The sequence below is a fragment of the Hemiscyllium ocellatum genome, chromosome 39, assembly GCF_020745735.1.
Source record: "Hemiscyllium ocellatum isolate sHemOce1 chromosome 39, sHemOce1.pat.X.cur, whole genome shotgun sequence".
NCBI lineage: Eukaryota > Metazoa > Chordata > Chondrichthyes > Orectolobiformes > Hemiscylliidae > Hemiscyllium > Hemiscyllium ocellatum.
The window spans coordinates 22,829,332-22,967,889 of record NC_083439.1 but is presented as its reverse complement, the minus strand read 5'-3'; the positions used below and the strand labels follow the sequence as shown (position 1 = coordinate 22,967,889).

General features: G+C 40.0%; 2 protein-coding genes across 3 annotated transcripts; one reads left to right on the top strand and one right to left on the bottom strand.

Moving 5' to 3' along the window:
* The first annotated feature begins 17,895 nt into the window (after window positions 1-17,895).
* Window positions 17,896-86,548, top strand: tex9 (testis expressed 9). Of its 2 annotated transcripts, none has more exons than XM_060852906.1 (12): window positions 17,896-17,963; window positions 21,563-21,663; window positions 22,511-22,574; window positions 24,300-24,373; window positions 30,510-30,558; window positions 33,692-33,768; window positions 44,875-45,050; window positions 64,522-64,604; window positions 71,596-71,769; window positions 82,821-82,955; window positions 86,042-86,176; window positions 86,325-86,548. In XM_060852906.1, the coding sequence occupies exons 1-12, from the start codon at window positions 17,937-17,939 to the stop codon at window positions 86,397-86,399; spliced, it is 1,170 nt and encodes a 389-aa protein (XP_060708889.1). In that variant the 5' UTR covers window positions 17,896-17,936; the 3' UTR covers window positions 86,400-86,548. The 2 variants fall into 2 exon arrangements, with proteins under 2 accessions (XP_060708889.1, XP_060708888.1); XM_060852905.1 differs by lacking the exon at window positions 17,896-17,963 and adding an exon at window positions 19,008-19,107.
* Window positions 86,549-88,949: 2,401 nt separating this feature from the next.
* Window positions 88,950-116,453, bottom strand: mns1 (meiosis-specific nuclear structural 1). Its single transcript, XM_060852867.1, has 10 exons — window positions 116,376-116,453; window positions 111,538-111,765; window positions 103,968-104,095; window positions 102,746-102,848; window positions 101,789-102,018; window positions 99,889-100,105; window positions 99,683-99,790; window positions 95,980-96,237; window positions 93,113-93,238; window positions 88,950-89,131 (listed from the first exon to the last, which is right to left on the bottom strand). Exons 1-10 carry the CDS (start codon window positions 116,451-116,453, stop codon window positions 89,024-89,026), a joined length of 1,584 nt encoding a protein of 527 aa, XP_060708850.1. The 3' UTR covers window positions 88,950-89,023.
* Window positions 116,454-138,558: the final 22,105 nt, after the last annotated feature.

The window sequence follows — 138,558 nt, the reverse complement described above, 5'->3', positions numbered from 1 at the left end:
CATACCCGAAACATCGATTCTCCTGCTCCTTGGATGCTGCCTGACCTGCTGCGCTTTTCCAGCATCACATTTTCAGATTAGAAGCTGGAATAATGCCTAGTATGTAGCTAGTGGGAGAATCTATAATAGGTTTTACACTTATTGCAAAAGAAAGTCATCAGTTGGTAAGTTTTAGAAAAGTAACAAGGTTTCCACAGTCAAAAGAGGGTGAATAAAAATTTTATTTCTGAGAATAGCTGAGCTGAGGATAATCTTCTAGAGACTGTGTCATACTTATGGGTGGTCTCTACAGAAATAAATAGCTTTATAATTGATGTGTCTCACAAGAGAATTCTTGGGGAGATAAGAAGCAAGCCTAAGTGTACAATATTGGCAGCTATAAGTTGGTGTTAGCTTAGTCATATTTGCTTTGTTAACTTCTTCTTTGTACAGTAAAGTTTGTTTTGTTTAAAAATGTTAAATCTTGTAGAATGGTTCTATTGATTAAAACAAAATCTTTGCATTTCTATTTAAACAATAGTCCCAAGTGAATTGTAACAGTACAGTAAGAGGATGCAAGCACTGCAGCCTCTCTGATAGAAAGTTAACGACTCAGTTACATTACACCAGAGAGGCTTGTACTTTTCAAAGTTAATTCTCATGATCTCATCTTGTATCTTCCAAATATACTGATGACGAGATGCTAAGTCCAACTTCTGTACTTCTAATCTGCCAGAGCAGAACAGAGCTTAAACCATGTACCATTGTATCTTAAAATTGCACCGTTTCAATATACACATTCACTTCAGTAGGTCCTTGTTTATGGTTAGACAGGGTAACATTGAATGAGGAGCACAACCCCTGTGTGCAGGCAGAACAAATTAACTGGGATATCTGTCCAAGGTCCCTTTTGAATGATAGAGAACAGCCACATCTTTGTTCACGTGAGTAAAGATGCAGGACTTCAGGAATGATAGGAAAGAAGGCACTTAGAGTTCCGGGAGCAGTGTGTCATTGTGGGTGAATAATGAGGGAACTCAATCCAGGTCACATGTGGCACATAGCTCACTGCTTTAAACACATGAGTTGTTGCATTGAGAGAATAGTCAGCCTCATGCAGTAGCGCATGGGGTGTACACAGGACTTACTCACTGATAGTGCATGATACACTGTGTAGTTTGTATGAGTTAATGGCACTGGTGGTGCTGTGATGTTTGAAGAGATGCTATTGTGGCCCAGTTGGCACTGCCTCTCAACCAGAAAGCCTATCTAAGGCTGACGCTGTCATCGGGGTGATTGACAGTGACATCAATGACAGGGTGCCCAAGTCATCAAAGGCCTTCTTGGCCCCTCTAATTCAGGGAGTATCAGTGCCATTGCAGGGCTTGGTGACAGAGATCAACCATACAATAAGATTGGTGCAGCAGCCTCCTGAGATGGCACTGACACCTCTGACACAAGGATGAGAGCCATATGCTGAGATGAAAGAAATTTACAGGCTGCCCCCACTTGAAATAGAGCATTGTGATCAAGCAGAGCACTGACTGAGTCATTGTCACATCTGTCATAAGTAACTGTGCACTTATTGCCTTTTTTGTGAATTATATAAATATTGATTAATAGAGCAGGATTTTTCAGATGTTAGGTTTCAGTCCAACTACCTGGAGAATCTTTGGAGAACCAACCCATGACAGCCATTTAACACAGTGAAGGGCATTAACTTACTGAAGATAGAGGTACTGTTCCTCACAACAAAGCGACAGCAGTGGCCACAACAGAGACCAAATACTCCCCAGACTCTAAGTTCCAGAAATTAGAACAAGGCAACTGTAGTGTAAGCATGGGGCCTCTCATGGCGGGGACAGAATTTGAGGTCCAAGGAACTGAAGAGAAGGGGTTCAAGAACTCAAGGAAAAGGAGGACCAAAGTTGGATAGAGTTCGAGGAGATCTGATGTGAAAAAGTGGCCCTTGTGGATGTTTCTCACACCTTCCTGCCTGAGGCCTGAACAAAGGGCCTGCCAAACATGATCCTGCCCGTAGACTTCCTAGCAGACTCAAAATTGAGGCCGAATGAGAAGTGGACACTAAATATTGAACAATTGAGCAGTTAGTCGACTGTTTAAGGTGAATGGTTTGTCCTAGGCCTCAATCACCTACTTTAAAATTACAGACAGGTTGCGGACAGGCATTGAGTTTTTATGTGGGAACTATTAGGCCCCACCTCCCTCCACCGACTGCAAACTTGCTGACAAAGACTCATAGAACCTCAGCCAGCTGAAGGGATCCAGCTGCATGCCCGTGTCAAGTGATGCCTGACATTGATGACATCCCAAAAGACCCTCAAGGCTAGCACCAGATACTGCCACTTCCCTGTGCAGTTGGGGCACTGCCAAGTTCTGCATCTTCTTCCTACTCTCCACGTACCATCTCTTCTTTCCCTTTCCTCTCTTTGTCCTGCATCTAGCATTTTACCTTCTTCAGTGTCCAGTCAGTGCTGGGGACAAGGAATTTGTAGGTCAGGAGATTCAGTGCCTTATCCCAGAAGATAGTGTCAGCTGAGGTTTACTGTCTCTCATGTGTATCTTCCTGACACCTGGTTGAAGTTTTTCCTTGAATTCCCAAAGGTGAAAAAAAGTCCAGAAAGTACAAAGCCACCCTTTCCCAGGGAACCCAGCAACTTCCCCTCATCACCATCTGCTAAACTTTTATTAACATTTCTTCCAATTCAGCAGGATGTGTTGCTTCCTCACGGTATCGCTACATCATTTTGTTCTGTTCGGTAAAATAACCCGAAAAAGGCTTTCACAAATGATTTGAGAAACACCTGTTCTTTATGTGAACTCATAGTATAGAAAACTGGAGGGATGAGTGATCTGGCGATGGGGAATAAAAACGTTCAGTTGTATATAAGAGCACTTCTGAATATAAAAGAAAACAAAAAGAAAAAAAAACAAAATAGAAAACTGAATGGTGAATTCATGATTATCACTGTACCTGCAGTGCATAGTCTGTAAAGCTGCATCACAATGATAGCCTGTTAATGAATACCTTTAAAATTATGGAAAGAAAATAAAAGATTTTGCATTAACATAGGTCAGTACCTTTTTACAAATAAGCTGCCAACAACTACAACCAGCTACTTAACTCATGTTGATTAACAAAATAATCAATTGAGTCATGAAATTTGCTTGTCTCTTAGATTTTTTCAATCTGTATTTATATGCCTGTTAAGAGTGTACAAGACCACACTGAAGAAAGCCTAACTAACCTAAAAAAACACTGAATGAAACTTTGCTGGGCAATTCTTTCTTTTAAAGATTACCTTATTAGGCAGAACAAAATTGCAGGACCCTTCTGCAAAAATTCATGGATCTTAAAGACATAATGACTGCAAGCAATTGCATTTATCCAAAACCCAAAATCTCTGCAAAATTGGCTAAAAATGTAAAAAGAAATAGCCAGGAATTAATAATTCAGAATTAATATACATTACTGTATCCTCAAAAGTGTCATGAGAACTTTAAAATCTTTATGTGAAGTGGATTTGAATATGGATATAATTTAGTCCTCATTTTAAAATCTCACATTCTGTCTTTATTTTTATATGCATATATATGCAAAAATTCTCAAGGCACCTTATACAGCATTATCCAAATCCACAATCACCACCATCATGAGGAACAAGGTCAACAGATACATAGGAACACCACCACCTTTAAATTCCCCCCAAAGCCACTTACCATCCTGACTTGGAAATATATCACAATTCCTTGAGTGTCACCAGATCAAAATCTTGGAACTCCTCACCTAACAAACTATGGATTTATAACCACACCACATGAACTGCAGCTGTTCAAGAAGGCATTTCACCACTACATTCTCATGGGCAACTCGGGATGGGTAATGAATGCTGCCTAGCCAGAAAGGCCCACATCCAATAATGAGAAAAAAGACTTAGCTATGTTATAAACATCCCATATTTTGAGAATCTGGGATTTGTCTCTCCAGAATATTTATCTTGCCACACAAGGATTATATAGAGTGTAGGGTTCACTTCAGTTGTAATAGAAATGCTTCTGTGAGATTACTTAGTAATTTTACTGTTATATTAACAATTAAAACACTTTAATTGTATAAATATGTAGCTCAGCCAAAATCTATCAAAAGATATACTCCTAAAACTAATGGAATTCAGTTTGGTGTTTTTTATAACTATTCAGGAATATATATATAAACATCTAAAAATGTCTAACAATCACTAATAATGGAATATCTAACAATATCTAAGGATAGAATATCTATCAATATTTAAAGTAAAGTTTTACATTAAAGTCCCAAGCAAGCACAATATCTTCTGCCAGTGGAAGAAATTTTATTTTCAGAAGTACTGTCTAAAATCTCCTAATAGTTTTGAAATTTTAGTGAAGGGATCTTATTTTCATATTATTCTAATTTATCCAGCTTAGCAAATGGGTATGTTGTATGATTTAAGATTATTCCTTAATTATCCAGTGAGGAGTCTTTTATGAGGTCATTCTTTGAAATGCTTTTTACTCTGATATGGATTTTAATGTCATTCTCCCTTAAACTTGTAATCATTAATTTGAGATTTATCAGCAAAGAAACTGTTTCATTTCCCTATCTTTATGAGTGTTCAAAGTTAAAATTCACACAACACCAGGTTACAGTCCAACATGTTTATTTGGAAGTACAAGCTTTCAAAGGGCTGCTCCTTCATCAGGTAGCTACTGGAGCAGGATCTTAGGACACAGAATTTATAGTAAAAGATCAAACCTAGATCACACAATTGATGCAATGTATTGAACAAACCAAGATTGCTATTAAGTCTTTAATCACCCAGAATGGGGATGTAGGTTTCAATTGATTAATGTGTAAATCCCAGATCTTCTTTCAAGTCACAGACCCAAGATAACTTAAGGTTTTATAAATAAAAAGCAACATCTCAGCTCAGACGATGGATTAAAGGTGCAAGATGAGTGTCTGTCGGTATCCCAACCTTGAGTCAGCCTTGATTTGGAGATGCCGGTGTTGGACTGGGGTGTACAAAGTTAAAAATCACACAACACCAGGTTATAGTCCAGGTTATTGTCAATCACCTGATGAAGGAGTGTCGCTCCGAAAGCTAGTGTGCTTCCAATTAAACCTGTTGGACTATAACCTCGTGTTGTGTGATTTTTAATTTTGAGTCAGCCTGGTCTTATTTCCAAAGTAGGAATTTATAAAATGTCACATGGTCTGACCGTCTTCCAGATCGTGTGCTTTTGAACAAAATGGAATGTATCTGCAAATGCAAATTAACCCATAGACAGAGAGACAGAAAGAGTGTGAGTATGAATGTGTGTGCATGTGAGTGTGACGGAATATATGCCTGTGAGAACGTGAGCATGTGAGGGTCAGAGTGTGTGTGTGTGTGTGTGTGTGTGTGTGTGTGTCAGTCTGTCTGAGAGAAGGTCTGTGTGAGTGTGTAAAAGTATGTGTGCGTATGTGAGAGTGCAGAGTGCAGTGGGGTGACTTGTATTGTGACATAAACTTAAGATCCTGGTTGAGGCTGTCCTCATGAGTACTGACCTTGGCTATCAGCCTCTGCTCAGCAACTCTGTGTTGTTGCATATCCCAAAGTCCACCTTGAAGGACGATCTCCCAAAGATCTGAAGCCAAATGTCCTTTATTACTGAAGTGTTCCCTGACTGGGAGGGAACACTCCTGTCTGGTGATTGTTGCGCATTGTCCATTCACCCATCGTTGTAAAATCTGCTTGGTCTCACCAATATACCATGCCTGCGGTGTATGAGATAGACAACGTTGGCCGAGTCACATGAGTACCTGTCGTGTTGTGCGTGGTGCCCCCAGGTATAATGGTAGTATCCATGTTGAACCCTGACACGTCTTGCAATGGTTACAATGACAGGATTATATGGTATTGTGGTCAATGTTGTCCTGAAGACTGGGTAGTTTGTTGCGAACAATGGTCTGTTTAAGGTTTGGCAGTTGTTTAAAGGTGAATAGTGGAGATAAAAGGAAAGATCGTGGTGAGGTGCTCATTCTCAATATGTTACAGGCTGCAAAGACTTTGAGTTTAGAAGACAGAGAGGGGATCTGATTGAGACGTATAAGATTATTGAAGGATTGGATACTCTGGAGGCAGGAAACATGTTTCCACTGATGAGTGAGTGCCAAACAAGAGGACACAGCTTAAAAATACAGGGTAGACCATTTAGGACAGAGATGAGGAGAAACTTCTTCACCCAGAGAGTGGTGGCTGTGTGGAATGCTCTGCCCCAGAGGGCAGTGGAGGGCCAGTCTCTGGAAAGAGTTGGATAGAGCTCTCAAGGATAGTAGAATCAAGGGTTATGGAGATAAGGCAGGTACAAGATACTGATTAAGGATGATCAGCCATGATCATATTGAATGGTGGTGCAGGCTCGAAGGGCAGAATGGCCTACTTCTGCACCTATTTTCTATTGTCTATTGTCGTTTCTCCGCTCCCAGGACGTACTGGATGATAAAGGGTAACCTATCAGTGGTAGCCTATGTCTGTCTCCTGAGGAGGTCATTATAGTTTGTGCCATGTCGGAACTGGGATCAATGAGTTGAGTATCGTGTCCTGTTCTTATGAGGGCATCCTTCAGCACCTTCAGGTGTCCATCGCGTTCCTTGAGTGTTGTTCTATCCTAGTATTAAATGGTAATCCTGGACTGAAACCAGACAATCCCCTTGATTGACTGTGGTGGTATACCCTGACTGACTGTAGTTCTCTCTCTCTCCATACTAAGCATTTGTTTCCTTTGACTTTCCCACATTGCCATTCATTTACAAATATATGAACAGACAAGTTCGGAGCCGAAGTAGGCCTCTCAGCCTGTCAACCCTGCTCCATGATTCAATAAGATCATGGTCGATCCACTTGTATTTTAGATTCCATATTCCACTTATCCCTGAAAATAGATCATAGATTGTAGAGATGTATAGCACGGAAACAGACCCTTCAGTTCAACTCATCCATGCCGACCAGATATCCCAACCTAATTTAGTCCTACTTGCCAGCACCCGGCCCATATCCCTCCAAACTCTTCCTATTCATATACCCATCCAGATGCCTTTTAAATGTTTGCAATTGTACCAGCCTCCACTACTTCCTCTGGCAGCTCATTCCATACTAGCACCACCCTCTGCGTGAAAAAGTTGTCCCTTAGGTCTCTTTTATATCTTTCCCCTCTCACCCTAAACCTATGCCGTCTTGTTCTGGACTCCCCAACTCCAGGGAAAACACCTTGTCTATTTACCCTATCCATGCCCTTCATGATTTTATAAACATCTATAAGCTCACCCCTTAGGAAAATAACCCCAGCCTATTCAACCTCTTCCTATAGCTCAAATCCTCCCACTCTGGCAACATCCTTGTAAATCTTTTATGAACCCTTTCAAGTTTTAGAACACTTTTCCAATAGGAAGGAGACCAGAATTGCACACAATATTCCAACAGTGGCCTAACCAGTATCCTATACAGCCGCAACATAACCTCCCAACTCATATACTCAATACTCTGACCAATAAAGGACAGAATATTAAACGTCTTCTTTTCTATCCTACCTACTTTTGACTCTACTTTCAAGGAGCTATGAATCTGCACTCCAAGGTCTTTTTGTTCAGCATAACTCCCTAAGATCTTACCATTCAGTGTATAAGATTTGCTTTCCCGAAACGCAACACGTTGCATTCTCTAAAGTAAACTCCATCTGCCACTCTTCAGTCCATTGGCCCATCTGATCAAGATCCCATTGTAATCTGGGGTGACCTTCTTTGCTGTCCACTACACCTCCAATTTTGGTGTCATCTGCAAACTTACTCGTTATCTAATTTCTGAAGGCTTCCTATTTTTCCAGCCGTTCCTATACCTCCTATGTTCACATCCAAATCATTTATATATATGACAAAAAGTAGTGGACCAAGCACCAAACCTTGTAGCACAGGCCTCCAGTTTGAAAAACAACCATCACACTCTGTCTTCTACCTTCGAGCCAGTTCTGTCTCCAAATGGCTAGTTCTCCCTGTATTCCATGTGATCTAACTTTGCTCATCAGTCTCCCATGGGGAACTTGTCAAACGCTTTATTGAAGTCCATATAGATCATGTCCACCGCTCTGTCCTCATCAATCCTCTTTGTTATTTCTTCAAAAAACTCATGCAAAGAGCCATGTTGACTATCCCTAATCAGTCCTTGCCTTTCCAAATATGTGTAAATCCCTCCAACAACTTGCCCAACACACCAATGTCAGGTTCACCGGTCTATAGTTCCCTGGCCTGTCCTTACCACTTTATTTTAATAGTGGTACCACGTTAGCCAACCTCCAGTCTTCCGACACCTCACGTGTGACTATCGATGATACAAATTTCTCAGCAAGGGGGTCCAGCTGTCACTTCCCTAGCTTCCCACAGATGCTCCTGATCAGGTCCTGGGGATTTATCCACCTTTATGTGTTTCAAGACCTCCAGCACTTCCTCATCTGTAATATGGACATTTTTCAAGATGTCACCAGCTATTTCCCGACATTCTATACCTTCCATGTCGTCCTTCACAGTAAACACTGATGCAAAATACTCGTTTGGTATCTCCCCCATCTCCTGTGGCTCCACACAAGGGCTGCCTTGCTGATCTTTGAGGGGCACTATTCTCTCCCCAGTTACCCTTTTGTCCGTAATGTATTTGTAAAATCCCTTTGGATTCTCCTTAACCCAATTTGCCAAAGCTATTTCAAGTCCCCTTTTTGCCCTCCTGATTTCTATCTGAAGTATACTCCAATTGCCTTTTTACTCTAAGGATTCACTTGATCTATCCTGTCTATACCTTACATATGCTTCCTTCTTTTTCTTAACCAAACCCTCAATTTCTCTAATCATCCAGCATTCTCTACCCCTACCAGCCTTTCCTTTCACCCGAACAGGAATATACTGTCTCTGGACTCCCATTATCTTATTTCTGAATGCTTCCCATTTTCCAGCCGTTCCTTTACCTGTGAACATCTGCCCCTAGTCAGCTTTTGAAAGTTCTTGCCTAATATCGTCAAAATTAGCCTTTCTCTAATTTCAAACTTCAATTTTTAGATTTTATATCTTTCCCCTCTTTTCCCTTCACTATTTTAAAACTAATAGAATTATGGTCACTGACTCCAAAGTGCTCCCCCACTGACACCTCAGTCACCTGCCCTGCTTTAGTTCCCAAGAGTAGGTCAAATTTTGTACCTTCTCCAGTAGGTACATCCATAGACTGAATCAGAAAGTTTTCTTGTACACTTAAATGCTTGGCTCCATTGCTGAACAAGTAACTACTTACCTCTCCTCTAAAAATAGTCAATAACTTGCCTTCACCACCTTTTGAAATAGAGAATCCCAAAATCACACAATACTGAGTGAAAAAAATACTTTCATCTCCATCCTAAAAGGGCAATCCCTAACTTTTAAAACCATGTCCCTACTTTTGGATTCAACCACAACAGTAAACATCTTTTCTCAGTCAGCCTTGTCAAAACCATTCAGGGACTTACATACTTCAATGAAGTCACCTTTAATTCTTTTAAACTCCAGTGGAAGCAAGCCAAATTTGTCCAACCTTTCTTCATAAGGCAACCCAATCATTCCAGCTGGCAATCTTGTAAACCTCCTATGAACCACTTCCAATGCACCTACATCCATGTTTAAATAAGGAGATCCAAACTGCAGGCAGTATTCAAGATGTGATCTCACTAATAAGTGAAGCACCAATGCACCACAGCAGGACAGCAATGACTCAGGTGTCTGAAACAGGAATCGCAGTCTAAGGATAAAAGGTAGGCTTTTTTAGGTCCAGGAGAAATGTCTTCATTCAGATTGATGAACCTGTGGAATGTTCTGTCACAGGAAGCTGTCAAGGCTAAAACATTGAAGACTTTCAAGGATGATACAGGTATCGTTCTTGGGGCTAAATGGATCAAAGGATATGAGGAGAAAGTAGGAACAGAGGTCTGAGTTGGATGATTAGCCATACTCAAATTGAATGGTGGAGTAGGCATAAAGGGCCAAATGTCCCATTCCTGCTCTGATAGTCTATGTTTCTACGTCTTAATAGTTTCTGCCTCTATTAATGAGGACAAAGATCTTGTGTGACTTTTTAACCACTTTTTCAACCTGCCCTGCCACTTTCAATGGTTTGTACAAACATGCCTCTACTCCTGCAGTCCATTGGGATTGTGCCCTTTACATTGCTGCTCCTAGTTCTTCCTAGGAAAGTGTATTTGTTTGCATTTCTCTCTTTTAATTTCACCTGCCACGTGTACGCAAACATTGTTCCAGTCCATCTATATCCACTTGAAATCTATCACTATATTCTCAGTTCACAATAGTTCTAAGGTTAGTATTATCCACAAATTTTGATATTGTGCCCTGCCCAGCAAAGTCTAAGTCATTGATATAGATCAAGAAAAGCAGTGGTCCTGATTCTGAATCTGGAGAACCTCTCAATGTACCTTTCTTGGGTCTCAAAATCCACAAGCCACTACTTTTTGTTTCCTGTCACTCAGCCAACATATGTAAGATATTAAAATCTTCTCAGGCTACAATAATATCAGCTGTGCTCGATGATGTTACAGCAATAGCATTATACTTGAATTAAAGGTGTGAAGAAATTGAACATTTTTCTTTGTAAAATTTTCAAATAATTTCTTTGACTTAGTTAATATGCATTAAGTCACTTAACTTATGCTTGCAAATGTACAAATTTCAAAGTGAAGGACAGCCCAGGAGTTGTCCATGCAACCGTAATTGATCAGGAATTTAATTTACAGGATTGTCTTTGAGCTGCAAATTAAATTGTACCCAATTAAGATATCAACAAATACTGAGAACCCTGGTAGGTGTCAGTGTTCTTTTCAATAATATTCTTAAATTTAATTAAGATTTACTTGCTCAAGAGGCTTTTGAAGTGCAAAAATACTGTCCCTATCAAAAAAACAATCCCCATATATCTCAGTCACCTATATCACACAGATATTTTATAATCAAACTGTTCAAATGAAGCAGGTAGGACTTGAACCTATACCTCCTATATCAGAGGTAGGGATATTACCATTATGCCACAAGAACCCCTTTGTATCATCTAGACCATTTATTATATTGCTAGAGGCATCACTTACAAAGGCACAGATTAAGCAATGATTTGTGAGCTGGCTAATTTAGACCATAAAAGTGTGATTATCTTTAAGTCCCAACCCCCAATCCCAAACTCCCATTCCCTAATCAAACTGTAAAACCCCTGCCTGTGCTGTGAATTAAGTCTATAGATTTGGAAACTTTCTGGCAGTATTTTACTTTTGGAAAGAGGTTACAGAGGTTTATGTTTCTTCAATGATAAACAAATGGAATTATGTACGATCTAACTGAAAAGTAATAAGGAATTCAAATTACGTATTCTGGCCTTTCAAGTGTCTGGAGAAATTCTTCCAGTCGTTAGGTTGGATGGGAGATCTAAAAGTTCAGGATGAACTGAGTTATGCATGTTTCAGACACAGGTATAAAATATGACAATGCTTTTCATAATATATTCAAGCATTTTGTTTCTCTAGTGATAAATATATACTAATTTTAACTTCCATCAATTGATTGATACATCTGAGACCTCTAATGCTATAAATGTTTTTTTAAAAAGGAAGAAACATGGACCTAAAATGGTTGCAATAGTCATCGCATCACAGTTTGAGGCAGGTTTTATGAAATCCGCATGGAATAAACAAAGCTGTTTGCACTGGCATTACCATTTTGGACTAAAGACATTGAAACTGGGGACTGAGTTAGATTCAAGAAATTTGCAATTCCTTTCAATTTTAATTTGTGTGTCTATGATAATTTCACATACTGGGAACCGAAAGGCTTGGCTCGCCAGTTAGACAATTTATAAAGACAATAGGACTAGACTCCAGAATACAAGCTAACTTATATTTCAACAGCTACTTTTGAACAGCCGAGTAGAATTCACAACAGCAGGACTTAAAAGGATAGCTCATTTTCTCTCTCTCCCTCTCCCTGTCTGTTTCTTTGATCATCTTGAAAAATAGCATCTTGAGAAAATGCACCTTCCGAATACAAAATGTCTACAGATGCTGTTACTGCTGTGGATATGAGTCAATGTTTAATCAACTGTGGACTCAAATTTAAAATTTAGCACCTTAAAGTTTCAAAGGATTTCTAAACCATGCAGCTTTATTTCACTCTGTCTATACCAGACAGTCTCCCTTTTAAATTCTGTGTATATGCTTGATGCCCAGTATTTTTAGTAATGTTTCTCAGATTTAGCAAGTAATAAAATTCCTCCTTAACTCAATAAATCATCTGACATCTTCTAGTGAACTATGTTTTAATTGAAATGTAACAGCTGCATCACAGAAAGACACTTAGCAGAAACCTACGATAATGAGTAGATGTCATCCTCGAGGACAGCCGATGACAATGTTCTGATTCTAATTTCATGGCTTTTATAGTTCAGTATTCTGATGTGTCATTTGGTCAATGTGTCATTTAATCTATCAATAAAACTAATAGTTTTGCTCTTATGTAATGGTCGAAGGGATGTTTTATTCAGCAGTTCAGAAGAGACAGAATAATGTTATGATCATCCTCCATGGTTTCCATGAAAAACATACTGTGATCAGGGATTAATTATTAAACCTGGAAACAATAACCCATTGATGACAAAAATAAAGCAAAGGTTTTAGATCATAGCAGATTCTGCTTGCTGATACTAATGCCCTCTTATTATGAACGTAGGACAAAATGTTGGGAAAGTTCTGAATCATACACTCTCATAATAAATCTGCTGAGCTAGCTCATTTCATCAAACGATGAGGACATACCATTGGTCTCAAGACCACATAGAGAGAAAAAAATAATTTGAGTACCTTCTCCACGTTATTATCCACTGGATGTGGATGTCAAATTAGAACACAAACAGGACTAATTGTGATTTCTCAAACAACTCCACAGAGGTCAGTACCAAGCTTCCCAAATAACGGCATGATGCCAGAAATGCTTACCCCTACACAAAGGTGACTGTTGCGAGCAAATTTCTTCAGGAGTATGCTTTTCTCTCTTCACCACTCAAATAACTCCACAGAGGATGGTATTATGTCACCAAATCACCCTTTATTAACATGTGGAAAGTAATTGACACTGCTCCAGCTCCCTCAGAGTCAGCTCAGGGTGTCTGACACTTCCATTCTTATGTATCAGCCAGAGCTCCCTGATTGGCTAGATTAACAGCCCCAATCAGGGAACTCATATTCTATGAGGTGCAAGTGAGGATTGCAGATGCTGGAGGTTAGAGTCAAGAGTGTGGTGCTGGAAAAGTACAACAGGTCAGGCAGCATCCAAGGAACAGGAGAATCAACATTTCGGTTAAAAGCCCTTCATCAGGAATGAGGAGCTGCACTTGGCTGACCTTGTTACAATCACTACAATTTCTTTAGTAACAAAGGTCATTGAAAGATAAAAATGAACTAGTACTTATATCACAACTTTCACAACTTCAAGATGCACCAAAATATTTCACAGCCAATTAATTACACTTTCTAATGTTGGCAAATACAGTAGCCAATTAATGCAGTGCAAAGACACATAAATGAACCAAATAACCAATTAATTTGTTGATTTGAAGTGTTAATTGGGGGATAAATATAGGCCAGAGGACACTGGGAAGAACACCTTTGCATTTCCTTGATAGAGCTCTGAAAACCTGCTTCACTTTCCACAGAGCATTTCAGTATCCATAAGGTTGAATAGTTCAGTCTCAAGTGGATCCTTAATCTTCAACTCAAACATAAGAACACTAGGCTGAACCATGACTGGCAATCACCAGTACCAGATGAAATTCCAAATGGTTATGGCTCCCAACTCAACCTCTTTACCAGTTCCCTTGAATTATATGAATAGTTCCTTTTTTGATGAAGCAACTAAAGTATCTCCATCTAGAAGATCTAAGCCATTATATTTGGGTCATAAGACCGTAAGATATAGGAGCAGAATTAGGCCATTTGGTCCAATGAGTCTATTCCACCATTTAATTGTAGTTGATATGTTTCTCAACCTTATTCTCCCGCTTTATCTCTATAATCCTTAATCTCCATATTAATCAAGAACCTATCTGTTGCTGTCTGAGAGACACTCAATGACTTGACCTCCACAGCCTTCTGCAGCAATGAGTTTCACAGATTCATCACCCTCTGGCTGAAGAAATTCCTCTTTGTCTTACTTCTAAAGGGTTGTGCCCCTAGATCTTAGTGTTTTCTACTCCATCTTCTCCACATTCACTCTATCCAGGCCTCTCAGTATTCTGTAAGTTTCAATCAGATCCTCCTAATCCTTTTGAACTCATCAAGTACAGACCAAAGTACTCAACCACTCCCAGGATCATTCTTGTGAACCTCCTTGAGACCTCCTCCAAGGCCAGCACATTCTTCCTTTGATAGGGGGACCAAGACTGCTCAATAATATTCCTAACGTGGTCTGACCATAGCCTTATACAGCTCTGTATAACATCCCTGCTCTTGTAGTCTAGCTCTTTCAAAATGAATGTCAACATCGCATTTGCCTTCTTAACTGTCAACTGAATCTGCATCAGAATCCTGTTCTAGGACTCCTAAGTCTCTTTGTGCTTCAGATTCCTGAAGCTTATCCCTGTTCAGAAAATAATCTATGCCTCTATTCTTCTGACCAAAGTGCATAGCTTAATTTCCCCACATTGTATTCCATCTGTCACATTTTTGCTCACTCTCCAAATCCTTCTGCATCCCCTCTGCTTTCTCAACATTACCTGTCCCCTATCTATCTTTGTGCCATGCACAAACTTGTTCTCAGTTCCTTCATCTAGATCTTTAATGTATAATGTGAATACTTGTGGTCCCAACACTGACCCCAGAATAACTCAACTAGTCACTGGCTGCCATTCTGAAAAACGCCCTTTTATCTCCACTCTCTGACTTCTACCAGTCATCTACCAATGCCAGTACCTTGTCTCTTTTATGATTTAACATCATCCTATGCAACTCCTTTTCAAAGGCCTTCTGGAAATCCAAATATATTACATCCACTGACTTGACTTTGACTAACTTCCTTGTTACCTCCTCAAAGAATTCTAATAAATTTGTCAGGCATGACCTCCCTTTAATGAAACCTTATTTATCATGTGCTTCCAAATACTTCACAATCTCATCCTTAATAATGGACTCTGAAATCTTACCAGTGACTGAGGTCAGACTAACCATCCTATAACTTCCTGTCTTCTGCCTTCCTCTCTTCTCAAACAGGAGTGTTACATCAGCCATTTTCTGATCCCTCAGGGGATTCTCCCTGATTCCAGTGATTCCTGAAAGATCACTACCAATGCCTCCAAAATCTCCTGAACTATCTCCTTCAGAACCCTGGGTGTAGGCCATCTAATCTGGGTGATTTATCTGCCTTCAGACCTTTCCACTTTTCCAGTACCTTCTCCTTAGTGATTCACCTCTGCCTTTGACTCTCTTGAAGTTCTAATTTACTACCTGACAAGAACACTACATCCTGGTCATTCACAAAATCAATCTTTCTTGTTGCTTCCTCACACTCATGCAGATTGCATGGAAACTAAGTATTTTGTTCAATGTAGAGTTGACTTCAATCCTTACATTTAATCCATCATTGTTTCCACCACTCTGTCCTTAACTGGTCTGGTCTACATGTGACTCCAGACTCACAGTGATGTGACTACCTTGTAGCTGCCCTTTGGTCAATTAGGATGGGCAATAAATTGCTTAGCCAGCAATGTCTACATCCCTGAATGAAACCTCTCATCCCAATAGCACCATAGTAGCATGTTGGTTATATTGGTTAGGTTGCTGTACCAGTAAACCAGAGATTTAGAGTACTAGTCCAGAATCATGAATTCAAATCTGAGGTAAAGCTTTTAAATTCAGTGTATTCAATAAATATGAAATAAAATGCTGATATGGTGAGCTTGAAACTTTTGGAGTATTGCAAAGAAAACTGGTTCATCAATGAACTTTAGGGGAGGAAGCAAATGTCCTAATTTGACTACTTATATGTGACTCCAGATTGTGGTTGACTCTTACCTACCAAGGCTGAAAATGTGTTGCTGGAAAAGCGCAGCAGGTCAGGCAGCATCCAAGGAGCAGGAGAATTGACTTTTCGGGCATAAGCCCTTGTTCAGGAATGAGGAAAGTGTGTCCAGCAGGCTAAGATAAAAGGTAGGGAGGAGGGACTTGGGGGAGGGGCGATGGAGATGCGATAGGTGGTGGTCGCTGTATATGGAGGTTGGATCACCATCCCATATTCCCAATTCCTTCGTCCCATCCCATATTCCAAATTCTGTGTGTCTGTGTTTGTGAGGTGAGCGTGAGGACTGTCTGTCAGCTTTTGTGGGCTGAGGGTGGTGACAGTCTGTCAATGTGTGTGAGCTGAGGGTGAGGACAGTCTGTCAGTGGGTGTGAGCTGACGGTGGGGGCAGTCTGTCAGTGTGTGTGAGCTGAGGGTGAGGACAGTCTGTCAGTGTGTGTGGGCTGAGAGTGGGGACAGACTGTCAGTGTGGGTGTGAGCTGAGAGTTGTGACAATCTGTCAGTGTGTATGGGCTGAGAGTGGGGACAGTCTGTTAGTGTGTGAGGTAAGGGTGGGTATAGTCTGTCAGTGTGTGTGGGGGCTGAGTGTGGGGACAGCTTATAAATGTGTGCGAGGTGAGGGTGGGGAGAGTCTGCCAATGTGTGTGTGGTGAGGGTGGAGAGAGTCTGTCAGTGTGTGTGGGCTGAGGGTGGTGACAGCTTGTCAATGTGTGTGGGGATAGACTGTCAATGTGTGTGGGTGCTAAGGGTGAGGACAGTCTGTCAGTGGGTGTAAGCTGAGGATGGGGACAGTCTGTCAGTGTGTATAGGCAGAGGGTGGGGACAATCTGTCAGTGTGTGTGAGCTGAGGATGGCGACAGTCTGTCAGTGTGTGTAGGCTGAGGGTGGGGACAATCTGTCAGTGCGTGTGAGCTGAGGGTGGGGTGGTCTATCAGTGTGTCTAGGCTGAGGTTGGGGACAGTCTGTCAGTGTGTTTGAGGTGAGGGTGAGGACAGTCTGCCAGTGGGTGTGAGCTGAGGGTGAGGATGGTGTGTCAGTGTGTGGGGGCTGTGGGTGGGGACAGTCTGTCAGTGTCTGTGTGTGAGGGTGGGGACAGTCTGTCAGTGCATGGGGGCTGATGATGGTGTATTCTGTCAGTGGACGTGGGGACAGTATGTTGGTGCATGGGGGCTGAGGGTGGGGATGGTGTGTCTGTGTGTGTGAGGTGCGTGTAAGATCAGTCTGTCAATGTGTGTGGGCTGAGGGTGGGGACAGTCTGTTAGTGTGTGTGACGGCGGGCACAGTCTGTCAATGTGAGTGAGCTGAGCTTGAGGACAGTCTTTCAGTGAGTGTGTGCTGAGGGTGCGGACAGTCTGTCAGTGAGTGAGGTGAGGGTGGGAACAGTCTGTCAGTGTGTGACCTGAGGGTGGGGACAGACTGTCAGTGTGTGTGAGGTGAGGGTGGGACAGAATGTCAGTGTGTGTGAGCTGAGTGTGGGGTCAGACTGTCAGTGAGTGAGGTGAGGGTGGAGACAGTCTGTCCATGAGTGTGAGCTGAGGGTGGAGACAGTCTGTCCATGAGTGTGAACTGAGGGTGGGGACAGTCTGTCAGTATGTGAGGTGAGGGTGGGGACAGTTTGTCAGTGTGTGGGGGCTGAGGGTGGGGACAGTCTGTCAGTGTGTGTGAGGTGAGGGTGGGGACAGTCTGTCAGTGTGTGTGTGTGTGGAGACTAGAGACTGAGCTCAGCCTCCAGCATCGGCCCCGCCTGCAGCTGCAGCTCTCGCGAGGTTTCGCGTCACCTTGGAAACCAGGGCCGGCGGTCTCCATGGAGGGGCGGCAATCCCAGCTCACGGTGAGGGAATAGGAGTATTGGGGGCCGGGATATGAAGAGTTCCCCGGGGTAGGCGAGCGGGCCTGAGGTGGTGTGAGGAGGCCGGCGAGCCTGGTGCTTCATTCCCGTCAGAGCTGCCCTGGCTGTATGACACCTTGTATTTCATAAAGGGGCGTCACCCGCGGCCTGTTTCTCCTCACAGCAAAACTTTAGCCCATTCTGGTAGAAATCTGATTGTTTTAAAATGATGGCTCCCTCCAAACAAATGCACCGCTACCATGGTGTGTACTTCATTAAAATAATTACATACAGACACACATAGAAAGTGTAGTGTGGCCTAAAATATCGGTGAATATATTTCTTAAATATGGAATATAGAGGAAGCATGTTGATTTAAGGGCCAGATTTCACAGATCTATTTCATAATTTGTTATTGTGAACCAGGTTAAGTCTCACACTCTGATTTCTGATAGAAGTAGAGTCATAGTCATAGAGATGTACAGCATGGAAACAGACCCTTTGGCCCAACCCGTTCATGCCAACCAGATATCCCAACCCAAACTAGTCCCACCTGCCAGCACCCAGCCCATATCACTCCAATCCCTTCCTATTCATATACCCATCCAAATGCCTCTTAAATGTTGCAATTGTACCAGCCTCCACCACTTCCTGTGACAGCTCATTCCATATATGTACCACCCTCTGTGTGAAAAGGTTGCTCCGTAGGTCTCTTTTAAATCTTTCCCCTCTCACTCCAAACCTATGCCCTCTAGTTCTGGACTCTCCCCACCCCAGGGAAAAGACTTTGTCTATTCATCTTATTTGTGTCCCTTATAATTTTGTAAACCTCTATCAGGTCACCGCTCAGCCTCTGACGCTCCAGGGAAAACAGCCCCAGCCTGTTCAGCCTCTAGTTCGGTTTTAGTTTCTGAAGTTATCCTGTATCTGTTGATTATTAAAGTGCAAAGATGGCATTTACTATAATGATGTATTCTTCCAGTCAGATGTGGGAGATTAGGGAGTGTTTCCATGTTATTGATGATTATGTCTATCAGATCGCATGGATTGGCTGAGCGGCACCTACAGGCAAGGAGGAATTTACAGGATCCAGGGTGTGTGATGGATGGCAGTTTCAGGAAGGGAGAAAAACTGCACATGTAGTCAGGTAAATGGGATACCTCCAGGGGAGGTGGGGTAGGTAGTCGTGCAGGAGTCTCCTGTGGCTATCCCCATCTCAAACAAGTATGTTGTTTTGGAAAATGTAAGGGGGTGATGCACTCGAGGGACTGTAGCACGGACAGCCAAGTTTCTTGTACTGAGACTGGCTCAGACACACTAGTTAGAGGCACAGACAGATGTTTCTGCAGCCAATGACAAAACATCAGATTGGAATGTTGCCTCCATGGTGCCAGGATCAAGGATATCCGAGAGGGTGCAGAATATTCTCAAAGGGGTCAGAGACAGCAGGAGCTGAGTGTATACATTGGAACTAATGACATAGGATGAAAAAAGGATGAGGTTCTGAGAAGAGAATATAGGAAATCAGGCAAAAATTTAAAAAGTCGGTTCTTCAGGGTAGTAATGTCTGGATTACTCTCAGTGTCGTTACCTAGTGAGAGGAGCATTAGAAGGATAGAGTAGATGAATGCCTGGCTGAGGAGCTGGTGGAAGGGAGAAGGATTCACATTTTGGATAATTGGAATCTCTTCTGGAGGAGAAGTGACTTGTCTAAGAAGGACAATTGCACCCAAATTGGAAGGGGATTAACATACTTGCAGGGAGATTAGCTAGAGCTGCTCAGAGGATTTAAATTAATAAGGGGGTGTGGGGAATACTCAGGCAGGTAGTGAGGAAAGAGATCATTCTGAGACTGGTGCAGTTGGGAAAAGAAACAAGTCATACAGTCAGAGGATGCAGGAACAAAACAGAAAATGAGGTAGGAATGATAAATTACATTGCATTTCTCCCAATGCAAGAGCCTAACAGGTAAGGCAGATGAACTCAGGGCATGATTGGGAACATGGGATCGAGATATCATAGCAATTGCAGAAACAAGACTCGGGATGGATAGGACTGGCAGCTTAATATTCCAGGGTGTAGATGCTGTAGGAAGGATTGAAAGGGGTTGGGCGAGGCGGGGGTGGAGGTGTGTGTGTGTGTGTGTGTGTGTGTGTGTGTGTGTGTGTGTGTGTGTGTGTGTGTGGAGAAGAGAGGAAGTGGCTTTTTTGTTTAGGGATAACATTACGGCTGTATTTCAGGAGGATATTCTTGGGGGTGCATCCAGGGAAGTTATTTGGGTGGAACTGAGAAAGGGATGATCATGTTATTGGGATTGTGTTATAGACACCCCAGTAGTCAGCAAGAAATTGAGAAGCAAATTTGTAAGGAGGTCTCAACTATCTGTTAGAATAATAAGGTGGTAATGTTAACTTTCCAAATGTAGACTGGGATTGCCATTCTGTTAAGGGAGAGAAATTTAATAAGTGTGTACGAAAACGTTTCCTGATTCAGTATGTAGATGTACTTGAGAAGGATCAAAACTTGACTTACTCTTGGGAAATAAGGCAGCGCAGGTGACTGAGGTGTCACTGGAGAAGCACTTTGAGGCTATTAGTTTCAAAATAGAAATGGAAAAGGATAGATTAAGTTCTAAATTGGAGGAAGGCCAATTTTGATGGTGTTAGGCAGGAACTTACAAAAGTTGATTTTGGGCAGATATTTGCAGGTAGAGGGACGGCTGGAAAATAGGAAGCCTTCAAAAATGAAGTAATGAGAGTCCAGACATAGTATTCCGTGTTAGGGTGAAGTCAAGGCTGGGAGATTTAGGGAATGCTGGATGACTTGAGAAATTGAAATTGTGGTCAAGAAGAAGAAGGATGTAAATGTCAGGTATTGACAGCAAGGTTAGAGTGTGTAAAGCCAGAGGGTGGTGCTGGTATGGATTGAGCTACCAGAGGAAATGGTGGAGGCTGGTACAATTGCAACATTTAAAAGACATTCAATCTGGTCTCTGTGCTATTGGGAGGAGGTTGTGAAACTTGAAAGGGTTCACAAAAGATTTAATGTTGCCAGGGTTGGAGGGTTTGAGCTATGTGGAGAAGCTGAATAGGTTGGGGCTCTTTTCTCTGGATAGTCGAAGGCTGAGGGGTGACATAGAAGTTTATAAAAACATTAGGGGCTTAAATATGCCGAATAGTCAAGGTCTTTTCCCCAGGGTTGTGGAGTCCCAAACTAGAGGGAAAGATTTAAAAGGGGCCTGAGGGTAACTTTTCCATGCAGAGGGTGGTGCGTGTCTGGAATGAGCTGCCAGAGGAAGTGGTGGAGGCTGGTAAAATTACAACATTTAAGAGGCATCTGTATGGGTATGTGAATAGGAAAGGTTTAGAGGGATATGGGCTAAGTTTTGCAAATGGGACTAGATTAATTTAGAATATCTGTCACCATGGATGAATTGGACCTTGCTGTCTAGCTCTATAACTCGACATCAAAGTGCAGAAGAACCTGCTACATATATTTTTGTGTTCATTCAAACTAGTCTTTTGGTGTTCAAATGAAGAATAGTTCGCTATATCTTTAAGATGTATTCCCTTACAATTAATGTGAATTGCTTTTAAATCTAGACAAAGAAAGCGATGTCTGGTAAAACAGCCTCGCACCCCTCCTCTGCTTCAATACGAAATTTGTCTGCAGGAGATTTACTGGCTAAAGAAGAAGAATACAAGTAAGAATAACTTGTATATTAATCTACATATCACACATAAGAAATAAGAGAAGACCATGTAATCAATTGAGCCTTGCCTATCTTTCAATATGATAATGGCTGACCTTCGACTACAGCTTCATTTTCAGCCCAATTTTCCTTGATTCCCTAAGGCCAAAAATCTGTCTGTCTCAGCTTTGAATGCATTCAGAAATAGTGTCCACAACTCCCCTCTAGAATCTTGCATGTTTCAACGAGATCACCTGTTACTCTTCTAAAGTGCAGAGAGCATAAGTCATTTTATTCAGCTAGGATTCCTCATTCTAGGAATTAATGCGTGAATGTTTGCTATAATGAAGTCTTCCAAGACAAAAACTCTGTGTAGTATTTGTAAAATAGGAGGTGATGATGGCCTAATAGCATTATCACTGGACTGTTAATCCAGAGGTCCAAGTAATGTTCTGGGGATACGGGTATGAATCCTTCCACGGCAGATGGTGGAATTTGAATCCAATAATAATCTAGAATTAGGAGTCTACTGATGACCATGTTGATTGTCAGAAAAATATATCTGGTTCTCTAATCCCCTTTAGGGAAGGAAACTGACATCCTTACCTGGTCTTGACTATATGTGACTCCAGACGCACAGAAACGTGGTTGACTCTTAACTGCCCTTTGGGCAATAAATGATGCCGACATCCTGTGAATGAATAAGAAAAAAGCTTATCCCCTGCAATAAAGACCAACATTATGGTCTGCAATCTGAAATGTTACTGTAAATATGCAATAAATAAATGAGTATACACCTAAATGTTATAGAGCTGTAGAGCTAAACTTAATTTCTATTTAAAAAAATGTCTTTAATTAGGAGATTAAATGCAGAACTGGAAGCAAAGACAGCTGATCTGGTCCGTCAAGCTGAAGAAGTCATGGTAAGTTTAATTTGCAGAATAGGAGACTATTTTGAATTGTGGTGCTATCACTATTGGAAATATTCTTCCCTAAATTTCACCTATTCTGAAGACACAACAGTTATATGGACATGACCTCAAATCAATAGCAAGCATGATGAACGATATGCAAACATTACCAGTTTTTGACCAATCAAATGGAAAAGTTATTTGATTTGAAATTCTTTCTCTGTAAGAAATTCGAGCACAAATTTAAATTGAGATTAAATATCACATCTCTGATTAAAGAAAGAAAATGACTTGCATTTTAAAGCACCTTTATGTGCCTTACAGCCAAAGAAATTATTTTCAAGTGTTGTCACTTCAAATGTAAAAGATGTAGCAGGTAATTTAAGTGCAGCAAATTCCCACAAAATGTATTGTGTTAATGACCAAATGATCTGACCTTTCCTTGAGAGATGTAGATTGGTTTGGATATTGGGCATAATCTTTTTAGTCTTTAGGAGTCTTTTAAGTGTCAACATTGCAAAGTGCTGCTCATTGTGGAGGAATTACAAAATAATGAATTATTATTTTCACCGTTGGGTCACAATGTATCATCTAAACATGTCCCACTGTAAAACAGGTGTCAAGAGACATGTTTCTGCAAACCACTGTTTTATGGATTAACAGAAAGTGAATTTTCACAGTTTTGTTGGGTGAATGTCCTGGTAAGACCTAAGGAGTTGGTGGGGAGGTGATTGAGTTTCTACCCTCTCTGAATAGTTGGAGGGATATCACATTTCCAATCTGCCACATGTGAACCTGTTGCCATTTTAAGAGGCAGGACTGTTCACCATAATTAAATTAGGTACCATATTAGGCTGGGATCCTGATTTTGATTTTGTACGTGCTGTATTTCCCAAGGCTGTTGATACAGATAGGTGTTTTCTGCAGTATAACGAGATGGGCCATGAATAGCAGCAGTGTTCATCTAGTTCCCTTAAACAGAACTTCTGCCATGACAGACTGACTCTCCTTCTGTTTTGCCTGTCCAATTCCCTTCCTTCCCCATGAATATTGGGCCATGGTCTTAGGAAGTGAGAGCAAGTAATCACATGAAGGGCTATATACCCCCTGTTGATTGTCTTAGCAATAGGATTGGCAAAATATTGCGAGTTTTCCCTGAATAAGCTAATCAAAATTTTAACAGCAGTGTTATTTCAGCTGTGATTCTGTATTTATTACTGTCCACCGCCCTTCCCTGTTTCTGGAAATTAGAAAACTGCAGCTGAAAACTGGAGGTCTTAAATGATGCTACTCGTGAACTTCATGTCAGTTGCAAGTACTTGAATATCTTAATAATGGATACTGATAGAAATGATCCTAGAAAACAAATTCTTTGATTCTTTTGTCTTTATTGGATTTTTTTTTGGTTAGCTGCATCTTAAAAGGGAAAGAAACTGTAGGAGGATACATAATGTTTAAAACCTCCCTACTCAACAGCCCCATGTTGATAGATACATAGAAGAAAAAATATTTTTTGTGATTAACATTGTATTTTGAACAAAAACTTCATTTCTATGTTTTCCTTCCACTTTTAAAAACATGTATTTATATTGACTCAAGTTTATTGAGTTTGCTTTCCATCTTTTTCTAACTTACATAATATCCAAATTTAACATCAAATTTTGTGATTATCTATTACTGTCTTCATATTTTGTTGCCGCTTAAATGATTAAGAAGATTGTTTGGTTATGTGTCTAGAAGGGGCAAGAAGAAATGCTGTCTCAATCATTATCATATCTTGGAACAGTTGCTATGAATGATGAGAAATTGAGGTAAGATAATTACTCATTGAACAACGTTAAAGAATTATCTGTGCAGGAATAATGTACTTTAAATGTTTTCTTCATGTAAAGTTTTGTCGCACCAAGTGAAAGTTTCAAGTTTGACATCCTGATCAAGGAATAGCTCAGCAAGCTAAAATGCAAACATGCATAAGTATGCATGAGCCTCAGCCTCAACCTGAACTTAATTCTCAACCAATTTATTATGAGATTCTACTCCCTTCTCTTATACCAACAATTCTGTTCTATCTGAGTAAGGTGGGAAAACCATTCACTTTCGGGCCATTGTACGTTGCACACATTACACATTACCTAGTCTCGACACATTCCTGGAGAAGACAACAGTTTTCCCATTTTGTGCTAGTGTTTGTTGAATGAAGGTCAAGTGCCCTTGCTACCATTGTTCACTGCAACTTTTCCCATACAATCTTCTGCACTTCACTTTATGAATCTGGGCTGTGAAAGCACGTGGCAGAGTGAACGTAAGGTATCTTGTGTTCACTCTGTGGCACTATATCTAAACTCCAGTTACACACCACTTCAAATGCTTCAAACCAGTAAGTGTCTGTCAGACTGGGTGCTGCGGCATTAACACAGAGGACAAGGCCCAACAAAGTAAGTTAGCTCTCTGCTTCACTAACAGGGATCTGAAGGTACTGGTGGGTGGGGTACTGGAGAGGAAGGCAGTGTTTTTTCCTGAAGGTTGCCAAACAAAGCTTGACCATTAGGCACAGTCAGTCTGGACCGAGATGGTGGCTTAGGTGACTGAGGTTAAAAAGAACACACAATAGTGCTGGAAGAAGGTCAATGATCTTATATGCTCTATAATCCCAGTATTTTCTCCCTATCTCACTCACAGGGTGTCCACTCACCCTAGCTCTGTCATTGCACATGCCTCTCACTAAGGCTCATAGACTACAGTTTTCACTATTCCGTACACCATATCCACCTAATTGCTCTGAGCCACCTTATTTCCATTGCACTTCTTATTCAATTACTGAGGGACCTTCATCAGTTTTGCTGATCCGGCATCAATACTCATTCATCTATTTCCATTTTACTCAATTCCTCATATGACTCATTAAGGGAAAAAAATGTGTTGTTGAGGCTTCTTCTGCAGTACTATATCCAGTTCTGGTCTCCCTGTTATAGGAAGGATAATATTCAGGTAGAGAGGGTTCAGAAAAGATTTACCAGGATGTTGCTGGGAATGGAGAGTTTGAGTTTCAAGGAGAGGCTGGATTGGTTGGGATGTGTTTCATTGGAGCATTGGAGGTTGAGGGGTGACCTTACAGAGGTTTATAAAATCATGAGGTGAATAGCAGGTGTCTTTTCCCTAGGGTGGGGGATTTCAAGATTGGGGGCATATTTTTAAGGTGAAAGGAGAAAGATTTTAAAAAGACATGAGGGGCAACCTTTTTACATAGAAAGTGGTTCGTGTGTAGAAAGAATGTCCCGAGGAGGTGGTGGATGCAGGTACCATTACAACATTTAAAAGACATTAGGATAAGTACATGAATAAGAAATGTTTGGAGGGATATGGGCCAAGTGCCAGCAGATGGGACTAGTTTAGGATTATGGTCGACTTGGGCCAAAGGGTCTGTTCCCATGCTGTATGTCTCTATAACACAACTTTACACCATTACCCACACCAGGAAGAATTTCCATCTTGTTCAAATCCAAAGGACTTAACTGTAACTTCAATCAACTGTCTTCTGTAAACTATTCCAAATTGAAATCAGAACACCTTTTTCCAAGCTATGGATGTTGCCCTTAAGAACTCAAAATATCTTGTATTGGAATGCATAATGCTACACTGTTTACTTTGTTCACTCATAAACTCTCCCAATATAACCAAACCACATACTCTTTAGGGAGTCTCTCTCTAATACTGTGTTTTAAAATGATGACCAATTTTACAGAAATGTATCTGAGTTCATGATTAAACTCCCTCAAATACATGGAAAACTTATATGCCAAAGTTCAGAAGTCCAAACTAAATGATTTTACTAAGTAAATCAATCACACACCTAACATTGCCAAGAACTGTGGATGCTATAAATCAGAAACCAAAACAGAAATTGCTGGAACATATTCTGAGGAAGTATCACTCGACCTGCAACATCCACTCTGATTTCTCTCCACAGGTACTACCAGATCTGCTGAGCTTTTCCAGCAATTTCATGTACTGGTGTGACATTGATGTAGCATTGTGTTGTACAGTAACATGCACACCCCTTGACTGTTCAGTGCTCTGAAATGTGACAAGTTGCCTGCCCATCCCTCTTCTCTCAAAGCAATGCAAGACATGGAAACTAGCAGTCTATAATTTAGAACTGAAGAGCCTGTGTGCTAAAATGCACTGCAAATCACAGAGGCTGGCAGCCTCCAAGTGAATGCAGAATGACCGGTAAGAAATGAAACCATCCTGTGTAGATGCATGAGATGCATGTGTATCCCTGTACTTAAAGTAACTTGGCAGATGCATGCAACTCATAATAGTTCTTGAGTTCTGAAATGAAGTTCTGAAGGTTTCAGAGTATTGGACCAAGAGAACGTATGATGCTGTGGTTTGCTGATTTTAATTTGAGTGGATGAAAAATGATGGAGGACAATGTTTATGGAGCACGTGTGATGAAGATAGCTTGATGAATGTCTGAGAAGGGGAGTTGAATTGGCAGTCTTGTAGAAATGAGGTGCATTGGGCTAATAATGAGATAGAAATGCGTTGAATTAAGGTAGTCAGTTTCTGATGGTACCATTTAAAGCTAAAGGGCAAAATTGGAAAGTTATTTTCTCATGTTAGAATTCCAGTTTTTCAATTCTTGCTGTATTTTCAGAACTTGCTCCCCTTTGCCCATTCCAAGGAGCCCCTTTGATCTCATCACTATTCATTGCATTAACCAGCCATTCAAGAATGTTTGATAGTTGTATTTAACCTTTTAAGTTTAATTGCATTTTTTAAAGTATACATTCTATGGGACAGTTATTTGATAGAGTCTTTAAACAGAGTTAGATGTAGTTCTTAGGCTAAAGGGTCCCAGGCTAAGGGCTATGAGGTGAAAGTGGGAACAGGGTACTGAGTAGGATGATCAGCCACGATTATATTGAATGGTAGAGCAGGCCTACTCCAGTTCCTATTTTCTATGTTTCTGCACTGCGTGTTATACTGAATGTCAAATTGCATTTTTTAAACTTTTTATGATAGAGCGAAAGCCAGAGCTTTGGTCTATCAACTAAAATTTACTAAGTGACACTAATTTTGTTATTTAGATTGACTTCTACTTGTCACTGTTGACCAGTCAGACTTTTCAGATCTAATTATGTGTTTAGGTGTTGAAATAAATATACTTAAGACACTATTTTTCCAGAAACTGACTCCACTGAAATTCAGTGGTTTTTAATATACATTTTCATTAATGGCATAGAACTGAGTTATCTATGTATTTCCTCATTAATATGGCAATATTGAAACCATTTTTGTGACCCCCATAGTTACCTGACTGATATCATTAACCTATGATTTTTCTGATCGAAATAGACAGTAACATTTACAGACAAATTTATTAATCACACCCCAGCCCCTTTTAGTTTTCTTCCCTTACTCTTATGGATGTGACAGGTATGAGGGTACTGTTCCAAATTGTTAGTGATGTTCGACAATCTGATTGTTTGCAAAATAGGCCTTATTGCTCTGTTAGCCTGAACATTGAAATGCCATCAAAGTTTATGACTATGAGTCCTGACAACTGAACCAAATCTTTTCCAACATCCATTTCTAGCTGGAAGTACCTGGGCAATATGGTAACTGTAGCAAAGTATTTTTCTTCTATGAATGGGGACATTGAAGCTAAAGAAACTAATTCCTCACTCAGTTCAGCTAAATCAATTATTTGCCAGAAACTAAGGATCAAATCTGTCTTATAGCAAGTTAACTGATCTTATTCTCATATCTTAAACCTTCATGAGTGTAGCTCTTCATCCTCCATACCACTCCAGGAATACAATTCTCACATCTCTTCTATTGTTTTTGAATCGTGCTTTAATGTTAGACTAAAAGTTACAACTAACATCCTTAAATTGTTATCACTTAAATTGGATTCTTTTACAAATGCAGCATTTTCCTCTTAGTAATGTCTACCTTAGATTTGAGTCATTTCTTTAATTCTGCCACCTCTGATTAATAAACTCCATGTTCCACACCCACTTCATATATATCAAGTCTTAATTTACACCCTCTGATAACTGAAGCAGAAATCGTGTGTAGTATTTCTGCCATTTCCTTACTCTCCCCAACTACTTTTCTTCCATCTCTCTGACTCACCCAATTTTAGAAAAACAATATGTCTCACTTGTGGTTTGTTGCACTGTCTGGGTCGCATTTTCTTATCTTACATCAGCTACTTTGTTACATGCAAATTTTTTTGCACCAAATTTCTCTATCAACATGTCACAAATTACACAGACACAAGTTAACTTAATTTTTAATTCTGAATAATGTAGGGATTTTGTCAAGTGTTGATATATGATAGGAGGCTGTTTTTGAGTTATTAAAGTCTTACTTTTATTATCTCCACGGGAATTGGTGAATGTTAAGTAGCGACAGGTTCTAGTGAAACGCCATCCACCTGAAACATTAGCTCTGTTTCTGTTTACACACAAGCTGAGTTTTTGTCAGCTAGTAGAGGTATTCCCCACTGGACTACCATCAGTTCAAGGTGGGAGGTCCAACAGAATCAAGTGCTGTTCAGTCACTTAAGTAGCAATCATCAGGCCTCCACTACACTTAAGGACCACTGTGGCAGAAGTCCTGCCCACTAAAGGCCAATCAAAGCTGTACCATCATACATGAACCTCATTGTCATCCCATTATCAGCAGCCAGAAGACGTTTGTCAGCTGCATCTGGCCCCTTACTTTATCAGAGAGACTATTGTAGGCCGTCTCTCATGATTAAGTCGGTTTGGTGACTGTTTTCCACTACAGTGGGCTGCATCAAATCCAGTCCGTATTGTCAGAATTGCCGAGTGTTTCCAGATTTTTCAATTTTATTATTAATTTATTTGAGCAGTGTGTGTTCTAATATTGCCTGACAGCAGTGGCATGTTACCTTTTGTGTAGGAAGAACTAATAGAACAACAGCATGACCCATTTATTGCATTTCAAATCATAACATTTCGTGTAATTTCTATGAACCTATAATCAATTAACAAATATAATTGTTGTGCCATTGAAAAAGCCCAAGGTAACACATGTGGTGCTCATAAATTACGATTTACAGTGTTGAAGTAAAGAATTTGTGCCTATTCTTGAGTAACATTGAGTTACTGATTGCCCTTCTTGTACCTGTCTGACGAAGGCTCAGTGTTTAATCATCATAAGACAGGGAAATTGCCAGAAGTCTTATCACATCTGCTGTTCCACATCAGAGAGTGACTGATTACAGAGCTGTTGAAGGCATTGGAATATCCCAAAAACATGCCTCCAGCACACTGTGTTATGGAAATGTAGCAAGACACAGAAAAGGAAAATGAGAAGGAAGAAAATACTTTAAAAAATCGGCGTCCCAACTCCCCTAAAAATTAAATTCAGCAGAATTTCTATCAATTCCTCTTCCATATTTGAAGACTGCTCATCACACAGATTTGGCTCTAGATTAGATCATGTGGCTTAAAAGTTCAACATGACCACTTTTGAAGTGCTTTTTCATGTTCAGTTAATAGGAGGTGACATCTGAATGCAGAAAACCATTCTCCTGAGACACAGGACCTAACTTCCAAATTATGTGCAACTTATGAGTAAGATTTTGACCTAACTAAATTCATCAAACTCAGGAAAAATGAATTAAGTGATGCAGAAGCATGAACTCACAAATAGATACTTATCTTAAAGTTGACAGTGAAGTGCTTGAGATATTTGATTGTTTACAATACTGAATGTAGTAATGTTTATACTGACTATCACTAATGTTCCTGTTGCATTTTATATAATTCCTTTTGTGCAAGATGAGATCTAAGAGAATGAGTCATGACTTATGATTGCTTGATATTTGAATGATCATTTACCTATTAGGTAGTGCATGAGCCAAAATAAAAATATGTATTTATACATGTTCTTTTATTTCCCCAGAGAATTTGTTCCTTCTGATGGAGCATCTTCTGAAAATAAAATAACAAAGGTATTAACATAAATATTTGTTGAGCTTTTTCTGATGCTTATTCTATTTATAAAGGACTAAGGTGGTCAGTGGTAAGGTCCCTACCTCTGAATCAGGAGCTCTGCCTCTAATGCTGTATATTTTTCCTTAGATAAAGGGATCAAAATTGTTCACAGTATTCCTGCTGTGGTCTGATTACTGCCTTGTATGGTTTTAACAAAGCTTCTCTATTTTTATAACCCATTCTCTTTGAAATAAAGGCCACGATTCCATTTGTGTCACCTCTTCCCTGCTGTACTCTAAGGATTCTTGGAAGATTATCAGTGCGACCATTATGTCTGTACCTACTTCTTTTAATATGTCAGGATGCATCCCTTTGAGTCCAGAGTACTTATTGGCTTTTAGCCCCATTAATTTCTCTAGCACTTTTTCTCTCGTGATAGTTATATTTATTTGTCTCCTTCTTTTGGCCCTTCATTATTCAGTAATTTTGGACTGCTGTTAATATCTTCCACTAAGAAGACCAATACAAAATATTAATTCAACTCTTTTGCGATTTCCTGGTTCCCTATTATTATTTCTTCAGCCTTGTTCTCTAAGGGACCTACATTAACTTTGGTCTGTCTCTTCCTTTTTATATATTTATAGATACTTTTGCTGTGTGTCTTCGTGTTACTTGCATGTTTAAAGTACATCTTCTGTCTCTATATAACGATTTTGCTTGTCATTTGTTGGTTTTTAAACTTTTCCAATCCTCTGGCTCATCACTAATCTTTGCCACATTGTATGTTTTTTAAAATTTGATGCTATCTTTAACTTCCTTGATCTGTGATTGGTTTTTTCCCTTCCTGGAGTTGTTCTTTCTGACATGACAGGGATATATTTTACAGTGAGCCATGAACTATTTTCTTAAATATCTGCCATGTTTCATTAAATCTCTTTGTTGCTAAACTACTTTCCAAATCCACTCTAGCTAATTCTGATCCTGTTCCTTTGTGATTTCCCTTATTTAAACTTAGCATTGTTTTTGACCCAAGTTCCTCCCTTTCAAACTGAATGTTAAATTTATCATACATATTCACATTTCCTCAGGAATCTTTAACTCTGGCATAATTTATTAAATGTACCTCATTACACATCACCAGATCCAAAAGAGAGCAGAAGGGGACAATAATTTGGGAAGATGAGGATTTTCTTTTACTCATTCATGAGATATAGGTGTCATTGGCTAAGCCAGCATTTCTTAACCATCCCTAATTGCCCAGAGGGAAGAACTATTGAGTGGAAGTAATACATGCAGTGCATCATTGACTGAATTGTAGTCCATGAGCTGTGAAATCTGTGTGCTGTGGCAGAGTTTGAGTGAGTGGTGGCTCCATGTGTATGAAATGGGACAGCATGATGGCTCAGTGGTTAGCACTGCTGCCGCACAGCACCAGTGACCCGGATTCGATTCCAGTCTTGGACGAACATGTGGAATTTGCACATTCTCCCCATGTCTGAATGGGTTTTCTCTGGGTGCTACAGTTTCCTCCCACAGTCCAAAGATGTGCAGGTCAGGTGAATTGGCCATGCTAAATTGCCCATAGTATTCGGTGCATTAGTTGGAGTGAAATTGATCTTGATGGGTTACTCTTCGGAGGGCCGGCGTGGACTTATTGGGCCAAATGGCCTGTTTCCTCACTGTAGGCAATCTAATCTAAATGACAGAGAAAATAGTGGGACCTGCGAAGCACAGAAGATCATTCAATTTCTTCCTGTGCTGCTCGGCATTCCTTTTAACCTTGGACACAGCATTGACCCAGGTTGCTATCTATTCCTGATAACTGGATCTGGCAGTCAACAGGATAAAGGACTGCCTGCCTAACCATGACAACCTCCAGGTCTTTGTCCACCGTGCGGGGAGCAAGCTTTGCTTTCTGGGCCCTGACTGATGAGAGCTGAACACCAAATTGTGAGAGGCAGTTCCTGGCTTACAGCATTTGAAATGGTCTGCAGCTCGGCTTTAACATGGCACCAGCAGCATGAATGGTGAAATGTCCCAGCAGTGGTGGGCACATTTGCCTCCACAACCACATCATTGCTCAAGAAAGATGCCAGAGAGCCTGGTTCCACAATTAATAGGGCAAAGAGCAGGAGTTTGCAGAGTCACTGTGAACCATGGTGGATTGGGTTTCATGAATCTCACTTGAAAAACACTTTAACTGAAAATAAGAAAATTCAGCTCTTTGATTTCTGAGACGACTGAATTGTTCAGTTTCTAAGCTGTTTTACCCAGGAAGATCCATTTTGAAGGTACCAAGAAACCTTCAGCTTTGCACCTTTTTGTCAAGAATTTATTTTAAAAGTTAGCATGGCTTGCCTTGCTGACAGACTTCTTGTGCTTTTCAGAATGGTGTGCATTGTTGATTGATTAATTTATATAATTGGTTTTAATTCAGTCAAAGTTATGTAAACGTGATATTTTAAGGCCCCTAAATTTGAGGCAAACTTCCATTGTCTTTGCTAAGATTGGAAATCCTGCAGCAGACAAGTGAAACAAATTTAATATATGTCCGAATCAAGCAGACATCAGTCATGTTGTTGGATGCTAATGAGGTCAAAATGGTAACAAGGCCAAGGTGTTATAAAAGAGCAAATTTTGTTGCATAATAATGAGAAAGGAGGACTGACCGAAAAAGGGGCCAGAGTAACTTTAGATTTCACAAACAAAATTAGCAAAATCTTGGCATGTTTGTAACTATCAAAATGTGCTTTTTTATGAAAGCATTGGAATAATTTATTCTTATTGGGTAAAATGAAAATAGCAAATAAAAGGAACAAGGACCCAACTATTCCAATCCCATTTTCCATAAGGCCATAGCCGTATGCCTTGGTATGAAGATGTCTTCTTCTACCATCCTTACAGGCAGTGAGTTCTGAATTCCCACCACCCACTGGGTTAAAATATTTTTCCTCACATCCCCTCTAAACCATTTGCTCCTTATCTTAAATCTAAGCCCCTGGTCATTGATCCTTCCATCAAGAGGAAAAATATCTTCCTGTTATCCTATCTATGCCCCGCTGCCCAATTTTATACATTTCAGTCTTGCACCTTGAATTATGAGTCATTTAGTGAAAATAATTGTAGTTATATTTTCTTTACATGATTCAGAACAAAAATAAAGTTGGACTGAAAAGCACACAACGAAGCAGACCAAATTCAGCTAATAAGGAAAAGAAATTGCCAAGGTAAAGTTTTCACTATTTCTGTACCAACTGTCCAATTTAATGTTCAAAAACCCTCGAAACAAAATGCAATTTGTACATTGCATTTAATATCAAAATATTAAGCACATTTTATAATACAGAGGTGCTACAAACGTTATTTTTATTTCACTTCCATATTGTTTAGCGCTGTCTGTGTTTGAGCTGGGGTTCACGATGGAAAGGGAAGAAGCAGCATCAAATTGTTGGGGTTAATGACCACTATTCAAAAGGAAATCTTCCTTTTATTTAAGAAATATTAACCTGAAATGTTAACACAACTTAATTTATCCTGTGTAGTTTTTTCTAAAGGATTGGTATTATAGTGTACTTTGTTACTGGTTTGAGAGAGAGAGAGACAAGTGCGACAAGTTAAATAATAAGTGATAGTGATACCTTGCATAGCCTATCAGGGTAATTCACTGTTTCCTATTTTTTGATTTTTTTTGGTGTACAATACAGGCTGTCATATTGATGTAGAATGCCTGGCAGTGACTAATCTTGATTAATGTGCACTGATGTGATTTTCTAATTGTGTTTTCTCAACAATTGCCCTTCTCAGTTCTTTTTTAAAGTAGCTATTCTTTCTTCGTTATGCCCATCTCCTTGACCATGTCTGGATCAGACTTTTTTTCCAAAAATTATAATCAGTAATATATAATCATTCTGTAAGGAATATGCAGCAATAGGAGGGACCATTTCTGTGTGACTCCCTTTTTCTCTGCTGATAACTGATTTTGAAACCAGACTTCATTCGGGATGAATTTATTAATTTAAATCTACAGCCTAACATTTTATGATAGTGTGCTAAGGGACACAGTTTTAAGGTGAGAGGAGAAAGATTTAAAAAAGACATGAGGGACAAATTTTTTTATACAGAGGGTGGTTCGCGTGTGGAATGAACTTTCTGAGGAAGTGGTGGATGTGGGTACAATTACAACATTTAAAAGACATTTAGCTAAGTACATGAATAGAAAGATTTGGAGGGATATGGGCCAGGAGCTGGCACATGAGACTTGTTTAGTTGGAGATTATGATTGGCATAGACTAGTTGGACTGAAGGATCTGTTTCTGTGTATAAGTGGGAGAATCAACATTTTGGGTATAAGCCTACATCAGGAATGCTGACTGACCTGCTGTGCTTTTCCAGCACCACACTATGGACTCTGAACTCCAGCATCTGCAGTCCTCACTTTCTCCTATTACATTTATTTCCATGCCTTCCAGTTGTACAACATTCCAGTTTTAAAGTAATTTGAGGTTTGTTCTTAAATCATGCCTGCTTTGAGTTTCAATGCAAAATTATGGATATAGCTACTTTTTGTGCTTAATAGCGCACCTTTATTTTATAGTGTGCATGATATTGATACCGTGATTGGATATTATATTCTGCATTCATCCTATATACTTCTTCATGTAAAGTTTAATTAAAATTAAGTTAAGTTAATTCTCTGCAACAAAATATAAAACCTTTTGTGGGGAGAGCTTTAAATTTGAAATTTTGCGACAATTCTATTCTAGATATAGAAGTAAAAAAATCACTATTTGCAGGGCACCTGCTCATTTGATCACTTTAACTCTGGAAATAATTGCACAACAGCACTCTTCTTAAAAATAGATCATTTTAAAGGTACTGTGACATACATGATCAACTACAGCAAAGGGGCACAGATTTGATTGCCAATTCCTGTGAACTCCCAGTCCCATTTATTAAGAACATAACAACTAGGAGCAGGGTTAGGCCATCTGGCCCTTTAAGCCTGCTTTGCCATTCAATAAGACCATGGATGATCTTTTTGTGGTCTGAGCTTCACTTACACGCTCTCTCACTATAACCCTTAATTCCTTTATTGTCCAAAAAAAAGCTAAGCTTTAAAAACATGTACTGAGGTAGTGTCAATGACTTCACTGGGTAGGGAGTTCCATAGATTCACAACCCTCTGGGTGAAGAAGTTCCTTCTCAATTCAGTCCTAAATCTGCTCCCCCTAATTTTGTGGCTATGCCCTCTTGTCCTAGTTCTATCTGCCAATGGAAACAACCTCTCGCAGTTTATCTTATCTATTCCCTTTGTAATATGTTTCAATAAGATCCCACCTCGTTCTTCTAAATTCCAATGAATATAATCGCAGTCTACTCAGTCTCTCCACATAAGCCGACCCCCTCCACTCCGGAATAAACCTAGTGAACCTCCTCTGCACCCCCTCCAGTGCCAGTGCATCCTTTCTTGAGTAAGGAGACCAAAATGGCATGCAGTACTTGAGATGTGGCCTCACCAGCACCCTATACAGCTGCAACATAACTTCCCTGCTTTTAAACTCAATTTATTTAGCAATGATGGACAAAATTTGCCTTCCTAATTATCTGTTGTACCTGCAGACCAACCTTCTATGATTCATGCACAAGAACACCTAGGTTCTCTGCAAAGCAGCATACTGCAACTTTTCACCATTCAAGTAATAGTCCTTTTTAATGTTACTCCTACCAAAATGTATGACTTCACATTTATTAACTTGGTATCCTATCAGCCAGACCTTTGCCGACTCACTAAAAGTATCTATGTTCCTCTGCAAAGTTTCACAGTCCTCTGCACACTTTACTCTGCCAATCATCTTAGTGTCATCTGCAAACTTTGACATACCACACGTGGTCCGCAACTCCAAGTCATCTGTATAAGTTGTGAATAATTGCAGTCTCAACACTAATCCCTGAGGCATGCTATTAGTTACTGATTGTTAACCAGAATAACACTCATTTACTCCCACTCTTTGCTTCCTGTTGGTCAACCAAGCATCTACCCATGGTAATACTTTATCCATAACGCCATGCATTTTTATCCTATGCAGCAGCCTCATGTAGGGCGCCTTGTCGAAGACCTTTTGGGAAATTTAGGTACACCACATCCATTGGGTCCCCATTGTCGACCATGCTTGTAATGCCTTCATAGAATTCCAAAAGATTAGTTAAGCAGGACCTGCCTTTCATGAACCCATGCTACATCTTACCCAGATGACAATTTCTATCCAGATGCCTTGCTATTTCTTCCTTGATAATAGACTCAATCATCTTACCCAGCACAGAAGTTAAGCCAGCCAGTCTATAATTCCCCATCTTTTGTCTACCACCCATTTTAAACAGTGGCCTCACATTTGCTGTTTTTCAATCTGCTGGAACTGTCCCAGATTCCAGCGAATTTTGGAAAATTACCTCAAGTGCACTTGCTATTTCTCCCACCATCTCTTTTAGTACCCTGGGATGCATTCCATCAGGGCCAGGAGACTTTTCTATTCTTAGCTCCATTATCTTGCCCAACACTACCTCTACTGTAATAATGGTTGTTTCCAGATCCTCACCTATCTTCATCTCTTTGTCAATTACTGGCATGTTATTAGTGTCCTCCACCGTGAAGACCTGTGAAATATCTATACAATGCCTTGGCCATTTCATCATATCCCACATCTAAATGTCTCTTCTAAAAGACCAATGTTTACTCATTTTCATTTTATATATTTATAGAAACTTTTGCTGTCTGATTTTATATTTTGTGCTAGTTTTTATGTCATGTTCTATCTTACTTTTCTTTATAGCTCTTTTTGTGGCTTTCTGTTGACCTTTAAAGTTTTCCCAATCTTCTAGTTTCCTGCTGATCCTGACCACTTTGTATGCCTTCTGTTTCAATTTGATAGCTTCCTTATTTCCTTAGACAGCCATGGCAGATTATCCCTTTTCTTACAGTCCTTCCTTTTCACTGGAATACCCTTTTGCTGAGCACTTTGAAAAATTGCTCTGAAATTCTTCCACTGCTCAACTGTCCCACCATAAAATCTTTGTTTCCAGTCGACTTTAGCCAAGTCCTCTTTCATTCTATTGTAGTCTCCTTTATTTAAGCACAGGACCCTGATATTGGATTTTATCTTCACACTCTCCATCTGTATTCGAAATTCAACTATACTGTGATTGCTCCTTCCAAGAGGATCCCTAACTATAAGGTCATTAATTATTCCTGTCTCACTGCACAGGACCAGATCTAGAATAGCTTGCTCCCTCATCGGTTCCATTACATACCGTTTAAGAAAACTATCATGGATACACTCTATGAACAATTCCTCAAGGCTATCGTGACCAAGCTTGTTCGACCAATCGACATGTAGATTAAAATCCCCCATGATAATTGCCATACCATTTTTACAGACATTAGTTATTTCTTTGTTTATTGCCCACCCCAATGTGATGTTGTTATTTGATGGCCTATAGACTACGCCTATCAGTGACTTTTTCGTCTTAGAATTTCTGGTTTCCACCCAAGTGGATTCAACCTTATTCTCCATGCAACCTATATCATCCCTCAGCACTGCCCTGATGTCGTCCTTGAATAGTGGGGCTACATCACCTCCGTTACCTTCCTGTCTGTCCATCCGAATAGGCTGATACCCCGGATATTTAACACCCAGTTGTGACAATCCTTTAACCATGTCTCTGTAATGGCTCCTGAATAATATTCATTCATGATGATTTCTGCTATTAGCTCACCGACTTTGCCACAAATGCTGTAAGTATTCAGGCAAAGTGCCATTATGCTAGTTTTCATACTCTCATGATATTCAACATCTCTAATAATATCTCCTGAGTTATTCTTCCTTTTTACTTGTTTCACAGTCTGCCTTGCAGTTAAGCCCTCCTGTACATGCCAACCTGCTGCTTACCTGTTTATTTGCTATCACACTTCCTGCCATGTTCCCCTTCCCTCCCCCCGCACCCCGCCCCCCAACTCACTAGTTTAAAGACTGGGTGACCACCCTAATTATCCTTTTCACTAGAACACTGGTTCAACATCAGTTCAGGTGGAGACCATCCCAGTGGTACAGAACCCTCCTGTTCCAAAACTGATGCCAATGCTCCATGAAATGGAACCCCTTTTTCCCAAATCACTCCCTTAGCCACGTGTTTACTTCACGAACTTTCTTGTCCCTAAGTCAATTTGCATGTGGCTCGGTTAGTAATTTGGAGATTATAACCCTTGAGGACATGTTCCTCAATTTCATTCCTTGTGCTTGACAATCCCCAAACAGGTCCTCCTTCCTAGCCTTGCCTGTGTTGTTTGCCCCAACATGGACCACAACATCTGGATCCTCCTCCTCCTCCTCCCACTCCAATGTCACAACTCCACCGACATTAGTGTCATCTGCAAATTTACTAACCCATCCTTCGGTACCGAGGGGATGGTCTCAACTGGGACCTTGAGTTCGTGCCACTCTATAGGTGACCCCACTGCACTATATACACACGCGCGCTCTCTCGCAGACACGCGCGCGCGCTCTCTCGCAGACACGCGCGCGCGCTCTCTCGCAGACACGCGCGCGCGCTCTCTCGCAGACACGCGCGCGCGCTCTCTCGCAGACACGCGCGCGCGCTCTCTCGCAGACACGCGCGCGCGCTCTCTCGCACGCACGCACACACACACTCTCGCACGCACACGCACACACACACTCTCGCACGCACACGCACACACACACTCTCGCACGCACACGCACACACACTCTCGCACGCACACGCACACACACACTCTCGCACGCACACGCACACACACACTCTCGCACGCACACGCACACACACACACTCTCGCACGCACACACACTCTCGCACGCACACGCGCACACACACTCTCGCACGCACACGCGCACACACACTCTCGCACGCACACGCGCACACACACTCTCGCACGCACACGCACACACACACTCTCGCACATGCAGTCTCTCACAGACCTATATCCCTTTACACTTTCACTCATACACACACATTCTCTCACAGGCATTGCCTCACCACCCCCTCACCCCTGCCCCGCCATGCGCACACAAGTTTGTGGTGAATTTGTACTTGCAGAATTGCATTTTATTTTGCTCAATGACTGCAGATTTTGTAAGATTCTGTAAATCTCTTTTTTAGAATAGAATCAGTCTGACCATTGTGGCATAGACAGTCTCACACAGGGCACCTCACACTTTCAATGCATTATCTGGGCCGACATGGCACCTTTTCTTAAAGTTCACTTGAGAATGTAACTTTTAAGAAAGTTCTGGAATTTGCGTACAAAAGAACTGAAACTAACATGCCCATTCTAAAAGATGAGAGACTTAACAAACAATCCAGGTCTTTTTCAATATATAATTTCAGTTACATCACACTGTAAACTTCTGCTATAAATTCTGTGTCCTACAATCTTACACTCCACAACCACCTGATGAAGGACCAGTGCTCCAAAAGCTATTGCTTCCAAACAAACCTGTTGGACTATAACCTGGTGTTGTGTGATTTTTAACTCCATCCTTCTACGCACTCATCCAGGTCATTTATAAAAATGACAAACAGGAGTGGCCCCAAAACAGAGACTTGCAGTACACCACTAGTAACTGAACTCCAGGATGAGCATTACCCGTTACCACCATCCTCTGTCTTCTTTCAGCTAGACAATTTCTGATCCAAAACGCTAAAGCACCCTCAATCCCATGCCTCTATATTTTTTGCAGCAGCCTTATGTGGAGAACCTTATCATTATAAATTTATGAGTTAATAATTTCTAATATTTCTCAATTGTGCTGTTGTTCAAACTGACTGCAGATTTCCTACCAGCCAATCAGTCACAGCTTCCCTGTGACATTACTCCAGAATTTTTTGCAGTGACAATGTACGACTAGGCCACACTCCCCGAGCTCAGTGAGATTGAAACTCTCTCCATGCTGCTGCTGTTGCTCCACCTTCCCACCACTTCCCGCAGACTAGGCCTTATTTATTGGGGAAGATATAAAACAATGGCTATGCAGGGCTGCGAAAATTAAATATATGGCCTTCATTGCGACACTGTTGCACAGTTCCAGTCAGGTGAAAGAGAGCATGGCCTGTGTGATCAGTATGGTAGTTTGAGAATTGTTGAGAATCAAAATTTTGCAGAAAAACAGGTAAAGATTAACTTCGTGCATCTTACCTTTAAAATAGTAATTTGGAAAGCCTTAAGGAATACTGTCTGTGCAGAGTACTGTTTTTATCTGACATTCCTTGTTTCGCTTCAGGGCAACTAGAGATTTGGAAAGCTCTGCTCCCACTGCTGCTTCTTTGTTGATGGATAATTTTAAATCCATCAATGGGGAAGCAGCAGTAAGTGCCAGTTTGGTCCTATGAAATTGATGCTAGTGGTGTAAAAATAATCCAATGCATATTTAACAGATTTTACCTTTATTTACTTAATACCAGTACAAATAATGTCTCCTGGCTACTGAGTATTTAATAGGAGGAAAACCTGCGATGAAACAGGAAAAGCAACGGACAGGGAGGACTGGAAAAAAAAATGGGGTTATGAGCGAATGAAAATATTTAAGAAGTACATATAATCCAGAGACCATAGTTTACAATGCCTGACCTATTCAAAGACAGGATTAATAGATTGATGAATATTGTAATAATACTCTTTCGACTGAATTCCAAATTGCTGCCTGCATCTCAAAAGATATTTTGTTGATGATTATCTCACTGCTGTTAATCAATATATGCACCTCTTGTAAAGTCAGTCTTTCATGGAAAAGAGTTTTGGAGACCTAAATGGAAATATCAAATTACATTTAGGTTAATTTGTCAAAAACACATCCACATGCTTGAGAACAAAGATGGTCAAGGAGAGTATCGAATTGAAACCTGTGGTATACAATGTGTTGAGAACTAGTGATAGGCAAGAGGATTGGGATTATTTTTAGGAAACAGGAGCATATAAAGAGAAAGAAAATTTAATATGAAAGTAAATCAGCAAAAACAAATACAAGTGTTTCTGAAGGTGTATGAAAAGAGAAGATTAGGTACGGTAAAGTGGAACACTTGGAGGGTGAAACTCAGAAATTGATAATTGGGAACATGGAAATAGCAGATAATTTAAACTGATATTTTTCATTGGTCTCTGTGATGGAGGACACTAAACATCCCAAAGATATGAGATAAATAAGGTGCAGTTGGGAGGAAAGATTTTGTAATATGAGGGGTTGAGGCATTTGGCAAACGGATATGACTAAAGGCAGACAAACACCAAGATCTGATTGCTTGAACCAATCTTCAATCCAGGCTAATGTATTAGCCTGGATTGAAGATTCTCTAACGCACAGAAGACAAAGTTGGGATTAATGACTTTTTTTCAGTTTGAGCTCCTATTTAGTGAAGTGTCATTTGCCATCTATATTAATGACTTGAGGGGAGGCAGAGTGTCATCCATACAAATTTGCTGACTGTACAATAATAGACACGGAAGTTTTGATAAGGAAATAACGGGATTGAGTTAATGGACGAAAACTTGGCAGATTGAGTTTGATGTGAGAAAGAGTAAGGTCATGCACTTTGGTAGAAAGAATCAAAAGGTAGTCTTCAAAAAGGTGTAGGACAAGGGATCTGGGTGTGCTTGTTCATAAAGCCCACAAAGTTAGGATGCAGGTCTAACAAGTAATTAGGAAGGCAAGTGGAATTTTGGCTAAGGGATTGGAGTTTAAAATAAGGACGTCTTGTTACAACTTTATGGGGTTTTGATGAGGCTGAACCTGAAGTAGTGTGTATAATTTTGGACCCTGTATTTAAGAAAGAGGGACTGGCATGACAGGGATTTCAAAAGTGATTCAGTAGGCTGATACTAAGAATAGCTAAATAGGTTTGGCCTTTATTCCTGAAGAAGGGCTCATGCCCGAAACGTCGACTCTCCTGCTCCTTGGATGCTGCCTGACCTGCTGCACTTTTCCAGCAATGCATTTTCAGCTCTGATCTCCAGCATCTGCAGTCCTCACTTTCTCCTTGGCTTTTATTCATTAGAATTTAGAAGAATGAATGGTGATCTTATTGAAGTATACAAGATTCTGAGGAAGTTTAACAGGGTAGATGTTGACAGCATGTCTCTGCCAATGGGGAAGTCTCAAATTAATGGTCATAGTTACTGAATAAATAGACACTTTAAAACAGAGATGCTAAGGCAGCCTCTCTCTTAGAGGGTAATAAATTTCTGGAATTCTCTACCCTTGAGAGTTGTGGAGGCTAGATCACTAAGTATACAGAGAGGAAACATTGATTTTGAAATATTGGGGAGTTGAGGCCAGGATGACCTGGCATGACAGGAAAATTGAGGCTTAGGGCAGATCAGCCATGATCTTTTTGAATAACAGGGAAGGTTTGAGCTGAATGGCCTCCTCTGTTCCAATTTTTTACATTCTTATGAGAAGCTAAATGTTTTACTGAGATTATGACATTTTGAAATAAGTACAAATACTTCTAGTGTACATTTGTTTTCACTCCATAAATTTGAGCACAATATGTTACAATTTGATGCTGAGCACTATACATTTTGTTCTGTACAAGCTTATACTTATTTTAGTAATTAAGTCCAAAATGTGTGGTGCAGCATTTGCTAAACATGTAACATTATGTCAAGGTGAGCATTTCTTTTGGATTTGATTTTTCCTTAATCAGTTATATTCTGGAAAGTTCGAGACAAACTTTTAACATGGAAGGATGGGTAAAATTGTGTGGAGGCTCAGGATAAATGAAAAAGAGTCACCAAGAAAGTGGTGCAACCGACCGATGTCTGTATTTTACTGAGAGAGGCATGGTGTGGGCAGCTAATCCATTTCCAGGATGCAGGTTGGCATTTTAAATATGCTAATGAGACTGATGACCTTGCAGTTAAATTGTAATGCAAATTAATTCTGTGGTTGGCTGGATTTTGCAGCTGCAAATGTGGGCTTATGCTCGAAACGTCGAATTCTCTATTCCTGAGATGCTGCCTGGCCTGCTGTGCTTTGACCAGCAACACATTTGCAGCTGTGATCTCCAGCATCTGCAGACCTCATTTTTTACTCGTGGATTTTGCAGCTGCAATGAAGAGAGGACAGCTTTTGGATTGAAAGCAAGGATAGCAAAGAAGGCATTTTGCATGCTTGCCTTTATTGGTCAATGCATTGAATATAGGAGCTGGGAGGTGATGTTACGGCCGTACAGGACCTTACTGAGGCTGCTTTTGGAATACTGCATGCAATTCTGGTCTCCCTGCTATCGGAAGGATGTTGAGAAACTTGAAATGGTTCAGAAAAGATTTACAAATATTTTGCCAGGTTTAAGCATTAGGGAGAGGCTGAATAGGCTGGAGCATCAGAATCTGAAGGGTGACCTTATAGAGCTTTATAAAGTGGATAGGGTTATGGATAGGGTGAAAAGCCAAGGTCTTTTCTCCAGGGAGGGGGAGTCCAAAGCTAGAGGGCCTAAGTTTAGGGTGAGAGGGGAAGGATTTAAAAGTGACCTAAGGGGTGACTTTTTCACGCAGAGAGTGGTGCATGTATGGAATAAGCTGCCAGAGGAAGTGGTGGAGGCTGGTACAATTACAACATTTAAAAGGCATGTGGATGGGTATATGAAGAGGAAAGTTTTGGAGGGATATGGGCCAAATGCTAACAAATGGAACTAGATTAATTTTGGATATCTGGTTGGTATGGATGAGTCAGACCAGAGGGTCTGTTTCCATCCTGTACAGATCTATGACTGTATTCACGGTGCACTGTGTGGGGCCAGTGATCATTCTGCCTTGTACTGTTCTCCCACTTTCAAGTGATCCTCGCAGGATCAGGGATTTCTTGCATGATTGGGGATTAGATTTATTTGGTTCAATGGCCCTCACTGGGGTATTCTCCACCAGACTGGAAGCCATGTTTATCAGGCTGAATTTCAGTAGGGCACCAGAAAAGATCTTCACATGCTGTGGAGAGTTTGAGAATTTCAGATTTCCCATTTTCTACCAGTTGATCCCTCAAGGCCAAGACTGATAGCTTTTTGATTTACAGGAAAACTGAGTGTTACGAGAAAGAGACAGGGAAGTGAAAGGTGGAGCAGGTTTTAAGGTGAAAAACATGGTCTTCTCCTGCACCAATTTCAAGAATTCTTATGTATCTCCCATCTTCACCACTCCTGGCATGTAAAATCTCCCCCATCCCCCCACCCAGTTGCCATGTTTTAAGTATATCAGTCTTATTGTGAGCTGGTGATTGGAAATTAACAGCTAAAACTTCTTTTTTTTTAAACTTTAGCTCTAAACACAAAACCATTGAATTACATGTTGCTGATGATGTTGCAGTTCCAGAGGATCTTTCCAGTTTCTCACTTGCAAAGACAGTTAGTAAAATTGAAAGGGAATTGGAGAATGGCTCTCCAGCTGGTGTGGATATTGAGGTCATGCCCACTATCGGCAATGAAATGGGCACAGGTGAGTCTGAATGCATTGCATTATTATTTCTCTACATTAAGCAAATCAATTGTTTAAAGCTGTGGTTTTCTTTCAAAAATAACTTACAGTAAAGGTATTAAAAACTATTTTAACTTGTTACTAAGACTGAGTGGAAGAATTTTAATGAAATTGCACCACAAGATTTGCATTCTAAATTTCAGGTTTCATAGAATGTTGTAAAAATTGGGTCAAATTTCAGATATTGAACAAACCACAGAAGGATTTTTTTTCTGCATTCACTTGAGTTCAGTTCAATGATTGATGACTTAGATCAATTCATTTTACAATTGGATATCACTGACATTTAATCTGAAGTGAGGGTGAACAAGAAACTGTTTTGTGTTTTCCAGTTCCTCATTGGGCAGCATTGCAAACAAAAAAGTCAGTGAAATAGTTCATGCAGAACCCTTCTAACCTAGGTTTAATGTGAATCTAATTGCAGCTATGTTATGGAGGGCAACAATGTAAATTCTGGAGCTTCATACTACAGGTCATTCTGCTAAAATAAGCGTTTTGTTAACAAGTATTTGCTGGGATTGCTTTTTAAAGTGCAAACTTTAAAACCTGTTAGCTGTAACATGATTACATTGCAACACTTTAAATGCTGTTTCTAAAGCGCAATTTTTCTGTAACACGGGGTTGAACCAAGAATGCAACCATAACGTTATAGAAGAACTACCTGTACTTTAATTCTCACTTTATTATCTTTTCATGAAAATGGGCAAAGCACCAAAATGTTTATTAAAAAGTTTCAAAATATGAGCCAGTGCAGAAATTTTGCTTGTGGAAGAAAACTCAAACCATCATTAATTTATTTTCTACTCTTTCATGGCATATGAGCAATGTGGGCCAAGCCAGAATTAATTGCACACTCCTAGCTACTCTAGGGGAAGTGCTGGTGAGGTGCTTTCTTAAACAGCTTGCAGTGCAAAGATTGAAAATCCGTGATTTTGACCTAGTAACAGTGAAAAAAATGGTCATATAGTTTCAGGTTAGGATGGTGTATGACTTGGAGGAGAATTTCCGGGTAGAGATGCTCCCACGCATCTGCTGCCCTTGTCCTTCTGGGTCTATGGTCTCCGACAATCAACTGGTCGATTGTGGAGTCCCTGACATTCGATCTCACTCCCTGCCCACATTTCCTTGCCATGCCCATCTCTGACAGTTGGTCTCACCATGACCATGCATTCCTTCACCACGTGCATGTTTGTTAGCAATCTGCTGTAAGATGTCCACTTAGAAAAGCCATGTAACTAGAGAAAAGTGTATGCTCTTTACAGGCTTTGCCAGCTTGTTGCATTGTGTTTCATAACCAGGTTTCTGCCTGGTGCTCCAATTTCCCCCCAGAGTTAACAGATGTGGAGGTTAGGTGGATTAGCTATGATAGATTGCCCTGTGGTGTCCAGGGATGTGCAGGCTAGATGGATTGGCTATGCTAAATACAGAGTTACACGGATAGGGCAGATGCTCTTTAGTGGGTCTGATTGATGGGCCAAATGGTTTCTTTCTGCACTGTAGGGATTCTATAATTCAATGATTCTGGGAGGATTTGTTTTGACTGTGGGACAGGACATACCAGGAATGTTATTGATGGTGACTGTCCGTCAGATATGATTCCATGGGTGTAAGTATTTCAGGCTGTTGCTTGCACAGTCTTTGAGACAGCTCCTAGCTATGGTACCAACTTCTAGATGTTTGTAAGGAGGACTTTGCAGCATGTACAGGGCTGAGCTTTCTGTTATTATTTATGATGCCTAGGTTGAAGATATATGATCGTCTGGTTTCATTCCTTTATTTAGCCTTTGTAACAGATTGACTGAATTGTGACAGTTTAGAGGGCACTTAGAGTCAACTACAATGCTGTGGGTTTGGACTCACTGTGTACTAGATCAAGTATGGTATGGTGGCTGAGTGGTTAGCATAGCTGCATCACAGCGCCCAGGTTTGATTCCACCTTCGGGCAATTATGTGAAGTTTACATATTCTCCTCGTGTTTGCATGGGTTTCTTCCAGATGCTCCGGTTTTCTCCCACAAACCAAAGATGAGCAGGTTAGGTGGACTGACCATGCTAAATTGCCCATAGTGGCTAGGGATTTGCAGACTAGATGGGTTAGCCATGGAAATGCAGGGTTACTGGGATAGGGTAGTGTGATGGGTCTGGGTGGATGCTTTTCGGAGGGTCAGTGCAGACCTGATGGGCCAAACTGCCTGCTTTCTCACTGTAGGGATTCTGTGATTCTGCTCTATGAAGTAAGGATGGCAGAATTCCTTCCTTCCATCTGTTGAATTGTTTCAGAAAAGGATTCTAGGGCCCAGCAACCTTGGAGGTGTTCGTGTATGTAACGAGATGAGGAACAAGAGCAGCGACAGAAAGTATTCAAATTACCATGTTCTTAAAAGCTCCAGATTAGATAATAGGATGAGGTCACTTACTTTTTGCAAATTCAGTGAAAAGAGTTTTCTTTGCTTCCTAAACCAAATACAAGTTAATAATTGGAATACCTAAAGAACCTAATGATAAATTAATTCAGCTGCTTAACCAAACTGAATCAATATTTTAAAAAATATTTTTCATACTCTTGTGGAAAAAAAATCACATTTTATTTGTCTATTCAAATTGATTATTAAGGAATCTGTTTTGATAATGATTAAGGTTATAGTTGTCAACTGTGGGGGAAAAAAACGACTAGAATAAATCAAAACACTTTTGTTCTAGTGTGATGGAAAAAAGTAACCTAAAGTAACCAAAAATGCTGAGGCAAAAAGGTTTTGCATTCCACCACATGCTGTTTTGTTAATTTCCTTTTGATTTATGTGGGTGATAGCTAGTCCAAAATATGAGGAGATCAAAACCTTGGCTGTCTTGAGAGTGGTGCAATATGTACAGTTGTGGAACCAAATAGCTTTGGTTAGGTGTACAACCAGATGGTATTTTCCTGCAGGCTGCACACCGTACTTGAACAAAAACTGCAATCTGTGCAAAATCTGAACTTCATGTTTCATCAAGACATATGTTTGTATGGAAAGATCAGTTCTGGTTCCAAATGTGGACAGGTGAAAACCAGACGTTTGCTACCACTCCAAACATTATTTGGTGCCCTGAGGGTGGGAGGGATGCAGCTTTACCTTCTGAGGGTGGCGAGACTGGCAGTAGCTTTACTGTTTCAGATTCAAAATTTTGATTACACAGTTCCAATGGGAATGATTCTGGTGTAGTCTCAATAAGTTATACAGAACTAATGTATTTGGACAACTGACTTACACGTGAATTGACTAAAATCTATTAACTCATAGAAGAGTCATTGAGTCATAGAACTGTACAGCATGGAAACAGACCCTTCAGTTCAACATGTCGATGTCGACTAGATATCCAAGATTAATTTAGTCCCATTTGCCAGCATTTGGCCCATATCCCTCTAAATCCTTCCTATTCATATACCTACCCAGATGTCTTTTAATTGATGTACTTGCACCAGCCTCCACCATTTGCTCCGCAACTCATTCCATACACACATCACATTCTGCATGAAAATGTTGCCCCTTTTTGTCCCTTTTAAGTCTTTTCCCCTCACCTTAAACTTATGCCCTCTCATTTTGGACTCCATTAACTTGGGGGAAATACCTTGGCTATTCATCCTATCTATGCCCCTCGTGATTTTATAAGCTTCTATAAGGTCATCCTTCAGCCTCTGACACTCATGTGAAAATAGCTCTCGCCTATTCAGCCTGTCTCAAACATAGCTCAAACATTCCAACCCTGGCAACATGCTTGTAAATCTTTTCTAACCCTTTCAAGATTCACAGCATCTTTCCTCTAGCAGGGAGACCAGAATTGCATGCAGTATTTTAAAAGTGGCCTAACTAATGTCCTGTGCAGCTGCAACATGACCTCCCAACTCCTATACTCAATGCACTGACCGATAAAGGCAAGCATACCAAATGCCTTCTTTACAATCCTATTGACCTGCGATTCCACCTCAAGGAGCTATGAACCTGCACTACAAGACCCCTTGGTTCAGCAACACTCTCCAGTACCTTACCATTAAGTGCAGAAATCCTACCCTGATTTGCCTTTCCAAAATGCAGCAGTTCTCATTTATCTAAAGTATATTTGCCACTCCACAACCCACCTGACAGCCTTTGAATCAAAATAATGGACAACAATTTTCTATAGTATCAATTTTCAAATATACAAGGCAAGGGAATACATATCTAACCTGAACATATTACAGTAGCTACAATATGTTGTACATTGAAGTGAGAACATTTTGAAATCCGAACGAAATGACAAAAAGTTTTTTTTATAAAAAGGCAATTAATAAACTTTAGGTGAGTAAAGAAAACATTTAAAAGTAGTAATTTAAAGTACAGAACTTGAGTATTGCTGAAAAAGACATGTTTTTGAGACTTTTCTTCTTGAACTCATTTATACCTCATCACTCATTTGTATGATAGGCAGAATGTCTTTTTGACTTTATGGCAGTGTCTGTTAGTGGGAAAGCCACTTGTGTTGCTACTATATTGTAACAGTATGAACCAGCCAACTTCACCTTTTGCTCAAATGTTTGACATGCCTTATCCTTCTAGAGTAATCTAGGGTACACTAGGTACTTTTCATGACCAACGTTGATTGCTTTGGGGCATTCAGTGAGTTTGTGCGGTATACAGAGGGAAATTATTTGATATGGGTAGCTTTATCCGGCAGGCTCGTATGAAAAAATTAATAGACCAGGCCCTGCTCTTCACAAACGGATAGACCGTAAACACACACTGCCTATTTCAACTCAACAAAATAGATTACAGCCATTCACTGGTTTATTTCAGAGGGCCAAACTTTGCTAACTCGCTGGCCGATCAGAGTTAACTTACGTGGTTTAACCTTAAATAAAGCCTGGTTGTTAACTGTTAAACAACATGAATAGGTACATTCTCAATGGCAATACTCTACCAACTTGAGTCCACTTGCCAACTAATCGTGTAATATAAATGTTGGTTTTCCCCTTCAATGAGTACTCTTGTGAAATATCCTGATGAGTAAAAACACTGATGCAAATGTGTTGCTGGTCAAAGCACAGCAGGCCAGGCAGCATCTCAGGAATAGAGAATTCGACGTTTCGAGCATAAGCCCTTCATCAGGAATGCCAAAATCGGTCTTCTTTCAGCAAATAATAACATAACATTGGAGTGGGCAATAAATAAAGAAATAACTAATGCCTGTAAAAATGGTATGGCGATTATCCTGGAGGACTTACATCTACATGTTGATTGGTTAAATAAGCTTGGTCATGGTAGCCTTGAGGAGGAGTTCATTGCGTGTGTCCATGACAGTTTTCTTGAACAGTATGTAATGGAACCGACGAGAGAGCAAACTCTCCTAGATCTGGTCCTGTGTAATGAGACAAGAATAGTTAATGACCTTATAGTTAGGAATTCTCTTGGAAGGAGCAATCACAGTATGATTGAACTTAGAATACAGCTGGAGAGAGTGAAGATAAAATCCATTAACTGGATCCTGTGTTTAAACAAGAGAGACTACAGTAGAATGAGGGAGGACTTGGCTAAAGTTGACTGGAAACAAAGATTTTATGGTGGGACAGTTGAGCAGTGGAAGAATTTCAAAGCAATTTTTCAAAATGCTCAACAAAAGTATATTCCAGTAAAATGGAAGGACTGTAAGAAAATGGATAATCTGCCATGTCTGTCTCAGGAAATAAGGAAGCTATCAAATTGAAAGAGAAGGCATACAATGTGGCCAAGGTCAGCAGGAAACTAGAAGAATGGGAAAACTTTAAATGTCAACCGAAAGCCACAAAAAGAGCTATTAAGAAAAGTAAGATAGAACATGAAAAAAAATCACAGAATATAAAGACTGACAGCAGAAGTATCTATAAATATATAAAATGAAAAAGAGTGGCTAAAGTAAACCTTGGTCCTTTAGAGGATGAGAAGGGGCATTTAGTTGTGGGATATGAAGATATGGCTGAGGCATTGTATAGGTATTTTGTGTCGGTCTTCCCAGTGCAGGACACTAATAACATGCCAGTCATTGACAAAGAGATGAAGTTAGGTGAGGACCTGGAAACAATTTTTATTACGGAAGAGGTAGTGTTGGGCAAGCTAATGGAGCAAAGGGTAGACAAGTCTCATTGTCCTCGCAGAATGCATCTCAGGGTACTAAAAGAGATGGTGGGAGAAATAGCAAGTGCTGGAACAGTTCCAGCAGTTTGGAAAACAGCAAACGTGATGCCACTGGGGAATTATACACCGGTTAGCTTAACCTCTGTTGTGGGGAAGATACTTGTGTCTGTTATCAGGGAAGAAATAGCAAGGCATTGAGATAAATTCTATCTCATTGGTTAGACGCAGCATGGGTTCATGAAAGGCAAATCATGTTTAACTAATCTTTTGGAATTCTATGAATGCATTACATGCAAGGTGGACAAAACGGACCCAGTAGATATGAGTCAAGATAGAGTAATGCTGGAAAAGCACAGCAGGTCAGGCAGTATTGAGGAGCAGGAAAACCAATGTTTCAGGCCAAAGCACTTCATCAGGAATGAAACTGGGAGCTTTGGGGGGGGCAGAGAGATAAATGGGAGGGGGTTGGGCTGGGGAGAAGGTAGCTGAGAGTGCAGTAAGTGGATGGAGGTGGGGTTAAAGGTGATAGTTTGGAGAGGAGGGTGGAGCAGAATGGTGGGAGGAAGATTGACAAGTGGGACAGGTCATGAGGATGGTGCTGAGCTGGAAGGTTGGAACTGGGGTAAGGTGGGGTGAGGGGAGGGGAAATGAGGAAACTGGTGAAGTCCACATTGATGTCATGGGGTACCATCCCATAACCTTATGCAAGAATCACAGAGGTTGGTCTGTAGGTACAGCAAGTAATTAGGAAAGCAAATGAAATTTTGTCTTTCATTGCTAAAGAGATTGAGTTTAAAAGCAGGGAGGTTATGTTGCAGCTGTACAGGGTTCTCGTGAAACCACATTTGGAGTACTGCATGCAGTTTTGGTCTCTTTACTCGAGAAAGGATGTACTGGCACTATAAAAGGGTGCCAAGGAAGTTCACTAGGTTGATTCTGGAGTTGAGGAGGTTGGCTTATGAGGAGAGACTGAGTAGACTGGAAATATATTCATTGGAATTTAGAAGAATGAAGGGGAATCTTATAGAAACATATAAAATTATGAAGGGAATTGATAAGATAGACTTCGAAAGGATGTGTCCACTAGCAGATGGAATAAGGACAAGAGAGCATAGCCTCAGAATTAGGGAGAACAGATTTAGGACTGAATTGAGAAGGTACTTCTTCACCCAGAGAGTTGTAAATCTTTGGAATTCCTTGCCTAGTGAAGTAGTTTGATGCTACTTCAGCGAACATTTTTAAAGCTAAGATAGTTTTTTTTAACAATAAAGGAATTAAGGGATATGGTGAGAGCGCAAGTAAGTGGATCTGGGTCCACAAAAAGGTCAGCTATGATCTTATTGAATGGCGGAGCAGGCTCGAAGGGCCAGATTGCCTACTCCTACTTCTAGATCTTCTGCTCTTATGTAAATATATGCTTTTCTGGTTCTTGACCCTTCTGCCAAAGATTTACAAGGATGTTTCCAGGATTGGAGTGTTTGAGCTTTGGAAAAGGCTGAATAGGCTGGGTCTGTTTTCCCTGGAGCTTCAGAAGCTGAGAGGTGACCTTATAGAGGGTTATAAAATCATGAGGTGCATGGATAGGGTAAATTTCCCTGGGGTGGGGGAGTCCAGAACTAGAGGACAAAGGTTTAGGGTGAGTGGGACAAGACTTAAAAGGGCCCTAATGGGCAACTTTTTCATGCAGAGTGTGGTGCATATATGGAATGAGCTGCCAGATAAAGTGGTGGAGGCTGGGACAATTACAACATTTAAAAGGCATCTGGAAGGGTATATGCATAGGAAGGGTTTAGAGGGATGTTGCTGGCAAATGGGACTAGATTAATTTAGGATATCTGGTTAGAATGGATGTGTTGGACCAAATGGTCTGTTTCTGTGCCGTTATATCTGTCTGACTGTATGTCAATAGGAACAATTACTCTCCATCTGTGCCATCCAGACTCCTTGTGATTTTGATCAACTTGATAAAAGGTTCCCGAATCTTCCTTTTCCCAAATTTTGTATCATGTGTACATTTTGAAGTTCTACCCAGTACAGCTGTCTAAGTAATTAGAAGTATTGAGTAAGTTGTGTTTTTGTTGTCAATTACATTCGTAATGGTTTAATCAGGAACACAAACACAACACAAAACATCATTGCATTTGTTTTAAATGTTTATATGTTACGGTTTTAATTTTGTGTAAACAGCATATTTTATATTTGTTTTGGGGGTGATCTAGTCATGCCAGTAATTGGGTTCATCATCCTGGATTAGGGAAAGAACAACAACTGAAGGTTCCAATTTCTTGATTGATATTTTGTAATCTCTGCTGGGAGATGTTATATGTAGATGTTAGATGAGTTGAAGACTGTCGTGGCTCACAATTGAAGATTTATCTTCCACCACGTACTGAACAGCTGTGAATAAGGCATATCTCATAAGGATAATATTATTACAGAACAGGTCACAGGCTGGAAACTCTGCAGAGCATAACTCACTTCCTGACTTCTCAAAGTTTGCCCACCATCTGCAAGGCGAAAGTCAGGAATGTGCTGAAGTATTCCCTATTTGTCTTGATATTTACACCTCACACAATATTCAAGAAGTTTGACCCTGTCCAGGATAAAAGCAGGCCACTTCTTTAGCAGTCCATCCATCACGTCAAATATTCACTCCCTCCATCACCAACGCACTGTGGATGCTATGTACACCTTCTATGTAAATTTGAAAACTTCAACGATATATATGTTCAAAGTGAATGCATAAATAAGCTGTACTGTTGATTTAAGTCATTATGAATTTAGTTGACAAAATCAGCAGTACTTGAATATGACCACCTGAAAGTTTCCCTTCAAGGCTCGCATTGTCCTGACTTGGAATTATATCACCATTTCCTCAATGCAGCTGGGTCAAAGTCCTGGAACTGCCTACCTGATACCACACAACTATGGCAGTTTCAGAAGATGACTCACCATGTCTCTATCAAACATAAATAGGATTGAGCAGTGGATGCTTGCCTTACTTGTGATTCCATAGACAAATAATAAGGAAGAAATAATAATGGTGTGTGCCTTCAAGATAAGAGATATGTCTGGAGTTTCTGCACAATTGTATTTGTTTTTGCAGCAAAATTTCCCTTTGATCCAACCAGTACGAAAGATAGTTGAAATTTATGCACAAATTACATTCAGCATAATTTGATGTTCTCCAATCTTTTGTACTTTTTTTTTAAAGCATTGTGGAAGGAACAGGCTATAAAACTAGTGAATTGCCAATGGTTTCTGCTAACTACTTATTCCCAAGTTATCAAGGATACTGCAAAAATTAAACTTTTACGTGCAAAGACAGCATTAGAAAAGTTTTAATAATTTTTTTTCATTGCTGAATCATAATTTAACTGCAGTTTGAGTGGAAAATCAGGGGGGATAAAATTACTACTCAGAATGCCTCGAATCACCAAACAAGTAAGAAAGAGAACAGAGAATATTTGCTTGATTCAGCATGTTACAGTTACCTAGATAACTATATTGTGAGATTCACATCACAGGAAAATGCTCTTCCATGAATATGTATTTGACTTTGCTTGTATTTTTATGTTTGACTGTGGACTTTTGGGTTCATCTTTGTTCAGAGAAGCTCTGTTGATATCATTGTTGAGAAGGAAAAGGCTCCCTAATTGTGCTGATAAGTCTGCATTTCTGTCTGCAATATTTGTTCCATCCAATACCACATATAAAACCCCATCACCTGTAGGAATGCCTCAGTTACTTTGAAATATCAATGTGCGTGTTCTGAAGTCTTATTTTATAAAGTGGGTGGTTCTGCTTGAGGGGAAGATACTCCTTTGATGAATATGAGATGTAGATTTTACAGAGGATTTCACATCCTGCTTCTAGGGCAGCTAACAGTAATTAAAGAGAGCTGCTAATATGCAGGTTTTAACAACTTGTAGTCAAACCACCTGTTAGACTTTACATTTGGATCCTAATCTTTCATCATGACTGGAATTCCTCTTCTGTCCTGACTGAAGTGAAGAACCTGCTAAATGTCAAATTAGAGATGTGAGACAGAATTTTCCCAATCCATTGGGGCTGGGTGTGGAGACCAAACAGGTTGGGGAAGTTAACAAAACAGGCTGCCATTGTAACCCTGTGCTAGTGCCCCTTTAAATTGAGATCTTTCATTACTGGAGTCAACACATCACCCTTCTTCCCATACCCTGATTCATTTGGGCATCCAGAGGCAGCCTGGAATTGGTTTGCACTACAAAAGAGCAACTGCAAAGCGTGCAAATAATGGAACCAGGTTCCCAACTCATAAATTGTCCCAGCATACTGGCAAGAACGAAGCTAATAAAGTTGTCTTAATCACACATTTTAATGTGATTTTTTTTAGTTCTTTTCCCTATTGATGTTTTTTTCTTTTCATTTCTGAATGTTCTCTAAATGTTGGACTTTTATAAAGTTACTTCCAAGTTAACTTGCTAAAACTATATTTTACTGAACATAACATGTTCAGCGACTCAGTAATTTATATTCAGCAATGTAAGGATAGCTAATATAGCTCTTCCCTTGTTTCCTTAAGCTACCAAGAGTATTGAAGTGCAGCAACAAGCCATTCAGCTGAAATGGTCTATGTTGATGATTTGTGTACATGTCTTCCTGCACCCTTCTGCATTTGGTTATCTTTCTATCCTTGCATTTCCCTGGGTAGGTGACTGTTAATCCAGAGACCCAGATAATATTCTGGGGACCCGGGTTCAAATCCCGCCACTAAGAATTCACTAAGAAGAAATCTGGACTTAAGAATCTAATGACGACCATGAATCCATGGCCAATTTCTGGAAAAACCCATCTGGTTCACGAATGTCCGTTAGGGAAGAAAACTGCCATCCTTACTTAGTCTGGTCTACATGTGATTCTTGCTGCAAATGTGTTGCTGGTCAAAGCACAGCAGGCCAGGCAGCATCTCAGGAATAGAGAATTCGACGTTTCGAGCATAAGCCCTTCATCAGGGCTTATGCTCGAATTCTCTATTCCTGAGATGCTGCCTGGCCTGCTGTGCTTTGACCAGCAACACATTTGCAGCTGTGATCTCCAGCATCTGCAGACCTCATTTTTTACATGTGATTCTTAACTGCCCTGTCCCATTAGGGATGGGTAAAAAATGCTGGCTGATCCAGTGGTGCCCTTATCCCGTGAATGACAAAATCCTCGCATTGGTTTATCTAACTTTTCTTGAATTGCGAGAATATAAGAAATAGGAGCAGGAGTCAACCCTTCAAAGCTATCCCACCATGCAGCAAGATTATGGCTAATTTGCCACAGCCTCTCAGCGGCATGGTGGCTCAGTGGTTAGCAAGGCTGCCTCTCAGCACCAGTGTCCCGGGTTCGATTCCAACCTCGGGTGACTGTCTGTGGAGTTTGCACATTCTCCCCGTGTCTGTGTGGGTTTCCTCCGGGTGCTCTGGTTTCCTCCCACTGTCCAAAGATGCGCAGGTCAGGTGAATTGGCCATGCTAAATTGTCCATAGTGTTTGGTGCATTAGTCAGAGGAGAATGGGTCAGTGTGGGCTGGTTGGGCCGAAGGGCCTGTTTCCACACTGTAGGGAATCTAAATCTAAATCTAAATCTAAATCAACTCCTTTATCATACCAGACCATCATGGTCCTCAACTCCCCAATATTTATTTTAAAAATCTGTCTGCTGTTTACATACTTTCAGTGATCCAGCCTCCACAACTCTCAGGGTAGAGAATTTCAGACATTAACTATCCTCTGGGAAAAGAAATTTATTTATTTCTATCTTAGTTTTAAATGAATGTCCCCTAATTTTTTAACCATGGACCCTAATTTGAGAGTTCCTCCCAGTGACAACATCTTTTCAACATCTACCTTGTCAAGCCCCCTCAGATTCTTATATAACCATACCTCGTTCTTCTAATCTCAAATGAATAAAGGTTTAATCTGCTTGTCCATTAGTGATAAATAAACCACTTCATCCTAGGAATTAGCAAATGAATCTCTTGTGAACTGCCTGAAATCCCAGTTTTTTTTAAGTACGAGAGCCAAACTTTGCACAGTACTCCAGATGCAGCCATACCAACACCCTGTACAATTGTAAAAATATTTCTTGATTATTAAACTCCAATAAAGAGCTAAGATTCCGTTAGTTGCCTTATTTACTTGTTGCATCTTGTCACAAAGCTCGTCCTTTTTCTAAAAGCTGTTCCTTTTCTCAAGGATACTGTGTCCTTGAATATTTTTCAGAGGGGTCGTAAAAGTCTAGGCTTGAAAGGACTGGTTTGGATTAGAGCTGAAAGGGTTTACCGAGAGGCCTTTTTGTTTATACGTAAACAGAGAAGACTTTAGGACAAAGCCTCTGTTTTAGAAGATACCTGAATAACCAAAGGGGAGTGCTCAGGCCTAAAAGCTAAAGTCTTGTTTGAGTCAGTTCAGCAGAGGGCTATGTGGAGTCAGGCTGTTAAACTGTCTTTCCTTCTGCCCTTCTAACTTTGACCAGTAAGCCTCTGTTTCGTTTTACTATCTGTTTAAGGGGTTTGTTTATTGTGACTGTTGTGTATTTTGAAGTTTAGTTTGGATAGACTATGTTCTGTGGGTATTCCATATTCTGTTCTTTGTGTTTCATTCCATAGTTTTGTGAATAAATTTTTGTCGGTTTTAAAACTTGGTAGTTAACACTGTACACTTACCGAAACACAGCAAAGTTACGGTCTGGGCTGCTGCTTAAGAATGTTTTGAGTGGTCTGACCTAGTCCAGCTAATTTTTGTTTCATGTACAAGATCACCCAGGTTTCTGCACCATACTTTGAGCTCATTTAAAAAATAGTTGGCTTTTTAATTCTTCTTATCAAGGTGCATAATCTCACCATTTTCTATATTAACTTCCATCTGTAATAGAGTCACACAGCACAGAAACAGGACCTTCAGCCCACCATGTCTGTGGCAATTAACAAACACTACACTAATCTCATTTATCTGCACTTCGTCAATGTCCTATTATGCACTGACATTTTAAGTACTCATCCAGATGCTTCCTGAATGTTGTGAAAATATTTGCCTCCACTGCCCTCAGATGACATGTTCCATATTATCTACCCTCTGGGTGAAATGGTTTTTTTTCTGATATCTTCCAAACCACTTGCAGTTCACCTTAAGCTTATGTCCTCTGGTGTTAGATATGTCAGCCATGGGAAGAGATTTTCACAGCTGAAAATGTGTTGCTGGAAAAGCGCAGCAGGTCAGGCAGCATCCAAGGAACAGGAAATTTGACGTTTCGGGCATAAGCCCTTCATCGGGAATGAGCCTCATTCTTGATGAAGGGCTTATGCCTGAAACGTCAAATTTCCTGTTCCTTGGATGCTGCCTGACCTGCTGCGCTTTTCCAGCAATACATTTTCAGCGCTGATCTCCAGCATCTGCAGACCTCACTTTCTCCTCAAAGAGATTTTCACAATCTACTTTGTCTATCCCTCTCGTAATTTTGTATACCTCAGTCTCAATCTCCTCAGCTTCCTCATACTCCAAGGAAAACAAGCTCAGACTATCCAGTCTCTCCTCAGAACTGAGACTTTTCATCCCTGCAACATCCTCTATATCCTCTCCAGAACAGTCACATCTTTCCAATGGTGACCAGAACAACACACTGTGTTCTAACTGTGGTCTAACCAATGTTTTATAAAGGCATAACAAGACTTTCTTGGTCCTATATTCTGCATCCTAACTAATGGAAGGCAGACATCCAGTATGCCATCTTCACCACCCTGTTGACATCTTCAGGGATCTATGGACTTTTACATCAAGGTCCCTTCACTTCTCAGTACTTCCTAGGGACTTACCGTTCATTGTGTATATCCCTCCTTTGTTAGACCTCCCAAAATGCATCACCTTGAATTTATTAGAGTTAATTCCACCCTGCAATTGCTATGCCCAATTTGCCAGCTGATCAGACTGTAGCCTGAGACCATTGTCTTCACTATGAAATAACATAGCAATTTTCATGTCATCTGCACATTTACTAATTATGCTCTTATATATTCACATCCATGTCATTAATGTATGTAATAAACAACAAGGGTCCCAGCACCAATCATTGTGGAATACTGCTGTTCACAAACTTCCAATTATAAAAACAACCATCCAATATCACCCTTAATAAGCTAATTTTGGATTTAGTTTGCCAGCTTGTCTTGGATCCCATGGGCTCTTACCTTTTGGACTTGCTTTCTTTATGGGAACTTGTCAAAGGTCTTACTGAAGTCTGCATCAAACCATATCAACTGCACTACCCTCATCAATATATTTAGTCAGCTTCTCAAAAAACTCAATTATTTTAGTCTGAAGGCATCTCTCGCTCTAACAAGTTCATGCTGACTACCTCTGATCAGTCCCTGTCTTTCCAAATATTAATTCACCATGTCCTTCAGAATATTTTCCAATAATTTCCCTCCACTAATGACAGACTAACTGGTCTTAATTACCTGGCCTATCCCTGTTCTTATGTGTCAGATTTTCAGCCCTGAGCAGGAAACTCATTCAGTGAGGTCCACCTGACTGACCTCATTGCAATCACTACATCCTTGCCCTTCCGATTAGAGGACATTGGGTGCTTCTTTTCTTTCAGCTGTTCCTGGGCATTTTCACACTGGCTCAGGTTCTTCCAAGTCTGCCTTGATATGGGCAGTTTGTAATGCACAGTAGCTCGCTTCTTGTGCCAGGAGCATCTCAAAAGGAATTAATTCTCTTCTTCAGCTGGCATAGGCGTTGAGGTGATACCATCCACTGTGTCCATCTCAGATTCAGAGGAATCTTCAATGGTTGACAGAAAGGGAGCACTCATGGGTTCTGGAACAGTCGGAAAGGCTGTGGAGGAGCAAGGCTCATTTTGCTCCTGTACTGTTTGTGAGTTTGCAGCTTTCATGTGGTCCACGTGCTTATTCAGGACTGTCTCACCGAGCTCAATTTTATACGGATTTGGACCCAACTTCTTGTTGACCATGCAGGGCCATTCCAGTGGCTCCTACACCAAACTTTGTCTCCTGAAGTAAACTGTCTCTCTTGCTTAGTGGAATCTTGTGTCCACCATTGACAATCCTGATGCCTTTTCACTCCCAATAACTGAAAACATTGCGAATCCACAAGCTGTCAGGAGAATTACTTGTAGCTTTTCATCTGTCCAAATGTCAGTTGATTCGAAAAAAATAACACATTCTTTCCACATACTGGGCCCAGTCTTCGGCAGCTGCCAGAAATACTGACCCCAACTCAAAAATGACTGTTGCGAGTGAATTTCTACAGGAATATGCTTTTCTCTCATCACCACTGAAATAACTCCACAGAGTTATCTCATCACCAAGTCACCCTTTCTTTACATGTGGACAGTCCTCGGCACTAATCCAGCCAGCTGTCAGAATGAACAGGACATCTGACGCTCATTTCTTTTACTGGAATCGAACCTGGGTCCCTGGCACTGTTAGGCAGCAGTGCTAACCACTGAGCCAACATGCTGCTACCATGTCTGAACACCACTGAAATAACTCCAGAGTCCGGTATCCTATCACAAAGTCATCCTTATTTACATGTAGAGTGTCTTTGAATCTGATCTAGGTCCCTCAGAGCCAGCTCTCGGAGTGAACAGAACCTTTGACACTCCTTTTTTTTTCTCTTTTAGAACCTCTGACAGTCCTGTTTTTTTCGGTTTTTTTTCCCTTTACCCCCACCCTACTGACGAACTGCTTATTTTGCCCGCACATCCATGGGACACTCGTTTTTTTTTCTTCTTTTTTAAAATTTTTTTTTCATTACCCCCACACTACCACCTAACTGCGGTCGTACTTACTTTTCCCCTGCACCCATGGAACACTCATGTTTCCTTTTCTCTGCAGTAGTACTTATTTTGTTCCCCTGCATCCATGTTGTGTGTGTACGCAGGTGTGAGACAAGGTGCACAAATCTTTATTCAATTTCCACCACCAGGAAGAAGGGAAACACCCAAGTGGCCAGTGACAAGCAGTGCCCTTCACATCAAAGGGCATGATCAAACAATGAAGGGTGGGCAGGGATTGAATCAAAACATAGTTGGAGGGGGAAATAATGCACGCTACTCCCTGCGGTGCCCATCTCTCCCTGAACAACTCCAGGTGTTGGTGGACACCACGTGCTCCTTCTCCAGAGACATCCGTTAGCAGTGCTGCCTCACAGCACCAGAGACCCAGGTTCAATTCACACTGCAGGCAACTGTCTGGTGTTTGCACATTCTTCATGTGTCTGTGGGTTTCGTCCCACTGTCCAAAAATGTGCAGGTTAGGTGAATTGGCCATGCTAAATTGCCCGTAGTGTTAGGTGAAGGGGTAAATGTAAGGGAATGGGTTTGGGTGGGTTGCTCTTCAGGGGGTCGAAGGGCATGTTTCTACACTGTAAGTAATCTAACATAACCGCGGAAGAGGGGGAGGCAATCGGCCCTAACAATCCCCTCCACGGCCTGCTGCCTGGACCTGTTCATGGCCAGTTTAGCCAGGCCCAGGAGCAGACCCATGAGAAGGTCTTCAGACCGCCCTCTCTCATTCTTGATCTTTGGGGACTGAAGTGCAACCAAAAGCAGAGAAGGAGGTTTTTGAGGAAATCAAAAAGGGTGTGCAAGCATCCACAACCAATATACACATGGTCCACAGCACCACAGAACAAGCAGTTGGACTGGGAGTCCCTGAACCATCGCAATCTGCAGTTGCAGGGGGCTGCTGCATGCAGCACCCTCCAGCCCAGATCCCCGAGAGAAAGGGGAAGGACTCCCATGTAGAGAGCCCTCCACTGGGGATCCCCACTGTCTGGTGGCAAATGGGCACACCAAGACGGTGGATGAGGGAGGACACTCGTTATTTTTTATCCTTTCCTGCGGTAGTGCTTATATTTTCCCCTGAACCCATGTTGTATGTGTGCAGGTGTGAGACACAGTGAAAGACACAAGTGCATAAATCTTTATTCAGTTTCCACCACCAGGAAGTAAAGAAATACCCGAGTGGCCAGTGACAAGCAGTGCCCTTCACATCAAAGGGCAATGCTGCGTGATCAAACAGTGAAGGGGAGGGCAGGGATTAAATCAAAATAGAGTTGGAGGGGGAAATAATGCACTCCACTCCCTGCAGTGCCCACCTCTCCCTGAACAACTCCAGAGAGTTGGTGGACACCGCATGCTCCTTCTCCAGAGACACCCGGGCTCTGACATAACCACGGAAGGGGGGCAGGTAGTCAGCCCTAACGACCCCCTCCACGACCTGCTGTCCCGACCTATTTGTGGCCAGTTTGGCCAGCCCCAGGAGCAGACCCACAAGGAGGTCTTCAGACCTGCCCTCCCTCCTCCGTACCGGGTGCCCGAAGATCAGGAACGTGGGACTGAAGTGCAACCAAAAGCAGAGGAGGAGGTTTTTGAGAAAATCAGAAAGGGAGTGCAAACGCTCACACCCAATATATACATTGTCCATGGACTCCACAGCACCGCAGAACAAGCATTTGGACTGGGAGTCGGTGAACCACCGCAATCTGCGGTTGCAGGGGAAAGCTGCATGCAGCACCCTCCACCCCAGATCCCTGAAAGAAAGGGAGAGGACTCCCACATAGAGAGCCCTCCACTAGGGATCTTTGCCGCCCAGTGGCCAATAGGTACGCCAAGGCATATCTGGGCAGTGGATGAAGGAGGACACTCACGTGCTTTTTTTTTTCTTATGGTGTGTGTGTGCAGTTGTGAGACACTGAGAGACAAAAAGTGCACGAATCTTTATTCAATTTCCACCACCAGGAAGATAGGAAAACACCCGGTTTGCCAGTGACAAGCAGTGCCCTTCACATCAAAGGGCAATGCTCACTCCTGTTTATTTTTAACCCCCACACTACCGCCTAACTGCTGTGTGCTTATCTTTTCCCCAGCACCCATGGTGTGTGTGTGCAAGTGTGAGACACAGTGAGAGACACAAAGTGCACGAATCTTTATTCAATTTCCACCACCAGGAAGATAGGAAAACACCCGAGTGGCCAGTGACAAGCAGTGCCCTTCACATCAAAGGGCAATGCTGTGTGATCAAACAGTGATGGGGAGGGCAGGGACTAAATCAAAATAGGGTTGGAGGGGAAATAATGCACTCCACTCCCTGTGGTGCCCACCTCTCCCTGAACAACTCCAGGGTGTTGGTGGACACTGCGTGCTCCTTCTCCAAGGACGCCCGGGCTCTAACGTAACCGCGGAAGAGGGGCAGGCAGTCTGCCCTAATGACCCTCTCCACGGCCTGCTGCCTGGACCTGTTTATGGCCAGTTTGGACAGGCCCAGGAGCAGACCCACGAGGAGGTCTTCAGACCTGCCCTCCCTCCTCCGTACCGGGTGCCCAAAGATCAGGAGCGTGGGACTGAAGTGCAACCAAAAGCAGAGGAGGAGGTTTTTAAGAAAATCAAAAAGGGAGTCAAACGCCCACACCCAATATATACACGGTCCATAAGCTCCACAGCACCGCAGAACAAGCAGTTGGGCTGGGAGTCTGTGAACCACCTTAATATGCGGTTGCAGGGGACCGCTGCGTGCAGCACCCTCCATCCTAGATCTCCAAGATAAAGGGATAGGACTCCCACATAGAAAGCCCTCCACTAGGGTTCTCCGCCGCCCAGTGGCAAATGGGCACGCCAAGACGTGTCCGGGGGGTGGGTGAAGGACGTCCTAATCTGTCAGCCAGGGTTCCCTGATTGGACTTGGGTAACAGCCCTCGTCAAGGATCTCATATTCTATGAGGTCCACCTGACTGACCACGTTACAATCACCACAGTAGCCAAACTAACTGAATATGTTCTAATTTTGTAGATAGGACACGGCGCGGTGACTCAGTGGTTAGCATTGCTACCTCACAGCACCAGGGACTCAGGTTTGATTCTAGCTTTGGGTGACTGTGGACTTTGCATATTCTCCCCATGTCTGCATGGGTTTCTGTCAGATGCTCTGGTTCCTCCCACATTCCAAAGATGTGCAGGTTAGGTGGATTGACCATAATAAATGTTACGGAGTTACGGAGATATATTACGCTACTGGGTTTGGCTGCGATGGACTACAGAGTGTCAATGCAGACCTGATGAGCCAAATGGCCTTTTGCTGCGCTGTAGGGATTCTATGATTCTATTCTATGACAGAGGCAATCAATTTTGTCTTTGTAGGGCAACTGAACTGTTAACATTATATGCACTGTAAAGGATATTTTTAAAGCATTTGTTTTCTTGAATACTGTAGAATTAACTTCATAATAGAAAAAACTTAAGAAACTGTATTAATCTGAATTCACAGAGGCCCAGATACGATTTCTGAAAGCGAAACTACGAGTAATGCAGGAGGAACTGGACAGACTAGCTCATGAATACAACAAGAAGGTGGGGTTTGAAACATGTAATGACACATAACATCATAAACATTTATTGTCAGCTGTAAGGATATTATAATATCATAATCAAATACTAATAACATCATTGTTATGTATTCAGTGTTCAATGATTAGGTAATTGTGAAGTAACTGTGAGAGGCTAATAAGAACAAATAACATATTGTAAGTTAAAATATAGGGGGATGGGATGAAATATGAAGATCTGACCCATGACAATGTTGCAGGATATTCTTGGGGTAGTGCCTAAGGCTCAAATAATATTTTCAGCTGCTTCATCAAAGTCCTTCTCTCCATCATAAGGTCAGAAATTGTATAATACTCAGCACCATTCACTGATCCTCAAATTCCGAAACTGTTCATATTAAGATACAGCAAGGGCTGATCAAAATTGTGGCTTGGTCTTCTAAGTGGCAAGTAACATTTGTGTTGTTCAATCACTACCTGCAATAAGAGAGAATCTAACCATCATCACTTGACATTCAATGGCATTACTATCACTCTACTATTGACATCTTGGAGATTACCACTGACCAAAAATTGAACTGGATCAGCTTCAAGCACAGGTCAGAGGCTGGGGGTTCTGCAGTGAGCAATTCACTGACTTGCTCCCTAAAGCCTGACTAGCATCTACAAGTCACATCATGAGTATGGTGTATACTCTCCAATTGGCTGTACGTGTGCAACTCAAAACTGTAGAAGCTTGACACCATCCAGCATAAAGCAGCCTCCTTGATTACTATGATTTGGAGATGCCAGTGTTGGACTGGGGTGTACAAAGTTTAAAATCACACAACACCAGGTTATAGTCCCAACAGGTTTAATTGGAAGCACTATAGCTTTCGGAGCGTCGCTCCTTCATCAGGTGGTTGTCCTTGATGACCACCTCATCTACTACTTTAACATTCACCACCTCCATCATCAAAGTACAATTGTAGCACTGCAGGCAATCAACAAGGTACACTTCAGCAAAACACCAAGGCCCCTTTGGCAGCAACTTCTAAATTAACAACCTCTACCACCTAGAAGGACAAGAGTAGAAGATGCATGAGAGTACCACCACCTGGAAGTTCAACTCCAAGCCACACAGCACTCCTTTCCTTTCAGTGGTGTCATTCCACTCTCAGGGTGCAGTTATATAATTATTTGAAGTTTGTGTCACAGGGTGGTTAACAAGCCATTTGACACCCTTGCCTTCATTGCTCAGTCCTTTGAGTATCAGAGTTTGGAAGTCATGTTGAGGTCATACAGGACACTGGTGAGGCCTCTTCTGGAATACTGTGTCCAGTTCTGGTCACCCAGTTATAGAAAGAATATTATTAAGTTGGAGAGGGTTCAGAAGCGATTTGCCAGGATATTGCTGGGTATAGAAGGTTTGAGTTATAAAGAAAGGTTGAATAGGCTGGATTTTTTTCACTGGAGTGTAAGAGGTTTAGAGGTGATCTGATAAAAAGTTTATAAAATAATGAGGGGTATAAATAGAGTTAATGATAGTTGTCATTTCCCTAGAATGGTGGATTTTAAGACTGGGGGGCACATTTTTAAGTTGAGAGGAGAGAGATTTTAAAAAGACATAAGAGGCAAACTTTTTACAGAGGGCAGTTTGTGTGTGGAATGAACGTACTGAGAAAGTGGTGGATGCTGGTACAATCACAAAGTTTAAAATGCATTTAGATAAATACGTGAATAGGAAAGGTTTGGAGGGACATGGGCCAGGAGCAGGCAGGTGGGACTAGTTTAGTTTGGAATTATGTTTGGCATGGACTGCTTGGACTGAAGGGTCTGTTTTTCTATGTTCTACGACTGCATTGGTTCAAGAAGGTACCTCACCAACACATTTTCAAGAACAGCTAGAGTTGGGCAATACATGCTGGTGTAGCCAGCGACATTCCCTCCTGTGAAAGAATAAAATAAACCTATGCAAATGCTGCATTTATACAATATCTTTCGTGACATTGAGTTTTCTGAACATTCTGTTCAAGTGTAAACGCTTGTCAGTGTTGATAATTCACTCACAGATGGTTCCATAAATTAATTCCAATTGATGGTTGTGAGTTTTTTTATTTGGGTTGGAGTTCTCAGGGCAGAAGGAGATGAAATTCTGATCCACACTTAAGTGATTGGAAATCAGGTGCCATACACAATTCTAGTAAGATTACCTCAGTGAGAAATCTAATGTAGAGAGCCTCAAGGGACATTTGTCACTGACTTGGCACATTTGTTATTTAAAACTGTACATTTTAATTTCATTTATAAATATATGTAGGTTATTTTCTCTGAGTTATTTCAATACTTAGACACAATTGTGACCAGTGATTGCTGAACCTGTGGAATTCTTATCCTCAGCCTCTTGATGACTAAATTACTTTGCATTCATTAGGAAATAAACATTTCATTATCAACAGTACTGAAAACATTGTTTACACGCATGTGTGATCAGCTTTATTATTCCCCATGTTTTCATGGGACTTAGGGTTAAAACTATGAAGTATAACTTTTCAGTTTGTGAAAGCACCTGTGACAGAATGTATCTGATATATATTTATTTTGAAATTCTCTTTGCACAATATCTGTCCTCATCAGATATAAGCTCATGTTGTTTAAAGTGCTGGTACTGGTTAATAAATAGAAACATTTGTTATCTTTGAATGTACAATTCAAATGCATTGTCTTGGGTAAATGCCAGAATAAGATTTATGTGAAAGAAAGTTGTTGATTGTAACTGTTTTATAATGTTCCATGAACCTATGAATAGTTTTGACAAGTATCTTTTAAAAATTGCCTTTAAATGAATTCTGAAATTAGTGTCTAATTGAGAGAGCCATTTGATCTCAGAAGCACCAGTCATTGTAAAACATCTGTGAGTATGGAAAATATTTCACTTATGGTAGATATTATCTGGTTCTTTACACATTTGCCTGAACTGACTTTATTTTTAACGGAGTTAATGTTTGGTTCGTTGGCGAGTTTCTCTTGCCCAAAATGCCTTTCCCTCCTTGTCCCTGACCTCACATAATACTTAATGCTCTTTCTTAGAGCCACCTCAGAAAACTGAAAACTTGAGTCAAAGATATACCGTATATACACGTGTAAAAGTCGATCTCTTGTAAAAGTCGACCCCTTATTTTTGGCCAAAAAATCTCGTATTTTTCATATATCTTGTGTAAAGGTTCACCCTACTGTATTGCGTTATAAACCACTTACAAAGAAAACTGCAAGCTCCCATTAAACCAATTGAACAAAAGCACGTTCATTCATTCATTCATTCACACTGGTAACTCTATTCATCGCTCTTTGTTTACTATATTGCGTCTCCATCCACTCATTCATTCATAACTCTTCTGAGTCCGCTTGGTTTACTATAGCATGTTTTGTTTCATTCATTCATTCATTCAGACCGGGACAAAGTCTATCGGTTCTTATAGCATTTTGTTGACTATCCATTCAAAAGTTAATATCATTAAAAAGTTAATCATTTTAATTGTGCCATTATATCTGAATATATTAGCTACATATATCTTTAATACTTTGACAAATTTGTTAGTGTTGCTGAGGTCAAAACATACGAGAGTGAATGAGAAGGAAATGGAAGAATCTGGCGGGAGGGTTCAAGACGCTTACACATTCAGAATTTAATAAATGTTTCATTTTAAGTGTGGCATCACACCAGGCCACGATGATACTGAGCAGTGTGATTTTTCAGGATTTCAATTAATCTTTGACATGTTAAATTTTCGTACCAGTATGTATAAATAAAACTTCCTACCAGTAATTCATTCTTGTTTCTCTTGCTTTTATCCAATAATTACCTTTACTGTAATTCATTGTGTTTTTCTTCTTTATCTGGGATTAGTTGTGTGATCAAATCGACTTCTGCTAATAATATGGTATTTCGAACTGCAGCATGAATTTTAACCCCACAAAGCTTTAAAAATAGTCTAAAATATCTGACTTTTACACGAGTAAATTAGGAAGGAACTGAACATCCTATTTCTCTGTTTCATTACCTGCATCTGTCATGACTGGCCCACATTACTTATCATAGTGAAGTCAACATTCTCAGTTGGACCTAGTTGTATCATTCATGCATTTTTAAAGAAAATTGTACAACGTAAGATCTGTTTTCTGATTCATGTAAGAGATAGGTACACCCAACTTATATTGCATACTTAACAATATTTCTCCAGTCATTTTTGTGTCCAACAATTTTACTTTGGCCATTTACTGGACTTGAGAAAAGTTATGCAAAATGGATTCTGTCGTCAGTTCAGGAATTCAACAGAGATACTCAGAAGCAACTTTGAGTTGATGGTACAGGAAGGAAGAAATAAGATGTACTGTGGACTGTGAGAGTTTGTACCATGATGAGTAAAAACAGTATGTAAACATTCTATCACCAGAAGATGCATTAGCGTTAAACCTTTAGACAAAGGTATTATAGTCTATGTTTATACTTTTTAAATGATATTTGGTCTCAGCAACTAAATGCTGACTACAAATATTCCTGAGGTATGAATACAATGTGCCTAGAAGCATGTAAACACATTTGGGAAGTATAATAAAACAAGTTAGTAAAGCTACATTCAGGCAGTATCAATGGTTGGAATTAGGGCTATGCTATAGCTATGCTAAGACACAAAAGACAGAATCTTCCCAGCCACTGAACAACGTGGGCATTGGTGAGAAAGCTGTGTGAATCATGGTATTGCAGGTGCCAATTTCCCTCTATCCAGCATGTTTGGAGCAATTCGCAGGAACTGTACAGGATTGCTGTGGATTGCTAGCAGTTGACTGAGTGTACAGCTGGGCTTTAAGGGTAGAGCCTTTGCTAAGACTCCTGGAAGATCTTGGCAGTGGCCAGTAATTCCACCTATGGCAAATGGAATAATGTGATGAGCAGGTTGCCATTGGGCCTGGTATATAGGTAGTGAGGTGAGTTTGGCAGGATAGCATGAGAAAACCCACTAGGTCTTGCAGAGAGAAACTCACCAAATTAACACAGCCAATTTCTGGTAAGGTTCAATGGAAAGTATTCAATGTTTTCCTACTTTCTCCAATAATATCACTGCTATTTCAACAGCAGCTTAACCTCACTATCTGCAGAAGGGCACCAGAAGGCCTTTTACACTAACTTATAATCTGGCTTTGTTGATTTTACTTGTTCATTTATTTCATGCCTATCTCTCTTTCGTTAGATTGGTCATGCCTAAATTATTCATTTGTTTGTCTCTAACCTATCCCCTCTCATACCTGAAGCCCTTCCAATTATTTCATCAACATGTGCAACTTGCGTCAAAGAACCTTTGTCTCATGAATTTTCATTACACCACTGAGACCAATGGTGCAACTCCTTCATGATCCATTATCATAGATTATTTCTATCATGCTACAACATCAAGGTGCGAGTGCAACATAGAAGGAAATCTTTCATTGATATACTTGTGTAGCGTTGAAACTTGCAACAAATAATGCTATTTCTTTGCCCTATTTATAAAACCTTTTATAATTTTATTTTTGAAATACTTATAAATTTTTTAAATTTGTAGAACTTGGTTATTATCAGCTATTTATTCAATGCTAAATGTTGGCCTCAACTTATGTTAAACTTATTGTTTAACATCCATGTCCTAATGGCTGTGAAATTATTTTCAATGTTCTTCCAGTGATATTCCTTAGTTGAAGTTCACTGTTCACCAATTTTATTGTGTTTATTTTTGTTCTCAAAAATTTTCATTAGTCAAAATTAAAATGAAGGTCCCACTAACCTGATTTTTTTCAGCTTTCCCTTCATAAATATAATCTTTCCTTATATAATTAAATGAACCTTCTCTAGTTGCTTTCCACTGCTTTAATGTTTATCTTTTGGAAGGCGCTGAGAACTATATGTAATAATGCAAGTTGCAGTATTTCTCCAGTCTTTCAAATATGTTGGATAAATTGAACATCTGTTCCTTGTTTTTGTCCCAGTACTTTTTGTAGTGGTCTATTCTACCTGAACTACTTTTACCATTGCACCTGCAATATCAGATTTGCTTTTGTATTGTAATAATTGTAACATTTCACAAATCCTCCTTCTCTGTTTTTCTCAAGTTACCACATATTGTTTTTCTGCATTAAACTGCACCTGAGCTATCTGATGACCTTTAAAACCCTCCATGTTTTGTTGTAACATCCCACATTCTTTTTTGCTGTTCGCTGTAGCTTGATTTGATACTGGTAGCAAACTTCAACCTCTTTCCTCTTGCATGTATGCCAAATCATCTTTTATAAATGGAAAATGACTGGTCATTTATCAGATGTTATAAATTCATTTATCCTGCTCTTTGCTTTCTATTCCTTAGCCATTTTTTGCCCATGTAACTAGGTTTAGTTTAATTTCATGCCTTAATTGCTTTTACAGATTTTTAGTATGGTACATATAGAATCCATCGGTGCAGAAACAGGCCATTTGGCCCATTAAATCTGCACTGACCCTCCAAAGAGCATCACACCCGGACCCAGTCCCCCCCAATCTAAGTGCCTGTAATCCTCCATTTCCCATAACTGATCTCCTAACTACCACTTCCCTGGGCACTGTGGGCAATTTAGAATGGCCAATCCACCTAGTCTGCATATTTTTGGACTGTGAGAAGAAAGTGGATCACCTGGAGGAAACCCATGTAGACACGACGAGAATGTGCTCACTCCACACAGATAGTCACCTGAGGATGGAATCAAACCTAGGTTCCTGGCGCTGTGTGGCATCAGTGCTAACCGCTGAGCCACAAACGTTACACATCTTTTGAAATTCTACTGCATTATCTTTAACTTCTCTTAATTTGATGAGCTTAATTGTTGACAATTTTCTGTTCATTTATATATTATTAATCTTAATATTGGCTGTCTGAAATTGAGCAATCATTTCAATTGAAAGATTTTAATTTCAATAAAAACTTATTTGCAAGAAAATTTTACACAACTTTTCATTGTTCATTAAATAAAAGGATGATGAAAATAATGCTTTGAGGAATCAATTAAAAGAGATAGAGGAGGAACGTAACAAGTTACAGAAAACAACCAGCATCCAACAGACACAAATTGATAAATATAAGAGCCTGGCAGATGAGGCACACAGGAAAAGCGATGGATTGCAACAACAAGTGACATCTTTGCAAAAGGTATATTTTATATTATAATGATCTATATAATTCATAATTAACCACCACTCATGAATATCACTTGATCACTGCCAACTATAACTGAAAATTACAGGCAGGGTGACCTGCTTTCAGGCCTCTATCAAATTTCTCAAAACTGGTAACCATCTGTCTACAAGGTTGTGTACAAGTGCTTCAAGTAAAAAGTGAGGACTGCAGATGCTGGAGATCAGAGCTGAAAATGTGTTGCTGGAAAAGCGCAGCAGGTCAGGCAGCATCCAAGGAACAGGAAATTCGACGTTTTGGGCATAAGCCCTTCATCAGGAATGAGGAAAGTGTGTCCAGCAGGCTAAAATAAAAGGTAGGGAGGAGGGACTTGGGGGAGGGGCGATGGAGATGTGATAGGTGGAAGGAGGTCAAGGTGAGGGTGGTAGGCCGGAGTGGAGTGAGGGCGGAGAGGTCAGGAAGAAGATTGCAGGTTAGGAGGGCGGTGCTGCTGGTCACACTTGCTTTATACAGCAGCTACATTTGTTGCAAGCATAACTGCAGGGCTGTACTCAGCACTCATGCATTCACAGTGCTGTGATATTACTCCTAGTAGTGCTGAAGGTTACTGCTTGTATCAAAGAATAGAATTAAAATCGCAATTTAAAGGATTTATTTTCAAATTTTTAAAATCAGTTCTACTAAAATTGTGGAATCATGGTATTCACAATGCCGCACTTTGAATATTTGTTAGCTCTATTTTTGACCCCTCGCTGCCCTGTTTCATTGCTCTTCACTGTTCTCTGTGTAAGAGGGAAACTAGAATGAGGATTGGAGCACTGACTAGACATTTAGCAGAGTGGCAATAGATTGTTGAACAGAACTGAAGCTCAAGTATGGCAACAAGTGGAATGCCAAATGCAAGAATAGTGTGAGCATTTCTTGAGCAGATGACCATCAGTGACATTGCAAATGTGCCTTTGCAGAGTTGATGCCAACTTCCAGTTCCAGGTGCACAACAATGTCATCAAAAGCCTAGATTTCTTGTTTTAAAGTGGTTTTAGGTGATACACAAAAATTAAAATGATTTACTAACTATATTTGTAGTGTTTTTCCAGTCTTCCAATTGTTTATTTCCGGAACAGTTTCCAGGTTGTTTTTCTGAGATTCTTAGTCTGTCTCTTGTAGGATTTTCCAACTGCCAGTCACTTACTTGAAAAGATTTGCTCCTTTTTATACTACAGTAAAAAGTTACCAAAATTTTTCAGGCTTTTGGATATTTGGATAATTAGTCTTCAGAAAGGAGTTGTCAGTCAAATATATACTGAACCAAGCATAAAATCTGTGGTTTTGAAAATTATGTTACCAGGACCATGATTGCAATAGTTTTCCATTTCAGTACTTCCTACCCCATGACTTTCCATCATTAAACTAAATGGGAAGAATTCCTCAGCTGTGCAGTTAATGGCAGAAATCTATGGTTACAGTTGTAAGCTTCACAACAAAGTATTGTGAAAATATCTGCTATAAAGGTTCTGCTTCAGCTGTTAAGCAATGCAAATATAAGAAATAAATTCTGAAGAGTCGCAAAATCACAGTTGAAGCAATGATAAATAGATTCCATTACATTGACATTTAATGAGAACAAAATGCCATGGAAATAAATGTTCCATGTGTGAAATAATTTTTAAGAAACACAAAGTTCTACTGTAAAATGCCCTGCTCTTCAACTAAACTCGTCAAACATTCATAAATATGTTGCGCGTGGCCTGATAATTGATCTGTAAATATCATAGCTGATGTATAGCTTAGCCTTTCAAATTGAAAAATGTAACTTGAGAACATGTTTGAAGAAATTGAGAAATATGTTGGAATTTCTGTTCCTGAATGCTAATGAGTGGACCAAGTGCATGTAAATGTGATAGTGGTGTTTGATGGGCTGAAGGGCTTGTTTCTATGATGTATGACTATGAGAGTTCAAATGTTCACATTGGCTAAGAGCAGGATCAGGGTCACCTGTGATGCCCTCCATGGTCAAACAACGTGGGTTTATAAATGAAGAACTGGGCTTCATTCACCTGCTTACACATATGCTTCTAAAGATTTTAACCCAGCTGTGATAGTCTCCTTCAAGGCAGAAGGGAGGAAAAGGTGATCCTTTTATCATATATGCACATACCACATGTAAAGATAACATTAAACCTGGAATATTTTTACTTCCAACTTGAAACAATAATAACATATAATTGAAGCTTATAGTGAATACAAACATTTGATTAAACAAAGTAGTTAATGACCTACCTGGGTCCATACCTTGAAACCATTCCCACAGAAAACTGTTCTCCAATGACATAAACTTGAATACATTTTTCAAACTTTAAACTAAATGTACAATTCTACTTTAATGCGTAGAATAGCTCATTTGTCACTTCTTTGAAGAAGACTCTCAGATTATAAATACTAAATATTTTAATACTCTGTTACATTCATTTTACTCAAATTAAAACGTACAAACGTGTTCAGTACATTATCATCATTAGGTCTTCCAGATTTGAAAAATATTTAAAGACAAACCTGTTAATGGATTACTACAATCAAAAGATCTTGTTAATAAATCCTTCTAAATCTGTAGTGAAACTGCTGTTTTTTTCTTTAAGAATGTAGCTTCTGAATTGTACCATTACTTACACAGAAGTAGTCTTTCTGGATACAACTAGGACAGGTCGAGTTTTATTTTCTAGGATTCAGTCAAAAATTACTTGATCAATCATCCCTGAACACACTTTCCAAAATCCTTTCAACAGTAAATCTAAATTCCATCTCCAACTCACAATAAACAAAACCCCTACTAACGTATTGAAAAAAATAGTACTTTTTGTAAATAAGGTATTTGATTAAAAAATTGGATGCTGTTTGTTACTCCCATAAGATGTCCTTCATAAGTATAGTCACATTTATGTTAAATATTAAATTAATACTTTCAATATAGTTTGGTATTTATGTACTGATATTTCTGATGTGTGAAGATAAAATGGTTATGCAAAATATGATGACTCGATTGTGGATTTCTATACTCCCTAATGTATGAACCTGGAGAGACCAAGTATTTTAAATTTGGACTTTGGAGCCTGGATAGGTTTCATTAAAGTAGAATTGTACATTAAATTTAAAGTTTGAAAAGTGTATTCAAGTTTATGTCATTGGAGAACAGTTTTCTGTGGGAATGGTTTCAAGGTATGGACCCAGGTAGGTCATTAACTACTTTGTTTAATCAAATGTTTATATTCACTATAAGCTTCATAGAACATAGAACATAGAACATAGAAAAATACAGCGCAGTACAGGCCCTTCGGCCCTCGATGTTGCGCCGATCCAAGCCCACCTAACCTACAGTTATTGTGTCACTACTCAGCATCAGTGTGAGCCTCACAATTACACTTAGCTGTCATTCTCATTCCAACCTGCCACAGAGAGCAGTCGAGGCCACAAATATTGAATGTTTTCAAGGAGGAGAGAAATAAATTATCTGTTATTATTGTTTCAAGTTGGAAGTAAACATATTCCAGGTTTAATGTTATCTTTACATGTGGTATGTGCATATATGATAAAAGGATCACCTTTTCCTCCCTTCTGCCTTGAAGGAGACTATCACAGCTGGGTTAAAATCTTTAGAAGCATATGTGTAAGCAGGTGAATGAAGCCCAGTTCTTCATTTATAAACCCACGTTGTTTGACCATGGAGGGCATCACAGGTGACCCTGATCCTGCTCTTAGCCAATGTGAACATTTGAATTCTCATAGTCATACATCATAGAAACAAGCCCTTCAGCCCATCAAACACCACTATCACATTTACATGCACTTGGTCCACTCATTAGCATTCAGAACAGAAATTCCAACATATTTCTCGTCCAGGTGCATTGGGGCAACAATGGCTCTTCATCTGTTGCTCAGCAGAGGCAGTTAATAAAGTGTGAACCACAAATCAAAACTGAGATTATCAGTTGCTCAAGATTTATGAGTGCTGCACCAATGGTTCTCTTATTTACAAAACCATTGGGATTCAAATATTTTAGAGCCTTTTTTTAATCTAGTAAAATAAATGCCCCAAACCTTAAAAATAAATTAATGACAAATCATGGAATACGAAATTACTAAATGACATTTCAACAGACATGTGTAAAAGTCGTCAAATCAGGGATTAGCTTTTGCTGCCATCTAATGGCTAGTAAGGTAATTGTTCACTATCTATTTATATTTTTCTGTGATTTTAAACCTGATTTCAGTAGTTAGTACTGGAGATCATACCTCTAATAATTTGAACTACTTTATTCATTTCTAATTTGAAACACTAATCACACATGTATTAAATTATGAAAATATATTCTTGGCAAGTCGATGTCACTGGCAAGGCTGCCATTATTGCCTCTCCCTAACTGCCTGAATGGTTGATGATGGGCTGGTTTCTTCAATAGCAGATTTGCTACTTAAGGGCATTTTAGATTTATGCATGTCCGTGTGGGATTAATGTTTAAATATTAGGCTGAACCATGTAAGGAGCATACCAATTCTTTTTTTAAAATTGAAATACAAAATCTTAATGGTCACTAATAAGATTAGATTCCCTACAGTGTCAAAACAGGCCCTTCGGCCCAACATTTCCACACTGACCACCCAAAGAGTAACCCACCCAGACCCATTACCCTCTGACTAACGCACCTAAGACTATGGACAATTAGCATGGCCAATTCACTTGCCCTGCACATCCTTGGATTGTGGGAGGAAACCAGAGCACCCGAGGAAACCCACGCAGACATGGGGAGAATGTGCAAACTCCATACAGTCACCTGAGGCTAGAATTGAACCTGGGACCTTGGTGCTGTGAGGCAGTAGTGCTAACCACCGTGCCACCCAACAATCTGTGCTTGGATATGATCTGAGATTTCTTGGATTAATAATCCTTTAATATAAGCCCTGTACCTGAACATGTAAATTTACATTTGTGCATTATTTGTGGATAAGTATTAACAGTTGAAATGCAAGAATTCTTAATTTAGAGCACAATGTATTACTTTACTGAAGAGATTAGGAGATGAGTCATAAACTTTTAAATGAAGATGACAAACTAATGCTCAAGAAGAGAGGCTCTATTAAATTTGCAACAATATTTGTATTAGTTAGAAGTCTGTAATGAACAGCTTAATCAGCAAAATGAAAAAAATTAATTCAAAAAGTGCAGTTATGATTTCTAAATTGTCTTGTTACACATGGTTCCGAACAAGGTAACTTTGTTTAATTTATATTTTATGTGTTTGGCTCGGGAGGGGAGTTTCATTTTAAATTTGTTCTTGTGGGCTTTATGCAAAAAAGCCTGGAGACAGATTCCTTACATGCATTTTAATGAGGTTTTTACCACCCTTGAGATGAAGAGATTAGGGTTAGTAGTTTAAAGCAAAAAAAACCCAGAAAGAAAACCACTGTGCTTAGTAACAAGGGTTCAATGGTCTCTCAGAGAATGAGAAGAATCTAAATGGGAGTGGATGAGTGTATATATTCAAGAAAGTGAAAGTAGAAATGTTGGAATCTATGGTAAGAAATCTGTTAAATCTGCTAGTCATAGAATTATACAGCATAGAAACCGCTCCCTCAGCCCCCTGTGTTTACTCTGACCAACAAACACAAAACTATATTAATCCCATTTACGTGCATTTGGTCCATAGCCTACTATACCGTGCCATTTTAAAAGATTATCTCAATGCTTCTTAAATGTAGAGAGAGTACCTGCCTCCGGCACCTTTTCAGATAGCAAGTTCCATAGTTGTACTGCCCTCTGAGTAAAATATTTTTTCCTCTTGCTCTTAATATCCTTTTAAAATACTTTGTGGTTTTTCTTAATCCTGTATACCAAAGATATTTTGTGGCCTCTCTTTGCCCTCCTAATTTCCTTTTTAAACACCTCTCTACACTGTTGATAAACCTGACGGGTCTCCCTTGTTTTTACTTCTCTGTACATAATGTATGTTTCCCTTTTTTTAAATCAAAGTTTTGATATCCTTGATATCCAGGGGTCCTTGCACTTGCTGCTGTTGCCCTTATGGGAATATGCTGGCCCTGAACTCTCACTATATCACTTAAAAGACTCCCACTTGTAGACTTGCCTGCAAATACGTTCTCCTAGTCTAGTTTGTCTAATTCTCTCTAATGATATTGAAATTGATCTTCCCCCAACTTAGACACTTAACTTCTGCACTATCCTTATCTCTTTCCTTAATTCCTTTGAAACTTACAGTTATGGTCACTATTTACAAAATGCTTGTCCACTGACACCTCAACTTCATTGAGATTGAGTTTAGACAACTCATGAACTTGCCTAACTATTGGCAAAAAAAAGCATCTGCTGAATGTGCCGGTATCCTTTTTCATAGAATCCCTACAGTGTGGAAGCAGGCCATTCGGCCATTGAGTCCACATCACCCCTCCAAAGACCTCCCACCCCTACCCTTTTCCTGTAACCCTGACTTTCCCACAGCTAATCCACCTAGACTGCTAATTCCTGGACACTACAGGCAATTTAACACAGCAGATTCACCTAACCTGCACACATTTGGACTGTGGAAGGAAACCGGAGCACCCGGAGGAAACTGATGTAGACATGGAGAGAATGTGTAAATAGTAATCAGGATGTGAGGCATAAGATACACCAGGAAACAGAAAAGGCCTGTAAGAAAGGCAAGATTAGACTGATCATGGGATTTCAATATGGGACTGAGAAAATCAGGTTGTTAGTGGATCGCAAGAAAGGGAATTTGTAAAATGTCTACAAGATGGCTTTTTGAAGCATCTCATGGAGGTACCCCGGGGAACAGGCAGTTCTCGATTTAGTGTTGTGCAATGAGGCAGACTTGATAGGGGAGTTTAAGGTGAAGGAATGCTAAAGAGGCATTGTCTATAATATGATAGAATTTACTCTGCAATTTGAGAGGGAGGAGTTGAAATTGGATGTAACAGTATTACAGTTGAATAAAGGCAACTACAGAGGTATGAAGGAGGAGCTGATCAGAATTGACTGGGAGAGAAGCTGGGCAGGAAAGACAGGAGTTGGACAGTAATGGGCAGGAGTTTAGATCAGATTACTTATATTGTGGAAACAGGCCCTTCAGCCCAACAAGTCCACACCGACCCTCTGAAGAGCAACCCACCCAGACCCATTTCCCTACATCCAACACTATGGGCAATTTAGTATGGCCAATTCACCTAACCTGCACATTTTTGGACTGTGGGAGGAAACCAAAGCACCCGGAGGAAACAGATGTAGATATGGGGAGAATGTGCAAACTCCACACAGATAGTTGCCTGAGGCGGGAATTGAACCCAGCGCTGTGAGGCAGCAGTGCTAACCACTGTGTCACTGTGCCACCCTATTCTGGGAATAATGTGGGAAACACAGCAAAAAAATCATCCCTAGAAAAAGAAGCATACTAAAGGAAGGATGAGAGAACCATGGCTGACTAAGGAAGTCAGGGACAGCATAAAAGCAAAAAAAACGTAATGCAGTGAATGGCAATGGGAAGCCAGAGTATTCGGAAGTCTACAAAGAATAACAGAGGACCACAAACAAAGAGATAAGGAGGGAAAAGATTAAATATGAGGGTAAGCCTGCCAGTCATATGAAAGAAGATTGAAAGAGTTTCTTTAGATATTTAAAGGGCAAAAATGGACATTGGGTCGCTGGAAAATGACACTGGAAAAGTAGTGATGGGAAACAAAGAAATGGTGGAAGAACTGAACAAGTACTTCTTGTCAGTCTTATTAGTGAAAGACTTCATAGTGAGCAACATCCCAAAAATTCAAGAGAGTCGGGGCACAGAGGTGAGTATGGTGGCATCACCAAGGAGAAGGTGCTAGAAAAACTGAATGGCCTGAAGGTAGATAAATCACCTGGACCTGATGGACTATATCTCAGAGTTCTGAAGTAAATGGCTAAAAAGATAGTGGAGGCATTGGTGGTCATCTTCCAGAAATCACTGGAGTCAGAGGTCCTAAAGGACTTGAAAATTGCTAGGGTAACCCCACCCTATTTAAAAAGGGAATAAGGCAAATGATGGGAAATTACAGGTCAATTGGCCTGACTTCAGTTATCGGTAAGATTTTGGAGTCCATTGTGAAGGATGAGATATCTGAATACTTCAAAGTGCATGGTAAATAGGACAAAGTCAGCATGAGGAGGTAATGACCAGGTTAGACCAAGGAGAGTCAATGGATGTTATCTACTTGGATTTCCAAAAGGCCTTTGACAAGGTGCTGCACAGGAGGATGCTGAGTAAGATAAGGGCCCATGCTGTGAGAGGCAAGGTACTAGCATGGATAGAAGATTGACAGAAAACAGAGTGGGGATAAAAGGGTCCTTCTCAGGATGGCTACTAGTAACTAGTAGTGTTCTGCAAGGGTCAGTGTTGGGATTACAACTTCTCATTTTATACATTAATGATCTGGTTGAAGGGATTGAGGGTACTCTAGCTAAGTTTGCAGATGATACAAAGATAGGTAGAGGGACATCGAGGAGGTGGGGAGGCTGCAGAAGGATTTGGACAGGTTAGAAGGGTGGGCAAAGAAGTGGCAGATGGAGTACAGCATGTGAAATTGTGAGGTCATGCACCTTGGTAGGAAGAATAGAGGTATGGACTATTTTCTAAATGGGGAGAAAATTCAGAAGTCTGAATTACAAAGAGACTTGGGAGTTCTAGCCCAGGACTCTCTTTAGGTGAACTCACAGGTTGAGTGAGTAGTTAGCTGAAAATGTGTTGCTGGAAAAGCGCAGCAGGTCAGGCAGCATCCAAGGAACAGGAGAATCGACGTTTCGGGCATACGCCCTTCTTCAGGAATCTGAAATGCCCGAAATGTCGATTCTCCTGTTCCTTGGATGCTGCCTGACCTGCTGCGCTTTTCCAGCAACACATTTTCAGCTCTGATCTCCAGCATCTGCAGTCCTCACTTTCTCCTGAGTGAGTAGTTAGGAAGGCAAATGTAATGATGGCATTTATTTTGAGAGGACTTGAATATAAAAGCAGGGATGTACTTCTGAGGCTTTTAAGACTCTGGTCAGACCACATTTGAAGTATTGTGCATGGTTTTGGGCTCCATATCGATGGAAGGATGTACCGGCCCTGGAGTGGGTTCAGAGGAGGTTCATGAGAATGGTCCCAGGAATGAGAGGTTAACATATGAGGAATGCTTGAGGACTCTGGGTCTATACTTGATGAATTTAGAAGAATGAGGGGGGATCAAATTGAAACTTAGAGAATACCGAACAACCTGGACAAAGCTGATGTTGGGAAGATGTTTTCATTAGGACCCAAGGGAACACCCTTTAGAACAGAGATGGGGAGAAACTTCTTCAGCTAGTGCGTGGTGCATTCATTGTCACAGAAGGCTGTAGAGATCAGGTCATTGAGTACATTTAGGCCAAAGATACATAGGTTCTTGATTGTCAAGGGGATCAAAGGTTACAGGGAGAAAGGTTGAGAAACTTATCTGTGATCAGCCAAATGGTATAATTTCTGCTGCTATGTCTTATGCTTTTAAGCTGCACACAGACAGTCACCTGAGGCTGGAATTGAACCCAGGTCCCTGGCTCTGAGGCAACAGTGCTGACCACTGAGCCATCATGCCAGCTTGAGCAATATTTAATTTTTACGGATATTGTTGGGAATAGTGAGTGTTTGAATCCTTTTTTTGGTGTTTGTAATGAAAATATTCCAACCTTTTCATCTAGTGTAATAAAGTTCATGTTTTTTTATCTTATAAACCTTTCATTCTTTGCAGACTGCACTGGAGAGGGATTTTGGGGTGCTAGCATCCATAAAGATCACAAAAAGCTTGTGAACATAATCAGCAAGTAATAGGGAGGCAAATGGACTGTTGGCTTTATTTCAAAAGGAATTTCAAAAATGGAGAGATCATTCTAAAACTATGCAAAGCATTAATCAGACCACTTCTGCAATACTGGTTCCCTTTCTAAGGAAAAGTATGTTGGCATTGTAGAGAAGGTCCACCCAGGTTGCTCCTTCATATACAGAGGAACCTCGATTATCCGCAGGACATGGGTGGGAAGTATGTTGTTTGGTTAATTGAATGCTGGATAATCAAATGCTAAGCATTGGTACCTTGCGATCTTGTTTGGATAATCTGAAATTTGGTTAATTGAATGCCAAAAGTTCCTCTGTCGAGGGTTTTCTTTAGAGGAGAGGTTACGTGGGTTGGGCTTGTTCTTATTGGAGTTTAGAAGAATGAGAGAAGACCTGATTGAAACATGCAAGATTCTGAATGGGCTTGACAAGGTAGCTGCAGAAAGGTCGTTTCTCATTGTCAGGATCTTGGATCAGGAGACATAATATCAATATAAGGAGTCGCCCAGTTAGGACAGAGATGTAGTGGAATTTCTTCTCTGAGAGCATATTTTACTGCAGAGGGCTGTTGAGGCTGTTAAGTATATTCAAAGCTGAGAGCCATATTTTTAATCAGAAAGGGAATTGAGGGTTATGCTGATAGGGCAGTAAAGTGGAGTTGGGGATTATCAGATCAGTCATGATCTAACCGAACATCAGACTAGACACAGTTGGGTTGAATGGCCTATTTCTGTTCCTACATTTTATGGTCTTGTGAATGTGTTCACTACTAACCATGAAGATCAGTTTAAAAAAAAAACAAAATTAGGATCTATCAAGCCAAGTTCAATTTGGGATCTGACTTGTCCAATGTTAACATCAGTTCGGGTCATCACATCATTAATACATATATTATTCCAGTCTGTATTGGTTCAATTCCGTCTTTTAAGACTATTAGGTGTAAGGCACCTCAGGGTCTGCAAATATTAAATTTAGCTAGCTAAGTAGGTAGTCATTGAATGATTCAGTCTTATTCAGCACACTGAGGTAAATGAGCCCTAATTGTACTGGTGAACAAATACAAATGAGTACATTAATGCACGAGTATAATTTTCAGAGTCTCAGACAAATTATGGATTTTCATATATTTAAATATCCTACTTAGAATAATGATTATTTCTCCCCACACAATTGTTATCTTAGGAATTGGACAACCAGAAAAGAACCCAGAAGCAAGCTGCTACAAACCATAGTGCCACAGAGGTTCGTCTAAATAGAGCATTAGAAGAGGCTGAAAAATACAAGACAGAACTCAATAAATTGAAGCAGAATAACAAGGTAATATTACAAATGCTTTGGCAAAGATATTATATTTAACATCAATGCAAGCTGAGGAGCTATTGCTATATTGTTGTATATTTATTTCCATCAAAGCTTTTTGTCTGCAGGTCCACACAAGGATCAAGGCATTAATTAATATTTGTTAAGGAACAAGTCAGACACCTCAGAACACTTTGAAAAGGTAGCCCGGATCCTAACTTTGCTAGGGTAAAGTGGATACTCCAGGAGAGATGTCGCTGGTCAAACCACTTAGTTTTAAACAAAACATAATTTATTTACAAGATTACCAAATGAAACACAAATAAAAGAGAACAGAATACTGAATAACTTAATATATCCGAAAACTCAACAGATTATACCAACTTAATCATGCTGCTCCCAATACTTGCAACAATCCCCATAAACACCCCTTGGCACAAAAGGTAAAATCAAACACAAGTTCTTACAGGAGAGAAGGAAGAGAGAGAGTACCAACCTGGAGCTGCTTCTTTGGGTCCAGCAGGTTTTTTTTCACACTACTGCTAAAAACCAACTAAACCAGAGAAAAGCTGAGCTGAGAGAACTGGCCACTCCCTTTTCATTGTGCAAGTGTTTTTTTTAAAACTTGAATGCCTTCTGCCTGAGGCAGTATCTTAGTTATAAACAAATTGGCCCTAAAACATTTCAACCCCAGACTTTTTGGAGTCTGTGTCTTCTACGACCTCCCGGTGGAAAAAAGAAGCCAAGGACAACATAACCTTGTTAAAAAAGGAGCTGCTTCATCACATATTATTGTGTTGATTATGAACTTCTACAGTTAACTGTGGTCATTTTGGCAAAACAAAATCTCTCAATGAATTCATAAAAGTTCATCTTTTGGGTGTTTGAAGAAATTAATGGCAAATTATTACCTCACATGAAATTTAGCTTGACAGTTGGAAACCTAAAGTAATAATTGTATAGAGTTCTGCAGCTGTCGAAACTGTTTGCATACCATTACAGTGACATTGAAATGGTAAGACGCAACAAAGGTTATATTTGGTACTCATCACCTAGTTTACTGGCATTTCAAATCTTGGGATCTGAGTTACAGAAATACACTCTAAACATAGTTTTATCAACAGTAGGCAATTGCTAATACTAGAGACCGGGAGAAAAACAGTAAGTTTGCCATGATCTACTAAAAATGTTCTTGGATTCTATCAACAGCTAATTTCATTTTATCATTAGCAAGTGGATTTTGGACTTACTTATAAAACTTTCCACTTAAAGTTTCCCTTAACCCATCTAAACAAGTAGTTCACAAACTGGCTCTGGTTAGCACTGCTGCCTCTCAGTGCCAGGGACGCAAGTTCAATTCCACCCTTGGGCGACTGTGTAGAGTTTACACATTCTCCCCGTGTCTGTGTGGGTTTCCTGCGGGTGCTGTGGTTTCCTCCCATAATCCAAAGATGTGCAGGTTAGGTAAATGGGTGGCACAGTGGTTAGCACTGCTGCCTCACAGCGCCAGAGACCCGGATTCAATTCCCGCCTCAGGCGACTGATTGTGTGGAGTTTGCACATTCTCCCCATGTCTGCGTGGGTTTCCTCTGGGTGCTCTGGTTTCTTCCCTCAGTCCAAAAGTGTGCTGGTTAGGTGAATTGGCCATGCTAAATTACCCATAGAGTTAGGTGAAGGGGTAAATGTAGAGGAATGGGTCTGGGTGGGTTGCGCTTCTGCGGTTTGGTGTGGATTTGTTGGGCTGAAGGGCCTGTTTCCACACTGTAAGTAATCTAATCTAATCTCATCTAAATTGGCTATGCTAAATTGCTCACAGTGTTCAGGAATGCATAGGTTGGGTGCATTAGTGAGGGGTAAATGTAGAGTAATAGGATAGGGAAATGAGTCTGGGTGGGTTACTCTTCGGAAAGTAGTTATGAATATTTTGGGCCAAATGGCCTGTTTCCACACTGTAGGGAATTCTGTGATCAAACTAGAGTGCATAGAGACCTTCCAGGGAGGCCGCAATGCAGGCAGGCCGGATCAACATATGTGCAGCATAGTAGCACTGCAGGGTACCATTGCCATGATTAAATGAATGAGTGGAAGCTAGAGGCATGCTCTGTTTGTCCCTCCTCCTCCGGTGGATGCTCCTGGCCATTGGGTTCCTTCTCTGTCCAGGTTCCTATGCTGTGTGGGCTCCTGGTCCCCACCTGTTCTCTTTGGGCTCCTGCTTCATGGCGCTTCTGTTCAGACTGTGCTTTTATCCTATTGTACTTTCTCAGCATCATCCATCTTCTACAGGGGACATAACTGGATCCAACTCCACTTAAATGAGAACTATACTTATATGTCCATCAAAATTGTGTATTGTGTGTTTCGGTTGAGTGCTATTCACCTAATTTGTGAGGATTCGATCTTTGTCTATGGGGAAAATCAAATCCAGTTGGTGGGGTAGCTTTTTCAAATTAGCAACTAGAAGGGAGGTAATAATAGTAAAAAGATCCATAAATACCACATTTAAATCATTGCAGCTTGTAATATTTTTTTTTCTTTCTTTGTCTCTGGCTGAGTTTCATCCCATATCCTCTCACACTAACAAATTGTTAATCTTCTTCTCATCTGTCTGTGTTGATTACCTGCTGTGACTTCTTAGCAAAAGTGAGGAGTGGAGATGCTGGAGATTAGTCAAGATTAGAGTGGTGCTGGAAATGCACAGCAGATCAGGCAGCATCCACCTATTGCACTCCCAGCTCCCTTCTCCCCAGCCCCACCCTCTCCCATTTATCTCTCCACCCCTAAGCCTTCCAGCCTCATTCCTAATGAAGGGCTCCTGCCCAAAACATTGATTTTCCTGCTATGACTACTTGTCAGATTAAGAATATTTTAAAGAAAGTCTGACATCAAAACAGAGCATCCATTCTGAGTGTCCAGAAGAAAGACTTTGTCTTGGATCTGCTGTCAGGCTTCCTCCAGCTATTGAAGGTTTTGGGACTGCCTAAAGACACATGCCTATTCATTATCTGAACTGGAAACTTTTTCAGAAGATGGCCAAACCATTAAGCCAATGCAATACAAACAAATAGTTTTATGAAGATGCCGATTATTTGTCTTATATTTACCAGGACACAACTAATCAAGAGAAACTAACAATTGAACAACTGAAGACCGAAAACAAGAAGTTAGAAAAGCAGAAAACTGAGCTCATGACTGGCTTTAAGAAGCAGATGAAGTTAATAGATATCCTTAAAAGGCAAAAGGTAGGAGGTGACAAAATGTGAAATGATCATTCACAGTACTTGTACGACCAGGAATTGTTATTTAATTGGTACCTAAAATAACTCGATGATTGTAAGGTAATATATAAATGTAGTGAAAGCTCACAAACTTGCCCTTCGTTTTTTTTAGATGCACATGGAAGCTGCTAAAATGCTCTCCTTCACCGAAGAGGAATTTATTAAAGCATTGGAATGGGGAAACTGACAGTTGTAACATATCTCAATGTTGTAAAATATAATTGTTGTTTCTATTATGTTTGGATATTTTTCTCATTGAGTTCAGTAATTATATCCATCCTATTAAAACATTTTGTAAAATTGGTGGTAAAGGAATAAAGATCTAATTATTTATGACCTCCTTTGTTTGTTAATTCATTCCACCAGGAGGGTGGTTATTGCTTTTACCCTTATTATTTTACCCACGGACCCTAACATCTGTTTTCATAATTAGTTTCTAAAATATTCTACATCTTGAAGCTTGAAAAAGATTGTGTAGCAGAATTTTTTGAAATAGGTTACTTTTGTTGATTTTTAAGTTTTATTAATATTCTTTCTGTAGAGACAAAGTGGTTTTCAATTCTCCATGTGTAATTTAAAAGCTGACCTTGAAACTATTTTCCTGTTTTCAAAGCATGTTGACAGCAATTGCCAAAAAGGGTCAATGGCAAATTAATAAAGAAAATTTAAATAGAATATTAAACACCAAGGTACATCAGGAGAATCTTCATCATCTTCACTACAAAAACACAAACATTTAAAGACAGATCTGTGAAAATTGATTCAGTGATCAAATAAGTGATGTTTATTCCATTTTATCTAACCATCTAGTACTTGATTGTGTGTCCAATGCCTCAATTCTCTATGTTCTTGGTATGTATCTTTACATTGTCATTCTTAAGAGAGAGACTAAACTGGTCCCAGCCTATTTGAATATAGAGTTGTCCCATGACCAAATTAGTTGATTTTTTAAAAACTTCACCTACTTTTCTAATCAAGCTGTTCAGAAAGGTTATTACACAACTCTAGATCAAGTGGGACTTGAACCTGGGCCTCCTGGTCCAGGGTTAGGGACACAACCACTGCACCACCAGAGTCTTTCAGTGGTACTTGATATGCTCTCAGCCAATTGTCAGTTCACAACAGAACTTCAAGTTTAACTTTGAATTCTGTTCGGTGAGACAATACTCTTCAACAGGGTTTTCTGCAAAGTAATGGTGAGAAGGCCAGTTCAGTCAGAAATCTCTTCCTGAATCCCTCCTTGGCCAGCTTATTCTACAATTTCGACTATTATAACATATTTGAAAGAGAACTGGGTGAATGATCTATGTCACTGTTTTCAGAAGCAACTATTATTAAGTTCCATAGTCCACATTGAATGTGACTTTGAAGAACAGTTGAGGTTTTAGGACATCTGTTTTTCTAGAACTAGTTCAAGTTTCTTTACCTCCTATTCTTGAGAATGATTTAAAAGCAAATAAATATGTGAAATAAGAGAAAAACTCAATTCATGTTAGAATTTCCTTCGTTTACACAACAGTTTTGGTTTTAGCCTTGTTCCTTGAGAGCACAATGATCTTTTCTACATAGTGTTTATTCTACGAATTTAGCTCCTATGAATAACTGTCAGATTTTCAGGCAGAACTTTCTGTACAAACTGCTGATTGTAGAGCAGAGAGTAAGAGACACACTGGACAACTTTAACATTAAAAAAATCAAATTGATATCTAGGCACTACAATGCAAGGGGAACACTGCTCCTAAGTCAGTCAAGCATGAGTAAATCATGGTCATAGTACTCAGGGCACCAGAAGCACTCTTGAAAGAGCTGAGTTTTTTACATATTTAGCACATTTATGCACAGGCACACACAACTCTGACTAGATAATAGTCCCTGGGCACATGTTGGTTCTGTATTATCAGCACCACATTGTAATTCTCATAAATTCACTGATCACTTAATGGGAGGATCTTTCAAGGCAACTCGCTTTATTGCCCTTCTATCAAATTTGTTACGCTTTCATAAAATGTGTGGAAGACTCCTGGTACTGATCATCTACCTTAAGCAGCATCTATCATTCCTTGAATGATATGGAAGGGCACAATCACAATCCATCTACCATCCACACAGACCTTGTAGATCCATAGGAATTTGAAAGTTAAAATTCCTAATTCCTTCAGCTTAAAGTTAACGACTGCAATTTAACATATATTGGACACCACATAAGGCCATTCTTTAACCTCAACATTTCTATGCTTGCTGGATATGTGAAACTAATTAAACACGGTTTTACATTTAAGATATGCAAAAAATGTGAATCGTTGAAAGAAGAGGGCACATGTGAGGTAATCTGTCATCCACCCTAACTACTCCATGATCCTCTATTAATTATTGCTTCATTATCTATTTCTTGAATTTATTTCATTATAGAAATTTTGCAAATGTTATCAATTCACCAAAGAAACAAAAGAATGAATTTAGGTCAATGCAATACTGTAAAAGATTGTTAAGTTGAGTCAAATTTTACAAAAAATCCACAGATGCGAGAAATTGCTGATCTGATGACCAAGTTTGTCAAAATGCACTAATCTATATCCCATTAGTCTTCATAATAGATTTTCTCCATAAAGATGAACAATTTCACAGAAGTTCCAAATTATTTATTTATACAATTATTTATTTATATAATTTCACTAACAATCAGTTTCATTACATTTTCAACGATTATAAATAGAAATCAACTTAACTTATGACCCAGAAGTAACTTGTGCTGGCTAATGCAGCCATGCTCTAGACAAAGTTGACATAATGTCAAGCAATATCATCACAGGTCTAACAATCCCAACCTTCGTCTGATGATAAATTAGCGCTTCCTTTCTTGAAATTTTCTCTGAAGGTTTCATCAAATAACTCGAGCTCTCGTTCATCTCTAAATACTCCCTTTTAAAAGATATATATGAAATAGTAATTAGCTTAACCGGCAAAACAAAATTTAATCATAACCTTTGCTATGTTCATGCAATAAACTGAGAATATTTAAAAAGAAGTAAGGTTGGTGTAAATCATTCAGGTTTTGGTCAGTGAGTTTTTTCTTAACTTATATTCTGGTACAGCCACAGTCTTACATATAGCTGATTCTTAAATTCAGAAACTTTAAGTTTAACCACAGCACACAGAGGCACTTTCATCACCTAAGCACAAAACATCCAGGACCTTCAATATAAAACAAAAATATGCACTTCATTGACAAAACCTGTACTTATGTATTAAGTATGAGCATCTTGTTTTTATTTTTAAAAATGCTTAATTAATTGGAACAACTGGCAGTTAATTTCTCTAATTTTGGGCCCATTGCACATTAAGTTTAACTCCTGACAAGTCTAAACTATTGGCCTATTGCACTTCTTTAATTATAATCTTGCTGATTTCACCTTGGTCAAGCTTCCCACCTCGGGCATTCTGCCCACCCAAAGCACACTGGAAGTCACCATAAATACACTTGGTTTTGACTACGGTACATCACCATTCTCTTGCAACTTTCCACTCTGTTTGACAGCTAACTATTCCAACTTCTTCAAACGTATGTCCTTCACAGTCCAGTTCCATAACATGGTAGTTCTACTCCTACATTTCTTGATATAGTTCATATTTCTCTTCCCAGAGTCAGCTTCTAATGCACTGATATGCTTTAGCTTAGTAATTGTAATCAGGATATTTGGGATTGGTTATGGCACCTAACTCAGCCTCTCTCCCTCTTTCTTTGACTCCCTTAACTATTGTTATCTGAAATTGCTTATCCAACAGACATCAACCAAATTTTCTCCAGTTGTTAATCTGAAATATTTAAACTCCTTGAAATGCATTTGTTTCTAGTCTATTTCCATGCCAACCTACTATTTCATACCACACAAGGAGGTGTAGAACATTGGAATATTGCTTAACCACATTTTCTTCCATATCTACCATAACATTGCATCCATCCCTGGATCTGCTGTTTGCCCTTCAAATTCCTCAGCAGACTCCCCTCGTTAGAACAACTACCCACATACTCCACATTAACACCAACATACCCCCTTCATTCCCTCAGGTTTCCAGTACACAATGGTTTTGATCTTTGTAACTTCCAACCTCAGCATTTATGTCTTTTGATCACCTTCCATTAAAAAGAAAATCAAGGCCCTTCTCTTAGCTGTGCTCTGTCCCCTTCAATTTCAATTTCCCCTCCAATCATGTCAGATGTTGGGCATTCTGTGGCAATTAACTCACTTTGTGATGCCACACGACGTGTCAGGGGATACCGGAATACTTTCCACTTGCTTGGATGAGCACAGCTTCAAAAACTGGTTGATCCATTTCAGTCTCCTTTTCAGGTGCCCAGCATTGCACTTGCCAGTTTTCACCTGATTCGATTCAGTCCATGAGTAATCGAGAAATGGCTGAAAGTATTAGATACTGCAAAGGCTGTGGAATATGACAACAGTACAGAAGACTTGTGCTCCAGATCTAGCTTTGCATTAGCCAAGCTCCAGTGCAGAGACAACACTGACATTTATCTAATAATGTGGATAATTATAGAGTGGTAGACCCTTTGATTCAACTCACCCATGCTAATCAAGTTTCCCAAACTAAACTAGTCCCACTTGCCTGTGTTTGGTCCGTATCCCTCTAAACATTTCCTATTCATGTACCAATGCAAATATCTTTTAAATGTAACAGCTCCTGCATCTACCACGTCCTCTGGCAGTTCATTCCATATACGACCCACCCTCTGTGAGAAAAAGGTCCCTTTTAAATCTTTCTCCTCTTGTCTTAAAAATATCCCTTACCCAAAGGAAAAAAGCTTTGCTATTCACCTTACCCATGTCCTTCGTGAATCTTATAAACCCCTTCAATCTCTTATGCTCCAGTAATAAAACATTCAGCCTACCCAGCCTCTACTTATAACTCAAATCTTCCAGTCACAGCAACATCCTGGTAAATTTCTTCTGAACCCCCTCCAATTTAACAATATCCTTCCCATAGCGACCAGAACTGTACACAGTACTTCAATAGTGGCTTTACCAACGTCCTGTTCAACCACAACATAATGTCCCAACTAATTGTGCAGGTACATTCTGTACACAGGAAGTAGGACAAATCCAACCCAGCCAATTACTGCCCTCGCAAATCCACTTTCCATCATCAGCTCAGTTTGGGTTTCATACCAGCCATTCAGCACATGCCTACATTATAGCTTTAGTCCAAACATGGACAAAAAAGCTGAATTCTCAAGGGAACGGAATATCCTTGAAATCACGCTGCATTTGAATGAGTGTGGCAACAATGAGCCCTAGCAAGACTGTACTCAATGGGAATCAGTGGGAAAGTTCACCAACGATTAGGAATCATAACTAGCACTAAGAAAAATAGTTGTGTGGTTGTTGAGATCAATAATTCTCAGCCCCTCAGGGTAATATCCTTGGCCTAATCATCTTCAATGACCTTCCCTCCATCATAAGATCAGAAGTGGAGATGTTCAATGATTGCACAATGTTCAACACCATTCATAACACTTTAGTGAGTGTCCATGTGGAGCAAAACCCTGACAATGTTCAGGCTTGGAGTAACAAGTGGCGAGTAACATTCACGCTGCACTACTGCCAGGCAATGACCATCTCCAATAAGAAAGTATTATTCATGGATGTTCAATGGTGTTACCACTAATGAATGTTGCATTATCAACAAGCTGGAAGTTACCATTGAACAGAAGCTCAACTGGACCAAATATAAATATTGTGGCTATAAGAGTGGGTCAATGATTAGGAAACTTGCAAGTAAGTTACCTCCCAACTCCCCATTTATAAGGAAATTCAGGAATGTGATGGCATACTTGCCTCTTGCTTGGAAGAGTGCAGCTCCAATAACACAAGACATTTGACACCATTCAGGGAATGGATACTTGATTGGCAGCTCATCCTGTCTCTTATTGGTGATGCATTGTATTGCATTGTGGCACAAATGTTCCTTGCCACTTGTTGGCCCAAGTTGGACATTGTCCAGATCTTGTTGCATTTACTACAAATTGCAAATACCACCAATTGATAGCTGTGCTTTCAGCTTCTTGAGACCCAAACTCTGGAATACCCTCCTTAAAATTTTCCATCTACATTGCTTTCCTCCTTTAAGACACTCAATACCTACCACTTTGACAATTTTTGGAAGTCTGTCCTAACAGCTGCTTGTGAGATTCAGTGCCATGTTTTGTTTTATAACAGTAAAATGGAGCACTTTGGAACTTGCATTGAAAGGCAGTATATAAAAACAGGTAGTTGCTGTTGGCTGCACAACTAGTGCATATGGTGGAGGATGATAATAAGACAGCACCATACACAGGTGGAAATACCTAAAACAAGAACAATGTGACGAAAAACTTTTCACCTCGAGAATGGTGGGAATCTGAAACTCACTGCCTGTAAGGGTGGCAGAGTCATAAACTCTTATAATATTTAAAGAAGTATTGAGATGTATACTTACAATGCCAAGGCACTTAAGGCTACAGGCCAAGTGCTTGAAAATGGGATTAGAATAGTTAGGTGGTTGTTTTTGACCAGCACAGACACAATTGGCCAAATGGTCTTTTACTGTGCTGTAGGTCTCTATGGCGCTATGACTCTGGAGATTCATCCTTAGTAGTTTGAGCCAGAAAACTGAACTTCCTATAACTTGCACTGTCCGGCAATGCTAGCATTAAAAGGTGCAATTCAATTCATCCATAATGGTTGGGGTTTCAGCTGTTCAAGGTCTGGGAGAATGTTCCACAGACAAGTGATAAATAAACATTCACAGCTGCTCCGCTGCTGTTACCTTTTCTACACAATATAATCCAAGTACAGTACTAAATTAAAGAAAATTCTATAATTCAGTTCTTAAACTACGCATTACCTTTGGAAGGTAACCCAATAGCTTGCTGGCATGCTCTTTGAGAAGTTTCTGCCTTTCTTCTTCAATGATGACTTGGAGAGCTGCCTTCTTCCTTTCTTCTTCATACTGTCTTTCAAATTCCCGTTGCTATAGAATATTAAAACTCATTAATCAAAATATACTAAACTGTATGTATGCAGAACACATGATTTCCCGGACTTATATTTAAGACACAGGATGCAATATGGAGTACCATGGCTTTGACTGAACTTAGCGACAAGTCACATTTCTAAATGAAATGTTGGTGTGAGTATAAAGTGACATACAAAAACATTAATATACACCAAACGAAAACAAAAATTTCTGGAAAAGCTCAGCAGGTTTTGGAATACTGCATGCAATTCTGGTCTTCCTGCAAGAGGAAGGATAATGTCATATTTGAAATGGTTCAGAAAAGATGTACAAGAATGTTGCTAGAATTGGAGGGTTTGAGCTAAAGGGAGAGGCTGATTAGGCTGGGACTATTTTCCCTGGAGCGTCAGAGGCTGAGGGGTGACCTTATAAAGATTAATAAAATATTGATGGACGTGGACAGGATAAAAATAGACAAGCTCTTTTCCCCAGGCTGAGGAGTCTAAAACTAGACTGCATATGTTTAAGGTCAGAGGGGAAAATATTTAAAAGGGACCTACAGGGCAACTTTTTCATTCAGAAGGTGGATGTACGGAATGAGCTGTCAGAGGAAGTGGTGGAGGCTGGTACAATTACAACATTTCGAGAGTGTGGTGCTGGAAATGCACTGCAGGTCAGGCAGCATCCAAGGAGCAGGAGAATTGATGATTCGGGCATAAGGCCTTCATCAGAAAATCATCAAGATTTCCTAATGAAGGGCTTATGCCCAAAACATAATTCTCCTGCTCCTTAGATGCTGCCTGATCTGCTGTGCTTTTCTAGCACCGTGCTCTCTATTCTGATCTCCAGTCCTCGCATTCTCCACAATTACAACATTTAAAAAGCATCTGGATGGGTTTATGAAAAGGAAGGGTTTACAGGATATGGGCCAAGTGCTGGCAAATGGAACAAGATTAATTTAGTTGGCATGGAAGAGATGGAATGAAGGGTCTGTTCCTTTGCTGTATATCTATATGACTCCATGAGGTCTGGCAGCATTGGTGGAGAGAAATCAGAGTTAACATTTCAGGTGACCCTTCCCCAGAACTGATGGTAGCTAGGAAAATACTGGTTTATATGCAGAAGTTGTGGGGTGGGTGGGTGGGGGAGGGGAAAGAGAGTAAGGACTAAACAACAGGTGGAGATACAAAGAGAGAATAGTTGGACAGACAAAGGAGTGAATAACGATCTGGTTAGGATGGTGAATAGCTATCAATGTGGACTGTTAGTAGTTAACAATAGGTTGTATGTAATAGCAGCATATGTGATGATTGGCCTGGTGTGTGGAGTTTGGTGCAAAGACATGGGAAAGCTCAAGCCCTAACATTATTGAACAAAATATTGAGTCCAAAAAGCTGCAGGGTCCTCAAACAGAAAATGAGGTGCTGTTTTTCCAGCTTGTGCTGAGCTTAACTGGAGCACAGCAGCAAGCCTGAGACAGAGGTATTGGCCAGGGAACAGGGGAGTCTGTTAAGTGGCAAGCAGCTGGAAGCTCAGGATCTTTTTATGGACAGAATGTAGGTGTTCTGTGAAGCAGTCACTCAGTCTATGCTTCATTTCCCCAGTGTAGAGGAGACAGTGTTGTGAGCAGTGAATGCAGTAGACTAGATTGAGTGAAATGCACGGAAAGTGCTGCTTCACCTGGAAGGTGTGTTTGGGCCCTTGGATACTGAGGAGGGAGGAAGTAAATGGACAGGTGTTACACCTTCTGCAGTTGCAGGGGAAGATGCCATGAGGCTGTGGCCGTGTGTTAGAAGTGAAAGAAGAATAGACCAGTGTCCCAGAGGGAATGGACCCTGTGGACCACTGACAAGGGAGGGGAGGGAAATACGCGTCTAGTAGTGGCATCTCATTGGGGGTGATAGAAATGGAGGCTAATGATCCTCTGGATAAACATACACCAACATGTTCATTTCTACAGGTGTAGACTATTTTGAATAATGAAAAAGTAACCTTGCTATAAAAAATAGAATGCTAAAACAAAGGGCTATTAAGTAGCAAGATGTTAAATAATAAACAAAAGCATTTTGCTTTGTAAAAAGAGGGGCAATATTAAAATCGTCGACGCAATTCTAAAGAGGTATACATATATGCAAATCTTCGAAGGCAGTAGGGCAGGTTAAGAAAGCAGTGAATAAGGTATACAGAATCCTGGGTTTATAGATACAAGCATAGAACAGAAAATACAGCTAGTTATGTGAACATGGAGTTTTGTGCACCAAAGTTTAAGAAGAATGTGAAGATGTTAGGAAGTTATCTGGGAATGAGATACTTCAGTTATGTAGATGGATTGGAGAACCGAGAATATTTTCTTTAGCAGAGGGAAGGTTTAGAGGAGATTTGATAGACGTTTTCAAAATCACAAGAGATCGGGACACAAATAGGGAAAAGCTATTCCCATTGCCAGAATGATCAAAAACCAAAAGATACCCAATTTAGGGTGAATGGCAAAAGAACTGAAGGAAACATGTAGAAAAGGCTTGATTTAAAATAAAAACACTACATTTAGGATCTGGATGGATTGCTGGAATATGGTAAAGACATTCAATTCATGATTTTCAACAAGGAACTTGCAAGCTACTGGAAAAGTCAGGCTAACTGAGTGGCTTTGGAAATAAACAAGTTGTTAGCTTGTTCTATACTGTGAACAATCTTTAGTTCCATAATGTTTAACAACTGGGCACAACAGCATTTTATAAATAATATATATTGCGTACTTGGTTTGCTTCAAATTGTTGACGTCGATCTTCAATGATTTTTTCCACAGCTTTCTTATGTTCAAGCTGTTTCATACGTCTTTTCTGTTCATTCATCTGTTCAATGCGGTCATCTTCTGCAAGTTTAGCCATCATCTTCCTTCGTAATTCTTCTTCTTCTTCTTTCTCTGCCTGCATACGCTTCTGTTTGAAAACCATTTGGTCTTGATAGGTCTGCTGCAATTCAAGACGCTGATTAATTTGCTTCTCCCTGTCTGCCTGTTAAAACAAAACGTCAAAATGTGACACATCTTTGCATTATCTTATAGTTTAATCTTAACTGTACAGCAAGGTGAAGCAATATTGCGTGCTGCTATTGTAGTTGGGGATAGAATTTCAAGCTTGAAGGTCACTTCTCCTGTAAGAAAAATCATAAATTGTTTTCATAAACCTTTATTTCACATGAAAAACCAGAAGTATAACAATGACATCTTCTATTGTTAAGAAAAACATCATGCACACACAAATGATCAATCTTACAACTTTGGAAAGGGACCACTGAAAAGGAAGAAATTAGGAATTGCAGCTCCAATGGGTTTCTCCTCATCAAATGTGCACAACAACAGCTGGTCATCACCACTCACTGTTCTGCCAAAAAGACAAGTTCAAGATTTTTTGGAGGCATCCATGATCAAAGCACTAGCACACGATCAACTTTGTCATTGTTCAAACCCAAGTCCAAAAGGATGTCGTCACCATCAAAGTGATGACCAGTGCAGACAACAGCTGGATAGATCATCCACTCCTCTATGTCCATCAAATGCTACCAGAAGCAGCTGAAGTAGCAGTCCAGAAACAAGCCCAATGTTGAATGGCTTCAAGAGCCAAGCAGACTAGTGAGCTTACAACGATGACTTCATCAAAATCTCCAAACAGTTACTTTTAATGGAGTGGAGGAAATCTGGAAAGAGCTAAAGACAGCCATCATCTCATGCTGTGGAAAAAAACCCACTGGCTACAAAACCAGGAAAAAAACAAGATTAGTTTGACAAGAACAACCACATCAGCCGAGACCTCATCAAGAAGGCGAAAGGTCTCCATTCTTAGCTAAACAACAATGAGGCAAAGAGAAGAACTCATCAAACAGCAAAGGTGGAGTTAGAAAGAAGAATGAGGGAAATCAAGAATCAGTGGTGAAATGAGAACACGAACAAGCTGTATCTCCTTGCTAGTAAGCACTGAGTTTCTTCAATGTCACCAAAGCAATACAGAACCCAGCACCATTTTCCCCAATCTGGTGCAGAGTGGATGGAACCATTTTGAGAGGCAGGAAAACAGCAACCGCTAATGGAGAAAACACTCCAAAAACTCTAAACCATGATACAATCAATCATCAACAGTAACATTTGAGGAAGTCCCCCAATTCCTCATCAAAAATGATCTTAGACTCCCATCTAGTGTGTCAGAAGTCAAAATTGCCATTCGACACATAAAAAATGGAAAAGCTGCAGTGGTAGAATAGATCCAGCAGAGATTTTCCAACTTGGAGGGGCAGAGCTTACCCATCATCTCCATCAACTGTTCCTGAAAATTTGATGAAGGTGATTAAAGAAGAAATCCCTATCAAACATCAAGGATGCTGCCATTGCCATCATCTTCAAGAAAGGAGATGAAGTGGATTTTCGGAACTACCAAAGAATCTCCTTACTCTCCAAGGTTGAGATGGCCATCATCTGAATCTTCACTAGGCCTTTTCTCCCAGTTTCTGAAGAAATCCTTCCTGAAAGCCAAACCATGGAACTATGGACATAATTTTCACCACATGGCAATTCCAAGAGAAATACCAGGAACACCATGAGCCACTCGACATAGTCTTTCTTGTTCTGACCAAAGCTTTGACTCAGTCGGGAAGACTATAAAAGATCTTCAAAGGTTGACTGTCCAATGAAGTTCATCAACATCCTCTGTCTCCACCACGACAAGATGTCAGCAACAGTCCTCACCAACACTAATATAACAAAATCCTTTAAGTCAGGATCGTGTCATTGTCCTCACCCTTCCTCCAGCTTCATCATTTTCATCCTTCCTCCATCTTCATTGCCACCATTCTTCATCTCCTCAAGAACAATTTTCCTGGTAGTGTGGACAATGTCGACAGGATGGATGGAAAACTTTTCTACTTTAATTGATTGAAATCAAAGAAGAAAATAACTGCCACTCACTTGTGGAACTTCTGTATATGGATGACAATGTCGTCTCTGCTCTCTCAGAACAGAATCTTCAAGCTGCACTTAATGTCTTCATGAAAGCATACCAAAGTGGCCTCTTCCTCAACCTAAAGACAACTCAAATAATTTAGAACTTGTCCTAGGTCAAGTTCTGATCCATCTCTCCATTAAGATTCATGGTGAAATTCTCCCAAATGTGAAACATTTCACCTAGCCCAGAAGCTACCTCTAGTCTAAGGCGGAGATTCAATGTCACATTCAATCTGCAAGCGCCACTTCTGGCCACCTAAGGATGAATGTCTTTGATGACCATGACATTCATGCTGATACCAAGATCCTTGCGTACATGCTAGTCATCCTTCCTACTAGTCTACATGGTTCTGAAACTTGCATTATGTATAGGTACCACCTCAGGACCCTTGAGAAATACTATCATTGCTGTTTGAGACGTTTCTCTGCATCAACTGCGAGGAAAGGTACACTAACATCAGCTCCCTTGAAGTAGCCAACGGCATCAACATTGAGGCCACAATCATCCAAAACCAACTCCGCTGGGCAGCCACATGCTCAGGATGCCTGAGTTCTGGATACCAAAGCAAATCTTCTTTGCTCAGCTGAAAGAAGGCACTCAAACTAGAGGAGGACCAAGGAAGCATTTCAAAAGATGCCCCGAAGGCTTCACTCAAGAAATGCAACATAGATGTCACTGTATGGGAGACCGTCACTTAGAACTTGGAGGAAACTCTTGTATGAAATGATTCAATTTCTCAAGAACACCCATTGGCAAGAGGATGTATGGAAAAGGAATCTGAGAAAGTGAGGTCAATGATCTCAAGGCCAAGGACAACTTCGACTTCCCAGAACCACCTGCGAAACATGTGGTCAGAAATGCAGCCCCAGAATCAAGCTCATAAGCCATCAAAGTAGCCAAACAATTCATGACTAAAGACACAGAATTGCCTGCATGGACAAGTATTCTCATTAACAAGTGATTGCTGATGATGACAAATTGCAAACGCTCTTCCTTCTCTGCTGATTGCAAAATCCAAGTCATTACTCTTGCAATCTTTGCACTAAATTAATATTCTTACACAGTTATAGAAAAATGTTACTTAAAAAAAGGGAGGAAATCTTTTCAGTCATGTGATGTGCACTAAGTTCTTGCATGCTAATGTAATGGCGATTTACAACAATTATCTGAATCTGCATTTTCCAATAAATTACATATGATATTTAGATCCAAGTAATGGACAACTTACTTCAACACATTTCAAACTCTGAAATGAGTTAAACAAACCAAATGTTTCCTGGAGATGAAAATATCAAAGATAGTAAAAGATACAAGTTTATCAGGCTCAATTTGACATCTATTTTTTAACTGCAATGTAAGATAATTATTGCATTTTTAATGCACCATCTTAATAGTAACACTGCCAGAAACAAAGCAACTTTTAATTTAAGAAACAAAATTATGATAAAGTATTTTTGATACTAACTATAGCTTGCTGTCTGCGAGCCTCTTCTGCTTTTTCAAGGTACAGTTCTTGTCGGACATTCTCCAATTCTTCACGCTCCTGTCGTTCCTTTTCAATTTCAGCAGCAAGCTGAAAAACAGGCCAGTTACTTGTTAGAAACTGGATTTTATGAGATGGAGTATTTTGAAAAGGTGTATGGAGACTGGACATGTAAATAAATTTGTTACCTTTTTGTACAACATATTTTTCTGTTCATCTCGTTCTCGAACTTTGGCCATTCGGTCATCCTCCCTGCTTTGTTGTGCATTAGCGAACTCCTTAACTTGTCTGTTCTCTGCTTCCATTCTTTCCCGTTCCATTTGTTTCCACTCAGCTCGTTGCTTCTGGAATTCCTCAATGTACCTCTGAGTTTCCCTCCTCTTCTCCATCTTCAGCTGTCTGTCCCTGTGTTAGTATAACTGAGTTAAATTGCTGTGGTGATTGTGATTAGTCTCATCAAGAGGTCCATTTCTAATATTACAAGCTAATATCATTTAGGAGCATAAATATTAATTTATTAAAAGTTGAGAACTCAGTCAGTACTGCAGCACAAATATGAAAAGTGGCTGGACTTATTATTTGTTTGTAAAGAGACAATGTGATCAATTCACATGAGCAGAATCTTACAGTAATCTGAGCAACATATTGCTGCTCTTGTTTTGTCTTTGCTGAGCATGGAGGAGACTTTCTTGCTAGACATCAGTAAGTCGTTAATTAGGACAGATTATTGCTTGTTAAACACCTTTAAATAGCATAGCTCTCCTCAATAATGTTTAGCTTCCTATCTTACCACACGTTAAACAAATTATACATCAAGAAATCTCAACAAGGAAACCTGAATGGGTATCTGGCAACTTCAGCTCACTTTTGGTTGTGAACAGCCTCCACATTGATCAGCACCATATAGCATCTCAGGGCACCAACCAAACGGATCCCTTATATTGGTGCATAGATAGGATAAATAGAAAAAGGCTCTTCCCTGGGGTGGGGCAGTCCAGAACTAGAGGACATAGGTTTAGAGTGAAAAGGAAAAGATATAAAAGAGACCTAAGGAGCATCTTTTTCATGCAGAGGGTGATAAGTGTATGGAATGAGTTGCCAGAGGAAGTGATGGAGGCTGGTACAATTGCAGCATTTAAAAGGCATCTGGATAGGTATATGAATAGGAAGGGTTTGGGGGGGTGTGGGCCACATGCTGGTAAGTGGAACTAGATTGGGTTGGGATATCTGGTCGGTATGGACGAGTTGGACCGAAGGATCTGTTTCTGTGCTGTATATCTCTATGACTCTACAGATACTGGCATCCAGCATTTGCCAACTACTCACAACCATCATAGTACCTGTTCAATTCATTTACAGGCTGCTTAGGGAGAAAAAGTTTGCATTGCAGGAACACTGGCAACCAGTACTGAAAGGATGCAGCAGGAATACTATGTGCGTGGAGACAGGGACCTGGCACACAGATTAGACCAAGCTGCACCTCATAATTGCTCACTTGCTCTCTCAGCACTTGCTCCACACACACACACACACTTTCAAGAAGTCATTGGATAGAAATCAGGAGTAATAATTTGAATGATATTTTCCACCTTTTCAACTAGAAATTTCTAATGTCAACCAGTGTACTTGAACGGCTATCCAAACTTATATCAGCTACTTAGCATAGCTGATTCATTGCCCAGTGAGAGATATATATTTGAGACACAACGTTGGAGAAAAACGCTCAACTGTTGACATTAATTTATGACCCTTTCCCAAGGGCAATCATATCCAGTTGCTCCTATTAAATACAGTGATTAAGCTCTTTAAACACAAGTGACATCCAGAAGCAACTTAACAGTATCACAGGCTTTAACTGATTAAAGCCTTGTAGAAATTTATATCCATGGAGGAGAGGGGAGAAAAAGAGACAGAGAGAGAGACAGACAGACAGAGAGAGAAAGAAAGAGAAAAAGAGAGAAAGAGAAAGAAAGAGAGAAAGAGAGAAAGAAAGAAAGAAAGAAAGAAAAAGAAAGAAAGAGAGAGAGAAAGAGAGTTAAAACTATATTATGGATAAAATTCAAGATATGCTAATTAGAGAAAACCTACCTCTGATCTTCTTCATAGATCTTTCTTACAATTTCATCAACTCTCAGTTTATCTTTTAGGAATTCATCATATGCTTCCTGTCTCCTTTGTTCATTTTGATCAACTTGCTCTTCGAGCTCCTTCTGATATTTTACAGCTTTTTCATGACGTTTTTGTTCCTCCTTCATTTCCTCTGCTGTGGCTTTTTCATGCTCTTTCTTCATCAGTTTAGCAATCTCAGCCTCTCGTTTCTAGTGAAGAGCATAACTATATCTATGACTCCAGAACCTGCAGCTATCACCGCCTTGCCCACCCTCTCCAAATCAACCATGCTTTAGCTCTTGACAAAAATTAGGTTTAGTGAACACAGTTATAAATTGTGCATAATCCATAACTTTAAGCATTACAGAAGCATATCTGGCAAGTAAACAAAAACTGCCACAGCTTTATTTGAGTACCACTTTATCAAAGTATGAAAATTGATTACTGAAAGACTATCTTTTGGAACCCAAATCACACGTATGTGGATACGGAAGTTCAATTTCTAGAACGGATTGTGGTGTCTAAGAAAAATGAGAAAATATTTTAATCTCAAAAAGGTTTCGTAGGGGATAAATTAGTTAGATCTATATTACAAGTAAGATTAAAGTTAAAAAAATTAAAATGGCAAAAAGGATGAGGGTGAGTAGAATTATTTAAGAATTAGCATTTACTTTTGCAATGCATGGAACTAATATGGACATTGTTAGAATATGTGACCCAAAATCTTGTGAAAATAAATTTGAAGAAAAATTCCATGGACTTGCCAGCAGTATACAAAGAAGCATGCAACATAATATGGATGCATAAACAGGCAGTCAGTAAAGGGATCAAATGTGTGTGATTCTAGCCTTGTAACATAAAAGCTAATAGTCATGTAGGACCCTATTTTTGAGCTGATCTTATTAAACTGTTGACACACATAAGGGGAGCACTTACAATCTTCTCTAAACGATTTGCTTCTTTTTCAGCTATCTGGACAGCTCTTTCTTTGTTCACATAAGCAGCCTTCAATTTGGCTTCCAACTCACGAAGCTCAATACTGAATTAGATATGCAAAAACACAAGCATTAGTAACAATATAAAACAATGAAAAGTAGACCAAGTGTCGTAGTTACACTAGCTTCACTTTGAAATGGCTGAAGTTTATTTGTCTATCAAAAATGATTTAGTTCCATATTGCACCAGTCACAGCCAACAAACAAGTCTCCACAGTGAATATTCCACAGGGCACTGCTGAGATTACAGGTGGAGAACTGTGCACAGTATTGGTATCTTTATTTAATGAAGGATATATGTGCAGTGCAGAGAACATTTACTAGACTAACACCTGAAATGGGTAGGTTGTCTTACAAGGAAAGGTTCGACAAGCAAGGCTTGTATCTGCTCAAGTGTTGAAATATGAGAGACAAGGTAATTGAAACGTGAAGGTCTGAAATGGGGTGGATTGTAGGAGTGATTAAATTTCAAAGGAGATGATTGTTTACGCAAAGTAGATAGCAATGCAACAAGTTTAAAGAAAGATGAAAATAGCAATTGCAGTACTATTGTTGCTTTGTATTCAATAAAAAACAAAATACTGCAGATGCTGGAAAACAGAATTAAATCCAGAAAATGATGGTCAGACAGCTTGAAAAAGCCAAAATCTTACATTTAATACTTATTCATGAATCAATCTATAATCTAGTACTGGGGAGCCAGTAAGTTCAGTTGGCTGGATGACTGGTTTGCAATGCAGGAGTGGTAATAACAGTGTGATTCAATTCTCATCCTGTCTAAAGTCACCACAAATTCTCTGCTTCCTCAACCTTGCCCTTCACCTGAGGCATGGTCACCCTCTAGTTAAACCCACCACCAGTCCTCTTGCTCTCTCTCTCTAACGAGACAGCAGTATATGGTCCTCTAGGACCATGGTAACTTTCACTTTCGGAATCTCGTTTGTCCGATTTGTGATCGAGGCTAATCTGAGAAAGGAAAAATATAGATTTATTTTCTCTTCAATATCATTAATAATATGTTTTTGGTCACTCAAAAAAAATTCCTTAGGGATTTCCCTAATTTTCACAACAGCAAATTACCTTCCAAAAGATAATGAATTAGTTGTGGGGTATTTCTAGCATGTGATGAGGTAATATATAAATTTGACATGCTTCTCTGTTACCTGTTTTCTCTGACTTGCTGTCTCATTTTTTCATCTTTTAGATTTTCATATTTTATTCTTTCTAGTTCCTTGGCAATTCTCTCCTCTTGTTCTAATTGTTTTGCCTTCAATACTTTTCTTTTTTCTGCCTATTACAAATATTAGAAATAGTCTATTAGAAATAGTCAGGCAAGTAAAGCATAAGAATCACATATGTTAACCAATAGAAAACAAGCTCTTCATGAGTGTTACTAGTGATCAATGCAACTTAATTTATACATGTCTGCACGTGAACCACATTTTGTTTTATTGAATAATAACAAGTTAAATTGAAATATTTATATAGCGGAACTTCTTATCGGCATTCCAATCTCCATAGTTCTTTGCTTGAATTTTCACAGCTTTGAGCAAAACAACTGCGTTTGAAATAACTCAATCTTAGAACGAAACTTAAAATTTATTCAATAAATTAGCTTTTTCTCCTTGCCTAGGGATTGGTGTTCCATACATGCATGACCCACATTTGGGTATTTAAGTTATCGACCAATTTCTAAAATCCACTAATATGAAGGTATAGAGGGTTTCATTATAATGTTTTCTCCTGAGTTTCATTTGCTTTTAAAAATTGAAAGTCATATAACCTTTGCCTTGTAGTATTAGAAAGCATTTACAACACAGAAATAGGCTGTTTCAACTAACAGGTCCTTCCGACTTAATGCTGAAGAAAGGGATAGCAGAATTTATCATATCGCTAAAAACAAAAATTACAAAGCAGCAGCATATTTTCTATAAAGCATCCCATTAATGCAATGGAGACACAAATAAAACTGGGTTGTTATCATTTGATTTTTTTTTCTTCAATTACCCTCCAGCACCTCATTGGCTGCTGAGGATTTTTCATACAAGCCTTGATGGTTCTTTATCAATCAACTTGCTCAATGGAAAGTACAACAATTCAAAACTCAAATGATAAATGACATTGGCAAATGAAACAAATTATTTTATTCCTTTTGCTGATGCAGCTAATACTGTAGCTTCATCAGTTTTGCTAACTAAGGAACCCTTTCCAACAACTAGATATTAAGAGTTAAAATGACACATGAAGATTTTCAAGTTGATAAGCTGCTCAAGAGCTTTCTCTACCTGAGCACTATAAAAGTCATTCATCCACTTGTGGGACATGGGTGTTGCTGGCTGGCCAGCATTTATTGCCCATCTTTAGTTGACCTGGAGAAGGTGGTGGTGAGCTGCCTTTTTGAACCGCTGCAGTTACATACTATAGGTTGCCCCACATTGCTCTTATGGATGAAATTCCATCATTTTGACCAAGCAACAGTGAAGGAGTTGTGAAGTATTTCTAAATGAGGGTAGTAAGTGACTTGGCAGAGAACTCGCAGGTGGTGGTGTTCCCATGTATCTGCTGCCCTTGTCCATCTGGAAGGATGTGGTTGAAGGTTTGGAAGGTGCTGTGAAAGGATCTTTGGTGAAATTTTGCAGCACATCTTGTAAATAGCACACACTCCTGCTACTGGGTCATTGGTGGAGAGACTGGATGCTTATGGATGTGGTGCTAACCACATAGACTGTGTTGTCCTGGATGGTGTCCAGCTTCTGCGTGTTCTTAGATCTGCATCCATCCAGGCAAATGGGGAGTATTGCATTACATTCCTGCCTTATGCCTTGTACATGGTAGATAGACTTTAGTGAGTCAGGTGAGTTACTCACCACAGTATTCCTTGCCTCTGAGCTACTCTTGTAGCTAATGTATGTATATGGCCAGTCCAGTTGAGCTTTTGATCAGCAGTAACCCCCAGGATGTTGAAAGCAGGAGATTCAGTGATGATAACACCACTGAATGTCATGGGGAGGGTGGTTAGATCGTCTCTTATTGGAGACGGTCATTGCCCGGTATTTATCTGGCATAACGATTACTTGCCACTTGTCAGCCAAGTCTGGATATTGTCAGGATCTTGTTGCATTTGAATATGGATTGCTTCAATATCTGAAGAGTTGTAACTGGTGCTGAACGTTTTGCAATCTTTGGCGAACATCCCCATTTCTGACCTTATGATGGAAAGAAGGCCGTTAATGAAGAAGCTAAAGATGGCATCCTGTGGCACTCTTGCAGAAATGTCCTGGAGCTGAGATGAAGGCTGTCCAATAACTACAATCATCTTTTTATCTGCCAGATATGAGTCCATACAGGAGAGAGCTTGACCCCTGTCTCCCACTGATTCCAGTTTTACTAGTACTCCTTAATGCTATATTCAGTTGATTGTGACCTTGATGTCAAGGATTATCACTCTCACCTCACCTCTGGAATTCAGCACTTTTGTCCATGTTTGCACCAAGATGAGATCAGGAGCTGAGTGGCCCTGGTGGAAACCAAACTGGGCTTTATTGAGCAGGATATTGCTGAGTAGGTGCTGCTCGATAGCACTGGTGATGACACCCTCCGTCACTTTACTGATGGAGGGTAGACTGATGGGGCAGTAATTGGCTGAGTTGGGTATGTTCTGCTTTTCGTGTACAGGTCATACCTGCTCAACTTTCCACATCTGCCCATGGATACCAGTGTCATGACTGTATTGGAACAGCTTGGCTTAGGGAACAGCAAGTTTGGAGCACAAGTCTTCAGTGTTTTTACTGGAATGTTATCAGGTCCGTAGCCGTTGCAATATTCAGTGCTTCCAACTATTTCTTGACATCATGTGGAGAAAATCTAATTGGCTGAAGACTGGCATCTATGATGCTGGGGACCACAGGAGAAGACTGAGATGCATCATCCACTTGGTACTTCTGGCTGAAGATTGCTGAGAATGCTTCAACTTTTCTTTTGCACTGATGTGTTTGGCTCTTCCATCATGGAGGATAGGGATATTTGTGGAACTCATGGTTATCAGCAGGGTTCAGCCTGAAGCAATGAGACTTCATGGGATCCAAAATCAGTGTTGAGGACTATAAGGGTAACCCACTCTATCAACTTTATACCACTACTGTTGAGTATCTCAACATCTGCTGAGGAAGGATATCACACAGTTATCAGCTGGAGGTTTACCACTGGCTCTACCAACTGTATACTACTTTGTCACATAACATGATGCAGATTATTCTTATGTGAAGACGGGACTTTATCTCTACAGGACTCTGCAATGGTTGCTCTTACGTCTGCTGTCATGGACAGTTGCATCTGCAGCATCATATTGATACGGATGAGATCATGTATGTTTTTCCCCATCTTGTTGGTTCCCTCACCACCTAACAGGCAGGACCTTTAGGACCTGAACTGCTCGATCTAATTTGCTGCTGCTGAGCTATTCTTGGTGGTGGACACTGAAATCTACCACCCAGAAATCTCCTCGTCATCCTCAGTATATAATCCAAATGTTGTCCAACATGCAAGAGTACTGATGACTACCTCAACATCTGCTGAAGGAGGAAAGCACATCGTTATCATGAGGAGGTTTCCTTGCCAGGATTTGACCTGAAGCAATGAGACTTCATGGGATCCAAAGACAATGTTGAGGACTACCAGGGCAACCCATTCTACCAACTGTACACCACTTTTCCATCACCTCTGCTGGGTCTGTCCTGCTGGTAAGACAGGACATATCCAGGGATGGTGATGGTGGTGTCTATGATTCTGTGAGTATGATTATGCCCTACCTCAAGATGCGAGGCCACCAATTACAGACTTTAAAACTTTTATTATTCTTCTTTTCAAAACACTCCACACTAACAGTATAAATTTATGAGGTTAAAATTCTGTATCTTTTTAAATAAAGGAAGCATTATAATTTAATTGTCCTTTCAGCATTAAATCTCTATTCTAATAGCAACTACAAAATGAAGATTCCAGACTGTGCTTCGCCAAATATGAAAATATAAGAAAACTCTATTCTTCAAACAGGTCAAAAAACATTCTTTGCAGCATGACAATCATATTCTGATAAAGGAGGACTGATCCAAAATGCTAACTTGTTTTTCTGTCCACTAATATTGCCTAACCTGAGATTTTCCAGCATTTTCTGACTTTATTTCAGACTTTCATCACTCGCTGTCTTTCAAAGAGCAAAATACTAATTTTAGATTATATGAACTTACAATAACTATTGTCATACAGAAGATCAGAATTAGCATAAAGGAAGCCTTTGGTTTTCTACATCTCTCTAATATCTCAAAGCACGGAAGGCTACTGGCTGGAAGAAATGGAAAGACCTGATGTACGTACACACATTTATACGAAAATAATCTATGAATATATCTTCTACCCTGCAAACGTACCCAAGCCAGCAAACTCACTTCTGGTGATGACTTCTAACATACTTTGGGATGTTTGCCTTAAAGAATACTGTTGCATTCCTGTTTTTGTCCATTTCATAGAAGACTAGAATGCACTTGAAACAATGAAGCTGAAAGTTCATTGGGAACAGGATGGATATATAATTATCTTTCAATATAGCAAGGCAACCGGAGCCAGAACACCAATAAGTATAGCCAAATCTCTGCTTCAAGGATACTGCAAGCCTAGGATGAAGGAGAAAGCAAGGACTGCAGATGCTGGAGATCAGTCAAAACGTGTGGCACTGGAAAAGCAGAGCAGGTCAGACAGCATCCAACGAGCAGGAGAGTCGGCATTTCAAGCATAAGCCCTTTATCAGGAACCCAAGGGGACTGAGAGATAAATAGGAGGCGGGGGGAGGTAGCTTGGAAAGCGATAGGTAGATGAAGGTGGGGGATGACAATGATAAATGGAACAGATCAGTGGGAAGGAAGATGGACAGGCAGGACAATTCAAGAGGGTGGTGCCGAGTTGGAGGGTTGGATCTGTGATAAGGTGGTGGAGGGTGGAGGGGAGATGAGGAAACTGGTGAAATCAACATTGATGCCATGAGAGCGGAAGGCCCGAAGGCGGAAGATGAGGTGTTCTTCCTCCAGGCATCAGGTGGCTTGGATTTGGTAGTGAAGAAGGTCCAGGACTTTCATGTCCTTGGTGGACTGAGAGGGGGAGTTGAAGTGGTCAGCCACAGGACGGTGGGTGTATCCAAGAGATGTTCGCTGAAATGTTCCACAATTTGGCACCCCGTCTTCTGAATATAGAGGCCATGTCGAGAGCAACTGACACAGTAAATTAGGTGTTTGAATGTGCAGGAAAATCTTTACTGAATGTGGTAGGATTCTTTGAGACCTTGGATGGAAGTGAGGGGCGGGGAGGTGTGGGCACAGATTTTATACCTCTTGCGGTGGCAAGGGAAAGTGTTGGGAGTGGAGGATGGGTTGCGGTGGCGTGGACCGAACAAGGGAGTTGCAGAAGGAATGGTTTCTGCAGATACAACACATTATCCGCTGCCAGTTTTGCCACGTACAGTCAGACCTCACCACCAGAAATATATTTCCCTCCTAACCCCTATCGGCCCACTCATATACCCTGTATCTATCCCTCTCAAGACTCTGTCGTCCTCAGAACTTGTCTCCCTACCTATTTTTGTGTCATCCTCAAACTTGACAATAGTATATTTACTTACCTCATCCAAGTCCTTAAAAATATTGAATATAATTGTGGGCCCAGCACTGATCCCTATGGCACTCCACTAGCTGATAGTTACCAACTGCAAGTATCCCCTTTATCCCAACTCTCTGCCTTCTATTAATTAGCCAATGCTCTATTCATGCTAATATACAATCCCCAATGGCATGGGCTCTTATTCAGCAGTCTTATGTGCGGTAACTTAGGAATGCCTTTTGGAAATTCAAATATATTACAGCTACTGATCGCCCTTTATTTACTCTGCCTGTTATTTCCCTCAAAGAATTCCTCAAAGATCAATTTTTGAGATATGATTTCCTCATCATGAAGCCATGCTGACTCTGCTGGTTACAATATAATTTATAAATGCTTTATTATTATATTCTTTACAATAGTCTTGAACATTTCCTTAATGACAGATGCTAAACTAACTGGTTTGTAGTTACCAGCCATCAAACTGGTACTGTGATTCATCAGGCTGGCAATAGTAGAAGCTCCAACATCAGAATGATGGACGCACAGCAAGCCAATTGTATGCAACATTTATCCCATGTTTGACCAAAATCTGACCACTTATTTCTCTCTCCCATCCACCAACATTTATAAAGTCCAAACTGCACACAATGTGCCTAGACATGCCCTGCCTTGCATAATCATCAGCGCTTTCCTTGCTGAACTACACTGGCTCTCATTCCCTAACACATTACATCTAAAATCTTTGTCTTTTTATATACAGGAGAACCTCGATTATCCAAATACCAATTATCCGAAAATCGGATTATCCGAAGGAGATCTCAAGGTCCCGACAGAAACATTACATCAAAGACATGTGTCCAACACTGATCACGTATTTTAGTTAGTGATTAAAAGTGCTGCCGAGAACAGTCCTGGACTGATGGGAGCAAAGGCACCACCGCTAAATGACTGACCTCCCACACCCCCCCTCTCTCTCTCCCCACTCTTTCCCTAGAGTTCTACACAGGCATGTCCCCTAACACCCACCCCCTTCCCCAGATAATCTCTCCAACATTGTCCTGTACAGGACAGAAATGGAATCTGTCAGAAACTTGCAGTAAAATTGTGTGTGTGTGTGTGGGTGGGACGGGCGTTGGGGGTGGCAGACGGGGGGGTAGGCAGCGGTGTTCGGGGCAGATGGTGGGCAGTGGTGGGTGGACAAGGAAGTCGGTAGGAGGCAGTGTTGGATGGGGCAGGGGAGTGATGTTGGGGCAGATGGGGGCGGTATTGGACGGGTTTGGGGGCGATGCTGGACAGGTTTTTGGGGGGGTGGGGAAAGGACGGGGGTTGGTGTTGGACGGGGTTTGGAGGTGGGCGGGGGGCAGTGTTGACGGAGTTTGGGGCAGGCGGATGGTGTTGGACAGGATTTGGGGAGCGGGCGGGGGGTGGTGTTGGGAGCAGGCAAGGGCATGCGCGTGCTGTGCTAATGCTAGTCTCCTGGACGGTGAGCAGAATGAATACAAAACTCTGAGCCCCAGAGGAAAGGCATTGAATCGATTAACCGAATAATCAATTATCCGAACGAAATAGTGTCCGCCCATCTCGTTCATATAATCAAGATTCCTCTGAACTTTAACAGTCCTGAAACATCTATATCTGCAATTTCCTGCAAGGCAAATGTCCTCCAGAAAATGTGTTCCTTTCATTCATATGCATCCCCTTCCCTTTTGCCTCTTAGGTGGTACGGTTGTCTGAAACTCCTTTCTGAAGTGTCTTCACTCTTCACCGCTCAAAACAGCAAAAGCCACCCTAAATCATCTTCCTGGTCTCCTCCTTCTCCTTGATATTCCTTCTGCTTACATATATTTGGGGAATGCAAATTTCTCAAGAATTAATTATTGTAAACACACTCACCTGTTTATTTACAGGAAGCTGAACACTGTGTTGAAGCCAGAATAACAATGATAAATACTTAAAGAGAATGAGTTTTTTTTTGAAACAACAGAATTCCTCATAAAACATTAGGAGATCCCTATTTGAGATTATTGATACAGTCCCTATAAAGTAAAACTGTTAAAGAATAATGAAGAACTTTAGTAATTTCTTTACCTTTATAATTGCTTCTTCCATCATTTTCTCCTGTTCTATATCCTTTATTATCCTTTGGAACCGCTTCATTGGTGCCAGTTCATCAGACCTCAATCTGGACAATATAGACTTTTCTTTATCCAATTTTTGAAGAAAATGTGCAAACACTGAATTCTCATCAATCTCAGTGTCATCTTCCAATGGTAGACTCTCTTGATTTTTCACAAATTTAGTAGGGCAAGAGTAAGCCTGTGAATTATAAAGAAATAAGTGTATATTACATAAAGAATTCCCTCCTCCAAACACAGTCTGCAAGATATAGAAAATAAAGTCAGTTAACTTCAGATGACAAAATTCATTTCAATGGTATCTGTAATCCTACAGATTCCCTGGATTAAATAGAATTTAATTGTCGACAAGTGAATATAAAGTTTTTACATATGTAAAATGTTTGCACCCAAACTAGCATGGCTACATACCGAAAAAAGAAGAAAATAAACAATCCTCCATACATACATTGCAAATCAGGTGAAATAGTTATATGGACCTATTATTTTTTCTACAGACTAGTTCCTAACAGTCAGGAATAGGTTCAAATCCCACCTGAAGTCTACTAAGCATATGCTTTTTTTGGCATTAGGTCATCTGCATTGGTCACAGGTCCAAAAGCAGACTTGTGTGAAATCTGTGAAATATGTCAGAGGTGGAAGTGGAATATTATGAAAATAAATACAGGTAGTTTTGCGACAACACATGTTTCATTAAAACAAATTTGCTTTAACACGAATTGGGGACACAGTTTCTAAAGTGCAAACTTTCAAAGCCTGTATTGGTTATAACGTGATTCTAACTCCATTAGTTTAAATGGAGCTGCCATTACATGATTTTCTTACAAGACAGGAGTGCATGAGAACAGAACTACCACATTATCGCAGAATCAACCGTATAAAAAGACCAAATAAACCAATGTTTGATCATTTGTAGATAAAATGTCCAGACGTGTTACAAAGCATCAAAAAAAGCTTCAATTTGTAGTCTTTGCCAAAGTTAAAACAGAACTAAGCAACATGCAAAAATTAAAGGAAATCCTAGATGCAAGCATAAATCTATAAGCAAGTGGTTCAACAGGTGAAATAAAAGATGGTGCTGCACCAAGTGGTTTCAAGGAATGTCCTCTGTATACTCTCCCACATAGTGCAGGCTTGCAATCTCTGTTTGAATCAAACTTCGGGGTTGCGGTCCAAAACACTGCCTAGGTTGGGGAAATCAGAGATGAGGCATCATGAAAGTGAAACTGCCAACAAAAGTGAGGGCTATATTTAGTAAGTATGTATGGAGAAAAAAACATAATTTAATATCAAGGATGACAATCCATTCTAAGGCTTTAATGACATCATTTGCATGGCGTGGTGCCACTAAGAAAGGATCTCCCAGGGCATCTGTTAAATACGTGGGCAATGACCTGGCCTGGATGGCCATTGACAAAATTTGAGCTGTTCCTCTAATTCCACAACTTACCACATCAGCCCGGGGAAACTCTCATCTGGATATGCATGTCCAGAATCTTCCTGGAAGGTTAAACTAAAGGAAGTGATGAGATTGCAGGTTTCATTAGGCTACAGGTGTCTACTGTCAACAGAAGGTGCACCATCAAGGGATCTGTTGTCAGATTATTGGGTGTGATGTGTTCGGGTAAGAAATATAGGATTTTAGTTGAGTGCATGGTTTATTTTGAAGCTCTGGCTTGGGAGTATGTCATTAGCTGTCAATCAGTTGCATTGTTTGAGGAGGACAAGAAAATATTCTGTCTGGAAATAGAGAAGAACTTTACATCCACTCCTGTGGCTGAAAAGTCACAAACAACCTAATCCAAAAATAGTTTATTATCACTGTAGATTGTACATTGGCATGCTTGTAGCACCTCGAGTACACCAGAACAAAGCTCAAGTTAAGAGTGAATCTCATCCAGAAACTGGCAGACTTTTGAGGAAGTAGAACCAAATCCAAAGCTTCACCCATCCTGGTCTACCCAACAACAAGCAATTTAAGGGAGTGGTTGTGGCAGAAATCATATAAGCACCTCAACATCATCTCTTGGTCAAGATAGGCATGCACAAATAGTAGGTGAGCTTTACAGGTTCCTGGCACAACCTCTTATTTGGTTTTGGATTAGGAAAGTGCCCTAACTGGTTTCATAGGAATTCAGGAAAGATTGGGCCAGCAGGATCATGGGTCCTATGATGCATGATTTGGAGGAACCGGTGTTGGACTGGGGTAGACAAAATTTAAAAATCACAACACCTGGTTATACTCCAACAGGTTTATTTGTAAGTACTAGCTTTCGAAGCGCTGCTTCTTCATCAGGTGGTTGTGAAGCAGGACCATAAGACACAGAATTTATAGAAAAAGATTAGTGATACAATAATACATTGAACAAATCTTGTTAAGTCTTTAATCTTTTACAATGGATTTGCTGATTTCAGTTCTTTAATATGTAAATCCCAGAACTTCTTTTAAATCACATTCTCAAGATAATTTAAGGTTTTATAACAAAAGGTGACAACTCAGCTCAGACAATACCTTAAAACGTGTGAAGTTAGAGTCTGTGTCCAATTTCCCAATATACAAATATTACATGGATTGACTGCCTGCTTTGACTGTTTGCAGATTCTGCATTTTTTCAGCAAAGTAGAATGTATCTGCAAATATAATTCTGCAAATACAAATTCACCCCATAAACTTTTGTGTGTGCATGTGCAGGAGAGAGAGAGAGACAGAGTGAGTTTGTTTGCATTGAGTACAATCGTGTGAGTGTGATCGCACGTGAGGGTGTGTTTATGTGTGTGCAAGCTTGGTAAACTGTGTGTGAGTGTATGTGATGGGGTATGAGCCTGTAAGAGGGTGCATGTGGGAGGTGTATGAGAGAGGGTCTGCGTGAGTGTGTGAGAATGTAAGAGTGTGAGTGTGTGAGAAGGAGTGTATCGTGGAGTGGGGTCACCTGTAGCATAACATGAATCCAAGGTCCCGGTTGAGGCCATCCTCATGGGTACCGAATTTGGCCGACGATGCAGCAACCCGAATCTTCTCACACAAAAACAGAAAAATGCTGGAGAAACTCAGCACCATCTGTGTGGTGAGAAAACTCCCGAATCTTCTCAGTATTTATGAACACTGTCACCAGAGGGCACCAGCTGCCTTTTGGAGTAGATATTTAAAATTTGCTCACCATAAAAGCCTTAGCACTAACGTTAGTAAGATAATTTTGAGATCTTGAGCGGGCCCACGCAAGTAATTCGAGTCAACAATTAGCAGAACCGTGAAATGTCAATACATACATACGACATCACACTCCCCAGTCAACACTTACCATGTTTTTACAGTGATAGTGTGTAACCGTGTTTTATAAATTATAATTTCTGCAGCTACAAACAACCCAGCAACTCTCCCCCGAGATGCGGACTGTTTACCCTGGAAACGCTGTTGGGCGCCTTTTCTCACCACACAATAAGGGCCGCTCCGATTGGTTGAGACACACTTTACAGTTGATGGGGTTCCTTCGCAACGCTTTTGGTGAGTCTCTGTCATTACTTCAACGAGTACAAGTTAAACAATTTGAAGGAAAATAACATTGCATTATTTAAATAGATAATTTTCGGTCAAAACACACGCTCCTCTACAGTTCAATGAAATAATTTTCCTCTTCCATTCAGATCCATGTGTCACATTCACAAATTTTGTTTTGAATTTTAAACAATAGCTAGTTTGGAAACAACAAGGATTCAGAAATACATTGCGATGATAACCACTGTAAACCTAGAGTAATAAGCATAGGCTATAGTGCCCTGAGAAACTCTTCCACTCTTCAGGGAACAGTCTTGATTTCTGTGCTCAAGTCCTGAAGTGGGACTTGAACCAGGTGTCTTGTGATTGACAGGAAAGACTGCCAACTCAGCATGGCTTACATATTTTGAAAACATCATATCTGCAACAGCATCTTTGTTTTTGTTAAAGAATCTGCTCTAGAATATGTGTTCAAGTTCTGGGTTGTATAATAAATCCATTACCTACTGACTTAAGAGGAAAATAAATCATAGAGATGTACAGCCTGGAAACAGATCCTTTGGTCCAACCATCCATGCTGACCAGATATCCCAACCCAATCTAGTCCCACCTGCCAGCACCCGGCCCATATCCCCCCAAACCCTTCCTATTCACATACCCATCCAAATGCCTTTTAAATGTTGCAATTGTACCAGCCTCCACCACTTCCTCTGGTAGCTCATTCCATACATGTACCACCCTCTGCATGAAAAAAGTTGCCCCTTAGGTCTCTTTTAAATCTTTCCCCTCTCACCCTAAACCTATGCCCTCTAGTTCTGGACTCCCCAACCCCAGGGAAAAGATTTTATCTATTTATCGTATCCATGCCCCTCATAATTTTGTAAGGATCCCTGAATGTTAGCTGAGTTTCTGAACTAGTAGTCCAGTGATAATACCATTAAGCCATTGCCTCCCCCACCATCAAATTAAACAAAGTAGAGAAAATGATCTTTAATATTGTGAGATATAAATTGGGATTTTCCACGTTATCTACTTGCGTCCTTTCTTAAACCCATCTCCTGAAAATGACATGCTGCATTTTCTGAATTCCTTGCCAATTTAATTGGAAGTTCTCTGAGTAGAATTATGCACCTTTTAACCACTCTCCTATCTCATTAACCACTCTCTTATCTCACTAACCCTGAAGTCTATAAGGTCACCCCTCCAACCCTGGCAACATCCTTGTAAATCCTTTCTGAACCCTTTCAAGTTTCACAACTGTTTTTTCACTCATCGAATTTGGGCATTTGTTGCCCTACCCTATTTGCCATGAAGAAGACCGTGATGAGCTGCTTTCTTGAACCGTTGCAGTGCATATCCTGCAGGTTGACCCACATTGCCCTTGGGGAGGGAATACCAGGATGTCGACACAACAACAATGAAGCAGTATATTTCCAAGGTAAGGGCTTTTGCCCAAAACATCGATTTTACAGCTCCTCGGATGCTGCCTGAACTGCTGTGCTCTTCCAGCACCACTAATCCAGAATATATTTCCAAGTCAGAGTGGTAAGTGGCTTGGAGGGGAAATTAGAGATGATGCTGTTCCCATGCATCTGCTGCCCTTGTACTTTGACATGTAAGTGAACATGGGTTTTGAAGGTGCAGTTGAGGATCTTCAGTGAGTTTCTGCAGTGCATCTTGAAGATAATACACACTGCTGCTACTGAGTGTCAGGAGTGAAGGGACTGGATGTTTGTGGATGTGCTGTGAATCAACAGGCTGCTTTGTCCTGGATGATGTCAAGCTCCTTGAGTGTTGTTGAAGCTGCGTTCATCCAGACAACTTGAGAGTATTCAATCACATTCCTGACTTGACACTTGTTTGCGGACAGGTTTTGGGGAATCCGAAGGTGAGTTACTCGTTGCAGTATTTCTAGCCTCTAACTTGCCATTGTCATTATTGGTTTTACAGTATATGACAAGTCCAGTTGAGTTTCTGGTGCATGGTAACCCAAAGGATATTGATAGTGAGGGTCAAGGGCCACATGTAGTTGAGGATGGCAGATTTCCTACCCTGAAGGACATTAATGAGCCAGATAGGTTTTTCAATAATTGGCAATGGTTTTATGGTCTTCCGTAGATTCTTAATTCCAGATATTTTTAATAAATTTGAATTCTACTATATTGTTTGATTTGAACCGAGGACCCCTGAACATTAGCTGAGTTTCTGAACTAGTAGTCCAGTGATAATACCATTAAGCCATTGCCTCCCCCACCATCAAATTAAACAAAGTAGAGAAAATGATCTTTAACATTGTGAGATATAAATTGGGATTTTCCACGTTATTTACTTGTGTCCTTTCTTAAACCCATCTCCTGAAAATGACATGCTGCATTTTCTGAATTCCTTGCCAATTTAATTGGAAGTTCTCTGAGTAGAATTATGCACCTCTTAGCCACTCTCCTATCTCATTAACCACTCTCCTATCTCACTAACCCTGTAGTCTATCCTTTGCAACAGTTGAGGAGATCTGCTGGTGTATTTATTAAAACAAATCTTGTGCTCAATGTTTGTCATACTTCAGACGTCACATATCGGCTGTTGAAATGACTTGCCATCAATGACACAAAGTGGACTGATGCCTGACTTTCTGTTTCATTCAAAATTGAGATTGCTAATTTTCTATCAGCATATTACCTGCTGCAGACCATAATTAATTTTATCTTCAAGGTATTAGGCAATAATATCACATTACATGGTATTAGATTTTGTTCGAAAATAAAGGCAATCCAGGTACTGACCAGGATCTCAACATTATTACTTTGCTATCAGCATCTGGATGTTGACCTTATTTATGTTTTTAAACTTACCAACAAAGCAGTTGTTTTACTCTTTTTCCATCATAATACTTCAATAAAACTTGCAGGCAGAAGAGGTTTCACATTGTTTAGAGCTATTACATTATTGATTCAATACTATATATCTAATAAAATTAGTTAATTTCAACTAGTTCCTTAAAGTTTTACACCCCAATAAATACCAGAATCTCTTGATCAGTAATACAGAAGATTTTCTTTTAATTCTTCAAAGGTATAGTTTCTTTATTGCTACCACTTGAACAAATAGCCAACCAACTGACTTGGACCCAGTTTTATTTTATTTATTGATGATCTTAACAATAATTTGTCTTGTGACCTTAGTATAATTTTCTTCCATTTCTAAAACTGCTTTCAAGAAGATTTTCTCTATTGTGTCAAAAATTTATTCTTCCTTCACAACTCTTAATTTTCTGGGCTGAATTTTCCCACTCTTTTGGTAAACTGTTTTCTCTAGTGGGATTTACCACACCCAGTCCCATCTTATTAGGTATGTATCTTGATTCCATGAATATGCTTGTCTTATGGAATCATGCAGTTTGAGAGGCAGACATTCTTGCCACTGCTGGGACTTTGTGACTGCTGGCATCGTATTTAAACCCCAGCTGCACATCACATCATATGCTGCAAGCCAGGAACTGCCATTCACACCATGAACCTGTACCATTACCCCCAAAGAAAAGGTCCAGAAAGGCCATTAATGACTTTGTCAAAATGTAGACACAGGAACAGCAAACAGGTCTGTCACAGTCAGTTGATAAATCTCAACTTCATTCTAGGTGTCCTGTACTCTTGAGGTGACAGAGTAGTGTCAGCAGAGAAGGAGGAGGAGTCACACAAAGGATCCCTGGAAGCTTCCTTTCAGGACACTCCTCCATCTTCCCCGACTGTAATGCCAAAATCTATAAAAGTCCGAGTCCAAATTATCCTTTTATCTGGGTAAGACACTCTCCAGAGGCCTGGACCTTCTAGCCTCAAGTGACCCCAGGGATGACCATCTACATTCTCCAAAATAGTAGGCTACCTCCACACCAGCTGTGGATGATGTGACTGCACTTAGGTTGGGTCAAAAGGAAAGAAAGAAAAAAATTTAGAGGGCACATAGGTGTTCCAGGTAACAGAACATTAACATTTACTTTTATAAATATATATGCACTTGCATTCTTGAAATGTTCGCTGGAGTATTTTTGGCACTGTCAGTCCTGATTAAGTTGCATCCATCTGAGAGATGAATAGCCTCTTCATACATCCCAAGGCTGAAAAAAGCTGTAATGACCAAGCATTGTTCATCTCTGACAACCAACTGGCTCCTTGACTGCAGATAGCAGCAGATGTCATGGATGCTTGAACCATGACATTGATGACTTTTGCTGTTGAATATAAGCAACACTGAGGCGAAAAGCAATGTGCAGGGATTGTGCTAGGGCTTGTTCTGCACACATTTTCCACACTATGCCCACCTTGTGAGTGAGAGTACAGAATTTGTGATGATTCTGCACATCTTTGAAGGGAAACATTTACTGTATTCTGATATATCAGCTTTTCAAGGATTGAGAGGTATGCAATGGGAAGTTCACACATGCACTGTCCTGCATATCACGGCCTGCTAAGAGAAGCTGCACAAAATTCTGCCTTCTCTTAAGTTAAACACTGCCATACTTTTCTGGGTAATCGAGAAGTCTGCATTAACTCTGAAACTTTGAAGGTTAACCAATGAAGGAAGTGTAAAAAGATGCCTCAAGATTCTTCTCAACTTGTTGCCTGTTGTGAAAGACATCACCACTCAACACTTAAATATCATATGCTGACTAAAGCTTTAAAACCTAACATTAATGTCATTAGAACTCTGTCTCATGGACTGCTGCTTTTTCTCTAATAGTGGGTAGTACCTGGTTATTTTTGCAGTCCCCATTATCCATATGATTGTGTGCCTGGGATCTTCAAATGATTCCACTTTCAAGTGTTGCACAGTGTGATTGCCCCATCCTTCATGTTCTGTGTTGCTGTCTCCATGTTCCCAATGACAATTCAGCCTTGTCTATTTCCATTCAGCTCATTTATATAACAGTACATGTCCTGTTTACCCCCAAACCCTATGGCTTTGCAAATTGCTGTTCCCTTTTTGGTCATGTAAGCTCCTTTTGTGGAAGCCATTTTAACTGTGGGACTTATGAATCCTACCCCCCAATCCCCTTGTTCTAGGATCTCCCAGTCCCCTCTTAAACTTTGAGATTCCAAACGTCGTTCTTGAATTGCCCCCTTTTTGTTGTAATCAAATCACTAATGACCAGTTCAAAGAATTCCATCCTCATACTTGAGATTTTCATTTTCCCTATGACTCCATCATATGAAGCATATGCAATTTGTTTGCCATTTAAGCTACTGACACATGCTGCCAATATGACATTAATGTAGCATGGTGCCGTAAAGCAGCATGATCACCCAATTGACTGTTCAGTTTTTTTTAAAATATGGCAAGTTGTCTGCCTCTCTTTATGTGATAAGAAAAAATGCAAGATACTTGGTAGCTACCAAGTAAGATGAGTGATTACTGAGAAATGAAGCTAAGAACCATTAAAAGTATTTCAGATCTCCGACAACTGCAGTGCTTTGTTTTTATAAGAGCCATGAGATGCATTTGTGTCCCTGCTAAGGTGTTGATATAAAGTTGTGAAGGGCTGAAATTGTGTGTGAGTTGATCTGACAAGGAGACGTGATGATGTGGTGAGACTGGTGATTGGCCAATGCCAACTTGCATGGTAACCCCTATTAGCAACTGTGCTGGAGCTATCCCTGTACTTGCATGAGGGGTGGACCTATAATCAAATAGAAACAAGGACACTTTGTTATCTAATTAAGTTGTACGTTGTTTCTTTAAGCTTACCTTTAAAGTTTGAATTGCCCTTTCTGCCAGACCATTGGATGAAGGATGGAATGGAGCTGTCCTTGAATGTCAAATACCATTCAACTTCAGGAAATGCTCAAATTCCCTGCTGGCAAACAACGTGACCAACACTTCTGGGAGTCTGTATATTGCAAAAGATGCACGCAGCTTTTCTATCATCATCCTCATGTTTGACAAATGAACTCTTTGCACTAGCAGCCAATTTGAATGGGCATCCAAAATGACTAATACATTTGAGCCTATGAAAGGACCTGCGTAGTCAATGTGGAACCGAGTCCAGGGTTTATCCAGTTACTCTCACAAATGTTGGAGAGCTGCTGGTGATAATCTTTGTCCTTGGCATGCTGGGCACTGCACCACAAGCAGCTTTGTCTGAATCCAATCCTGGCCACCAAACATAATTTCTCGTCCACATCTTCATTTTGGAAACCACTGGATGTCCCTGGTGGAGTTCAGCCAGTATCTGAGAGAGACAATCTCAAGACAATCACTCTGGCTTCCCATAATGATATGCTGTGCTTTACTATGATCTGGTCTCTTTGGGTCCAAAAAGGTTTCAATTCTGTTTGTCCAGAAAATTTTAAATCATTACGGACTCCTCTGGTGGTGGTATCGCTGGTGATGTATCTGCCAACAGGAGGCGACTCAAAGCATCCTCATTTGCTACTTGGCATCCCGGATGGTGTACCAACTTGTAATTGTATGCTCTTAGTATTATAACCCACTGCTGAATTCAGTCTGAAACTATGGATGGCTCTGCCTTGTCTTCTTTAAGTAGACCTAGCAGGGATTTATGGCCCGTTATTATTACAAACATGCATCCATAAAGATATTGATGGAACATCTTGACTCCAAATATGACCGCCAAATCTCTCTTCACTATCTCGGGCGTATATACGCTCTGCATTAGCCAAGTCCTAGATGCATACACTATTGGGCATTGCACTCCATTGGGCCACCTATGAGCTAATATTGCTCCAATGTTGTATGGGGTGGGATCGCATGTCAATACCAGATCTCGTCTGGGATCATATTGTGCCAACATAGGGATATTATAGCTGTTCCTTTACTTCCCTGAAAGCTATGCTTGACTACTTGCCCATTTCAAAGGTTGATCTTTTTTTAAAGAGTTGTTACAAAGGTGCCAGGATGGAGGCTAGGTTATGTATGAACTTTCCATAATGCACTAGTTCAAGGAAAAACCTCAGCACTGGTACAGAAGTGAGAGCAGGGCACTTTTGATCGCCTTCACTTTATCTTCCAACAGGTGTAACCTGGTCTTGTCGACTCTGTAGGCCAAATAGGTTATTTGGGGTGGCTGGATCACACGGTTCTACCTTCTGAGGCACACGCCTGCTTGGGAGAACCATCTAAAGATCATGTCCAAGTTCTGTAAGTGCATCCTATTGACCTTAGCTTAATGGTATGGCCTTTGGTAGTATTGTAGAAGAGAGGAACTTAAGGGTGCAGGTGCGTAATTCTTTGAAGTTTGCATCATGTATAGACAGGGTGGTTAAAAAGGCGTTTAGCCTTCATTGTTCGGTCCTTTGAGTATAGGCGTGGGGAAGTCATGTTGAGGTTGTACATGACACTGGATTACTGTGTCTAGCTCTGGTCACCCAGTTATAGGAGGGATATTAATAAGCTTGAGAGGGTTCAGAAGAGATTTACCAGGATGTTGCTGGGTATGGAAGGTTTGAGTTATAAAGAAAGGCTGAGTAGGCTGGGAGTCTTTTCTTTGGAGCATAGGAGATTGTGAGTTGACCTGTTAGAAGTTAATAAAATAATGAGAGTTAATGGTAGTTGCCTTTTCCCTAGGATGGGGGATTTCAAGATGAGGGGTCACATTTTTAAGGTGAGAGGAGAGAGATTTAAAAAAGACATGAGAGGCAAATTTTTTATACGGAGGGTGGTTCGCATGTGGAATGATCTTCCTGAGAATGTGGTGGATGCCGGTACAATTACAATGTTTAAAAGACATTTAAAAGGCACATGAATAGGAAAGGTTTGGAGGGAGAGAGGCCAGAAGCAGGCAGGTGGGACTAGTTTAGTTTGGGATTATGTTTGGCATGCACTAGTTGGACCGAAGAATCGGTTTCTGTGCTGTATGCCTCTATGACGGTGTTCATGAGCATAAAGGAATGTTATTGTGATGACAGAGTTGGGTTGAAGGCCAAGCTGCTGCTTCCATGTAGCCATTCAGATTCCATGTTTGGAATTGATGCTGTCTAATTTTACAGGGAAGGAGAGGATAATTGGAAGTTGCAGAGAAATTAAGAAAGGGGAGGTGTTAATTAGACATAAATGCTTATAAATAGAATAGTCACCATTCATTGGCGAGAATTTGAATTTGCAGTTTATAATAGTCACCATAGTCTTATTAGATCATAGATCTGCTCATTGGATAGAGAGAAACAAACTGCTGATAGTTTAATCTGAAAGTTAACATCATGCGAAGGGAGAGATTGAGAAGGAGGTCCTTCATGCTAACTTCAGCCACGCAGGAATTGAACCCAGAGGTGTTAGCAACACTTTGCATTGCAAACTAGCCTTCTAGCCAACTGAGCTAACTAACTACCGGATTAAATCTTAGGGATAAAATCAGGAAGTATTTTCTCAACATTAAGATGAGAATGTTTTTTTTCACATTTTTGACTGTTGCCAAGATGCTCAAGAGAACAAAAAAAATCTGTTGTTTGTTTTTCCAATCTTCTGTCTCCCTGTTGCTCAATACCATTCTATTATTGAAACACTGATTTCTTGTTGTGGGTACCATGAACCCTCTGACCCTTTGTGTAAGTGACCATTGTATTATATATGAGCCTTGATTACAAGTGTCAATTTAGTTCTTTATGAAGCATAGTTCTACCCAAAACTTTAAGAATGCTTCACATCTTCATCTTAGCAACCCTCTTGGATATAAGAAAAGGTTTGACATCTGATAGGCAATTCTCCTCTGAACTCCAACTGCTAGCCTCTTTCTATCCATCATGCTCTTTCTGATCTTTACTTTATTAACACCTCTGAAAATTTCTTTCTTGTCTTTCTCCAAATACATTATCCTATCCACTCTCCTCTTTTCTGCTGAAATGAAAAATAGTGGCAGCATCCCATTGGTGGAAGGGTTGAGAACAAGAGGGCATACAAGGTTATTGGTAACATAAAGTGCTGGATTAAACAGACAAAACTTTTTAAATGACAAGTGGTTAGGATCTGGAATGTATGCACTTGTGAAATATGAAAGATGCAGGTTCAATTCAGGCATTCAGGAAGGATAGCTCTCATAGACAGCTAGCAGAACCAACTGACAAGTGTCAACTCCTTCTGTGCTGTGCTGATTCACAACTTCAAGTCACTCCCAAGAAAGTGAACTGTGATGCTATTTATTCCTTTCAGATTTTCAACTATCCTGCTTTCAAACTGCTTCTAAAACCAAGCATGCTTTCACCTAAAACCACTGTACTTCTCTTTTAATTTTGGGTGCTGTCCTGCATTGTGTACTCTGACATTTATTTTAGTTTCTCAGTTTGTAAAGTGTTGTACATCACCTGTTTGAATTTCATCTCCCAGCTAGACAATGCACAGAGTGCAGGAGATTGATTTGCATCTATTATTCTTCCCATGCCAAATTGCCAAATGTCCAAGCAGTCAAGGTAAATACTGAGGAAATGGTGGAAGAGGGAGGTGAAGGACAGATTTGCAAGTGAATCCTTCAGTCAGTTTTAACCAGCTTCTAAAAAGTAGCCAGCATGTGGCACAATTCAAGATCTGGGAGCTGGTTTCTTGCTTGTCATCACAGATGGCGCCTTGACAAACGAATGACCCCGTTCAAGAACAAATCGATTTATGAACAGGATTGTATGTAAAATTTTGCTTCAACATACGTACGAAATTCAAGGTACAAACGAAGGTACGAACACAAAAAGCCCGTGTGCGACCACGTGGTTTCATTGTTCGGCTTTGCTACTCGCTTGTTGAACGCAAAAGCTCTCGGGCCCTGCGTGATCACATTCAGTTCGTCTTGGGCACGTACACTGTGAACAGCGTTCGTTGCTACGTCCAAGCATTCTTACGATATCCGAACAATGGGAAAAATTGATTCAGTTCGCGAACGTTTTGGTTCGTGGACCGGGTCCTGGAACGGATTAAGTTCGTAAGTCGAGGCGCTACTGTACTGCATAGTACATGGAGAATGAAGGAGGAAAAATTAAAATTAAAAATTGAGAGTGGAAGATATTTCCTTAAAAAGCCAATCTAGATGGCTACTTTTCAAATTCAGTTGACACTGAGGATTCTAGAAATTAATTGTCATTAATGATATATAACAGATAATAATTCATTAATATTTACTTAATGTTTTATATTATTACATCTTTTGGGACCTGCAAATATATTCCATTGCAGTGATTAATTACTTCCAAGTAATAATCTGAGAGTGATTTACTTTAAGTCTCCAAGAAACTTACTCAGTAATGTAGTATTGATTTAAGTATATACAAGATTCTAAGTACTGTGGATAGATCTCTCTTCTGTCATTTTTAAATATCTGTGTATAATGTAGACAGCATGCAATTCTCAAAAGCAATTAAGTTGGTTACATTGTTGTGTTGTGACACACAATGTACAATGAAGCTTGTAGGATAAGTTGGGTTATTACAATAAACTTTGCTTTTTGTACCATTAATAATGGCAATTTTTCACTTCTGTTACATCAAGTCCCAAGGGGCACAGTTATGCTAATACATCTTAATGTTTCGCGTGAATGAATGATCACACTACATCATTCCTTTGATTTAAACTAATTGATGCTTAAAGGAGCATTATTATCACAAAACAACACTCAACAAATTAAAGTAAAGTCAATTAATCTTATTAGTATATGCCTATAGTGCTGAATTGGAACTTGTGAAATGGACAGCAGCTTGCATTAGTGTTTCATTAAACGTTTTGTGCAGTGCTTCAACCTTATACCATTAAAAAATAATAATCATTCAGGCACAGTCGAAGGTGAGATTGCTAAATGAATTGTTTTTAGCCTAATATTATTTTGCAACAATATTTCTATAATAATTTTTGTAATACAAGGTAAACTCTACATGAAAACTTGAAATAAATCTAAAGAGTTTCAGGCTTCAAGACATCATATGGTCCTTTGAAACTATTCTGTATAAGATCACAGTTGCATCATGAATATAACAGCACTTATTCCCCTGCAGCATAATACCAAAGTACATTCCAAAATGTAGTAGTATGAGATGTTGGGAGCAGTGTAGACCCCTTTGATCACCAGTGTTCCCCAAACTGAACTGTGTTGGAAGATACTAAGTGCATGTCAGCACCTCCTTGACCAACAAGGCTCTAGATGGTTACTAGTTCACCAGGAAACTTCATCTTGTCATTGTTGTTTGGAAGTCTAAATATATAGTTATAACATTTTCTGAAGAATGGATCAAATAAATTCAAAGACATGGATTTTATGGACAATCGCAAACAAAGTGCTCAAACGAAAATAGAGAATTCTAGAGAAACACAGAAGAACCTGCAACATCTGTTGAGAGAAATACAGAGTTAACACTTAGAGACCAGTGACCCTTCATCGGAACTGAAAATAACTGGTAAAGGGTGGTATTCAAGCAAATGATGGAGAGTGAGTAGAGTACATGGAAATGGAGCCTAAAAAGAGCGAGTGAGAGAGAGCAAAAAAGGTTAGGCCAACAAAGAGATCAAACACTAGGAGGGAAAATGAAATGAATGATGGTGAACAAGAAGAAAGATTCAAATGGAAATCCTGTCAGAGACCTTTATTTTGATTACAGTCAACAGTAAATGTTCCATGCACTTTTGAATGACAATGTCATGGGGTTTCCAATGGAACCATGTGCTTTCTGAAATAAGTAACAATGTGTCTCAATCAAGCAGATTGAAGAACTCTTTCTGGTTTAAACTCTGGCTCAGTGAATGCAAATCAGAAAATTTAATTCGATATAAGAAAATGTACAAAAAGTAAAACAAAAAAGGAGAGAATGAGGGGAATTAAGAGACAAATAGATTAGTTAACATGTTTGAAATCTCCAAAAATAATTTTAAAATTATATGAAGTCTAATTTTTTCAGATTAAGTTCATTTTTGCTGACAAGTCGTTTGTCAGTACTTAAGACTTGCACGAACAGGCAGGGAATATGGACCATGTGCCGGTAGATGGGATTAGTTTAGAATGACATCTCTGTTGGCACAGACATGGTGGGCAGAAGAGCCTGTTTCTCTGCTTTATTGTTCTATGTTCTGTTAACACGCCATTAAGTATTCACTCTCACTGGAGAGGACGTGCCCTATTTTTTTTGGCATGTTTAATGAATAACTAGTGGGTACATACATCAGCCTCATGTCCTACATATGTTTTAATGCCCAGTATATCAGTGATGGAAAATTCGCCAAGGATCAGGGTAAGTTGTAGAGTGACTTCCATGTGCTGATACCAGAAGTTATAATCAACTCATGCTTTTATAATGATGAGCATTGCTGGCTTAGAGTAAGTATTACCACAAAATCTAAGCTGATATAATTTTCTAGGATAAGATCTTGGAGCAACACATAACAGAGTATAAAGTCTGATTCACAATGATAAATGATTCCAGTATAGAGAAAGGCCTTGAGCCTGTTGTAATTATACCAGTCACCTTGGTCTTTTTTTATATATACATTCATTATGTGTGGATTTCACTGGATAGTCCAGCATTTAATACCAATCTCTAATTTACCAGGGGACTAAGAGTCAACAACATTGCTGTGGATCTGGAGTCACATCTAGGCTAGACCACGTAAGAACTGAAAGTGTCCTTCCCAAAAGGACATTAGTGGGCCAGATAGGTTTTACATGATCACCATTGGGCTAACTTTATAATCAAAATTTTTATTGAATTCAAATTTCACCATCTGCCATGATGGGACAGGCACCCATGTCCCCAAGGCATTTGCCCTGAGTTCTGGATTCCCACTCTAGTGGCATTACCACTATGCCATTGCATCCCCAAGCTTTATTTACTTCCATGTACATATTTTATATACTAAACTGGTGTGTTTAAACAAAGCAAAGTCTATACTTGTAAAATATCACCCACAGAAAGTTAAAATCAACCGTACAACCGTGCTACATGACAAATTTTGATTCTGAGATGAGAGATCTTTTCCTTTTAAAAATGGTTTACCATTTTGTACAGTTTAGAAGACTACGTTCAGCTCTGTCAGAATTACAGGCAGCAGCCATATCCATTGGAGGAAAGTTTGAAAGAAGCTGTCTCATTTTATGATGTTTTTCTTATTTATATATTTGCATTTTGCAAAACTGTAATCAATCTTCTATCTTATTTATATGTTTAAACAAATGGATCCTAATACATCCCAGTTTTTATTTTAAAAAAACCTTTTGTGCTCATGGTGGGTTTCGACTGATTATCACAGTACTCAAGTTGGAAAGAAAAGAATAAGGTAGTCATAGGATATTAAACAATTAGAGGATGCTAAAAGACTTTTGCATTGTCCTTCAAACAGGGAAAATATGTGAAATGCTGGGTATTGTTCAATGTGCCGAAAACAACCCATTATTAAAATTGAACTGATCCTTAAGTACGATATGGAATTTTGTGCTACTCTAACAATGGAACAATGCACAATATTCAGGAAGGAATTACAATCACTAGAAACAGCCAGAAGAAAATTAGTGTATTCAAGACCTGCAGGATTTGGAGCTCTTATTTAACTTAATTAAAGCTAAAGCATTCTCCATAAATTTTCCACAATGAAAACTGATGGTATTTTACGAACTCCCCATTCCCTAAATCATACTTCTGCTCCAGCAAGCAAACTTGAAACTCAATGCTTTTAATGTGAATAGCACTCCATATTCACTCAAGGGAAGCTGTGTTCAGAGCAGATAAAGATGACCCCTGTACATGTTTTCCTCCTGAAAAGTAATGCATTATTGCTATACCATGTACCGTCAAGCAGCCTGTCAGAATAATGACAGAAATCATCATAACTGTGGCTAATGGTTTGAAAGTCAACCAGCATTGAAACTTGCAGATACTTAAGATGACATGCCTCATGCTCAAGTGTATATTCCTGAAAATAAGAACTGAATCTATAGGGTATCAGCAGTTGCTTTGCAGGAGTCATTGAATGCAGAAATCTGACTATATTGAAACAAATCCAAGCTCTTTAAATAAAGATAATAAATCAAAGCTAAGTTTTTAAATTAGTGACAAACATAATTATGTGAATAATCTTGTATGTGACAGCTAACGCAATTTTAGACAGGATAGATACAAGAGCAAAATTCTGTGAATGTTGGATGTCTGAAATAAAAACAGAAAATGTTGGGAATACTCAGCAGGTCTGGCAGCAACTGTGACAAGAGACACAGAGTTAATGTTTCAGGTTGAAGACCTATGCCAACCTCTTTTATTCTTCATGTAACCAAGTTCTCCCTAATATCCATTTCAAATGAGCATTTCAGTCATTCCCTGGCATTCTTTAAAATTCTTGTCTTCTTCGTACATTTGGAGTGAACTGAGAAGAACCAGCTGTGCACAGTCAAGATTCATAATATGCAGGAAAGGATTCATTTTTGTTTGAGAACGAAGTATTGAACAGGACAATCCTTAAAATAGAATCAAGCTAAAACTTCTATTTTAGAGCTTTAGGTAGTTTATTAGTTAAATGTAGATGAAGTAAATCTCTTGGATATTAGTTTTGATTGGCCTGTGCTAATGAGACCATAGTTGGCTCTCGGCCAGTGAACTTGCCATTCTGCTTCTCATTCCGCTTCACTGTACTGTTAGTCCTGCAGTACAGGACTCAATTATTTCGCTTTGCTGTTGCTAGCAAACTTATTTTCTGCCTGACAGGTCTTTTTCACAAACTGTTATTGTATTCCACTTGGGGACTTTTGAGGAAAGCTGTCTCCTTCCATCTCCTCAGATGCAAGACCATTCTCCTCTCAGCCTCAGTGCAAGTAACAGACCATTTATCAGAATGAAGGATGCTCTCAGGGGAAAGCAGACAGCAGGACACTGAGCGTGGCCTGAGTGACAGCCCAAACAGTAGAGATTGATTTTAATGAAGCCTGGAATAAACAGTGAGATTAAGAGGTTGCATAGTGGGCTGACAAGATTTTACTTCACCTTCCTGTAGAAAATTGGAGCCAGGCTGACCAGCTGATGCCTGTCTCTGCTTTATGAATGCGTTTCGCTTTCACTCTTCAGTGATTGGCTACATTTCTGCACAGTCCTTGGGGGAAATAAATAAACCTGCTGCTCCTCTGATTTATGAACTTCTTTATAACAAAATGCTCTCTATAACCAGATTAATACCACTAGATTGCATAATTCATTTTTCAGCAAGTGCAAATTAACTACTTTGGTTCATTTTTCCATTTTATTACCAAGAAGACTTCTTGCAGGCTATAAACTCCTCCTGTTTGCCTGTCATTAAAAAAGGTGGCTCCGACGCAGAGCCCCGCTTTAGGGATAATTTAAAACATGCCTTGTTGCCCCATTATAAAGCTGTTTGTTGCATGTAATTTCCTTTTAGCTCTGAGCTGGAGGAAGTAGATTACAAAATTATTTGAAGGTCCCAATTGCAGTTTCTTTGTATAATTCACCAGGCAGTATATATGGGATGGTTGATATGTCAACTCATAACATCCAGACATAATCAAGTGATAAAACCAGATTTTGGGAAGGATGGAGGGTGAATCTCAGTGTAATTGATATTTAACTCCATGTACTGTTAATTTAACTTTATATGGGTAAACTAAGCTTTGGCAGGCATCATAGAACATAGAACATTACAGTGCAGTACAGACCCTTCGGCCTTCAATGTTGTGTTGACCTGTGAAACCAATCTGAAGCCCATCTAACTTACCTTATTCCATTATTTTCCTTATGTTTATCCAATGACCATTTAAATGTCCTTTAAGTTGGTGAGTCTACTACTGTTGCAGGCAGGGCATTCCACACCCTTATTACTCCCTGAGTAAAGAACCTCGGACATCTGTCCTGTATCTATCACCCCCCTCAGTTTAAAGCTATGTCTCCTCGTGCTAGCCATCACCATCCAAGGAAAAAGGCTCTTACTATCCACCCTATCTAATCTGATCATTTTTTATGTCTTTATTAAGTCACCTCTTTACCTTCTTCTCTCTAATGAAAACAGTCTCAAATCTCTCAACCTTTCCTCATAAGACCTTACCTCCATACCAGGCAACATCCTGGTAAATCTTCTGTGCACCCTTTCCAATATTTCTACACCCTTCCTATGATGCAGCAACCAGAACTGTATGTAATACTCCAAGTGCAGATGCACCAGAGTTTTGTACAGCTACAAAATGATCTCATGGCTCCGAAACTCAATCCCTCTGCCAATAAAAACCTACACCCTGTACGCCTTCTTAACAATCCTATCAACCTGGGTGGCAACTTTCAGAGATCTAAACACATGGACACTGACATCTCTCTGCTCATTCACACTACCAAGAATCTTACTATTAGCCCAGTACTCTGTATTCCTGTTACTTCTTCCAAAGTGAATTACCTCACACTTTTCCACATTAAACTCTGTTTGCCACCTCTCAGCCCAGCTCTGCAGCTTATCTATGTCCCTCTGTAACCTGCAACATCCTTCCGCACTAACCACAACTCCATCGACTTTAGTGTCATCCACAAATTTACTAACACATCTTTCTACACACTCGTCAAGGTCATTTATAAAAATGACAAACAGCAGTGGCCCTAAAACAGATCCTTGCAGTACACCACTAGTAATTGAACTTTCAGATGAGCATTTCCCATCAGCCATCACCATCTGTCTTCTTTCAGCTAGTCAATTTTTGATCCAAACTGCTAAATCACCCTCAATCCTATGCCTCTGCATTTTCTGCATAGCCTAATGTGGGGAACCTTATCAAACGCCTTATTGAATCCATTTACACCACATTAACTGCTTTACCTCATCCACCTGTTTGGTCACCTTCTCAAAGAACTCAGTAAGGTTTGAGAGACACAAGCTCCCCTTCACAAAACCGTGTTGACTACCCCTAATCAAATTATTCCTTTCTAGATGATTATAAATCCTATCTCTTACAACTAGTTCCAACACTTTATCCACAACTGAAGTAAGGTTCACTGGTCTATAATTACCAGGGTTGTCTCTATTCCCCTTCTTGAATAAGGGGACAACATTTGCTATCATCCAGTCTTCTGACACTATCCCTGTAGACAATGATGACATAAGGATCAAAGCCAAAGGCTGTGCAATCTCCTCCCCAGCTTCCCAGAGAAACCAAGGATAAACCCCATTCAGCCCAGGGGACTTATCTATTTTCATAGTTTCCAGAATTGCTAACACCTCCTCCTTGTCAACCTCAATCCCGTCTAGTCAAATACCCTATATCTCAGTATTCTCCTTGATTTTGTCTTTTTCCTGTGTGAATAGTGATGAAAAATATTCATTTAGCATCTCTCCTATCTCTTTGACTCCACGCACAACTTCCCATTACTGTCCTTGACTGGCCCTAATCTTATTGTAGTCATTCTTTTATTCTTGATATACCTATAGAAAGCTTTAGGGTTTTCCTTGATGCCACCTGTCAAAGATTTTTTATGTCCCCTCCTGGCTCTTCTTAGCTCTCTTTAGGTCCTTCCTGGCTAACTTGTATCCCCTCAAGTGCCCTAGCTGAGACTTCACATCTCAGCTTTTCATAAGCCTCTTTCCTCTTGACAAGAGATTCAATTTCTTTAGTAAAACATGGTTCCCTCACTTGACCACTTCCTCCCTACTGACAGGTACATACTTATCAAGAACACGCAGTAGCTGTTCCTTGAACAAGCTCTATATTTCAGTTGTGCCCATCCCCTGCAATTTCCTTTCCCATCCTATGCATCCTAAATCTTGCGTAATTGCCTTTCCCCCAACTATAACTCTTGCCCTGCGATATATACCTATCCCTTTCTATCACGACAGTAAAGGTAACCAAATTACTATCACCAAAGTGCTCACCTATCTTTAAATCTAACACCTGGCCTGGTTCATTACCCAGTACCAAATCCAATGTGGCCTTGCCCCTTTTTGGCTTGTTTACATACTGTGTCAGGAAACCCTCCTGCACACATTGGACAAAACCTGACTCATCTAAGGTACTCAAACAATTGCATTTCCAGTCAATATTTGGAAAGTTTAAAGTCCCCAATTCTGTTACTTTCACTCCTGTCCAGAATCATCTTCGCTATCCTTTCCTCTGCATCTCTGGAACTTTGCGGAGGCCTAACAAAACTCTCAATAGAGTGACCTCTCCTTTTCTGTTTCTAACCTCAGCTCATACTACCTCAGTAGACGTGTCCTCATCAAACATCCTTTCTGCGACCTAATACTGTCCTTGACTAACAATGCCACACCTCCCCCTCCTTTACCACCTTCCCTGACCTTACTGAAACATCCAGAGCCCGGAACCTGCACAAACCATTCCTGTCCCTGCTCGATCCATGTCTCTGAAATGGCACCAACATCAAAGTCCCAGGTACCAACCCATGATGCAAGTTCACCCACCTTATTCCAGATGCTCTGGTGTTGAAGTAGGCACACTTCAAACTACCTTCCTGCCCGCTGTTACATTCCTGCAACCTTGAAACCTTATTCATTACCTCACTACTCTCAATCTTCTGTCCACTGGAGTTACATTTCAGGTTCCCATCCCCCTGCTGAATTAGTTTAAACCCACCCGAAGAGCATTAGCAACCCCTGGATATTGGTACCCCTCTGGTTCAGGTGTAAACCATTCTGTTTGTAGAGGTCCCACCTACCCCAAAATGAGCCCTAATTATCCAAGTATCCGAATCCCTCCCTCCTGCACCATTCCTGTAGCCACTTTTCACCTGCTCTCTCTCTCTCTCTCTCCCTATTCCTCATCGCATTAGCACGTGTCATGGGTAAAAAAAACAGAGAACAACTCTTTGTCCTAGCTTTAAGCTTCCACCCTAGCTCCTGAATTTCTGCCTTACACCCTCATCCCTTTTCCTACCTATGTCTTTGGTGCCTATGTGGACCATGGCTTGGGGCTACTCCCCTCCTCCTTAAGGATGCCGAAAACACAATATGAGACATCATGGACCCCGACGCCTGGGAGGCAAGACACCAACCGCAATTCTTTCTCATTCCTATCTGTCCACCTAACTATGGAGTCCCCAATGACCAATGCTCTCCACCTCTTTCCCCCCTTGCCTTCTGAGCAACAGGGACACTCTGTGCCAGACACCTGGACCCCATGGCTTACCCCAGTGAGCCTTCCCCTTCAACAGTATCCAAAACTGTATACTTGTCATTGAGGGGAACAGCCACAGGGGATCCTTGCACTGTCTGCCTGTTCCCTTTCCATCCCCTGACTGTAACCCATCTCCTTTTTCCTGTATCTGAGGTGTCTCTACCTCCTTACAACTCCTGTCAATAACCTCCTTAGCCTCCTGAATGATCTGAAGTTCTCTCAGTTCCAGTTCCAGTTCTCTAACGTGGTTTCCAAGGAGCTGGAATTGGGTGCATTTCTTGCAGATGAAGTCAACGGGGACACTAGTGGTGACTCTTACCTCCCACATTCTACAGGAGGAGCATTCAACTGCCCTACCAGCCATTCCCACTGTTTTGAATTCCCAAACTATATATAAAAAAAGAAATTTGTAACCTTCCCAAATCAGCGCTCAGAGCCATTTTATTTTGTTTAGAGGAAGAGGATGTGTGGGATACAGTATCTAAGTAGTGTTTCAGGTAAAGCAACTGCCCAAATATATTGCCTCACTTACTCAGCCATCCCATCCGCTCCTGCTCAGCATGCGCTCCGCCTATTACACAAGGTAAGCTTTTAAATGATTAATTTACCTTCCCGGCCGTACCCTGGTCCTCTCTCTTGCTGCTCCCACTTAAAAAAAAAGTGTTTAAAGATATTTTCTGTCAATTCCATTGTTGTTCAATTAATGAGTTGCTCAACAAATAGTCAATTCAGTGTTGGAAATAACAACACAACATATAATTCAAAACTACTTTTAATCCTTGAGGGGCAGAATCTGTGAGCAAAGTTATTGCTTTCAGAAGTATGTGCATCAAATTTACTGACTGTTTTCAGGATCACAACTGAAAAGCACAACCATCCTGGTTAATCCCATCATATGTATTGAGTCTGGGAATACTGAATTTCAACTGGTTCCTGAAAAAACAATTATAGAGTGGAACAGGGCAAGCATTACAATATAATTACTTTCACGTCTGTCGGTCAAACATGAGCGTAATATTTAAAGAATGCTCCATTGATTAGTGTGTAAGCAGACTGTCTCAAATAGGAATGAATGCAGGATATCCCACTATGCAAGCTTACAGTTGACGACAAGTCACCTGGTTGATGTACTGGAGAGTTATGAGCATGGGTCAGTGCTTTTATATAGGAAAGAAGAAAAGGAGTGAAATAAAATCCTTAAGCAGTATGGTGTGACCAGATCATAATTGATAATAAAACTCAAGTTTTCAGAGTGGAGATGTGAAAGAGTAGTGGACAGGAGAAAAGTCTGTTCAGTCAGTTGAATCAAGCTGAACTTTAAAATCCATACCTCATTTCTATGAGCCATGAACATGGTAATTTTTATTATACATACCCTGAAGCTGAGTCAAATTCTCTAACATGATTTATATGCCAAAACTAGGAAGGAAGGAAGGAGAAAATACGAAATGGAAAATGTGATAAACCAGAAAGAAATGAACCCATCCGAGCAAACCAACTTTTCTGTATTGCTCCAGCCATGTACCCCACAGCTAAATAACCAACTGATACTCACAGTCTATGTTCACATAGAGAAAATGGCTCTTCTAACAAGGTACTGGAGACCACCAGGTGTTCTTGACTCAGCTTTATGATGAAGGAGCTGAAAGGAAAATGAACATTATTTGAAAATGTACTGCATAATAAAGCTTAGTTTGTTGACGCAGGGTCCATTGGCCCTCTATGAGAAGAGGAACAATGACTGAACATCTCTACAAAAAAATAAAATTGCAGCTAAATAAATTGATTATTAATATATCACTCGTGTTTAATACAGTGAGATGTAGACATAACATTGCTATTGCAAAAACATTAATCTTCAGAAGAATCAGGTAAAGTTTGATAAAATATCCATGTATCTAATAATATATGTGAAATTCCCTTTCTCTGTATCCAGAAACGCCTGATAATTATTGTTGGCATTTTTCTGCAATAGCATAAATAAGATAGCAATTTCTAGTCTCTGCACATATGCAGTTGTATATAGACATTGATGTCAGAGATATTCCGGGTGCTCCACAGAATATTTTGTTAGCCTTAACATTGAATTAGAGTCATAGAGATGTACAGCATGGAAACAGACCCTTTGGTCCAACCCGTCCGTGCTGACCAGATATCTCAACCCAATCTAGTCCCACCTGCCAGCACCCAGCCCATGTCCCTCCAAACCCTTCCTATTGATATACCCATCCAAATGCCTCTTATATGTTGCAATTGTATCAGCCTCCACCAGATCCTCTGGCAGCTCATTCCATACAGGTACCACCCTCTGTGTGAAAAAGTTGCCCCTTAGGTCTCTTTTATCTTTCCCCTGTCACCCTAAACCAATTGACTGCTTTCCCTATTACCTGCTGAACTTGGATGCTAGTTTTTTATGATTCATCCACAAGGAGCCCAAATCCCAGTGTGGTGCAGATGTCTGCAGTCTCTCCCTATTTAAATAATATTCAGCACATCTATTATTCCTGCTAAAGTGTATAACTTCACATTTTTCTACATTATATTCCATCGGCCAAGCTTTTTTATCCACTCACTTAAATTGTCTATTTTTCTTTCGACTCATTGTGTCATTCTCACTACTTGCCTTTCCACCTGTTTTTTGTATCATCAGCAAATTTGGCAATAGTGCATTTATTTCTGAATCATTAATATATATAGCAAATAAGTCTGGCTCCAGCACTAATTCCTGTGGCACTCTACTTGTTCCAGTTTGCCATCTTGAAAAATGCCCCCTTCATTGCAACTCACTTTCATCCATTAGTTAGCAAATACACTCTCCATGGTATTATGCTGCATTGTTGGGGGCTGTTTCCCTCCACTGAATCAGACACGGATTAAGGGAAATCTCTAACAACAAGCTGGCAAACACTCCGTGGGTGAAGCAGTGAAGCAAACAATGTAGTGCTGGTGTGGGATCAAAATATGGGCTTATGGATTTTCTTTGCCTCTGTTTCTAATAGCTTTGGAGAATTTTGAATTTACACCATCTAATCAGGATGCTCATTAATCGGAGAAGACTTTGGAGCAATATTCATTCTAATTTTCTAACTAGCATTCATATTGGAGGTAGCCTGCATTTCAGCTCAAAATGTTATTTCCAAAAACCTTTAATTCAGAACTGGGACTTTAATATAAGTCTGGAACATGAAGACAATTATTTAAAATAGTAAAGAAGGATATTTTCTCACAATTCATGTTATGTTTTATTCATTATACAACAGAAGAAAATGAAATTATTGAAATCATAGCCGCATAGTTGTCTGGTAGTGTTTGAGGGACTTATGCAAAAGACAAGTGATAGCTGGCTATGATTAAAGACTTTATTGATGTTTCTGCCTTTTAGATGATTCACGTGATATCAACCACTACTGAATGTAGTTTGAGTGGCAGTTACTGGTCAGTTTTTTTTTTATAGACAGACATGCAAATAATTTTAAAACAAGCCCTGGGAACACAGGGTAAAATAGGAGGAAATGCATCACAGGTGTCTGAGAAATGAAGGCTGTTTAGATGTGAAACTGTATCTTGAGAATTACATCAGTTGTCAGTACTAAATGTCCATTTGGGACAGTGAAGGAAAGATTTTGACAAATCTCACAGGTTACTGCTACAAGATGCAGAGAAGGCAAATGTTTTGTAAAGCATTAAAATTAATGGAGTGAGATTTAAACTCCTCTAATATTGTTTCAGAGTTAATGGGCTTTTCTTCTGATGATTGCATGTCCAATTTGATTAGTTTCTGCTTCCTTTCGGTCTTAATAAAAGTAAAGGCAAACCTCTTCAGAGAGAGGGCCAGGACCCATCAATTTATTTCTGGTTGCTACTGCATTAATGTTCATCTTAATTAAGATTAACTTCTGTGATATTTGTGGATATAAAGATATAAAATATTATAATATGTAGTTTTGTAGTCCTGCAACATATGCTTCAAAAATCTCCAACTAAGTCAAAGAGATTAATTTCTGTCATGGCTTTATGGTGAAAAAAAGTTTACAGTATTAAAAGTGAAATTCTATCTCAATATCTCAACGTAAGAGAGTATATATGTTATATCCTGTGACAAGATTTGAATAGTTTTTGATTTTATAATCTCCTACAATCCAATCCATCATTCCGTTCTTGAGCTTAAACAGTGAGTGTTAGCACCATTAAAATTCAGAGTCAGAAATCTTGAAAAAGAGGGTAATTATATCACTCGCATGTTTGGTTATATTGGGAAACACATTGGAGCCTTGAAAATAAACTCCTCTGTGATTCCTGGTCTCAAATCTCTGCATATGCTGACTCCAAGTGAGATGCCACCACTGGCACTTGTCAAAAGAATTAAATCCCTTTAAAGCTTGTTTACAGCTAAGCACTTGTCATACTGT

What these genes read in the sequence shown, in the direction of transcription:
- tex9 (XM_060852905.1), top strand. Translation starts at nt 19,066, where the DNA reads ATGGCAGTTTCAGGAAGGGAGAAAAACTGCACATGTAGTCAG. An exon ending in GTCAAGCTGAAGAAGTCATG is followed by an intron (nt 22,575 to 24,299) that starts GTAAGTTTAATT and finishes TTATGTGTCTAG; the next exon opens with AAGGGGCAAGAAGAAATGCT. An exon ending in CTGAAAATAAAATAACAAAG is followed by an intron (nt 30,559 to 33,691) that starts GTATTAACATAA and finishes TACATGATTCAG; the next exon opens with AACAAAAATAAAGTTGGACT.
- mns1 (XM_060852867.1), bottom strand. Translation starts at nt 116,453, where the DNA reads ATGTGGGTCAACCTGCAGGATATGCACTGCAACGGTTCAAGAAAGCAG. An exon ending in ATCTATGAAGAAGATCAGAG is followed by an intron (nt 100,106 to 101,788) that starts GTAGGTTTTCTC and finishes ATACTAACACAG; the next exon opens with GGACAGACAGCTGAAGATGG. An exon ending in CTCGCAGACAGCAAGCTATA is followed by an intron (nt 96,238 to 99,682) that starts GTTAGTATCAAA and finishes TTGTTTTAACAG; the next exon opens with GCAGACAGGGAGAAGCAAAT.